Source organism: Erpetoichthys calabaricus, chromosome 6 (assembly GCF_900747795.2).
Source record: "Erpetoichthys calabaricus chromosome 6, fErpCal1.3, whole genome shotgun sequence".
Classification (NCBI taxonomy): Eukaryota; Metazoa; Chordata; class Cladistia; order Polypteriformes; family Polypteridae; genus Erpetoichthys; species Erpetoichthys calabaricus.
The window spans coordinates 147,941,581-148,085,759 of NC_041399.2; the positions used below are offsets into that span (position 1 = coordinate 147,941,581).

A 144,179-nucleotide genomic window follows, 5' to 3' on the forward strand; every position below is an offset into this window, starting at 1 on the left:
CTCCACTTGGTAGTGAAGAATGTAGGATCATTGCATTTGCTTAAGCCACATTATATCATTCCATCTCACCAACATTTTAGTTTGACTGTGTAAAAATGCAGCAAGGGAACAAAAGTGAAATGCTGGGATCCACGGCAGAGTCCCATTTAATGTCCAGATTTGTTATAAAAAAAAAAAAAAATGAAACATAAGGACATGGAAGCAGGCCACATGGGCATACAGTAAATGGAAAAGGACAGAAGATCAAGCTTTGAACATGCAAGTCAAAGACAAAAAATCTGTCAACCCAAAGCCTAAACCAGTATTAAATTAATATAAATATTTAGCACTCAAAGTATAAAATGAAAGTGAAAGCCAATACTCTATACCTGAAATGAAAAATTATTTTTGATCAAGAAGTCTTTGAATTTTAGATAATTTGGAACATGAGTCGCGTCACTGATGTCTCACCAAGCTATTTCCAGGATATATCTCAGATGACAGAGCATCACGTCATAGCAGTGGTGCTACAAAATGGAGGCGTCTACAGAAAAACAAGATGGTATTGTGGGAGATCCAAAAGCATAATATTAAAATTAATTGGCATTTCTTAAAACAAAAGATACAAAGCAAATTTACTAAAAGTTAGTTTAATCTGCAAAATTTACTTCATGTGGTAGTTTGACTGGGGTTATTTAAATCAAAGAAATATTTGATTGAAATTAATATAACCGAGTTGAAACAACCTGAAATGTTGAGGATTTACTAAAGAAAAAATTGAATTTGGTCTAACCTAATTTTATTTTATAAATGCAAACTAAAATTTCACTATGATTGCAACCTAAACATTCTAGGTATTTCCAAACTAAAGTTGGAATGTTTTTCCTTTCTGGAAGAGTTTTAAGTTTATAATTCCAGAAGCATCTGGCTGTCATTTAGTATTTAAATAAAGATCTCTAGTAAAAGAAAATATATAAAAAAATAAAAATCAAAAAATCACCAGACTCATTTCTTGTCACATGTAGACATTCTGTTGAACCATCAGACATATGTTGTATTTGCTCTAGTAAGAGGATGCCAACTTTGCCAATTCTGATGACAATCTTGGTGATCGCAATCCTAAAAATGCATTGGAGGCAGAAATGAATCTTGTAGGGTTGTGGCACAAGGAGCTTGCAAACCTTAATCTGCAGGAATCAAGAAACAGAAAAGAGCAGTTGCTATGCAATGATGGAGAGAGCAAGGGGTTTTTCATATAGTGAGTATATTCAAGTGGAGAAAACACAGTAATCTGCACAATAGTGTGTTTTTGTGTGGAAATATGCACCAAGTTACATATTTAAAAACACACCCCACTACCAGAGTGATACGAATGAAAGGCATAAACAAAATTGATGTTACTGGTGTGCATGAAATTGTTCTTCTTATATGCCTTCTTTGATCTAAAGTTTGGAAACGACGGCTTTCCACTTCCCTCATCTTCTGCTCCATTCTTTTAATGTTGACCATTGTTTTAGATCATCACCCCACATTTTTCTTTGTTTTCCTTTGTCTCGGGTTCTGTCTGTTCTTCCTTCTATCACCAATTGCACAATTATCTCACTTGACCTCCCCACAACATATGTCCCGAGAATCTCATCATTCTTCTCATCATCTCTTCCACTATACTCTTTTCTATACCCATCCTCTTCATCACTTCTTTATTTGTCACCTGATCTGTTCAGCTTAATTTTCATTATCCTTCTTTAAATCCACATCGAAATACTTTGCAGCCACTTAATGCTATAGTTGTTTTCCCATATGTACGTGTATTACAACCATGACCTAACACTTGGAAGAATCATAAAATAACCTAACACTGGGAAAATGTACAGCATGTTTTTAGTAATTTCTTTGTAAGGTCAATGTCCAGATTCCTTCTCAGGAATTCTTTGCAGTCCCAGACGCTCTTCTTTTGCTTTACCTATTCTTCTTTTTACCTTCATTAAGCAGTCCCATTGCTCTGTAATCCAACTTCCAAGGTATTTATATTCCTTCACCTGCTAAAGCTGTTGACTTTCCACTTTTATATTTACCTGTGATGTTGCCTTCTTACTAACAACCATTACTTTAGTCTTCCTTGCATTCATTTCTGTCCTCTACTTTGTGCACTATGTAGATCTCTTTGCCATTTTTGCAAGTCGTCTAAACAGCTGTTGAAAAAAAACACAAGTAAACACAGAAGTATGAAAAGGCTTTAGGGAGCAATATTTATTTTTTCTACCCCCAAAAAACTCCTTTTAGTGAGTTTCACATTTCACCAGTAAAACAAATTTTAAGGTCAGTTTCATGAAACTGTATGTGAATCACAATTTCCTTGTTTCCCTCATCATTAGTGAAGACCCTGGCCAGGACCACACTGATAGTTTATTTTTATTCTTTAAAAAATAGTATTCAAGCTCTGGTTCTTTATTTTTTTTGTTTCTTCAATGGTATATATGACCTGTCTGTCTCTTTGTGTACCTAGAGGTCAGTACCTACCACTGAAGGGTACCATAATGAAGGGGCCACACTGTGACACTCTAATACTGAAAACCTTTAAGCAGCGCATCATCCAGTACCTTGTGTTAGCCTTCAGTCCACTTCAGATTTCAGTTTTTTGATATTAAATATACAGTATTTTCAAGCCTTTCTAAAAACATGTTTTCTCTATGTCATTATCATATATGTTTTGTGCAGATTAATGGGCAAAAATGGCAAATGTACCTATTTAAAATGAAATGTACAGCAGAATAAAGCAAAATGGTCTGAATACTTTCTAAATCTACTATACATAAAAGAGGATTTAAATATTCTTTTTCAAATATCATTTAAGACACATTTTAATGAGGATATGTCAACTCAACTATAAAGGATCTGTTATAATCTGGTTTCTTATTACATTTTTTTCCCAATGTTCTTCTGTATCCTTTATGATGAATGTAGGTTCTATTTGTGCTTTCTTATACCAGAGAACCCAAATCTAAAATTTGATTTTATTTACAAAACATTTTTCTAAGGTAAAAATATTACTCAGCTTACTGCAGCACTATTACTGTTTCTGAGTGTGCTTGCTGTGTGTTGCCACTCAGGGCTGACTGAGACTGCTGAGTGGTGCGACGCCATCTTCACGACCGTATAAAGGTTGCTGCCTGACACTTTCTGGTTATCTGATATTGCAGATAAAAACTTCAAAGTTTGGAATGTATGATTTTTGATTAAGATTTCCAGCTTTAAAATTCTGACTATGATTACAGGTGACTGTTTTTGGGCTTCATAAAGGATAGGACAGGCTTTTGGTTTCATCTTCTGCTCACTTTACTTTGTTCACTGCCTTTAGTACAATTTGGCAGCACAATGGCAAATATAGTTGTCTGACATTCAAATGTTTGTTGTTGACTCTAAAACTTACATAACTATGTCAATATGTAAACTCTGAATACAGTAATCCCTCGCTATATCGCGCTTCGCCTTTCTCGGCTTCACTCCATCGCGGATTTTATATGTAAGCATATTTAAATATAGGCTATATCGCGGAGTTTTCGCTGCTTCGCGGATTTCTGAGGACAATGGGTCTTTTAATTTCTGGTACATGCTTCCTCAGTTGGTTTGCCCAGTTGATTTCATACAAGGGACGCTATTGGCAGATGGCTGAGAAGCTACCCAACTTACTTTTCTTTCTCTCTCTCTTGCGCTGACTATCTGTGATCCTGACGTAGGGGGATTGAGCAGGGAGGCTGTTCGCACACCTAGACTATACGGACGCTCGTCTAAAAATGCTGAAAGATTATCTTCACGTTGCTACCTTCTGTGTGCAGCTTTTAAGTATGCTGCACGGTGCTTCGCATACTTAAAAGCTCAAAGGGCACGTATTGATTTTTTTATCTGTCTCTCTCTCTCTCTCTCTCTCTCTGCTCCTGACGGAGGGGGTGTGAGCTGCCGCCTTCAACAGCTTTGTGCCGCGGTGCTTCGCATACTTAAAAGCCAAACAGCCCTATTGATTTGTTTGCTCCTTTGAAGAGGAAGATATGTTTGCATTCTTTTAATTGTGAGACTGAACTGTCATCTCTGTCTTGTCATGGAGCACAGTTTAAACTTTTGAAAAAGAGACAAATGTTTGTTTGAAGTGTTTGAATAACGTTCCTGTCTCTCTACAACCTCCTGTGTTTCTGCGCAAATCTGTGACCCAAGCATGACAATATAAAAATAACCATACAAACATATGGTTTCTACTTCGCGGATTTTCATATTTCGCGGGTGGCTCTGGAACGCAACCCCCGCGATGGAGGAGGGATTACTGTAATATAAAAAAACAAGTTTACATTGAGTGGATTTAGCCAAATATTAACTGAAAAAACCCTACAAAATGCAAAGCACAAGAACAGGATTCATAGACACCAAAAGTGCTTTTTGACAAAATATATTAAAACACCACTGAAAGAAGAAGCCTATCTAGATTTGTATTGTGAAATAACAGTGACAGAATTCTTGGTTAGAGATAAATCATTAGGATCTAGTGAACATAATGTTATATGATACAAAGTGTCTTCTTGGCAGAATTCATATACAAAAACCACTGCTAAACTTAACTTCATTTGGCTAAGTCTAAAAGAGGCAAACTAAACATACTTTTAAGTATGGAGATATTTAAGGAGCAACTGAGTGCGTACAGTTTAGAGTTAAATACATATTATGCAGGAACAAGTTCATCCTGAAATTTAAAAACCCTAGCAAAATTAAATAAAAATGTCTGCAATGGAGAAATAAGGAGCTAAGAAAAAAACCGCAAAAGAAAAAGTGTACAACAAAATTAACTCCACCATTAATTGTATAGTTTATAAAAATTGGAGAGTCGAACTGCAAAAATGTAGTTAGAGAGGCATATTTAGAAAAATGAAAAGTTAGCCTCAAGAGGTTCTTTCAATATTTTATTAGAAATATTGCAGTCAATGAGAATGTGAGGAGTTGTTATGTTCTGGGTGACAAGTAACTTAAACGAAGGTTTCCCAAAGGTGGATTCTCAGGATTATTTTTAGTGATGATGTCACCAAAATAACGCTAAAAATTAATCACATATGAAAGACATCCATCCATCCATCCATCCATTTTCCAACCCGCTGAATCCAAACAGGGTCACGGGGGTCTGCTGGAGCCAATCCCAGCCAACACAGGGCACAAGGCAGGGAACTAATCCCGGGCAGGGTGCCAACCCACCGCAGGACACACACAAACACACCCACACACCAAGCCCAATTTAGAATCACCAATCCACCTAACCTGCATGTCTTTGGACTGTGGGAGGAAACCAGAGCGCCCGGAGGAAACCCACGCAGACACGGGGAGAACATGCAAACTCCACGCAGGGAGGACCCGGGAATCGAACCTAGATCCCCAGGTCTCCCAACTGCGAGGCAGCAGCGCTACCCACTGCGCCACCGTGCCGCCCCATATGAAAGACAGACACATGTATAAAAAATAACAAGAAGTGTAAGGGTGAAATTAAGTATGCATAAATTAAAATAGCAAGTGCTCTGAATTATTTCTTTTCTGAAGTTTTCATGTGTGAAGGAGCAGGTAACTTCCTGGTAGTTTTGATTAATACTAAGCGGGTATTCAATGATTTGTAGATCACAGAGAAAAACTACCACTGGGATTAAAAGGCTGAAATCAAATAATTCACTGGGACCTTATTGCATTAGTCCTGGAGAGCTGAAGGAAGTTGGTGAGCACTTATATAAACTCTTCACATGTACTTTAACTATATTGCTTGTGTTGAGTTGAAAGAAATGTGCTTTACACAATTTGTTAAATTATACTGGTAATATTTCATTTGTTTGAGAATATTTGATTATTTAGATAAGATGCAGCTTTAAAGTGAATAAACTTTGTAGAGCGTATAAGGGAAAGCTAGAGTTATTTATCATAAATTATTTATATAACATTATTGATTGTGTGTATTTAAGGTGGAGTTTAACAGGGAAGTGACCTTTTAGACAGAAGGATGCACATTGACAATGAACTCATAGGAATGAATAAGTGTTTTTCAAGAGGAATAGGACAATGGGATGTATGCAAGTAGAATGAAGAATATTGGGAGATATGTAAATATAAAATCAAATATTAATATAATGTTATCGTTATATCTCAGCCAGGCGTTCCCCCCTTGGCTGGGGTTTAAGGTCTTGTTTTCCGTCTTTTATCAAGCATGAGCGCCTGGGGATCACCTATGTGGCTCTGCTGAGGTAAGTGGTTACCATGATGGGACAAGACAGACAGTGCCCAGATGAGGTTGTCTGCTTTTTCAATCTGAATTTGGCCTGGAGCAAACTCCTTCAAGGAACCTGACCTTCCATAAGAGGAACCTTTTTTTGTTGAACTAGTCAATGTGCTGTGATGTTCTATTAATAGTACCAGTGAGCACAGTTTTTAGTTTATTACTTTGTATCAATTAAAGGGGGAAACCCGATTGGTAACCCCAACATTTCAAAGTGGTTCATGCAATTCTGTTGTTCAGAGAGGATTTGAAAGCACTTCTTTAGCGTCTTTGTCAGGCTAGGTACCTCCGAAAAGCATCCCTTTATTGACAAGCATAATATCTGGCCTAAGAGGGAAAAGACAGTGAAATGTTTTACACTTTAAAAGAACATCTTAGCTGGATAAGGAAGATAAAGACTGCAACAGCTAAGAGACCAAACATATTGTATGATCCAAAGCTTACAGTAAGGGCTTTGGTCTGAAATGTTTAGGTGCACGTTTTCTTCTTACTTCATTGGAACATTGGGATCTGAGGTATGAAATGAAGACTTTTTTGAGCTCTGTGAGCAAGGAAGAGGTATCACAGAGTAGTCACAACAGAACGGTGGTCTGTAATTGGCAACCAAAATAGTGGGAAAGGATAACATTGTGGTCAAAAAAAGTCCAAATATAAAAAAATAAATAAATAAATCAAAAAGTAAAAATTTCTCCTCTTTAAATCTATTGTCAGACAGCAATACAGACCTGCACTTCGTATTAAATAAGATGGCCTCCAACCCCATGTGACCATACCTAACTGATGTCAAACACTTGCCATGTACAGAGAACACAGCCTTATAGCTTCACATAGCCTCAAATGCAAAATTGATTTCAGATTATTTTTTTAAATTTTTCAGCTAAAGAACAAAAAGAAGAAAGTTTAAAACCTGACTGTTTACATTTTTGATAAAATAATGACATAAATTATCCAACCATACACTTTTCTAAACCAGTTATCCAATTGAGGATTGGGTTTAGAAGCTTTAAGCACAAGGTGGACAATAACCATTGATGGGACTCCAGTCTATTGCAGGGCACACATACATACACACACACACACACACACACACACACACACTTACAACACAACACCAACTTAGAGTTTTCAACAAACCTAACCTGCTGCTTTTTGGGATGTAGAAGGAGAAATACAAAGACCCAAAAGGACAGGTAGAAACCAGACTGGAATTTGAACCCAGGACTTCAGAGGTGTGAGGCAGCAATTTTTTGTCAATGCTATGTCCATGTAATAATGATGTTATGTATTATTTTACAGTATATACACTATGTATTTCTAACTAATTATTATATAATTAACTATAAATGCCTTGAACATGGTTAAATGTTTCCTTGGACCATCTTGGACCATCTTTCCTTGGCTCATCTGCCCCTATATTTGGATTAAGCATGTTTTAACAATTGGGGGGGGGGGGTAGTTCTATATATAATTTACAAATAGACAAATTTATTTTTTACCTTTCTATTTTTCTAATGAATTTATTTGGAAACAAAATTGTGTACCAAAATATCACTCAATCAAACAAAATGAAAATAACATAGCAAATACAATAGTATGTTTCAAAAGTAATCCATGAAACTCAGCATTCTACAAAATGTTAACCCTTCAAGACATATGTGGGGGAATATGACTTTGCATGTTAATGGTATTGGGTGCCAAATAAGAAGAATTCAGTGACAAAAAAACAAAAAATGATGCAGTTAGTGTCAGAAGTGTATCAAAAATGGACCAGGACCCAAAAAACAGCTTCCCAATGTAAATCCTGTTTTGTTTTTCAAAAAAGTGACTGCTGATAAAAAGGGACAGTGGAAGCTGAAACCAAATTATTCAGAGGAAAAAACTGGCTTCTAACCAGATGGGTAAAACAGAGGTTCTAAAAATGGAATATCAGAATGAAGAAGAGGTAGCACCTTGTTGCATAACAGGCACTGAATTAATCAGCAATTCATTTCTTACACTGAAAACTGGAGTTGTGGTGAATCATGCAACACAAACATTGGACACTAAAAAAAGTGGAAAAGCATCTCCAGGTCTGGTGAACGTGATTTTCTACCTATTGAAAATTATGAAAGTTCCACGATATGGCAAAATCCCTTAGAGTCCATGAATCCGTACAGCTGGGAGTCACAAATGCAGGTTAGTGGTGTTGGTGTAACAATATGGGATCCATTTTCTTTGACACACATTTTCACCCTTGACATGAGTAGATCAATGCTTCAACACCCTAAGAAATCTGAACATGGTCAGTGGTCAGGTGTATTTTAAGAGGTGCATAAAGATGTTTAAAGGTGGAGGTGCTGCAAAAAGTAAATAAGTTCAAGAAGTCGTTTCAATACAATATTCAACACATCACTGTGGTCTGTGCAATTAACAAGCTTTGTTCTCATATTCATAAACCTGCTCATGAAATTTTATACATTTTATTTCTACTTACTATTATCATTAGGTTACCATTGCTTGCTTTTTCTTTTTATTATACATGCTTGATTTTTGTTTTCGTTATTACCATCTATCAGTTTGTAAGAAAGCAATTCTTGGGGTCTGCCATGAGATATACAGCGAAAGTCCTTTGTTTCCAGAGATTTCTAGCAACAGAAGGGGCAACCCAATCTTGTCCTTTTTAGTGTCTTTTTTAGCATTCCTTTGTTGAATGCTGGGGGTCCCCCTTTGTAAAACTGAGGCAGGGTAATTGAGGACAATCGTCACAGCAATGTTGATTTCTTAATGAACCTGTAGTGACCTCTCGCAATCCATTACTATTAAATACAACAGTAACTCATGACCAAGTGGCAGCCACCTGTGACCCATAGTTTAGAAAACCCAGGATTATTGTACCAAAGCAATATTATCTTAAAGTTATAAAAAGCGCTAAAACACCCTGGCACTTGAGAACCCCAGAACCGTTGGACATGGCCATACTTCAGCACCACAACTGTTGACTTGCTCAACCCTAGGAGTTTTGAATTGTGTCCCTCTGAAACCTTCCATCCCCCAAACATCTGCACACTACACAGACTTACAACATCTGGAGAAGATAACAGTTGGCACACTGAAAGAAACTCAGCTAACAATGAGAGAGAAAGCAAAATAGAAAGGGGGTGAGCATACTAACTGTTATATTAGCATTTATACTACCAATTGTTGTTACGCTGAGTCACAAACATGACAAAAATGGTGTGAGACCTCTTAAAAGGACCATAAAGGCAGAGCCACAAATGAACCAACCTGCCTGAGATGGCTCACGTCAAATTCAGCTAGTCCCACAACAGAATGCTACAGGCTTCTTATCTAAAAGGAGCCAAACATGGGGAGTTGGAAAAATAACAAGAAATATCCCAAAATATTGCAAAGCTCCACATGGAGGAGGATGGCCATAAACATCCAGCTTGACAAACAAAGATTCTTTATAAATTAGGATTTTTACAAAAACACTGAAAAATACAAGGAAATGTTCAAAAGATCAAAAACAGACAAAAGGAGTTGCCTTAAAGGCAGTCATACAGCAAACATGACCCAATACTGTATCCAGTATTAAGAATCCTAAAGATAGAACCAAGAAGTCAGCAAAACCAGGAGAATCTGAAAAAAGTGCAAACTTTAAGTCCAAACTTAAACGATGATCCACTGGCAGGGTCTCTCACTCTGCACTCCAGATAAGGGCAAAGGAAAGACCAAGCAGTGGTGAGGTCAGGGTGGTCCCTCCTCCTGGGGCTCCACCCACAAAATACATGGAATAGAGGAACATTTAAAAAAAAGGTACATAATTACAAAAGTAACAAAAAATATATAAAAATAGGTTTAAAAATGAGAACAAAACATAAAAAGCATATGCATTCACCAATTTTCAACACTGCTTGCATGCTGAATGACTCATTAATATAAGCCAAGCATAAAAGCATTGTTTGTGTTGTGATTAATTTTGGTTGTTGTCGTTATTTTGTCACAGCTGTAGCTTTGAGGTGATACTGTAAAAAGAGCAAGCTTTCCAAAGTGCATTTCCAAATATGGAACCTGCTCCATTTGTGGATCTAATGCTCTCAGCTAGACACATATACTTACACAACAGCAACAACAATATTTATTTATATAGCACATTTTCATACAAATGATGTAGCTCAAGGTGCTTTACAAAATGAAGAAAGAAAAGTTTATAAAAAATAAAAATATAAAAATAAGATTAGGTAAAACTAAATAATAAAGAATAAAGTAAGTCCCAATGGCCTGGAGGACAGAAAATAAAACCAAAAAATAACTCCAGAGAGCTGGAGAAAAAAAAAATCTGCAGGGGTCCTGAGGCCACAAGACCACCCAGCCCCCACTGGGCATTTTACCCAACATAAACAATCTAAATCAGTTCTCATGGTTTTCAGCCTTCACGTGGAAGAATTAGATGATGATGGTCAGATAATCTGGCCTTCGGTCTATCAATGTAAGGACTGCATGGTGCCTTGATCAGAAAACCAGAAAAAGAATAGCAGAGAAAGTAGGGGTTAGTACGGATTGCAGAGCCATGACAAAAATGATAATTCAATGCATATACAGAATATCAGGGTTACACTAAAATGTAGCTGTGTGAAAGACATGTTAAAATAATGGGTTTTTAGCAGTTTTTTTAAAAAGTGTTCCACTGTATTAGCTGGGAGAATTCCTATCGGTAAGCTATTCCATATTTTAGGTGCATAACAGCAGAAGGCTGCCTCACCACTTCTTTTAAGTTTAGCTCTTGGAATAATAAGCAGACACTCATTTGAAGATCTAAGGTTACAATTTGGAGTGTAAGGTGACAGACATTCCAAAATACAGGACGGAGCAAGATTATTTAAGGCTCTGTAAACCATAAACAGTATTTTAAAATCAATTCTAAATGGCACGGATTACCAATGTAGTGATATCAGAACTGGACAGATGTGCTCAGATTTTCTTTTCCTAGTTAAGATTCTGGCAGCTGCATTCTGCACTAGTTGCAATCAACTGATGTCTTTTTTGGGTAGTCCTGAGAGGAGTGCGTTAAAGTAATCTAGTTGACTAAAAACAAAAGTGTGAACTACTTTTTCAGCATCTTGCAAAGTTATAAGAGATCTAACTTTTGCTATATTTCTTAAATGAAAAAATGCTGTCCTAGTAATATGATTAATATGTGATTTAAAATTTGGGTCAGAGTCAATAATTACCCCAAAATTCTTTTCCTATCTTGACTTTTAAGCCAAATGGATCAAGTTTATTTCTAATATCCTCACTATATCCATTTTTGCCAATCACTAAGATTTCTGTTTTCTCCTTATTTAGCCAGAGAAAAGTACTACTCATCCAGTCAGAAACACAAGTAAGACATTGGGTCAATGAACCAAGAGAGTCAGGGTCATAAGACGCTAGTGATAAATACAGGTGTGTGTCGTCAGCATAGCTGTGGTAGCTCATGTTACGTCCTGAGATAATCTGACCTAATGGATGCATGGAGATCGAAAAGAGCAGTGGACCCAAAATAGATCCTTGTGGAACACCATATAGAATATCATGTGTCTTCAAAGTATAATTATCACAACTAACAAAGAATGTTCTACTTGTTAAGTAAGACTCAACCAATTTAAGACATTACCAGAGAGGCCCACCCACTGACTAAGGTGATTTATAAGAATATTGTAATCAATGGTATCAAATGCTGCACTCAAAACTAAGAGGGTGAGAACAGATAAACAGCCTTTGTCCGAATTATCCCGCAAGTCATTTACTACTTTAACGAGTGCAGTTTCTGTACTGTGACTTGTTCTAAAACCCAACTGAAACTTCTCAAGAATAGATTATTTATTCAAGTGACCATTTAGCTGTGTAATTACTGCCTTTTTCTAGAATTTTACTTAAGAAAGGCAGGTTAGAAACAGGTCTAAAATTGTCAAAAACAGAGGAGTCGAAATTATTTTTCTCGAGCAGGGGTTTAACAACAGCAATTTTAAAACAGTCTGGGAAGACTCCTGTATCTAATGATGAGTTTACTATGTCAAGAATACTATCAATTAGCACATCGGATACTTTGAAAATATGTTGGTACTGGGTCAAGGACACAAGTGGAGAGTTTCAGTTGAGAAATTATTCTATATAGATTGGGTTAATCTATCCTGGTGAAAGAATTTAATTCACTTCAAATGGAATACCAGGATTTAATAGGATCAGTATTGGGGGGATGTACTACAGTAATCCCTCCTCCATTGCGGGGGTTGCGTTCCAGAGCCACCCGCGAAATAAGAAAATCCGCGAAGTAGAAACCATATGTTTATATGGTTATTTTTATATTGTCATGCTTGGGTCACAGATTTGCGCAGAAACACAGGAGGTTGTAGAGAGACAGGAACGTTATTCAAACACTGCAAACAAACATTTGTCTCTTTTTCAAAAGTTTAAACTGTGCTCCATGACAAGACAGAGATGACAGTTCCATCTCACAATTAAAAGAATGCAAACATATCTTCCTCTTCAAAGGAGTGCGTGTCAGGAGCACAGAATGTCACATAGATAGAGAAAACAATCTCTAGCAAACAAATCAATAGGGCTGTTTGGCTTTTATGTATGCGAAGCACCGCGGCACAAAGCTGTTGAAGGCGGCAGCTCACACTCCCTCCGTCAGGAGCAGGGAGAGAGAGAGAGAGAGAGAGAGATAGAGAGAGACAGAGTTTGTTTTTCAGTCAAAAATCAATACGTGCCCTTCGAGCTTTTAAGTATGCGAAGCACCGTGCAGCATGTCGTTTCAGGAAGCAGCTGCACAAAAGATAGCAACGTGAAAATAATCTTTCAGCATTTTTAGACGAGCGTCCGTATCGTCTAGGTGTGCGAACAGCCCCCCTGCTCAATCCCCCTACGTCAGGATCAGAGAAAGTCAGCGCAAGAGAGACAGAGAAAAGTAAGTTGGGTAGCTTCTCAGCCATCTGCCAATAGCGTCCCTTGTATGAAATCAACTGGGCAAACCAACTGAGGAAGCATGTACCAGAAATTAAAAGACCCATTGTCCGCAGAAATCCGCGAACCAGCAAAAAATCCGCGATATATATTTAAATATGCTTACATATAAAATCCGCGATGGAGTGAAGCCGCGAAAGGCGAAGCGCGATATAGCGAGGGATCACTGTATATTATTTTGAATATCATTAATTTTGTGATTAAAAATATAGCAAAAAGCCTCACAAGTTTCACTGGAAGTTTTTTGGAGGCATTCCATTGAGTATATTGTACATTCATAAAATATGTGCCATGCCGCACTCTAACTCATTTGCATGCAACAGAAATATCCTACTATTTGCAATACTAAAGTTTTACACTAACGTGTGAAGGAGAACATTCACTAAAAACTATAACTCTACTACTAGATCATGTAAAAAGAAAAGAGTCATTTCATAAATTAACCTACAGATGCTAGCCAAGCTTTACCATAGTTCAACTGATATTAGTGGGTAAACAAAGGAGGCAGCTGGACATACAGTAGAACAGGTAGGGGCAACCAATGGGATAACAGCATGTATAGAGCATAGAGATTCTGAAGGTTTAGAGGCATCTTCTGTGGGTATCACCACCAGGCGCATAGAGTGGGCTTACCTACTATACAAAGTATAGCACACCAGCTCATTCAGGCTGGTTCTCATCACATTATGAATTGTAGATTCAGACTTTCACCCAAAAATTGACTTTTGTTGCCCAATAAGCTATCTACCAAAACAAATGTGTGAAACAGCCTTCTAGGTGCCTACAGTTTGTAGATGCAGCCCAAAATAAATGATTCTGAAAATGACAGGTATACAATAATAACAGTAGCTTAAAGTACTTTACATGATGTCAAAGAAAAAGTTGCAAGAAATAAATGAAACAAATTAAAAACAAATAAGAATATAAATAAAAATGACTTCAAAGTAGTAAATAAGAATAAATAAGTAGTAGATAAGAATAAATCAATGCACACTTACTATATATAACACAGATATTCATGTAATAGAGTCCCTATAAATAGATTTGTTTTTAAGTCTTTATTACTTAAGTCTAATGCTATGGTCAGATGGATGTGGAGGACAGAAAAAAAAAGTCTGGGGTGTGATGCTGGAGAAAAAACAAAATCTACAGGGGTTCCAAGGCCAAATGCTTGCTCACTCCCTACTGAGCATTCCATGTAACAAAAAAGGAATGTAAGAAAGATATGAAATCACCTGTCCTCTTAAAAATGCCTTCAGAGTTTCCCAGAGTATACCTGCTAAGACCAATGGGGATGCATTTGTCTCCAGAAAATAATCAATTTGCTTGGATATGAATTCTGTATGGTGCTCATCAGCTAATGACAGGGGGTTAAAATGTGATGAGATGAGATGAGTGTGTAGGATATAGTAAGTTAAGAGGGGCATGGTTGGAGATAACAATGGTGTCGTACTTACACGATTTGATAATGGGGAAAAAAATTATTGTCTATGAAGAAATAATCAATTCCTGAGTAGCAATGACGAACTTGTGAGAAGAAGGATTTAAAAACTTCCATAGGCCTGATAGGTTCTGATCCATTACAAACTGTGTAGATAGATAGATAGATAGATAGATAGATAGATAGATAGATAGATAGATAGATAGATAGATAGATAGATAGATAGATAGATAGATAGATAGATAGATAGATAGATAGATACTTTATTAATCCCAAAGGGAAATTCACATACTCCAGCAGCACCTTACTGATACAAAAAACAATATTAAATTAAAGATTGATAATAATGCAGGTAAAAACAGAGGGTATTACTATTACATATTTAATATAATATATTACAAACTATTACATAGTTTGTGTATTACTGCAGTATTAGATGTTATCGCCACTGTAGCTGAAGACCTATCCAGTTCTGGATTTAAAAAACAATTAGAGTCTCCAGCCATTATAATTTAATGAGTGTTCCCATTAGGAATGAATCCAGATATATTTTGGATGAAATCTCTGTCATCCACTCTAGGTGCATAAATATTTATCAGAATAACCTGAGTATTAAATAAACTGTCCATCACCAGGACATATCGCCCTTCATGATCGTATATTATGTCTGACACTAAAAATGGGATAGTTCTACGTATTAATATTCCCATACCCCTAGTTTTCTTTGTAGAGCCTGAGTGAAAACTCAGGTCAATCCAATCCCTTTGCAAAGAAACTGGTCCTTACTTATTATGTGGATCTCCTGTAGAAATACTGTTTTGCCATTTAAACCTGCCAAGTGAGTGAATACTTTCTTTCTCTTTAATTCATTATTGAGACCTTTGACATTCCAGCTCACAAAATTAACTGTTTGGTTATAAAAACATTGCTTCTGAACTTTTGTTGACATTTTGTAGTTTTAAGGTAGTACATTTTTACATATGATAGATCTGTCCTAGACTTCATATTATTGCTAGGTGTTATGGCTATGAAACCTATTGATATGTTGGCATTAACGGTTGTTGGGATAGAAAGAATAAATATGAAATAGAAAATCCGTTGTTCTCTCTCTCTAACTGGAAACTAAGAAGACTGCCAAGTTAATCAACGAAATTACCAGAATATATATAGAATACGTCTGGTTTCCAAATGAGGCACTTTATAGAAAAAGACAGGTCTTGCAATCAGAATTTAACCTCTTGACTACTATAGAAACGTCATCTTTAAATTGCAACATTTTTAATATGAAAACAGAGAGAAGGCCAATAAGATTGTAGCTCAACAAATCCACAAGCAAGAAGTCCGCAAAGCAATAACTGCAATTACCAACGTGGACGGAGATAAAATCATAGACCATAAAAATATAACCAACACATTTAGAGAATACCATAAGTCCTTACATTCCACTCAATCTAAAGAAGATAAGACACAATCTAATTAGTTATTTGACTCATTACAGACACAACAGCTAAATGTTCTTAGTGCTGTGGAACTGGATAAACCTCTGACACTCCCAGGATTACATGATGATATACATTAATTTCAAAGTGGGAAAGCAGCTGGCCCTGATGGCTACCAAGTGGAATTTTATAACAAAAGTTTCAAATATGTTAGCTCGACTATTATTAGCAACATTTAAAGACAACAAAAACAACAACATTCTACCTCAAACTTTTCATCAATCATTAATTTCTGTCTTTCCTAAGAAAAGCAACAACTTACTACAATGTGCAACATACAGACCAATCTCACTCATGAACAATGGCATTACGATGCACTCCAAAGTTCTAGCTAGAAGGATTTATTAAAGGCAGACACTTAGCTTCTAATATTCAATGTTTGTTTAATATAATACATTCACCCATTAAGTCTAACACCCCAGAGATCATAGTATCTTAGGATGCAGAGAAAGCATATGACATGGTTGAATGGAACTACCTATTCACCACATATGTTCCAAACATACAGTATGTGCATGGATCAAACTACTCTATATTAGTCCAGAAGCCTCAATTTGTATTAACAACATTATTCAGACTACTTCAAACTAGAACGCAGTACTCGACAAGGATATCCCCTATCATCATTGCTTGAGCCATTGGCTGTTAACTTTCGAAATGCACCAGAGATAAAGGGGATTTTCAGAGAAGGACTTGAACAGAAAATATCATTATATGCAGATGATATGATACTGTATATATCTGACCCAAAAACTTCCATGCTAGCAGCCCTAAAAGCACTAGCAGGTTTTCAAAAGATATCTGGACTCAAAATCAATTTGAATAAAAGTGTGCTTTTTTGCAGTGAACCCTCTAGCAAACAATACTAAACTGGACACCTTCCCATTCATCTTAGAATATCAGTTTAAATATCTAGGGATAAATATCACAAGTAAATATAAAGCTATTTTTCAACAAGATTTTGCTGACTGTATGGAAAAAATTAAACAAGACATGAATAAATGGTCGACCCTCCATGTCACTTTAGCAGGTAAAATCAACACTTTTAAGATGAACATCCTTCCCAAGCTTCTTTTCCTATTTCAGACCTTCCCCATATACATTAACAATTTTTTTGAAGAAATTAGATTTAATCATAACCTTGTTTATTATTTGGAATTTGAAACATCCACACATCCAAAAGGTGACTATACAATGACTTAAAGCAGAAGGAGGCATTGAACTACCTAACTTTCAATTTTATTACTGGGCGGCAAATATACAGGGCATAAAGACCTGGACATTGACACAAATTAATGAATATACACAAGCCTGGTCTGCAATAGAATTAAAATCTTGCAGTACTTCTTTATATTCCCTGCTCTGTGAAAAAATAAATGCAAATTATCGTCAATACACTAATAATCCAATTGCTCTTCATTCACTCTGAATAAGGAACCAACGTAGGAAGCACTTTAAAACAGAAAAACTGTTGCACCTCTACATGATGCCCACTCTTTTACACCCTTTGAAACATACACAGCATTTAATGCTTAGAAATTGTCTAGGATTAAAAGATTTAGAGACTTGTACAATGATAATGTTTTTGCATTCTATGAGCAATTAAGCTTCAAATTTAACTTCTCATCAATTTTTCCACTACTTTCAAGCTAGAAACTTTGCTAAACAGAACCTGCCCAATTTCCCTCACCTTCTACCTCTTTCTAATCCAGAAGAATTATTGATCAGTCTTGAAGACTCAGATAGCATTTCCACAATTTATAAAAACATTTTAAAGTCCCTTCCTTTCAAAGATCCCAGAGCACAATGGGGAAAGAATCTTTCACTTAACATTTCAGAAAAGGAGTGGAAGGCAGCTGTGCACAGAATGCACTCGAGCTCCATATGTGCAAAGCATTCAGTTATTAAAATTAAAATCTTTCATTGAGCGCACTTATCTTGATTAAAACTATCCAAAATGTTTCCAGGGCAAGATTCAACCTGTGAATCTAGCTCCAGCCTCACTGGGCCACATGTTCTGGGTGTGTACCACATTAAAATAGTTTTGGACAAAAATCTTTGAATGTCTATCAGATAGTGTAGGTGTTACAATCACTCCTAACCCATTCACAGCTGTGTTCTGTGTACTCCTAGATGGGCTTAAAGTGGAGAAGGACAAACAAATCGTAATTGCCTTAACCTCATTGCTAGCATGTAGACCTATCTTTCTCAACCCACCACCTTTAAGTCAGTGGGTAACTGATGTCCTATACTGTCTGAAATTGGAAAATGTCAAATTCTCACTCTGAGGATCTGTTCAAAACCTTGTTAAAATATGGCAGAATCTAATCAATAACATTTTAGAATAAGCCTTCTATATTTTGGAAAATGATAGTCTTCCTTCCTTGCTGCTTCAAAGATTTGCTTTGTTGGCTGGCTCCCCTCTCTCTCTCTCTCTCTTTCTTTCTTTGTTTTGGGGGGTGGGTGAATTTTGTTTTTGTTAAATTTGACTTGATTGTATGGACTGTTATTTAATTTTAACTAAAATTAATAAAAATAAAAAAGGAAAGCATAGTCCCTGTTATTGTTAATTAATTACCCTGGTGACAAAAATTTTCAATGTTTGAACTGTAGCTTATTAATATTAAATTTTAATTTTTCTACTCAAAGAACCAGGATGATTGAATTTACAGGACTTTAAGTTACAAGCATTGCAAGCATCCTTTCGTACTGTACTAGTAATTTATGCAGTTGTTCCAGTCAATTTCTTTTCCGTTTAGTTTATGACCTGAAAATGGGAAATAAGAACAGATACCACATAACTGGTTTTAATTAATTTATATCCTAGAAACAGTTTGATAAAAGAAGGAGTATGGAGGTAATTGAAAAATCAAACACTTTGATAAGAGTCATTCGTCATCAGGACAAGATAGCCAATCAAATGAATGCAACGTCACATGTCCTCAAACACTATGTATGTAATTTAACATAAATATGGCTCATCCAAAAAAACAATAAAAGGAGAAAAATATTGAAACAAGGGCAACAAAGGAAACAATATTGATCAAGAGACATGAGACCATCTGATTTGGACGTCAGAAAATAAACATTTATGAATAACGCTGATCATTAAACCAGAAGTCATGCAGGACAACATACACCCCTTGACACTTCTAATTTTCAGTAAGGTTTTCTAAGACTGTGCCACTTTTATTTTCTATTCTATTAGGTATTATCATCTATACTAATAAAAGGCAAAGCCCTCACTGACTCACTCACTCACTCACTCACTCACTGACTGACTGACTCACTCATCACTAATTCTCCAACTTCCTGTGTAGGTGGAAGGCTGAAATTTGGCAGGCTCATTCCTTACAGCTTACTTACAAAAGTTAGGCTGGTTTCATTTCGAAATTCAAAGCGTAATGGTCATAACTGGAACATATTTTTTGTCCATACACTGTAATGGAGGAGGCGGAGTCACGTATCGCGTCATCACGCCTCCTACGTAATCACGTGAACTAAAAACAAGGAAGACATTTACAGCACGAGTCACACGCGGGAACGAAGGTAAATGACGTTAATTTTTGACTGTCTTTTAATACTGTGTAAGCATACATATTAACACATGTGCAATTAAACGTGTTCATTTACGGGGTGATTTCTCAGGCTTAAAAGCTCACGTTTTATCAAACGCGGGAAGAAAGGTAACTGACGTTGTTCACTGTCTTTTAATACTGTGTAACCATACATATTAACACATGTCCAATTAAACGTGTGCATTTACGGGGTGATTTCTCAGGCTTAAAAGCTCGCCTTTTACTAAAAAGGTAAATGCAAAACTATTTTCAATCAGTTTATTGAAACGCTCCCGTTAAGGATTGCAATAACATATTCGCGAGATAAAAGAACGAAGTAGGGGGAAATGGAGGAACAGCCGCAAACAGCGAAGAGCAAAAAATTAATTAAACAATTGACAACGGAGCGAGTTAAGCATACAAGCATGTTCATAAGGGAAACAAAGCACGGTGTAAAACGAAAGTTTAAATTAAGTTTATAGAAACGCTCCCGCTGCGGATTGCAATAACATATTCGCGAGATAAAAGTTTAATGAGAAAACACGAGGTATAAACGAACCACACGCCGTGGCGCAACGTTAGGGGCAACAGTTTCAACCATTCTATGATCTGCTTCTCGCAACTGAAAGACGGCACATGGCGGATGTTAGCCGACTTGCTGACCGCAACATTAGGGGCTTCAACTATGGCGCTGACGCCACATCTCAGTGCCAACACTTTGCAGACTCTACTTAAAAGACACGCCCTCCTCACTGGACAGTTAAAAACACCAATCAAACTAACGATGACATCAAGTATTACCCAATCAAAAGTACGAAAGGAGGCATCTTCATAAAATGCGTGTGGGATGATTTGCATGAGACGCTGCTTTAAAAAAAAAATGATAAAAAAAATACGGGATAAATCTCGTCCAGTATTGATTCAAAACGGGACGCGCAATTTCATTCTCAAACGCGGCACGATTCCGTATTTTAAAGGACGGGTGGCAACCCTACAGTGCCAGGTAACCACCCATACAATCAGATTGTGATTCAGACTAGGAATGCAATGAATGTAATTACCTCGATCTACATACAAGGCGAAAGTCTTGCAACATTCAAAGATGATGGTTTGCGATAAGTACACCATACAACATAAAACAGCTTATGAAGCCTTGAACTGAAAAAAGCAAGATCTCAGAGATCGTAAAAAAAAAAATAGGAGGTAATGTCGTTTTACTCGCTGTAGATTTTACTCAAACATTACCAGTTATTCCACAAGGGAGACCAGCAGATGAACTCAACGCGTGTTTAAAATCCATGCTTCTCCCACGCTCGGTTATATGTCGCGTGTTCTCGGGTAGGTGCACCAAAAAATGTATACATTTAAGCATGTAATGGGCAAACAAAAAATGAGGTATACCCGAAGGCACTGCAGTAGTACTTAATGTAACTTTACTTCTTAAATGTTAATGTTTTACTGTTTAATAATTTATACGCTTCTTATATGTTGTTCAAATTCTTTTATCAAAATACCACTGACAGCGCAATGCACAATAACATGGAGTGAATACACCATACGCATCCGCCCACGGCTGCCCTGCTGTGCGCAGATAGGAGTTGATTCTACAATAAAATAAAATAAAGATAAAAACAGTAAAACAATCATCACCCATAAAGCGTGTGTGTGTGTATATGTGTATATATATATGTTGATATGTGGATGTGTATATGTATATATATATATATATATATATATGTAGATATGTATATATATGTGTATATGTATATGTATATATATGTTTATATGTGTGTGTGTGTATTTTATATATATAAAACACAGCAACACTCATAACAATGACAACACAATTACATTGACAATCATGTTACGTTATTTTTAAAATGTTTCCTTTTTTTTTCATAACCTCTTTAACACACTACTTCTCCGCTGCGAAGCGCGGGTATTTTGCTAGTATGTTAATAAATACCACTTTGCTTTTATATTTTTTATACTTTGTGTTTTATCTAGTGATTAAAATAATAAAAGGGTATCATGTGTGAGTTAGATTGCTGCTTTCTTATACACAGAGTTTATTAGGGCTATTGTGTTCGCTCTTCAATAGTTAGTACAACAGCAGTAAAAGCAAGATGCTTGTTGGAGCTCATAGTGAATCCCTATATAGTGAATATAGTACAGTGCTAGTGAAAAACCCAGCCACAGGGGATGCACAAACCAGTGCGTTTCTTCGTGCCGATCCCAAGCCCGGATAAATGGGGTGGGTTAAGTCAGGAAGGGCATCCGGTGTAAAATTTTGCCAAATCAATTTTGAATGATCCGCTGTGGCAACCCCTAACGGAAGCAGCCGAAAGAAGAAGTATAGTGCTAGTGAATAACTGGCAACTGGCAAATTGGCACCATTCGAGACTTTCTCTGGATAGGATCACTATGTGTATGTGTGTATCTCTGTGTCTGTGTGTGCTAATCTTCAAGGATGAGAGTAGATGAACTCAATAAACATTCCTGGTAATTCTCACAAACGTCACGATAATACATTTATTAATTTCATTTATGTATGTATTACTAGCCATGTTGCACATCAAAGGCAGATAATACCTGTACCTTCTGCACCTTTCCTCTGCATTTGCATGTGTGAATGTCTCTTAACCAGTGTTCCCGTAAAGCGCTCTTCTCAGACTAATTAGTCATTATTTTCAACGCGCCTGCCCCACCTGCTGTCAGGTTTTTCACTTGCCGTCTTTTGATGGCGACCCTCTCAACATGTCTCATACACCTCGTCCTTGTACATCTCACACTCACTCTTTCCTTCCTGCCACATCACCAAAGACAAACTGACCAATCAGATTGTTCAGAGGGACTGGACAAACAGACCTTAGTGTTTTATTATATAGTAGATTATTATAAACTTAACCTGTGCTCTATGGATGAGAGAGCTTCCAGGTCTATAGTGCCCAGACTTGGGAATGATATCCCAAAATTAACTAACTTACCCTGACTTTCTAATCCCTCTTTCAGTTCTGTCCAGATCCACAGTAAGATTTCTGCTTGTACCACATATTATGCTGTTTGTTCAGAGTTTTCATATATTCATGTTTTTGTATTTCAGTCTTTATTTAGTATTTTATGCAGATATTATTAGCATTCAATGTTGTATATGCCCTGTTGTTCTTTCTGAACTTCTGTGAAGTGCTTTGAACATTGTAAAGGTGCTATATAAATAAAATGTATTTTTATCATGGTAAATTATTCTGCATTGTGACCAAAAAATCATAAAATAAAATCGAAGTCTTTAAAGGAATACTTTTTAATCAGAGTATAGCATCAAGTGAATGAAACTTCTGAGATATTAATCTGATCTGGTCAGTTAAGTAGCACAGTGGGTTGTTAATCAGTTTCAGCTGCTTTGGTGTTAATGAAATTAGCAACAGGTGCACTAGAGGGGCAACAATGAGACGACCCCCAAAACAGGAATAGTTTAACAGGTGGAGGCCAGTGACATTTTTCCCTCCTCATCTTTTCTGTTTTTTCACTAGTTTTGCATTTGGCGATGGTCAGCGTCACTACTGGTAGGATGAGGCGATACCTGGACCCTACAGAGGTTGGAGAGATAGTGCAACTTCTCCAGGATGGCACATCAATACGTGCCATTGCCAGAAGGTTTGCTGCATCTCCCAGCACAGTCTCAAGGGCATGGAGGAGATTCCAAGAGACAGGCAGATACTCTAGGAGAGCTGGACAGGGCCGTAGAAGGTCCTTACCCCATCAGCAGGACCGGTATCTGCTCCTTTGGACAAGGAGGAACAGGGTGAGCACTGCCAGAGCCCTACAAAATGACCTCCAGCAGGCCACTGGTGTGAATGTCCCTAACCAAACAATCAGAAACAGACTTCATGAGGGTGGCCTAAGGGCCCAACATCCTCTAGTTGGCCGTGTGCTCACTTGCCAGCACCGTGGAGCTCGATTGGCATTTGCCATAGAATACCAGAATTGGCAGGTCACAGATGAGAGCATGTTCACCCTGAGCACATGTGACAGACGTGAAAGGGTCTGGAGAAGCCATGGAGAACGTTATGCTGTCTGTAACATCTTTCAGCATGACCAGCTTGGTGGTGGGTCATTGATGGTCTGGGGAGGCATATCCATGGAGGGATGCACACGCCTCTACAGGCTAGACAACGGCACCTTGACTGCCATTAGGTATCGGGATGAAATCCTTGGACCCATTGTCAGACTCTATTGCTGGTGTAGTGGGTCCTGGGTTCCTCCTGGTGCATGACAATGCCCGACCTCCTGTGGCGAGAGTATGCGGGCAGTTCCTGGAGGATGAAGGAATTGATACCATTGACTGGCACCCACACTCACTCGCCTGACATAAATCCAATAGAACACCTCTGGGACATTATGTTTCCATCCATCCGACACCACCAGGTTGCACCTCAGACTGTCCAGGAGCTCAGTGATGCCCTGGTCCAGATCTGGGAGGAGATCCCCCCAGGACACCATCCGTCGTTTCCTTAGGAGCATGCCCCGACATTGTCAGACATGCATACAAGCATGTGGGGGCCATACAAACTACTGAGTACGATTTTGAGTTGCTGCAATGAATTTTCGGCAAAATGGACTAACCTGCCACATCATTTTTTCACTTTGATTGAACCCTGGCAGAACCCAAGGCTTTTTTTTTTTTTTTTTAAACAAACTGATAACAATAAAATAATCAAAACAAAAAGCAAGAAGGTTTAATAAAAAGGAAAATTAAGAAACATAATAATAGTAACTAGCTACAAAAGAATATTCTGCTGTCTGTGGAAAGTAGACTAATATTGGATGGGTGGGTAGCACTTACAGTTGTAAGCATAAAAGGATTAAAAAAAATGGATAAATGACTTGCATGAGTACTTGTTGTATATATACTGGTATGCTTACATATTTCCTTATTGAAATTAATTTCTTAATCTGGAAATACTTCTGTATACACAATATGTTGAGTAAACACACTGTCTTCAGTGAAATTGGTACTACCTGCTTTTCTAAGTCAGAAAGTTTTACTTCAAACTTTGCTCTGAAGGATGCTGTAGACAAAGTAATGTGCTTGGTAATAAATAAATGGCAAAAATGTCTGAAGATTGTTGAGCAATTTTATATGAAGGAAATGGCACACACTTGCACGCCGATATGCTGCATGAAAATGAATGCACTAATATGATTATATACACACAGGCCAAAAACCATGTCTGGGGTGCTTCACTAATTGATCCGTCTGCAATCCCCTCTTCTCCACTCTCTCAAGAACTGCCTTTATGGCTGGCTTCTTCTGGTAGCCTCGCCACTTCTGACAGTCCTCAGGCACCTGAGAAACATGTCCCTTCCAGATCTGGACCCAGAATGCTACATTACTATTTCCATTCATTTTTTGAAACTGCTTATCCAGAGCAGGAATGAGGGGACGGTGAAGACTATCCAAGCAAGCATTGGGTGCAAGATAGGAACAATTTCTGGACAGGGTGCTAGCCCATATTGGGGGGACACATACACATCAGCGGACAAATTAGCATTGCTAATCAACCTAACCTGGATTTTCTCCGTATTCACTGCATTCATTTCCACCAGATGTTGCACAGCTTTCTGCTTCACACAGCTTGGGAATATACACAGGAGATTAAATGATGTGAAATCTAAAGTGTCACCCTTTAGCTAATATAATCATAATTGTAAAAATAATTTAAAATTATATATATTGTCTATGAAAAAAACATATAATATTTTCGTAAATTCTTATGTGTATGAGTACAAAGTATGTTAAATACACAGACCACAGTTACATGTCGATTGAACTTCATGGCTGCCTACATATGATTATATCCAGTTATAACATTTCATTCATCAATATACAGTAGAAACAATGCAACCTTTAGTTTTTTTCTTCTAATTGAAAAACACCAGGAACCAGGATACTGACTTCAGGCTTGTCTCAAGAGTCTGTTACATTTAAGCCTGGGGTCCCCCTCTGGCTGGTGTTCAAATTCTTTTTAACATCTTTCTTCCTCTTGTTTGAATTTTTTGATGTTGATTATTTGCATTATTCTATTCTTATTAGTTTTGTGTATTATTTAATTTCTGTATCCATGTTTCTACTATGTTCATCTGTTTGTGGGTGGTTCCACAAGAGGAAGGACCACCTGTGTATCTCTGGCAAGGGATGGCCCTCAACTCTAAAAAGGCAGAGGAAAAGCACAGTCCTTAGTTAGTTAGTTACTTAGCTGGTTAGTTTTCTGTGATTTTTGTTGTGCTTTTGTTTTGATTAAAGATTTATATTTTTCAAATTAGTTATTTTGTCACAAATGCTGTATATATTCATTTGCAACATCAAATTGTGTTCTAAAGCATTTTCTATTAATTAAAAAAATTGTGGCCACACTTGTGCTTTTACAATGGAAGAAATGGGCAAAGAACAAAACTTTGAAACTTACTGATGAAGTGGCCAAACGTTCAATACAAGAAAACACTCCTTCTGCGTTTCAGACGCATGTTTGACAACAAAAGGGATTTGTAAATTATCATTTTATTGCATATACCTGGTATTATTTTTCTCGTTGTAAGGATACATTTTCTATTGACTTATGTGAGTTCCCACATAAGAAAGGAAGAACATCAGAACAAAACCAACAATGTAACACGAAAAATTTACTGTGATTTGGTCAATCGAGAGGAAACCACACCCTGAGGGTTGAAGGTTTTTTGCACAGAAGACTAAGGGCTGAGCTATTACATAAAGATGGCTTCTTTTAAAATGGCTGAATCTCATAATATTGATATTTTTTGTTCAAAATGTGTGTGTAAGAGCAAGACATACATCAATAACTGACAACTGTCTTGACTAGAACAATGGATACGTTTGGTAAATGTTTAAGTTTTTCCCTGGTGCTTCATAGCCTTAACTGTAAAGCACCATTGTGAGCAAGGTATTTTTTAATTTATAGAAAACACAACTCCATGTGGCAAATGCATATGTAGCATGTTTGTGAAGAAATAACCTTGACTGGAAAAACACAACTTATTTAAGTGGATTCTTACTTTTTCGTGCTGTTTTTTTTTTTTTTATCTTTCTCTGAATTTGTATCTCAAGACTTGTTTGTAACTGGATTGCCAACTTTGAAGGCAATTCTTTCCAGCACCACTCTGTGCTCCATGGAACATAATGAAAATACATCTTTTACTTTTTATAAAGAGTCTTTGTTTGGCCTTTGTAACACAAGCCAATGGTGGACAGACACCTTCCCAAAACCTGCTGCAAAAAGCTCCACAAGTGGAATATGCTTGGAGAAACTCCCCAGTTCATGACAAGTTTTTTGGTGCCAGTGGAAAAGCAGAATGATGTTGAGAGCGGTGTACCTTATGGTGTGCAGTCCTGCTAGACCAGATTCTGGCTCTCCCCATTAATCTAGTGGGAAAATAAGTTCAGAAAATGGACAAAAGTTTGGACTTAAGTGAATTCAGTAAACTGATTGCTGTCTGCTTTGCATTTGCTGTTGTCTGAACAGACTACAAGCCCCTATAAAATATACTGGAAAAGCACATTTGGAAAATGGATGCTTTGACATAAAAACACAATAATGCATGAAGGTCTATATGAAAAACTACTATCCATACTGGGGTATATTAAAAGAGAGCAGTAAAAAAGAAAAGAGTGAATTAAGGAATCTACTTTAACTAAAACTGTATAAATTGAACAATTGGCAGGGTTGTAATATGGATTGAAATAATTTAAGTATGTATGATGCAGCAAAGACAAAGAAATCACATAAAACTTACCACTAGGTGGCACCACGATATTTAGAAATTTGATCTTTCCTTTAAGGCGTGGATCAAAACACAAGAACTTTTAAGGATTTAATGATTTCTGGATGTACTTTAAAATAAAACACCATAAAATGCAATTAGCGTAATAAATACATTCATTATTTTCACAGTGTTTAGTAAGTACTACACAATAGTGCAGAGATACAGAAAAAATTGTTTTGCCAAATTATGTAATATTTTAATGAAACACACATGTTCAGTAACTGAGGCCTCATGTAAGGGTGGCCGGTGCCTTGTGCCTGATGCTGCTAGGATCATCCAGTTGATTAAGTGAGTTCTGAAAGCTGACGGAAGGAATTATATCCATTCATGTTTATGTCACACTTCACACTCTATTAACTTTGTTACCTTGTTAAAACCTCAGTTGTGTTTATTTGTTCAACAAGGAGTGACATAATTAAAAGTAAAAATGCAACAATTTAGTCACCCAAAGCATTAACTAGATATCTTACAGAATTTATTAAAGCCTATACTCCAGAATGGACATCCTGTTAAGCGTATCATATCCTGTTGTTCTCATCACCTTTTAGACTCGAGGTTAGATGGAGCTACATGCCATAAATAAGATAAATCAACTTCTGATGTGTTTTGGCTCATTTCCCATCAGTGGTGCATCACATCCTCAAACAAACAGTGTAATTTTCCTTAGCCTATCATACAATGGCAGGTCTACAGTACCAGCATACACTTGCACATTTTTCTCTGCTAAGCCTCCAGGTCTGTTGTGTACTTTTTTTTTTTTTTGCATGATGGTGCCAACAGCTGCACTCAGTACTCCAGATGTGATCCACAGCTTAAATGATTTTTCTACAATAGTTTTTACAATATAACCTAGTGTAATGATTGCAGCCCTGGACTTGGTCACTTTTTGATATTTTGATTGATGATGTTGCAAGGCTCCTTAACTTAAAACTCTTTGACCCAGACAATCCCTACATTTCTGAGCCATGAAACATCATAATGTGCATTCAGTTGTTACATTTTCTTCTCAATATTTCAAAAACAGAGCATAAATGAAAGTTGGAAACAGGGGTAAGGAGTACATTAGGTAACTGGATTTATTGAGTCATAATTGTCATGTGCAACCAGCACCATGACAGCGAGGGTAACAACCTCATCTTGAAAATTTCAGTACAGTTTTTACAACACTTTACCATATTTTTTATATTAAAAAATACTAAATTAAAACAGAAGCATAGCACAATCCATCACAGAACATGGAATGAACACAATAAACCAATTGAAGTACTTGTGTTTTCTATTAAATAAAAAGAAGTTATATATTCTAATACATTCTGATTTACCATGGTACCGGACAGTGGCAACACACTGCATGTTGATCAGAAATGCGAATTTCATTGTATTCTGTACATGCAACTAAAATTTAACTGAATAAATAAAATTACTGTAGACGTTATAAGGCACAGTATGTAGACCATATATTGCTGTACAGTCCACTTCAACTTTGATTTTTATCTAAAAAAGAAATATGCTCAGAATAAATAAGACTCAGAATGGCTGCAGTCAACATATATCTCTGGTGTCCCGTTGCTCCCTTTGGTGTACACCTCTACCTGTTACAATATGTTATGTTCATACAGTGTATGTAATCTACTTATTAACATTATAGTTCAAGGAGGTCAAACATTACTTCCACATTACCTAAACAGTACAGATTTAAATATTTCAGTTATGATACACAAATCTCTCATTAAGATTTATCACTGAAAGGATTTTTTTTACTGGAAAGATTTTAAAATAAATATATATAAAAATAAAAATAATATATATGAAATAAACAATAATGTTATACAAAACATGCTGTCTAACAAATGCAGAAATACTATAGACAAATGACAAAAAAAATGCAAATAAAAGGGTAACTGTATTGTGCAGTGTATAAAGCCACATTATGTGCAACCCTTTCAGAATGTGTAGAAGTTGTATCCATCCATAGGTCAGCTATTAACTGTTGCTGATGGTGATTAAGTTGGACATTTCTTGATTTGGTTACACCTCTAGCTCTGCAGGGAAAGTATCCACAACCATTTTGAATACAGTGGGCACAATTTCATAAGGCACAAAATTTAAAGCTAATAAAGATTTTAATTTGTAGACAAACCTTTTTGTTGTTCTTGTAAATGCACACTAAATTAAATTTCTGAACGTTTCTCCATAGCAACTTCCGAGTTGGGAAGGGCAACACACTAGTTGTGCTAATTTGTTCCTCTGCAGATTTTTCCTACATGTATTTGTCACTGTGCCCATTATTGCACTGACTGGAGATGTCCCAGTGCATTATGGGATTGATTTCCATGGAAATGTGAGATGTGAAAGGCTAATGCTACCGAGACTAAAGTTAAAAAAAAAAATTAAACTTTTAAATAATGTTTCCAATCAAGAAATGGATTCTCTGTGTACAAACTCCTAAAAACATGTGAAACAATTTCAAAACAAAGAGAATCCCGGAAAATTATTAAAAATGTAAACCATGAAAATTAGAGAGGTCCCATAGATCTCAGCCAGGAAACTCTTTGTTTCAGAGTAGTATACTTGTACTCCTGTTTGAGATTCTGTTGTTGTAGAAGCTGTTGATAATACCTTTCAATAATTATAGAAATTATGTGATTGGCTGTCAGAGTCGTACTGTTCTTCTCCCTTTGGTGCAGCTGTCATTTCAGTGGGATTCTTCTCCTAATTTTAGAAGGCAATCTTGGAGTGCATATGTAATTGTGGTTTTCCATCAGAATGTTGAGTTTCCCGCACTGTGGTGCATTGTGAAGGGCTCATAGTGGGTCTGGACAGCCAGATAACTCTACCTTCAGATTTTATCAAACACTTCTAAACTCACATGAGATTCTTTGGACAACTTTGCCTCTCTGCAGAGACATGTGGCCTCAACTGTATTGACTCTTAGTCCACTTGTGCATGCTGCATGTGGCTCTACCTCATTTTGTTCACTTAAGGTGCTACAGCAGAGGGAAGACTGGTCTGTGCTCTTTAAGTGCTGTATTTGTGCCCCCCTCCCCCTTTAAATCAGCGCATGAGCAGCAGGTATAGTTGGCTTCTCCAGGTTGTCCCAACTCCTTGGACCACCCGTGGCCACCTTTGCAGCGTACCCTCTCAGGTCAGATCCCTGAGCTCACTACAATGCCTCCTTCTTTAAAGCCCTCATCCCAAGAGTAGCACAAATTCAATCTGCTAGCACATCCAAAAGGTGTGAGGGGGATCTGGTCAGTCCTGCTTGAAGCAAGCAGTCGTGAATGTGATTAAGGAGTCCACCAGTATTTGTGCTTAACCATCCTCCATCTCGGAGACATTAGTTTGGTTTATTCCACTCCTGCTACCAATGTAAAAACCAATGAGTCTTTACTGCCAGCTTCCCCTGCTATTCCCACTCTCCTTGGGCAATGTTTCTTACAGATCCAGACCCCGAACTCATTACAGTATCTACTTAATTTGATCAAGTCTATATACTTAATTTGATCAAGTCTATTTTTTATTAATATTCACTGTCTGTAAAAACATAAACCTGTTTTGACCAACAAACACAACCTCAGTATGAAATCTGCACACAAGCTGACGGAAATGCAAAGCATATGCTCAGCACACAAATGTGCTGTCAGAAACATTATACGTAATGATTTTTAAAAGAAAATTGTCATTTTTTCTTAATTGTACAGCACCTTTCTCAAACCCAAGAACTTACCTTTAATGATGTTTGGGAACCATGAAAAAAGGATCTTTAAATTAACATTTCAAAAAGGAACGGAATTCGGCCATTCATTAAATACATTCTAATTCAAGAATGCCATAATTTAATGAAAATGTAATTGTCCACAAATATTTCATCTGAAATTGTCTAAAACTTACACAGAACACAGCCCAAACTATGAGCAATGTTATCAAGCAACTGCATCACTAGATTACATGTTGTGGGAATGTCTTATGCTTGAACCATTTTGGGCAAAACTACTTGTATACATCTTGTGTAGCACTGAATTTTAAACCACTCTGTAATTTCTACACATTATTCACATGCTTTTTGTTTCTCTTATACTGCACATTTGGGAGGAGTGGAAACATTTAAGGGATTGCCAAAATTTTACATTTCAATGAGAGAATTTCATGACCGCTATGGGATTAAACAGGAAGGTAGTTAGAGGTTAATCACTTTGTACAATCTTATTAATGTACTATAAAACTTGAATCTTTCATATTGGTAAAACAAATTAACAAAAGTTACACTTATTTATTGACAAAAAATGACACTGTTGCCCTGGAATCCCTGGAATTCATTTTGAGGTGGTAAAGAGGATATTTGTGTACCCTTTACACAATTGTGCTGAAATCTCAAAACAAGAGTACCTTTTACAAAGGAATCTGAAGCTGAAGGTTTTCCAGACTAGCCGGGATGGTGTAACAGCAGGTAGTATTGCTGTTTCACAAAGTTTAAACAACAGTCTCCAATCTCTGATATACAGTCTATATGTTCTCTTAATTTTTGAATTTGGCTAAAATCATGAAGCCAGGCTGCTTGACAAACCTGAATTGATGCAGTCTGCACTGGAAGGTCATTCAACACAACAGCATAAGGTGCTCATAACACTGTAATCAATATGCAAGGTTAAAGGTGATGGATGAAATCAAAGCCAGAATGAAAGTTCACTTTGAACTGTTAAATAATAAAATAGACACAGAAAATACTTTTTTTTAAAAAAAAGGAAGTTTATTTTTTGTCTGAAATGGCTCAAATACAGCAATTAAAATGTGTGGGCACTGGCTTCGGCCTGAAACAGACATTATTCTTTACTGGATGGCGTCATAGCACCTAAGTACCCAGCAGTTCAAACGGCGACCGCAAGAGTTTTAGTGGTTTGGGATCCCTAGTTAAAAGTAAATATTGTAACATAAGATATACAAAAAAAGTAACATTCACACAACATTAACTAACCAAATGACAACATCTGAATTAGCATGTAACTGCAATAAAGATAACAACATAAAATGAATAAAATCAAATTTTAAAAAATCAATTCACAACCCATAACCCTTTAGGCTTTTAAATTTGGAAACAGCAAAAACAGGGTGATCAAGAAACAGCACTTCTCTGACAGCAAAATAAAAAAGCAAATTTTTGAGTGAACAACAAATACTTCAGGTCTGGAATTTCTTTTTCACACAGCAGTACATGTTTTATGGTGCACAATTTCTTCTTCAACCTGTGAACATCTATCAATAACAGATGCACATATTTTATTCTTCTCTGATAAAGTGATTTTTTGAGGAACAAGTGCTATTAAACCTACCTGTTTAATTTGTTTAGCAGACAAAGGATACCTGCATAAGAGAAACACCATGATTCCACTGTCACTGCATTGTGAGCCCAACACTTACTGTCTTTGTAACACTTAGAACTGAAAACAGTACATAATTGGTGAGTTAAGACATTTGCCACTTCCCCAAAATGTAAACAAGCAGTCTTTCCCTGGTACTATATGTTCTTGATGGTAAATTATATCCATAGGGTTAGTAAAACATGAAATAAAGGAACATTAGAGCTTATAACATTTTAATTAACACAAAAAACTACACATGATCATCTTTGATAAACCACACAAGACTCTGGACTGACTTAGAGCATCTTTTTCTTTTTTTCTGTTTACCAGAAACACACATTATTTTGACTGACTTCAACCTGAGTTGAATTGACAATAAAACAACAAAACCAGGGCATACTGCTTAATTCTCATGGCCCTTTGAAAAAAATGTAAATGACAGTGATCAATTTGTAAAAAAAAACTCATCTTAAGTGCTGATGAAAACATCTTATGCAAATCACAACTGACCTTCAATCAGTGCAATGACTAGTTTCCTAATTCAAAATGGTAAGAGCACTCATGATTACTTTCTCATCTGGAACACAAGTCAAGTTTGTCAAAATAATAGTACATCTTTAACAACTTAAATGTATTTTTGTTTTGTTCAGCCACACACAAAAAGCATTGATTACAAATGGAGTAATAAAGACTTTGGAAACTAACTTAAAATCTTTACACTGGCCATTGAAGCAGGCAGCAAAGTTTACTTCAGAATCTGCCTGCCACTACAATAAGAAATGATAATGCTATAAAATGTATTTTGCTTTCCATACTGCTAGGGATACTTCACTTTAAAAAAGTAAACTATGACAGTATGTTTAGGCTGTAATGCATCTTTAAAGAAATAGTTACTTTGTACTAGACATTTAGCTACAATAAAATTAGGAGAAGGATTCATTTACATCGCATAGTTCCAAGAACAACTCTAGAAATGTGTCAAATGAAAAATACAAAGGTATAAGGTCCAATCAAAAATGTTTAGTTTTTGTACAGTTTAACTATAAAGGTCTAAAACAGATATGTGGTTTGTTTTTTGTTATACTCTAATATATTTATATATATATACAGAATTTAAAAAGATGATTCATATTTAAAACGCAAAAGGCTTGCATTGGATCACTAGGACCAGTGCTAAGCATTTTTTATACTACTGTACTGTTTTTAGAACTATAGCCATCACAGGCTACATAACTGAAATGATCTGAATAAGAAAGTTGCAATAAAATCTCTTGTGAATGACTGCTACAGACTTGAAAAATCAACTTTTTCTCCCCTTCTGACTCATTTTCTTTAACTTTAACAAATTCACTGATAGGTATACTGATGTGCTTTGTGGGGTAACGAACTGTAAACAGAATCACAAGAAAAATACAGCTACCAGGGCTTGGCAAGAAAGCCCTTGGGTATTTGTATATGGCACACACTGGATGATCATACAGAAACCACTTGCAAACAATTCAACATTTTATGCATAAAAATTGTCACACTTCACACTACCAGCATTATAGCCTGCAGGGTTTTTTTGTTTTTAAATTAAGGCATAGTCAAATATTTCTATGTACAGATTTTACAAAGGCTTTTGTTATTGTATTAGTGCCAATAGGTAGACAAATTATCTAAGAATACAAGACACACACATAAAAAGAACAATGTAAAAACAATGTCTGGCTTATCGTTTACCAAATTGCATATCAAAATATTACCAGCAAGAGACAAAGTAAACTGCTTTTCACATTCATTTAACTAACCAAGGCATTGGATGTTAAGAGAATTTTGGAGTGTGCAAGATTATATACCAGTGGATAAGACAGACATTGCCTACTACATGCAGGCATTAAACCTAAAAGAAAATGGAACCCATGATAAAACTTGACTGTGCTGCATCTTCAATCACCTTACACAACAGCATTTCAAAAGAGGCTGCTCCTTCCCAAGTAGGTCCTAATTCATGCTTTAACTTTATTTTTTCTACTTTTTTGTTTCTTAAAGCCATATGTATGCGAGTCCCCCATGATCTTGAACTTGAGTTTCTGAAAGCCTTCTGAAGGGCATGCTAACAAACTAAGTTGTTTAGTAAAAGGAAGGGTATCAGAATATAAACCTATCTGTTTCATTATAAAATGCAACATCTTTCCCTGATTCGGTTGGCCAGACTTTTCCTTTTCTTTTTCCCATTCTTCTCTTTGCTGTCTTCTACTTTTCGTGCACGGATTTCCCTCATTAAATCAAAAAACACCTAAAAAAGAATGATGAGTTAATACATAAAGGGAAAATAAACAGGTAGTAACAATATATTATCATCCACTAAAGATTCTATGAATAAAGTGTGAAATCCACAGGACATAGATAGTGTGAGATATCAAGAAGCTTTTGGCCAAACGAGCAATGTATTTATTACATGTGTTGTTGATATGCATAGAGTGAACCTTTGGATAGGCTTTAAGGAATTGTTGTGTGATAGGAAACAGTCAAAAGGTACAAGGTACGTCACAGTTGTCAGTGTCCTTAAGGCAGAATACATCATAATTAAAAGCAACATTTTCATCTTGCTGAAGCAAATGGTTGGATCATTATCCATCTTTAGGCATATACTTTATGCCTACAAAAGAATCTCTTTCTGACAAATCAAAGCACAATGACATTTTACTACAATAATGTGTAACAAAACTAGCAGACATGAACAGCAAAACAGAGTCTAAATATAATGGCTGCTTTGTACTTATGGGGCTGATGCTAATACATTATGAAACCTCATAGGATGAAAGCTAATGAATATTTTAGAAGTTATAATTTCAAGTAGATTGCAGTACTTAAAATGAAAGTCATATTTATAATCTTACAGGCAATCTTTAACGTTTGAAGGTTCTTTTTTCCAAACAGTGTAATTGCTGCTCTGAGCCACTGTAATATCACAAATGTACACACACCGAATAGCAGACATAAACAGACTAAAAAAAATTACTACAGAAATTATAAAAAAAAAATTAAAAAAAATTTTTTTTAAGGTTTTGCACCAGCTAAGGAAGGATTAAAAGGCCAAATCAGAAACAATATTTCCTAAGGTGTTAAATTTTAAACAAGAAGGAGGGAAACAAAATAACATTGTTCTCTACTAGAAAGTAATACTGAGATGCTTTGTCTTTTTGTTTTCATATGCACACATATACATATTCTGTTCACATAGCGTTCAGTGAAATCATGGAAAAACTTATGAACTTTGCCGAACTTAGCAAAATGCATTGAAGATAATGGGGTAGGACAAACTGAAACAGTTTTGAGTTGATAATAATGGTGCAATGGTCTTTTAAATGTCACTGACAGCTAAGGAAACATCTGCTAAATTTGCTGGACCCATTACTATGGCCAAAAATGTGACCTAATGCAAACCACTTTGCCACAATACCACTCCAGGATTAAATTAGTAGAATTAAACATCACAACAGTAACATTTCATGCAGACAGGAAGCATGAATTAACTAAGGCTTGCCCCCCACATATCTGATAGTAGGTACTGTACTAACCTCTCTCAAACTGAAAAGTACAGTTTGTTTTTTTGAGCCCCAATGAGTTTGTTTACTGGCACTACTACCAAATACACAAAACACTAAAGCATGTTGATTCTTCACTACTTCCTGTTTGCATCAACTGCACAGCACTGTAGATGATACTATTAAAAGGGTATACCTGGATATTAAACACAGGTCACATAACAGTTCATACAAAAACACATTAAATTTAGGATACGAATACACCAATATATTTCGAGTTTCCTTCTAAATGTTTAAATGTATTTACAAATCTGTTAATTTGTAGTCCACTACTAGGATCAGTGCTATATAGCCTTTGGTGGTGCTGTCCCATTCAAAACTGTCAGCTCTGTGATGTCATGCTGGCCTTGTAAAGCATTATAGGTCAAAGAAAGAAAGAAAGAAAAAAAAAAGCTTGTCTAAGCAGGCTACACTGCAAAATTTTCAGGAAAATACACGGCAAAGATGGTCACAGCAAACACAGCATCTTCTTCTTCTTCTTTTGGCTGCTCCCGTTAGGGGTTGCCACAGCGGATCATCTTCTTCCATATCTTTCTGTCCTCTGCATCTTGTTCTGTTACACCCATCACCCACATGTCCTCTCTCACCACATCCATAAACCTTTGCTTAGGCCTTCCTCTTTTCCTCTTCCCTGGCAGGTCTATCCTTAGCATCCTTCTCCCAATATACCCAGCATCTCTCCTCTGCACATGTCCAAACCAAAGCAATCTCGCCTCTCTGACTTTGTCTCCCAACCGTCCAACCTGAGCTGACCCTCAAATGTACTCATTTCTAATCCTATCCATCCTCAACACACCGAGTGCAAATCTTAGCATCTTTAACTCTGCTACCTCCAGCTCTGTCTCCTGCTTTCTGGTCAGTGCCACCGTTTCCAACCCATATAACATAGCTGGTCTCTCTACCGTCCTGTAGACCTTCCCTTTCACTCTTGCTGATAACCGTCTGTCACAAATTACTCCTGACACTCTTCTCCACCCATTCCACCCTGCCTGCACTCTCTTTTTCACCTCTCTTCCACAATCCCCATTACTCTGTACTGTTGATCCCAATTATTTAAATTCATCCATCTTCACCAACTCTACTCCCTGCATCCTCACCATTCCACTGACCTCCCTCTCATTTACACACATGTATTCTGTCTTGTTCCTACTGATCTTCATTCCTCTCCTCTCTAGAGCATATCCCCACCTCTCCAAGGTCTTCTCGACCTGCTCCTTGTCATCAGCAAACATTATAGTCCACGGGGACTCCTGTCTAATCTTGTCTGTCAATCTGTCCATCACCATTGCAAATAAGAAAGGGCTCAGAGCCGATCCCTGATGTAATCCCACCTCCACATTAAATGCATCCATCGCTCCTACCGCAGACCTCACCACTGTCACACTTCCCTCGTACATATCCTGTACAACTCTTACGTACTTCTTTGCCACTCCCGACTTCCTCATACAATACCACAGCTCCTCTCAAGGCCCCCTGTCATATGCTTTCTCCAGGTCCACAAAGACGCAATGCAACTCCTTCTGGCCTTCTCTAAACTTCTCCATCAACATCCTCAGAGCAAACATGGCATCTGTGGTGCTCTTTCTTGGAATGAAACCATACTGCTGCTCACTAATCATCACATCACTTTTTAACCTAGCTTCCACTACTCTTTCCCATAACTTCATACTGTGGCTCATCATTTTTATTCCCCTGGAGTTACTGCAGTCCTGCACATCCCTCTTATTTTTAAATATCGGCACCAGTACACTTCTCTACTCCTCAGGCATCTTCTTACTTTCCAAGATTCCATTAAACAATCTGGTTAAAAACTCCACTGCCACACAGCATATTTGCTGCTAAAAAAGCTTTGGAGAATTTTGCTGATCAACACTAATCTTCTGTGTATTATATTTATAAACCCATATCCAGTAATCCTTCTGTTATCAATAAATCATATGATTTTGTTTATTAAAGCAAAATATTTGTGTTAAGGGAAAAAGTTTAGAAAAATTCCTGGTCCTAACATCATAGAGAAAGCAGGGAACATGGAAGAATGTTACCTGTATGAATACCAAACATCATAAATTACAACTCATTTCTTATATTTTGTACATATGTAAGAACAGAAAACGTAAAAACTACTTGTTTCCTTTCTAACAATGAAAAAATTGCTGTATTGTCTATTGTATTTTATTTTTGTGCATATATTATTGTCATTATATTGTTAAGAAAATGCACCATTTTGCTTCTCAGAACAAGTGTTTTGGGGTTACCCTGTGAAAGAACTGACATCCTGCTAACTCAAAAGTGATAAAGTGGTTATGTAGGATTTTTAGCAAAACAGATAAAATGAAACAAACACAAAAAAACAACTCAGAGAAAGAGGAATGAGTCACAGCAAAATTTAAAATGGTAGTGACTAGAAGTGGAAATGCTTGCTTTTTTCACCATTTAGCTGGGAAAATGAAAAGGGATGGGGTTAGAGACAAATGTACAACCAGAAGACAAAGTTTAAAATTGATTTCCACAACAGTCAAAAAATTATGTACTCTAAAATAAATTGCTTCAAATAAATAATGACAAGCACTTAGTGATGTAACACTGCTTTGTGCCATATACCAAATGCACAATTGTAAAAATATATTCAAAGACACTTAAAGCATTTCAATTACTAGAAGTTTACATTTTTGCCTCATTTACCATTACAAAATATATTCCTGAAACTATGCAAGAATAAACCTTATAAAATGACAATGCCTTAACAGATTGATGGCCCTAACTTAACATTGTTTGTTAACAATTACCTTATCAACATTTGCTCTTGTCTTTGCAGATGTTTCTACATAGTTTACACTCCACTGTTCAGCACGTGTTTTTGCTTCTTCTACAGAAACTTGACGCTTGTCTTCTAAATCTGACTTGTTTCCCACAAGCAAAAAGGGAACATTTTCATCTTCTTTTACTCTCAAAATCTGTTCTCTACATGAAGAAAAGTAACCAAACATTATCAGGATTGTAAGTATCTATGAAGGATGTATGAAGAAGAAATTTTACCTTGGACTTGCAAATGATTATGGTAATACAGGGATGCTATAACAACTCATTACATTGATTTAGCTGAAAGGTTAATCCAACAAATACTACAAATCACAAAGTTGTTATATAAATATTTTCCTTAAACCTCTTCTGTGTCTCTTTTTTGGCAGCTCAAGCAGTTTTCAATCTGCTTGAAGTTTTTCCACATAATATAAAAAAATAGTTGTTAAATACATTTATAAACTACATAAATAAAACAATAATAGTGTGGTTTTTAATCGTAGTTGAACTTGAAAAGAATACCTAAACATTAAATGGCCTAATTTATGACTTTGACTGAAAGGACTATAACAACTTCTACTGCTAAGAGCTTAACATTTATCTTTAGGTGGTATGCATGTATGTATACAGGTGTGCTGTATACACATATACATACATATACACATACATATATACATATACATACATACAAACATATTGTGATAGACAGCCGGCAGCTCAATCCGGCTGGAACGTTCCTGAACTGGAAGAATGGAGGAAGGCTGCCATTCCAGGACACTGCCTCCCCCAGGACGCTAGGTGGCAGCTTCCCTGGATGGTAACTGTGCCCCGGATTCCCTCAGGGCATCCTGGGACATGGAGTCCGCTTTCTCAGCCCTGTTGGGTGCCGTGGGTGCCGCCAGAGGGAGCTCATAAAGGACCTGGGGACTCCTACTTTTCCTACAACCTGGAAGTACTTCGGAGTCAGGAGGCCGGAAGCCCACAGTACTTCCGGGGTACTTGAGAAGTGATGATGTGTCATTTGACCCGGAAAAAGAGGAGGAGCACTTCCGGGTCAAGGAATATATAAAGGACTGGTAGAGACCCAGCAAGCAGGGCCGGAGTTGGGAGGTTGGGTGATGAAGCTGCTGGGAGTGGAGGATTATTATACTATTATTGATTTTTTGTATTGAGAATTGTGGCGATTGTGGTGCTTTGTGCACTTTATTGAAGAAAATAATTAAAAATTATACTTGGTGCTTTTAAACGTGTGTCCTGAACGTCTGTCTGTGCAGTTTCACGGGGCAACAGCGACCCCTAGTGTCCACAATATACATACATATCTAGTATATAAAAAAATTTTGGGTTGAGACGTGATCATCTATGAAAGACACCTTGAAGTCTCGCGAGACTTCTTGCACGTTACGCCCGACTTACAAACTTCTACAAATTTCTTGGACAGACTTTAACGTCCCATGAGACAAGGAATTGAAACAAAAGGACAGCTGCTACACAGGCTTTTAAATGACTGATGCGCCGCGAAACATGCAGATCATACAGCTTGGTAGCAGCAGCTGCTGAACAGGCTTTTAAATGATCGATGTGCAGCGCGACATGCAGATCACGCAGCAAGCCAGCAGCTTATCCATCTTTAGTGTGCGTTCAGCTCCCCCCCCCCCCCCCCCTTCACAACATGAACGGCAGAGACACAAAGTGGCTAGCATGAAGCGTGCCCCCAGGGGTGGGGGTTGTGGAGTGGGTGAGCAAAGTGAGTAGGGGGCAGCTAACCCTAACCCAAACTTTTTCTTATGACTGTATATATATGTATACATATACATACATATATATATATATATATATATACACATATACAGTTGTATAAAAAAGTTTGGGAACCCCTCTCAGCCTGCATAATAATTTACTCTACTTTCAACAAAAAAAGATAACACTGGTATGTCTTTCATTTCCTAGGAACATCCGAGTACTGGGGTGTTTTCCGAACAAAGATTTTTAGTGAAGCAGTATTTAGTTGTATGAAATTAAATCAAATGTGAAAAACTGGCTGTGCAAAAATTTGGGTACCCTTGTAATTTTGTTGATTTGCATGCATGTAACTGCTCAATACTGATTACTTGCAACATCAAATTGGATGGATTAGCTCGTTAAGCCTTGAACTTCATAGACAGGTGTGTCCAATCATGAGAAAATGTATTTAAGGTGGTCAGTTGTAAGTTGTGCTTCCCTTTGACTCTCCTCTGAAGAGTGACAGCATGGGATCTTTAAAGCAACTCTCAAAAGATCTGAAAACAAAGATTGTTCAGTCTCATGGTTTAGGGGAAGGCTACAAAAAGCTATCTCAGAGGTTTAAACTTTCAGTTCCAACTGTAAGGAATGGAATCAGGAAATGGAAAGCCACAGGCACAGTTGCTGTTAAACCTAGGTCTGGCAGGCCAAGAAAAATACAGGAGCGGCATATGTGCAGGATTGTGAGAATGGTTACAGACAACCCACAGATCACCTCCAAAGACCTGCAAGAACATCTTGCTGCAGATGGTGTATCTGTACATCGTTCTACAATTCAGCGCAATTTGCACAAAGAACATTTGTATGGCAGGGTGATGAGAAAGAAGCCCTTTCTGCACTCACACCACAAACAGAGTCGCTTGTTGTATGCAAATGCTCATTTAAACAAGCCAGATTCGTTTTCGAACAAAGTGCTTTGGACTGATGAGACAAAAATTGAGTTATTTGGTCATAACAAAAAGCGCTTTGCATGGTGGAAGAAGAACACCGCAGTAAGGAGACCTGGGTTCACTTCCCAGGTCCTCCCTGCGTCGAGTTTGCATGTTCTCCCCGTTTCTGCGTGGGTTTCTTCCCACAGTCCAACGACACGCAGGTTAGTTGTATTGGCAATCCTAAATTGTCCCTAGTGTGCGGTGGGCTGGCACCCTGCCCGGGGTTTGTTCCTGCCTTGCGCCCTGTGTTGGCCGGGATTGGCTCAAGCAAACCCACCATGACCCTGTGTTAGGATATAGCGGGTTGGATTATGGATGGATACATGGACTACTAAGGAAATGGAACAGCTCATCTTGAAATCACATTATTATGTAAACTGATACAAGGGCAATAAGATTTTAGTCCAACAAATCCAGAAGCAGGATGGCCGTAATACAATAACAGCAATTACCAACACAGATGGAGATAAAATCATAGACCATAAAAATATAACCCACACATTTAGAGAGTACTATATGTGCTATATGTCTTTATATTCTACTCATTCTAAAGAAAGATAACACAAAATCTAATGAGTTCTTTGACTCATTACAGATACCACAGCAAGATACTCTTAGTGTAGTGGAACAGAATAAACCTCTGACACTCTCAGAATTACCAGATGCTATAAACTCACTTCAAAGTGGGAAAGCAACTGGCCCTGATGGCTACCCAGTGGATTTTTATTAAAAAAAAAAAATTTAAAATAAGTTAGATCCACTATTATTAATAACATTTATAAAAGCTAAATACAACTACATTCTACCTCAAACTTTGCCAAGCATTAATTTTCATCTTTCCTAAGAAAAATAATGACTCCTGAATAATGATGTTAAGATACTCTCTAAAGTTCTAGCTAGAAAGACTTCCTTCTGTAATAGCACAAGACCAAACAGGATTTATTAAAGGCAGTCAGTTAGCTTATAATTTTCGATGCATTACACCTACAGTAACACCCCAGAGATATTATCATCTTTGGATGCAGAAAAAGCATATGATATGATGGAATGGGACTACCTATTCACCACATTGCACAAATTTGGGTTCAGCCCAAACACACGTGCATGGATCAAACTACTCTACACTAGTCCAGAAGCCTCAGTTTGTGTTAACTATGTTTACTTTATTAAATCGGAATATTTTGAATTTAGACATTTTAACATTCATTCACTAGTTCTTCAAATCAGGATGTCATTAACTAAAGATAAAACTAATAAAAAAAAACTGAAGTAAAATAAAAACAAGAATTATTTAGAGCAAAACAAAAACTACAATAAAAACACTAACATAAATCTAATTCATAAAAGCACTTCAATTAAACTACAAAATTTCAAAACATAAAAACTAACATTTTATTTTCTCCTCAACGTTGGTTACAATACCTGAAATCTGCTGTTGCCGCAAAAGACTCTAACTCTGTAATGGAAAAAACACACAAGAAGCCTTCACCACTTCTGAAGTAGTTATCTCTAATAGCAGCATAGTCCTCTTGTCCAGCAGTATCCAAGATATCAATTTGAACTTCTTCTCCATCCAAAACCACTTTTTTCCTGTAGCTATCTGCTTTTGTAGGTTCATAATCTTCCACAAACTAAACAGAATAAAAATAAAAAAGAATGTCATTAAACAAAACAGTTTTATAAATAGTTGGTGGCCAAAGAAAAAAAAAAAGAAAAGATTTAAGAGTCACTATCAAGTCGATACTGGGAGAAAAGAAAAGGAAAAAAAAAAAAAACAGTTTAACGGAGACTAAATTTACTTACCTGTTGTATGCTTTGGTCAACCTACATACACGTTTTTTTAATAGCGAATAAATGTTATTAGATCTAAATAAACCTATTTATATCAGTCTTTAGACTTTTTGTTTTGGCTGCTGTCAAAACAGATAGAAGGAAGATCGGCAATTGTGAAAAGAAAAAGCCTGGGAGACTTCCAACGAAAAGCAAGAAGTAATTCAGCTGCTATAGGGCGGATACAGTACGTCACATTCGGCAGAGTTGCGAGAAAGCTTTGAAAGGTCCAACAGAAGTAGAGTTTGAATTATAGGAATGATGTTTAAAAACAGAATGGAAGAGAGAAACTGCCTTATTTATAACCATAAAGTGAGAACAGGAGAGCAATGCCCAAACATAAATATGGAGGATTGTACCAAGTAAACCAAGGGAACATTAATAACAAAGTGAATCTGAAGAAACACCTATGAAAATAATGTTTATGAGGAATCGGGTGAGAAGTCAAGCAAAATGACACCTTTTATAGGCTAATTAAAAAGATTACAATATGCAAGCTTTCGAGGAGCTTGCCTCAAGAAGGTGCCTGAGTTGCCTCGAAAGCTTGCATATTGTAATCTTTTTAGTTAGCCAATAAAAGGTGTCATTTTGCTTGACTTCTCACTGCATTCATAATGGCCAACATGGTACAACACCCTTGTACTGGAGAGTGTGGTAAGTCTATGAATTAATTTGGGCTGGGTAAATTAAAAGTGAGGATTTATGTAAGAAAGTATCACATTTTTAAAAATATTCTACCAGCACAGAGGAGAAGGCAGTGGAGCAGGATCACAGGACCATTGTGAGATTAAAAATTTTGTAGGTAGATTTACAGAGTAAAGAATAAAGAATGGAGACAGGCCCATTTAATGGAGAAAGATTACAAAACGAACAAAAGTGGGTGCAAAGGAGTCAGGTCAGATAAAAAGATACCACATGAACTAAACATTGATCAGAGTTACAAATAAAGTAAAACAATGAACTAGGAATATGAAAACGAGACTAAAGAGACTGAAATGTCATAAGACCTTAACTGTCAAACAGATCACTAGAAAGGCTGACTTCCTGGTACTGTTTCAGAGGAATATTGCATGCCTTGCCACCAATTAACAGGGCAGGGTTGGAAAAAAATGGGAGCATGTGTTTATCATTTTATTGTAGAGGATAGGAGTTTCTCAGCACTGTGCCATAAATCAATAGTACAAGACAGAATTAACCCTAAAGACAATCTTAATGTTTTTTGGCTTTAATAAGATTGACTTTAGGTCTTGGCAATGACCAAGGGACAGCCAAAGTAGATTCCATAAGGATCCAAGAAAGTGGACGAGAAAGAGAACACAACCAGAGCTAGACAGGATGCAGGGTGGACACCTAATGATAGAACTCAAGGTAGGGGTGGGCGGTATGACCAAAATTCTACATCACGGTATTTTTCAAAATTATCCTGGTTTCACGGTATTTGACTGTATTTTTTTCCCCATGCATGAGTGGATGTTAACCACATTTTCCACTGCAATTACTAGCTAAGAATAACCTATTCCACTGTCAAGAGCACTGTACATTGTACAAAAAAAACATTTTAATGTGCACACAAGTATTAATACAGGTTTGCATGGCCCCATAAAGTGATAGTTTTCAAGGGGGTGGCACTAATGAAGAGAAGGAATCACGTTGCATGACAGATGCAGTCAAAATATAGAACCTTTTTATTGAACATATTTTGCAAAAACTTAAACTATAATTTTGACAACATATTTTCAACCATCCAAAGAGGCATTTAGACTTAGTAAAATATCCAGAAGTGCTTGTCAAAAGTTGTATTGCACTGAACATGTCTTAGAAAAGTAATAAATAGTAAATATTTTTTGTAAACCAACTACACTTTCTGTTAATGTTAACAATCTCTGTCCACTGACACGTTAAAGTGACTTTTTAAACAACTTCATCATTAAACTGCATAATATTTAAACTAATAAATAATAACAATAAAATAAATAATAGTATTATTACTGATAGTTGCACTATTACTTCAAGGCTTCAAGCCCAGGTGCATTACACAGTATTCACCAAATTAAAATAAAATAAAACAAGTGCAACTTGGTGATGACATCTTTACCAACTAAACCATCATTTAGGCAAACTGCATTAATACGGACTGCAACTTGCATTTATAATGCTATTTGTGGTATAGCCCTACGGAATCATATTAGGGCCATGGTGAAGAAAAAAAAAATACAGACACAGGGAAAAAAACAAACTATATGTCGAGAATAAAGTCAACATTTCCACTTTATTCTCGCCGTTTATGTCGAGATTAAAGTCGACATTTCCACTTTATTCTCATAGTTTACTTCATAATTAAAGTAGAATGTCGTAAACTAAACTTCTTCCTAAAATCAATGTTTAATTTACTAGATTTTGTCAAACGACGTCATAAGTTAATGTAGCACATTAAATGCTTTGTGTTAAGTGTTCCCCGACCCAGTTGTTAATCACTACGCTTCTTAAACTGACTTCCTCCGCACTAAGATGAGACAGCGATCACCGCACAGAATCCATTCACTTCATATATTCTTGCTTTCTGAAAATTTAGAATGCTAAGATAAATACGTGATATCATTTTCATGATGAAATGCATTAAAGCAGGTATTAAACATGCATGGTAGTGAGGCGGTAGTAATGCTCCCTCGCAGTAAGGGGTCCTCAGGTGTATGTTCAGTGTAGAGAACTTTATGGCAGGTGTGACGAGGCTCCAAAAAACTGGATGTATGAATGGGTATCGCACAGGTTTAACTTAAATATTGTGTAAATGTTGGGTTTGTGATCTGGTGGTTGGAGACACGAACACAGAATTCAATGCATGTTCTTCTGAGCGGGCTTTCTTTATTGCACGCGTGCTGTCTCTATCTGACGTACCAAAACCCCAGTTCCTATCCTTCCTTTTTCTTTCTCCACATAACCAATCACCACACAATAAACGTCTTTGTGAAATTAAAACTAGTTATAAACTTAGCCCACGGAGTGTTCAGAACTTTAAAAATATCTTCGTTATACATGTTTAATTATGCCATCCATTCAGGGTTGCGCCCATCCCTGAACGAGTCGCCAGTACATCACAGAGCGAATACGAGCAAAACATACACTAGCAGGGTCAATATAGCATAACAAAACCCCACATCCTACATGACTTTGAAAGGAAACTGAAGCACGCCGAGTAAACCCACCAGAAAAACATGCAAATGCAAGGCAGGGTACATCCGAGACACCCTTGCTGTGAGGCAGCGGTGCAACCTCCACGCCGCCGTGCCCCCACATGATTAATGCATGCTTTAATGCATTTCACCATGAAAATTATATCAAGTATTTATCTTGGCATTTTAAATGTTGAGAGAGCAGGAATATCATGAAGTGAATGTATTCTGTGTGGCGATTGCTGCCGGCGCCTCCTCTTAGTGCAAGAGGAAGTCAGTTTAAGAAGCTCGGGGAACACTTAACACAAAGCATTTAATGTGCTATATAACTTATGACGGGCTTTGAGAAAATCTAGTAAATTAAATATTCATTTTATGATGAAGTTTAGTTTACGATGTTCTACTTTAATGACAAATTTCGAGAATAAAGTCAACATGTCGACTTTATTCTCGTCATAAGCGTCAAGATTAAAGTGGAAATGTCGAGAATAAAGTCAACATGTCATCACACTATTATACAGTACCCAGGTAAATTACACTGTATTGAAAACAAATAAAACAAGTACAACTTGGCTTGCAGTATTATCCAGTAGTATAGAAACAGTATTTACACATTTGAACATAATGGTCCACATCCGACCTTTTAAAACCAAAGTATCTCCAGGAAACGGACGTGATTCCTTTTTTTCGGCAAAAGTTCTTTTGTGTCATTATGTTCAACTTTATCGTCAGCTTCAGTTTCGGAATGTTCTCTGTCCATTTTCACCACGCAATACCTACACTACCACTACCTATTTAGTGGAGTAGCAGTGAAAAAGAGCCCCAGTGCAACAAATCGTTGTTTAGCGGTGTAGCAGTGAAAAAGGTCCCCACTTGAACAGTTTCCCGCTGCACCACATTCCGAATGTCGTTTAGGCAATTTAAACCGGTGTTGCGGTATAAGAAAAATCCTTATCATAAAAAAAATAAAAAACGTTTTTTGGTATGAACCGGTATACCGCCCAGCACTAACTCAAGGTAAGGAAGGGACTTTAGCACTAGAATTACCAGAGTCTACGAAAAAACTCGTAGATCCGGCCCACCTTAAAACCATTTGCACCTCTTTGCCAGCATCCTTTGTCCTCTAAATGTGCCGATAAAAACAAGCTGCAAGCAGCCAGCTATTCCATCCCCCCACCGACTTAGATCGTGCACAAGCATCTCCCAGCTCATGCCTTGATTGATTATCTGGGAGTGAAGTGGAGTTTTAGAGTGGAAATAATAGATCGTTATTTGGAACACATGCATTTCATGTGAGTTCCGTTTCTACAGTAATCTGTGTAAATACATTGTTAAAACAGAAACTTTTTCATATTTTAGTAATAAATGTTACAAAATGTAGGCATAAACTATAGAATGTGTGAAGCATGAAGTCCAAACATCAAATAAACACTTTCACAAAAGGTTCAAAAACAATATAACAGCTTCCGTGGCATAGCGGTAAGATTTGCTGTCTCACAGCGCAGCAGGCTTATTGTCCCTCAGAGACCTGAGTTGGATTCCCTGTTGAGGAGAAAGTGTTATTTTTTTCTTTTTAACCTCAAACGGACATAAATTTTATAAATTGGTATGCACTGTCAGTTAATGAGATCATTGTATTTTCATGTGGGATGCTCCTTTTAAAATATTTTTTAACAATTGAGACTGCAATTAACATGAACAAGTATCCTTATAACTGTTATTTTTAAGATCCATAACACACAGACAGACAGAGCACTGCGTAATAGAGATACAGACAGGCAGAAAAGTCACTAGATATATAAATAAACAGGGAAGGCACAAGTACTGAAAGAAAAAAAAAGATCAACATGTGCGTTGATCCTGCTGCACTGAATAAGCTCACACGCTCTAACATCCCCCCCCTCCTCCGATCTGACGCTAACAGCACAAGTACAGACGCAAACCAAGTGTATGTGTGTACTGTATAATATTAACAAAAAGAGCAGCTTACTACTGAAAACGACAAATATAGGAGTGAGTGGGGATCGAACCAGACACTCTCGATCACACTTGGTTTGCATCTGTACTTGCGCTGTTACTTAGAATCAGTTCTGGGGGGATGTTAGAGCGCGTGAGCTTATTCAGTGCTGCAGGATCAACGCACATATTGATCTTTTTTTTCTTTCAGTAATAGCGGCAGCATGAATCCACAGCCGATCTGACGCTGTTCGTTTTCAAATAATATTGCATTAGTGCGATGATGTTTTCACATATATTGTCACTTTCTTTCAGGTGGGTAATAGAAACCACAGCATATAGAGAAGCGTGTACATTGTAACAGGTACACACGTTGTAAATGTAGGAAAGACAATCCTTGCGTGTGTGTTAACAGTTAACATTTGAATTTGATGATTGCATATATAGTGTTGAAGTTACTGCTCTGTACTATTCTATCCTCTGCATGTCCTGGAGTACAAAAGAAACAGCAACATGTGGGAACTGGCAAGATCGGGGAAAAAAAACACGCAGTCACTGATTACAAAGCGCAAGATGTTATGCGAATGAATATGAATAATATGAATAATGTTGCATCCGTGCCACAAAGTTTTCCAAAATGTACTATACAGGTCATAAAATGAATAATTCCAAATATCATATATACCTACGTCTATGTTTTTTTTTTTTTTGACATCATACACCATAAAGTGCATACTAATTCAGCATGAGCAGGAACACTTAATAAAACTGAATAAAAAAAAAAATCAAGTGACGGTGAGATACGAAGAAGGCAGATTCGCCAACGCTTGTGTGTCAGCTTTAATCCCTCCAGATGAGAGAATGTCCAGTTCCATTGTCTCAAAACACCACTCACATCTCCAGTTATTCCATTTCAAATGAAAAATAACAGCATCAGATCCCAGAGTGGGGGGGGCGGTAGTATGTATCGTGATCGCGATTTAGAGAGAATAAAAGTTAAAAAAAGTTAACTTTTACAAGTCCTATAAATGCACACCGTGTGTTACAGACGCAAACCAAATGTATGTGTGTACTGTATAATATTAATAAAAAGAGCAGCACACTACTGAAAACGGCAAATATAGGAGTGAGTGGGGATCGAACCGGGGACTCTTGATTACAAGTCTGCAAATCTTACTTACTGCTATGCCACTGAAGCTGCTGTCTCTTCCTTGAACCTTTTGTGAAAGTGTTTAATTGATCTTTGGACTTCAGGCTTCATACATTATATAGTTTATGCCTACATTTTGCCTTTTACTACTAAAATATGAAAAACATTTCTGTTTTAAAAATTGTGTTTACACAGATTACTGTAGAAATGGAACACACATGAAATGCGTGTGTTCCAAATAACAATCTATTATTTCCACTCTAAAACTCCAGCACTTCAGTCACTCCCAGATAATCAAACAAGGCATGAGCTGGGAAAACTTAGTGAACGTTCTGCGGCAAAGGGGGATGGAATAGCCGGCTGCTTGCTGCTCGTCTTAATCAGCACATTTAGAAGACAAAAGACGCTTGCGGAGAGGTGAGAACGGTTTTAAGGTGGGCCGGATCTACGAGTTTTTTCGTAGACTCTGGTAATTCTAGTGTTAAAGCTCTCTGCCTGCCTCTTATTAATGTGGAATGTTTAAGGGATGGTCTTACGCCACTTCATTAGAAGTTAGAAAGCAATGATTTACTTCGAACCAGCATCTTGTGGGACCAAGAAGAGATAAAATGTAGCTGATAAAGTTAAAAGAGATAATATTAATACTAATAATTCCAAGCCAAGATTGAAAAGAAAGACTAAGCTTTGACCATTCATTTGCAGAGGCTCCAGTGTCAGTGAGAATGTGGCAATAATTATAAGACGCAATGTTTTTAAGGGAAGTGGAAATATCTATTCCTAAATATCTGTGCCTGCAGGACACTGGTATCAAAGAGGGAAAGAGGCTTGTCAAAAGGTATCATTGAGAGGTAGAAGTGAGGATTTTGCCCAATTTATTTTTAATCAGATAAATGTTCGAAAGACTTAAACAAATTTTAAGATATGAGAGGTATCATAAGGAGCATTGCCGAAGTACAGTCGAATGTTGTCAGCAAGCAGGGAGATCACGTGGTTGGAATTATGGACTGTAACGGGAGTAAGCAACTTAGAATTAAGTATGGCTAAGGCTGGAGATTCAAGAGTTGAACTAAGAGAAGAGGGGAAAAAGGAGAGCTCTGCCTAACCCCTCTTTGAATGGGGATTAGAGGAGAAATGGTGGAGTAAGTCACAACAACAGAGTGGGTCGAGTAGAAGGTTTTGATTAGATTAATATATGCTGGCCTAAAGCTCATCCTCTCCAGACCCTCCAACAAAAATTGCCAGTTCATATGATCAAAAACCTTTTCTGTATCAAAAGAGAGTAAAGCTGTAGGAGTAGTGAAGGACGGGGCCGCATTAATGATATATAATGTGTACATTATCAGAAACCAGGTGACAGCAAATAAAGTCAGCCTCGTCTTGGTGTGTTATTTTACCGATCACCTTCTGAAGTGGGCATGTCAAGATCTTAGCAAGTAATCCTGCATATGTATTCAAGAGAAATAAAGGTCTACAGCTCTGATAAACTGAAGGGTCTACATCTTGTTTTAGAAGCAAAGTAATGATAGCAATATTCATAGCCAAGTTTAAGTGCCTGAGAGAAATAGCCTCCCTAAAAATTTTAAAGAACGAACTGGTAAAAAAAAGCAGAGAACAGTTTGGTGGCAGCTTATCCAAACATGGAGCATAAACGCCTCCGTAACTTCAGGCAAGTACATGGGAGCTTGTAAGGAAGGTGCATTATTGTCAGTAAGCAGAGTAATGGCGAGACTATCAAGAAAAAATTTAATGGATGAGGAGGATGAGGAGCAGGTCAGGTCAGGGAGGGGAGGGGAGCATGCACTGGTACGGTGCTTTGCCGCACCCACCACACAACGAAATAGCTCAGGATCCTGGTTAGCAACCCTAAAGACAGTCACATGATATTGTCCCAGCCTCCGTAATTGACCATCTCTGCCACAGTCAGGTGTTACATTGGTGTCTCATTGGTCTAGTCCAGCCACTCGGAACCTCAACAATGGCCATAGTGCCGTAACTGATGCTCCCTCACAATACAGGTAATGTGCCTCATTCGGGACTCTGTGAGAAATCGCTCATTCAACACAAAGTCAAACCAGCGGTAACCCTAGGATTCTCTGAAGAGACACAGTACTGAAGGAGTCCAGTCTTTGTCTCAGGTCACTGGATAGTGTCCATGTCTTGAAACCATATAGCAAGACAAGAAGCACCTGGACTATAAAGACTTGGACCTTCGTCCTTTTTGAGGATGAGGAGCTGGAGTGAAAAAAGAGTTCAGAATAATAATTCAGAAATTCACAATCACACTGGGATTGTTAGAAGTGTTTCCATGATTAGTGCAGATGAAAGGGATTGATGCAAAGGAGAAATTTGACTTGATCCTCTATGCAACAAGCCTTCTTGACCTTGCCCCATAAACATAATTACAAAGTTGGGTACAGTGAATTTGGAATTCAGTCCTCTGAATCAAAGGGGAGTTAAGTTCTGTTCTGGTGGAGGCAAGAAGAAGCTCATGCTCTTTATTACCTAGTGGCAGACAACAGTTTTCTAGATCTGTAAGTTTAGATTTGAGTTCAGCAGTTTTATGAAGCTTTGAAGGAGTGAGGTGTGATGAAAATGGGATTGTAAAGTTATGGCTAAAGCCCGTAATGGCTGCCCACATGGTACCAGCCTTGTCCACAGTACCAGCATTAACGGTTCAAAAGTGATTTAATTCAGAAGCAAGGTGTTTACAAAAATGTTTGTTACACAAAAGTATTACATTTCCATCTGGGTACACAAGGTGCTAGAGAAGGTACATGCAGTTGTAAGAATATATTTTGTGGTCCAACATGCGAATAAAGATGAATTGAGAACCAGGGAGGTAAGAGATCATGAGATGGAGATATGATGGTGGTTTATGCCATAGAAAAACATAGGAGAATTCAGTAGGTGAGGGAAACAGAAATCAAGAGTCCTGCAAGATCAGATCTGACACTTGCTTATGTAAAGAAAACGTGGAAAGGGGAGAACAAGTGCCTGTGGTGGTAGGGGACTGGTCATCAACCAGGCTCATTACAGTATTAACATCAATACCAAGTATAAGTTCAGAATCAGAGTGTTCAAGCAACACATGGGTTAATGATGTGAAAAAAGAAAGGGCAGAATAGAGAAGAGTCCATATGCAGAGATATGCGCTCAACAACTTGGCTTGTAGGAAACAAAATCTGCCTGCCCCGTCACCACCCATTTTTAGATCTACAGTTTTGAGGAGATGCTTAACAAGAGAAAGAGAATGCTGCACCTTTAAATGGAGGTACAGGAAGTGGCGGCTGTGACATGATAGTATTTATTATTACAGTGATGTGAATCTGGAGCCAATAAAAAAAGACTCCTGTATTGTCTCATCTACTTGGTGACGAAGATGGAGGTCAAACATACAAAGACACTCGTGACCAGAGTTCAGGCTTATATTATATGTTAAGCTTAGCCATGGTCAAAGAGAAAGACAGCAATAAACAAGAGTATGGAAATTAATATAGAAATGTAGAGATGTGATAGAAAGCAACTTCATTAACTCATAAAACCATAAACTACTACACTCTAAAATCCTACCCTCATACCCCCACAGGCCACAACTACCAAATGAAAGCACACACAAGAAAGTAACCAAGGCAAGCCTCCTATTCTTTATAAAAAAGTAGAAAATAAAGCACTGTAAACAGGCAGGCAAGTTGCCACCCAACACCTCGCCCCTATCATCTACCTCTGACTACACTAAAAGCTTTAAACATATACCAGATATATATTCTTCTACAATATGATTTGATCCATATATTTTTTGCATAAAAACTATACATTCATATATAAACCATCACTGTCACTGCCTCTCCCAGTTCTGTTCAATACAATATCACTATTGATGGTGATTAGAGAATACATTCATTGCATTACGTTTTACTCATCTGATTCTTTACATACCAAATAGTAGTTAGGTACAGTTTAACACATGAAAACACAAAGGATGTACAGTTAGGTCCATAAATATTTGGACAGAGACAACTTTTTTCTAATTTTGGTTCTGTACATTACCACAATGAATTTTAAATGAAACAACTCAGATGCAGCTGAAGTGCAGAATTTCAGCTTTAATTCAGTGGGGTGAACAAAATTTAATAAACTCCTGGGTTGCTTTGGCTGTATGTTTTGGGTCATTGTCCATCCGTATCATGAAACGCCGCCCAATCAATTGTACTGCATTTAGCTGGATTTGGGCAGACAGTATGTCTCTGAACACCTCAGAATTCATTCGGCTGCTTCTGTCCTGTGTCACATCATCAACAAACACTAGTGTCCCAGTGCCACTGTCAGCCATGCACGCCCAAGCCATCACACTGCCTCCACCATGTTTTACAGATGATGTGGTATGCTTTGGATAACGAGCTGTGCCACGCCTTCTCCATACTTTTTTCTTGCCATCATTCTGGTAGAGGTTGATCTTGGTTTCATCTGTCCAAAGAATGTTTTTCCAGAACTGTGCTGGCTTTCTTAGATGTTCTTTAGCAAAGTCCAATCTAGCCTTTCTACTCTTGAGGCTTATGAGTGGTTTGCACCTTGCAGTGCACCCTCTGTATTTACTTTCATGCAGTCTTCTCTTTATGGATATTGATACGCCTACCCCCTGGAGAGTGTTGTTCACTTGGTTGACTGTTGTGAAGGGGTTTCTCTTCACCATGGAAATGATTCTGCGATCATCCACCACTGTTGTCTTCCATGGTTTTTGCGTTGCTGAGTTCACCAGTGCTTGCTTTCTTTCTCAGGATGTACCAAACTGTAGATTTTGCCACTCGTAATATTGCAGCAATTTCTCGGATGGGTTTTTTCTGTTTTTGCAGCTTAAGGATGGCTTCTTTCACTTGCGTGGAGAGCTCCTTTGACCACATGTTATCTGTTCACAGCAAAATCTTCCACATGCAAGCACCACACCTCAAATCAACTGCAGGCCTTTTATCTGCTTAATTGATAATGACATAACAACGGACTTGCCCACACCTGCCCATGAAATAACCTTTGAGTCAATTGTCCAATTACTTTTGAGCCCCTGAAATGAAGGGATTGTGTTAAAAAAATGCTTTAGTTGCCTCACATTTTTATGCAATCATTTTGTTCACCCCACTGAATTAAAGCTGAAAGTCTGCACTTCAACTTCATCTGAGTTGTTTCATTTAAATTTCATTGTGGTAATGTACAGAACCAAAATTAGAAAAAAGTTGTCTCTGTCCAAATATTTATGGATCTAACTATACGTCCTTCCACTCTTAAATTACAAAAGTGAATAAACTGTCCTTAATTAATTGGAGCTGAAAAGTTAATATAACTGCAGACAGCATAGTCACAAAGTGTCATGTTTGTAAAATATATAAGATACAAAACCACCTCAAATCTTGATTCAGTACAAAAGTCTAAAGGGAGGTGTATCCTTGCTAGAGTAATTTACTCTTAGAAGTGTATCAACTTTGAGGAATTTCTGCACACCATTTTTACAGCAGTTTAGCACACCAAGCCTTTTTTACAAGTTGCAAAATTGACACATGGTGGTAAGTTAGTGCTCTGTTCTGTTCTTAGATAACGCAGCATATGCCTATACAAATGTGAATATGGAAAAGACAGTAAAGATGGAGTGGCCGAGGATGCCTTCACATGCACATGACAAACAAAACTATGAGCTGATTAGGAAAGAAGGTGCATGCTCAGTTCACACAGGTTTTAACCTGCCAAAGCAAGATTTGAATGTTCACTTGTTAAAAACAAATTTTTTTCCGTCAAAACTAAAACTAGTAATTTTTGTGGGGGCCATTTTAAAGTTGTGTACGATTATTACATGCATTTTACAAATGTTAAAACTGAACAACTAAAAATAATGCAAAGATGCCATAAATTATGAAAATAAAGTACTTCAAATGAATGACAATGATTAAGATGTTGTCAGGACAGAGTGCTGCCAACAGAAAACAAATGTGTCATGTTATTTCTTCACAAATATGATGTTGCATGATTTGTTTCATGCAATTAATTGCATTTCTTCATTACAATTACTTTTTAAAAAAACTGTCCACCAATATCGATTTTAAAAATTGACAAGTATGCTCTCAAGATCATTTAATTTCAGTTGTGTGACAAGTGTGAAAGCTTTCTTTAGTAGGCTGTTATTAGACAAGTTAGATGTTTTTCTTTATGCTCATGAAAATGTTTTAAAAGGCAATATTAAGTACAGTTTAGCTTGCTTGTTTTTTATCAATGGAGAACCACAGGAATTGGGAAGAATTGCTCTTTGAACACTACATTTTTATTGTCAATCTTGTTTCTTTTTTACTATATTGTCTATACAATACAGAAATTTACCAAAATACTACCAATATATCTTAAAATGCACGTGCAATACATGTTTATTTCTTGTTCAGTTGTTCTTATTTTATTGTTTTGCAAAATAAAGATATTTTAATTTCAGTTGATTACAATGGTCCTTATGAAAAGAAACATCACAACAGAACTACTTATTGTTAACTAATGAAATTGGGCCAAAAGAAACACCTAATATGGATTAAATCTGGAAAGTATATGCACATAGATTATACTGTGATAAATACAGTAACTGTGATAATTTAAAATTAGATTGTGATATAATTTTTTGGCCATACCATCCACCTCTAAATCACTGCAATACAAGTTGGTCTTCCTAATAAAGTATTTTACTCATTCATTAAAAAATATGCGTAATGGCAAGAGACAGTAAAACTGGCTATACTTTCCTAAGGAAAAGTAGTCCTGAGTAAGAGTGGTTCTATGGTATTCTCAGTTTATGTTATGACCAAATGAACAGAAGCCTGTAGTAACATTAAAATAAGAATTACCAGAATATATCTACATAATAATACAACTACTGTATATGATAAATTATTTTTTTAGTAAATACAGAAAATGATCCATAATCTAATTTGCATTTACCTCATCATACATGAACTGCAATGTCAATGCTGATTTACCAACTCCTCCACTACCGACCATGATAACTTTATGTAGAGCCAAGGAGTTTTGTCCTTTAGGTTTGTTTGCCGCCATCTTGAAAGGGAAGACCAACTGACCAACTTGCTAAATTCTGTAAAAATCTTAAAAAGGAAAAAAAAAAAAAAAAAAAAAAAAAGATTAATCTTAGTTGTATTTTTGTTATTTATCTGAATGCAAAGATTGTACTATTCGTAAAAATTACCATTGCATATAACAATCATGGAACTGGAGAATGTCTTTGCCTATGCATACATAAAAGATTTGGAGTACAGTCACAATGGCTAACAAAGTTAACATTTGATTTCTGGTTATGCAACCAAATCACAAAAAAATTCATACAATAAAACAAGAACACTAAAATGGTGTTGATGGGGGCCAACCTCATTCATTGGTCAAGAGTCCAATCCTCAATTCAAAAGCTTGTTACCGTGTGAATGTGCTTGCTCTGCAGTGCTCTGATTTTCCAAAAATATGTAATATACATGCACTTTGCCCATTGTGAATATATGATTGGATGACTAAATGTTAGAATTATATGACACATGTAATGTGTGATTTTTATCACTGATTATTTTTTATAGTGTTACCTGTGGTGTAACGTTAATTTCCATAATTTCCTTTTCTGTCATGAAGTTTTTTTTAATTCTCCAAAAAAACGTAATAATTGTATTTCTTGGTGATCACTACAAACTACCTGGAGTATGTAACATATTAAAAAATTGTAAGGGTGGAACATTTCTAAGGCCAGGTTTATACTTCATGTGAGCATCGCATGTTCCAGCTACACAAGTGTTTTACTGTTTATACTTGCACTCGTACCTTACATAAATCTGGAAGATTCCACCAGGTGGCAGTGCGAGACATCATCATAGTGAGAAAATGTTTGGCTTCGCTGTGTTGTGAATTGCCTGGAATACCCATTAAATTCCGATGACACCTTACCACAATATCTCTAAAAACAATGTTTAATGATTAAATCCATCAAATCCAGGGATGTGCCCATTCCAACTAGCATGGGCACGAGGCAGAAACAATCCCTGGACAGGGCATCAGCTCATCGCAAGGTGAATACAAGCACTCACATACACTAGTGTCATTTTAGCGTCATCAAATCTGCATATCTTTGGAAGGAAACCAGAACACACTGTGGAAACCCAGCAGGAAAACATGTAAACTCCATGCAGGGAATACCAGCGACGTAACTCCCTGCGAGACAGCAGCGATATCCCTCCGCTACTGTGTCACCCCCATGTGTGTAATTATTAATAGTATTCATCATTTAAACGAAATTAACGATTTATCTGTCAAATGTAACAAAAACTTTAAAGCATTTCATCATGAAAGTGATATCAAGTATAAACCTAAGGATTCTAAATGTGCAGTGAGTTGGAATATCATACATTTAATGTGTTCTGTGTGGTGATCTACTGCTGTCTGCCACTGCTGTCAGGTCAGGAGGAAGCCCCAGAATCTCGTAGCGATTAACAACTGGGATGACCTTTTTGACAGTCTGCTTTAATGATAAACTACGAGGTTAAAGTGGACATTTCGAGATTAAAGCTAAACTGTCCACTTTAATCACGAAATACACCTTTTCACTGTGTCCTTAATTTTTTTTCTCTGTGGCTCAAATACAGCGCTGTACATTATTTTTGCTTTTGTGAAGTTTCAAAGAAAAAAAAAAAAATCTACACAAAAGATGAAATGTGAGACTTTTAAAATGTATTGTGTCACTATGATCGGGAATATGCAATGCTTGAATATAAATGCACCATGAATACATTTGTATGTCGGCATTTCGCTTCACCACATTGAACCATTCATCAAACACTGAAGCACGCACATCAATCCCGGAGGATCCTCAAAAGCGGCTGTCACAAGTGGATAGTAAACAGAGACTCTGACATCACATTCCAACTTTTATCACACTGCGCCCCCGACTTTTTGCTGGTACTGCAACTCGCACATGCATTGCGTTAATTTCTGAGGATGTGCTCAGAGGACGCATCAAATGAATGCTGGGAACACGAGGCTGCCATGATGAGTGCGCATTCTGAGCGTGAAGTATAAACAGGCCCTTAACACTAGAATTACCAGAGTCGATGAAAAAACTCCAGCCCACCTTAAAACTGTTCTCACCTCTCTTTTGTCTTCTAAATGTGCCGATTAAGACGAGCAGCAAGCAGCCGGCTATTCCATCCTCCACCGTTGCAGAACATTCACTAAGTTTTCCCAGCTCATGCCTTGTTTGATTATCTGGGAGTGAGTGAACTGCTGGAGTTTTAGAGTGGAAATAATAGATCGTTATTTGCAACACACGCATTTCATGTGTGTTCCGTTTCTACAGTAATCTGTGTAAACACGTTGTTAAAACAGAAACTTTTTCATATGTTAGTAATAAATGTTAGAAAATGTAGGCATAAACCTGAAGTCCAAACATCAAATAAATACTTTTGCAAAAGGTTCAAGGATAATACAACACCTTTCGTGGCGTAACACTAAGATTTGTGGACCTGCCGTGCCTCAGAGACCCGAATTCGATTCTCCGCTGTGGTATGCACTGTAAATCGTGAAGTTTAAAATGTCGATCGCGGTTATTTCAGTTGATTAATTCAGCCGTTTTACTTAGAGTCAGAACAGGGGCATATTCAGCTTCTGAGCTGACTCTAAGTAACAGAGCCAGTATAAATTCACACCTGATCTGACGCTGTTCGTTTTCAAATAATATTGCATTACTATTCGCGTCATAAAATGATTTCTTCAAAACGTCACATATATTTGTCTTTTTTTTTTTTTAAATGTGCGTTGATCACCGCCAGCATGTTGTAGCACACAGCAACTGGCCACCTGCATGTTCTTGCGCGCACTGAATAAGACAGCGCTACAGTATATGCAATCATCAGATTCAAATGTTAACAGTTAACAGTTCACACACATGCAAGGATCGTCTTTCCTACATTTACAACGTGTGTACCTGTTACAATGTACACACTTCTCTCTGTGCTGTGGTTTCTATTACGCACCTGAAAGAAAGACAATATATGAAAACATCATCGCACTAAATGCAATATTATTTGAAAATGAACAGCGTCAGATCGGGTGTGAATTTATGCTGGAACTGGAAATTTTCTGATGTGGAATCAGTTCTGTATGGGCGTGGGTGTGAGTGGTGGACATAACTGGGAATTACTGTGAATGTGTGTGGTGTTTTGAGATAATGAATAGAGCTGCAAATTACAGGGAATTCTCAGATGTGGAATTCTCTGATGTGGCGAGATAAAACCTGACACACAAACATAGGTGAATCAGTTGTGCTTGATTATTATTTTGAACAAACAGACACCGCAATGGCCACAGCTCTGTCACGAAAGAGGAGGTTGTCCCCTTCGGAGGCTTTGGCTCTGCTGCAAGAAATGGATGATTGTGACTCAGACGGTGGTGAGGAACCAAAAAAGACAGCAAAGATGCAGTTATATTTTTGAATAAAAGTGCACTTGTTCTGTTATATTTGTACCTTTTGTGAAACTGTTTTTTTATATTTGGACTTCAGGCTTCATACTTTATATAGTTTATGCCTACATTTTGTCATTTACTACTAGAATATGAAAAACATTTCTGTTTTAAAAATGTGTTTACACAGATTACTGTAGAAATGGCACACACATGAAATGCGTGTGTTCCAAATAACGATCTATTATTTCCACTCTAAAACTCCACTTCACTCCCAGATAATCAATCAAGGCATGAGCTGGGAGAAGTTCGTGCACGTTCTAAGTCGGTGGGGGGATGGAATAGCCGGCTGCTTGCAGCTGGTCTTTATCTGCACATTTAGAAGACAAAATACGCTGGCGAGAGATGCGAACGGATTTAAGAAGCAATTTAAGGTGGGACAGATCTACAAGTTTTTTCGTAGGCTCTGGTAATTCTAGTGTTAAAGGACTTGGGGTGAGGGGCACAAACTTGCAAGATCATACAAGCCGGCAAAATTTGATGTGAAGAAGAAATTCAATTTCAGTTTTCAAAATCAATTTAAAAACAATTTTAAAAGGTTAGCCAGGAAAAATTACTTCAGAATTGTCTATGATTATTAACCAAACTGTTCAAAAAAAAAAAAAAAAAAAAACTGGTAATGCAACATGTGCAAAATTAATGTGTTACATTTACTTAAGCATAAGTACAAATAAAACAGTTATTGTGAAGATTTTATTCATGGATCATATGCATCAAATAAGTATTAATTGTATGTGAAATTGGTCCACCTATGAAATAGTTGCCACCTGCCCATGGAATGGTCCATTGCAGAATGCAACTGACCCAAAGACAGTGGCAATCAAGAATTTTAATTCACTAGAATTCCTTACATTTTGATATAAATATAATTCCACCAAAACATTTATTAAAAATGACTAGTGAGCATCTACAGGGTGAATTCAGGTAGAGAATGAGTTGGTCTCATTGGTCAGAGCTTTAACAATGGGTTTAACCACAGTTAACAGTGCAGTGTGAATCTAAAGTAATTTATGCAACGCACTATGCCAAGCTTCAGCCAGAGTTGAATATTTTTCCCACTTAATTTTTATGAATTCATGCCAGTTTAGCATGGAAGAATGTACAGCTGCCGAGATGTTAGTGACCTGTTTAAATTGGTAATGATCAATGAACTGAACAATGAAGAATAATGGGGGAACAGAGTCTTCTACTCAAATCTTTCATGCTTCACTTTCAAACAAGAAGAATATCTTGAAATTATTTATTTAGTAATATTTTTGGATTCATACATTTTGGGACATTGCAAACACATTAGTAGACACCTGACTTTTGGATTATTTTTGACAAGAATTATTTTTGACAAGAATGATTTTTGAGACTTTTTTCATGGAGGTTTTGATATTGCTTGCTATTGCTGAAGTAGGATCCCCATGCAAGCCCACTGTACCAAGAATTGCCATATTAAAAATAAATGACTGCTGGGTAAACATTCTATGCAAGCGTGTACATAATACCTCAAATAATATACACTATTTATAGATAAGCATTTTAAATTACATTTATATTTGAATATTCATGTATGGTATTCAAAGTTACTGGAGTACTTCTGAGGAGGGAAGGTGGAAGCACACAACCATCATACATCGAGGACTTTGCAGAGTAATGATGCGCGTCTCCGCAGCATTAATTTATTCACTCCCACTTTAATACAAGGCTGGTTGTACAGGTATAGAAATATACCATATAGAGAATAATTGTTAAAACTCACAAAACTAAAATATGATTTAAACAATTTTACATATCTTTTATACTTGTGTACAAGTCAGGTCTTGAAACCTGAAAAATCGGTCATAAAATCAGACCCAGACTTATACGCCCATTCAAAAATGCAACAGTTAATTTTTTTTTTTTTTACCACACTTATTATTATTGCAACTCTTATTTTAACTTCACCTGTTTGTAGTCTGGTACAAATCTTGTAATCGATATTTAACCCACTTCCTACTGTCCAAATGAATTGAAAGTTTGCACACTTACTCACTTCTGATGACAATACATGAATCGATACTCAGTTTCACTAATTGATATCAATTAATTCATGTTAATTAAGAAATTAAATTTTCATATGAAGAAAAGCTCAAGGTTTCACCAATAGCTGGCGCTAGTAACGGATAGAAATATTAAAGGAAGTGTTAAAATATTGATTACAAAATTATACTAAAACAAACCCAAGACTAAAAAGTTGAAAATAAAATATATATATATATAAAAATGCTTTTTAAAAACCACGCTTATATTAAGTTAAAAAGTGTACTAAAAAGTAAAAAATAAGTCTCTCATACATCACTCGTAAAATGAAAGTGTGGGCGCTTTTCATCAATTAACATTCAAAAAACATTTTTTACGTTTTATTACACTTTTTAACTTAATATAAGTGTGGTTTTTAAAAAGTATTTTTTTTTTTTATATATACAGTAATCCCTCCTCGATCGCAGGGGTTGCGTTCCAGAACCCCCCGCGAAAGTTGAAAATGCGCGAAGTAAAAACCATATGTTCATATGGTTATTTTTATATACTTTAAGCCCTTATAAACTCTCCCACACTATTATAAACATTTCCCTCACAATTATACAGCATAAACCCTTAGTATTCTCTTAGATATTAGGTAAGATTCGTCAAATTATGTATGTAAACACACTGTTTAAAATAATATTTAGGTTTTACTGTATATAAAGATATCGAGCGTCTCCGATATCACATATGTTAAATCCCTAAAGCAGATTCCATCCGGACTACTGCCTTATTACATCCACTTACAACTTGTTTTGCGCCCTGGTTAAAGGACACTGTGGCTGTAGATCTTATATTCTTTTCCTCCTTTTTAAATAAAAAGAATCATGGACTCATTGATGCCATAATGGCGTCCTGCAGCGGTGTAGCTGTTCCCTTCCTTCAACATATCCAAAAACTTTACCTTTTCGGCAATCGTTAGCATCCTCCGTTGGCGCTTGGGCACGGCACCTGAAGCAGTAGCAGGAGCACGTTGATGCTGAATGAGCGAGATGACACTTCCTGGTTAACGCAGCGGAATCGAATTCGGCACTCCGTCGCTGAGCCAATCAGCACACAGGAACTTAACTGCGTGCCCTGATTGGATAGCTTCTCAGCCATCCGCCAATAGCGTCCCTTGTATGGAATCAACTGGGCAAACCAACTGAGGAAGCATGTACCAGAAGTAAAAAGACCCATTGCCCGCAGAAACCCGCGAAGCAGAGAAAAATCTGCGTTATATATTTAGAAGCCATGAAAGTCGAAGCGCGATATAGCGAGGGATTACTGTATATTATATATATTATATATATATTAGTTACACATCTTCGTGCTTCCTCCAATCTTGCACTAGTTTCTCAGACACATTGAATTTTGTTGCAGCAGCGCAGTTACCAATTTCTTTCGCCATTTCAACGCCTTTTAATTTAATTCCAGCTTCATATCTCCTTCTGAACGAACACTCCATTATACAACGTAGATAAGGGATGCTCTTAACGATAAAGGTGTATGAGGGTGTGAGATACAAAAAACACTAAACAGTGCAAACGTCACTTCAGAATAGTTCGGGTATTACTGTGTGGTCACTTAAGCACAATAAAATAGAAAAAAAGGCAATGTGCTCCGTGGTTACTCTCTCAGGTGGGTGGTAGCATATCATACTCTCTTTGACCAACAACATGAGTTTTCCGCATTCCACTTATACGACCAACATTATAAAATACCGGAAACTATATTGTAAAATCAAGCCTCATCTTATCGACAAGAGAACTTAAACGTGAGTATATAAGGTAAAATAGGAATATGAACTATAAATATTTAATTCAAGTCAAAAACTGAACTATGTAAGTTAACACTGAATAAACACCCAGTACACAGGACCTTTTGAAATTATTCTCAAACAAACCATAAATCTCAAGACTGCTAGGCATTTATTTAAATTCAAGATCTCTTTCATATATTCCAAAATGCTAAAACAAGTCATAATTTTACCTGCTGAATTTTGTATTAAACTGTATCTTTTAACTAATATTAATGCAAACTAGTAGGTATTGACTTAAACGTTGAATCTTTTATTGATCTAAATATTTATTTTTTGGCTAATCTCTTTGGAATATAAAAAACTTACTTTTTTTACCTTAGGGGGTTAGTTGCGATCTCAAGGGACATCTATCTGGGAAAGAAAACACTGATGTAATGCAAACACGTCAGTGGTTCTAAGATTATTGATTACTCATGTAATCATGTTTATTCCACGTGAAGTGAGACATTTAAGTTTGGATTGTATGTTACATATAGACTGGAGGACAAAAAAAGGAAGAAAAACAGTGAGAAGATTGGGAATTCAGACTAATTGGGTGACCAAGAACTGCAACTCCTCTGTGAACTCAACAGAAAGTCTGAAGTAGATCTGAACCTAGACTTGAAGAGTCTTCTTCTATCACGAATATTTTTACATCGTTTTTTTTTTATTTTTAAGACTTATTGAAAACCATTTCCTACTTTTGATACCATTGGTTTTAATGTGTTTCATTAATTGTAATTTACAGTAATGATTGTTATACTGTTGTTAACAGCACCTGGTGTGGGTGACTGCTATAATTCCAAAGGGTTAGCTGCTGAGAGGGGACACCTCCAATGGAATGCAGGGACATGAGCTGGATCTTGTTTTAGTGTTTGGCACAACTGTTTGGTGTGCTTGTTCTGAACTAGTAAATGACTGTAGCAGCTGTCTACATGCAGATAAAGCTGTAGATGCGGGGTACTATAAAGCAGCTATATTAACAGATAAATTTCCACAAGAGTACAATGGCTTTCCAAAAATCAAAGCTGTATGATATGCCATGAGTTCGCCTTCAGCTAATTTCTAGTTCAGTGTTTCTTACTGGGGAAAATACAGCTGAAATTTTTTTACAAAAATTGCTTAACTATGTTCATATTTTAGTGGTGCTCTGATCAATTGGCCATTGATCTAAATTACTGGATTTTCACTACAAAACACTCAATCAGTGATTGTTAAATTGGCTGACCACAAATTTTTTTTTTCTTTTCAGTATCTACTTTTCTAAATTTTACAGTAATTTAGCAGTAGGGTTCCTTTACACAAGGTACAGTGGAACCTCGGTTCACGAATGTCTCGGTACACGTACAAATCGGTTTACGACCAAAAAGTTCGCCAAACTTTTGCCTCGGTTCACAACCACGCACTCGGTATACGAACAAGCCAGGTTCCCTTTCGGTTTGTACATGTTCAGTCTCTCCCTGTGCATTTCCTGTGCAGCGAGCAAGAGAGAGTGAGAGAGCATGACACACACACGCACACAGGCAGCACACACACAGGCAGCGAGAGAGAGAGAGATGCGCACACTCACAGGCAGCGAGAGAGATAGAGCCGCGCACACACACAGGCAGAGAGAGAGCAAACACACAGGCAGGGCCAGAGAGAGACATACCCGCACACACATAGGCAGCACGAGAGAGAGACAGACTCGCACACACACAGGAGCGCGAGAGAGAGGCGGGCGTACACACACAGGAGCGCACTACAGAGACACACACACAGGCGCTCCAGGCTCGCAAAAGAGAGAGAGAGAAAGCGAGAGAGGGAGGGACGCATAAGGTAGAGAAAGCTTGTTTTTGTATTCAGTTCTGTTTACTGTGATTGGTTCGTTGCAATGTTATTTTTCTTGGTGGTTTATTAAATTACGGATTTTTCAAATGTTCACTTTTCCCTTGTGCTTAAAACTCATAAAAAAAAAAGTGTTTTTAGCGAGCGGTTCCTAGCACTATAGCGTGAACTATTGCAGTGTTAGTTTTCTCTGTTGTTCAAGGTTTTCTCAGTGTTGTTCAATGTTTTTATATTTAGTTTACTATTACGCTGTGCATTCTATGGTATAATTAACTAAGTGGAGGAGTTCAAGTATCTCAGGGTCTTGTTCACGAGTGAGGGAAGAATGGAGCGTGAGATCGACAGGCGGATCGGTGCGGCATCCGCAGTAATGTGGGCGCTGCATCGGTCTGTCATGGTGAAAAAGGAGCTGAGCCGCAAGGAAAAGCTCTCAATTTACCAGTCGATCTATGTTCCTACCCTCACCTATGGTCATGAACTATGGGTAGTGACCGAAAGAACGAGATCGCGAATACAAGCGGCTGAAATGAGTTTCCTCCGCAGGGTGTCTGGGCTTTCCCTTAAAGATAGGGTGAGAAGCTCAGTCATCCGAGAGGGGCTCAGAGTAGAGCCGCTGCTCCTCCGCATCGAGAGGAGTCAGATGAGGTGGCTCGGGCATCTGATCAGGATGCCTCCTGGACGCCTCCCTGGTGAGGTGTTCCGGGCACGTCTAACCGGGAGGAGGCCCCGGGGAAGACCCAGGACACGCTGGAGGGACTATGTCTCTCGACTGGCCTGGGAACGCCTTCGGATTCTCCTGGAAGAGCTAGAAGAAGTGGCCGGGGAGAGGGAAGTCTGGGCATCTCTGCTCAAGCTGCTGCCCCCGCGACCCGACCTCGGATAAGCAGGAGACAATGGATGGATGGATGGATGGATGTGCTTAAAAATTAAAAATATATATATATTTACATACAGTTTGTACGGTCTGGAACGGATTAATTGTATTTACATACAATCCTATGGGGGAAATTGCTTCAGTTCACGACCAAATCGGTTTATGACCAGAGTTTTGGAACGAATTATGGTCATGAACCGAGGTTCCACTGTATTATATAAGTCGAGCAGGCAGTGTTTTTTGCTGTAAATTTCCTGTAATAAGCAGCAAGGCAGACTTTACCAGAGAGAGAGAGAAGACTGAAATATTAACCTTTACATTTAAGGGGGAGTAGTAAAAAAACAGAAAAAAGGAATCTGAGGAGTCGTCGTATGCAACTGGAAAAAAAAGCTGCTTTAACCTCCTCAGCATTAGTCCCAAGTGTCACTTGGTCAACGGTATAGATGTGTCTCATGCAAGACCCAAGGTTGACTCGGACTGTAAAAGTGCCAAAAAAAGTGTTAGTGCTGAGCGTTACTTGGGCAATGGTAAAGGCATGTCTTGCATAAGTGTCAGGCCCAAAAGTTACCCGGGCAACGGTATTGACATATTTTCTAATAGCCTCAAAATGGCATCTCATAAGAAATGCTCCTCATCAGCAGTGAAATTGAAACAGTCAGTGAAACCAAAAGTGATTCCGGGTAATCAGAAAATGATGCTCATGTCACTTGCACATGTGTAGTGTGTTGTTTATATTATTGTTGTTATTATTATTAGTAGTAGTATTTGTAGTAGAATTTGTATCATTATTATACTTTCTACATTTCTGACTTCTGTACTTTTAGGGTTTTTAATGTTTTACAGTGGAATGATGAGATTTAATAAAAATTAATTTTTCAAGCCAAAAAATGAAATGCTTTTTACATTTTCTTTTTTTTTTTAGTTTCTGTAAAATATTAATTCTGCCTTGGGGACAAAAAAAACCATAATCTATCTATCTATCCATCTATCTATCTATCTATCTATCTATGGGCTATTTCAGATAGAACTGCATTTGTTAAAGTCAATCCTTTATGTCTGGACATTAACTTTTGCGACTTCAAGTATTCACAAGATTTTATTTGTATTTCTCTACTCCTGTGACTGATAAAGGAGAAAATAATAAGCCAAGAAAACAGAACATTTATTTGTTCCACTTTAAACAAAGATAATAAAAGTAGCCCTGGATTAACTATTAAGCCAAATAAGTACATGCTTAGGTCACCAAGGAAGAAGAACAGTACAGCGCAGCACATACTCATATAAAAAATAATTATATATATATATATATATATATATATATATATATATATAAAAAAAAAGTAGAACAAAACTTTATAAGTGGACAAATAAGCATTTTTTTCTTCTTTTGATCCACATATGTTGAAATGCTATATAACTTCGAAGTTGCAAAGTAAAGAAATGGGAGATGTTTTGTTTCATACAAATAATGTTTTTTCATTAACAACACTTTTTAAAAAAATCTCCACAAACATTAATTTCTGTAGAATGGATATTTTGAAAATCAGTCATGTGACAAGTGTGAAAGATTTCTTTACCAGGCTGCATAGCAGGGCTTGGTTTGATAGCATCTGCTGATACAGTATTAAGTAAATTACATTGCAAGAGACAGGCAACATGCAACTATTCAAGAGGAGATTGGGTTAAAAACAAATTTCTATAGTGATGCAGCAACAAAGCATGAACTGATTACATGGTAAACTCTTCATTAACACATTTTGTACTGCTAACTTTGGTACAGCTTTGCACTTTGTTGTAAATGATTGAAGTCTGCAGTGAGCTTTTATTATTGAAAAAAACAACTAACATTGCTTATCATTGCCATGATCACATTTAAAAATGTATTACTTCTAAAAACGTTGACTAGCAAAGATGACAATACCCACACAAATCAGTTTGTTAATTTTAAGTTCTTGATGTTAATCAGCAATTTTTTCCCCCAAAAGCAACCTACTAAATACCTTAATCAGTAGGCTACCCCATGCAGTAAGTACGCATTAATAAACTATCAAAAATCCTGTGCAACACACTAATGAATTCACTTGCAACAGTTGTTCTGCTAATAAATTACTCTTTGTAACTGTTTCAAACATACGAGGTGAAGTGGGAGAAAACCTTTACACCAAAGAACACTTATTTAACAGAGAATATTGGGAGAGGCCAGAACCATTATATTTACTCTGCACATAAACTTCAGGAGAAATTGTTTTTCTTTTCGATAAAGCCAACTTCTCATCAGTAGCTCCTTGTGGGTGGACAGCTCCACATTTCTATGCTGCAAGCTCACTTTCAGTTTAGACCAACTGCATCAAATGTGGTGATTGGAGAAAATACCCAAAAATACTTTAAAAAGTAGACCTATGTTTATAAAGGATGTTATTATTACTGCTTAGTTTTTGAGAAATGCAAATAAGTGGTTTTCTTTAGGATCCACATGGGAGCTGTTAAATCTTTACAAGTTGCCCACCCTGGCATAAATATCTGGCAATGGGTGAAAATGCAACTCTGTCTGAAGTACTGTAAACTTAGCAAGTGCATTTAATAAACTACTCTATAATATTTAGCTATATTTTAACATATTTTTCATATTTACTACAACCCTTTTTTTTTTTTTTTATATACACACACTTCAGTGCACTCGTGAGTAATAATGTAGGCCAATGACAAGTGCATTTAGCAGTCAACTAATCTGCTGTGTCTGTAGAAATACCGTAGTTCTAACTTTCGTCCCAATGCTGTCATTACCATGAATTTCTCAACCAGCTTCACAACCTTAAAATATCTACTGTCAAATTATATCGTGAGTGGCTGGACCAGACCAAGGGGGTGCCCACTTAACACCTGCTGCGGCAGATAGTGGGTCATTTCTGGAGGGTGGGACTGGACCACGTGTCTGCCTGGGGGGTTGCCAACCAGGATCCCAAGCTGTTTCGTCGTGTGGTGGGTGCGGCAACGCTCTGTAGCAGTAAATGCTCCCCAATCTGATCTGACCTGACCGATTTGTGTGAATGTGGGTTACTTAGGGTATTGTTGCCTTATTCATTGCTATACTTCTGCATGCTTCCTCTTCAGATGTTCATGCATTGAGCTAGTGCTGCTGTGGAACACCATTTGTTTATTACACAATGAACAACCATTCTCTCAGATTTTAGTGTGAAATATTCCCACAGAGAGGATATGTTTATATATTATATTTGTAGAAAGTTTCTTCCGCTGAATGTGATGCGGCTGTGGCAAAGAATTGTGTACTCTAAAACAGTACTGAGAGTCATCACACAGTGGTACGCAATGCAAGGGAACAGCAGGACAGCTACTTGATTACAAAAATAAAATTCAAATTTTTAGTTTATTACATTGATTAATTGCAGCAGCCATAATATACTTATTATTCTAAACTTTTATCTTCATTTTGACTAAGTAAAATGTTATTATATAACGATATGATAAGCTACAATGTGATAACAGATTGATTCTACAGACAAAGCTGTTACCAATTTCAGCCTCACAGTTTTCATCATTTTCTACTGTCAATTACAAGGACTTAACATCAAAATTGCACTTTTGAGTAAATACTTCAGAATAGTTTAGTGCCAGACATAATGCACAACAACACTTCAAATGATTTTTACTGTCCTCTGATCAATTGCCCAGTGTCTCCCATTCCGGCAGAAGGAACTGTGGTATAGCGGGTCCACAGCTCATGTCAAAAGGGCCAGTTTTAAAATAAATTATCACCGCACTCACGGCCTAGCAAGGGGGTGTGGTGGTGTGTGGCCGAGCGATTCTCCAGGAATTCATGATGCGGAATACAGTGGGAGTCGGGAGGCTTGGAAGGTGGATTCCCCAACGTGAGAGTCCTTGGGGAAGCCAAGTCTCGGTCTGGAGAGAGCGGAACCGAAGCCAGGGATCGGGGGCCTCCAGACCAGTCAAGTGGAAAGAAGGTCAGCTGCAGGTAGGGCAATTCTCCTGTTGCGAAGCCCGATGGGAGAAGCAGGGGAGCCGCGAGGTAAAATGATGACACCAGGCTTTGTTTTTAACCTGCCAACTGCTTCCAGCCGTTGTTTTAACCTCGTTTTAAAGGATTTATTTGTTTTTTTAGCCTCCACCTTTCACCTGTTTTTAATGGATTATTTATTTATTTAAGCATTGTGAAGCACTGCACTTTATTTATTTTGGACACTTTGTTTTTGTTGTTGTTTTAATAAAAGCACGTGGCACTTTTTTACACCATCCCCTTGCTTCATTTGTTGTGCCTCACTGCCGAGCTCATCGGTGACATTACCGACGGTGTCGGGTTCAAGGGCTCCTGGAAGCAAGATGGGAGCGTGCAGCAGAACCCGCATCATCACAGGAACCTGAACTTCCTCAGGCATGGTGCAACCTGCCCCAGGTTCACAGGTAGGTGGGGAGTTTGACTAGAGTGGTATACCTGTCGCACCATAACGCAGATGTCCCAATGCAAGCTCAAGAAGGAAAGAAACCTCCCATGGAGCTGAAGGGAAATAGTACTCTTTGCCTGCTTGTACTTCTCTGTGCACACAAAAGCATCTGTTTTTCCCAAGTTGATCCCATGCTAAAGTACAACTGAAATCCTTGCCATTTTCGATTTGAAAATTACAAGAAAAAAAAAAAAAACTGACTGACAGCTTAAAAAATAAAAATAAAAAAAATGAAGTAGCATAACAGTGTAACTAGACAATGGAATATTATGTGCATTGTTTAATATAGGGAAGACCGGTAATATGGCCGGCCAGGTTTTGACAGCAGAGAGGTGTATACTCCTTGAGGGAATATGGCTCTTTGGCAACAGACAGCAAGATTTAGAAAGTACAGTAGTGTAACCATAGCATAGATTAACAGAAATGTGTAGGCCGTTATTAGGGCAAGAAGGGTAATGACGATAGACAGGTGGGCCGTTATACCAGCTTTTTGGGTATATACTGCTAAGTTGCTCGCCTGAAAACTGGCCTGCTGGGGTCAAAGGCTTAAAGTTAAAAAACACAAAAATATGCATATCTGTGCACTCAAAAAGAAATGGGAATATGATTTTGGTGCATTAGTGTTTTAAAGGTAATGTCACAAAGTACTATGCAGTTCAACCTTATTAGACAGATGATGCAAACTGGAAGACAGGGCAGGAAGGAGCCATGTCCTGTGCTGTGTTTGCTCAATATTGTAATCCAGTCTTATAACACGTGTATGAAAACAGACCCTTAACTGATGTTGACTCAGTTATGCTGACCTAATTTGTATAAAGGTGTTTGGCAAATAAATGAATGCAAATGTAGGTAAGAATATACTGGAAAAGTGAACAAAAAAAATGTCATAATTGCTTTTATTTAATCTCTATTTTATGAAGGTAGCACATGATTTGTGGTATTTAGGTCTCAGAAGTAAGCATGTAGCAGGTGCCACATGTACTATTGGCCTGTTAGTGTGCCTCTCCTTATTGTATGTATAAAATAAAAAAAGGGGGGGGGGGGGGCTGCTGTAGGTTTGTGCTATAATGAATGACTGTGACTTTAAGGAGGAGTTACAGCATGGATGGAACTGATGGTCTAAAGAGGATTTAACCCAGAAAAGGAGGAAGTGAGAGAGAGAGAGGGAAATCGGGCGGTAAAGCGAGGAGCTACAACGTTAGCACAGAAAGTCTGCTATGTGAGCCTGGACTGAAGGCTGGATTTTTGTCTTCAGGATACAAGAGAGGCATGTCTCAGAAGATGAACCTTTTTTGTATCTAATCTGGTGATTCCACCTTGTTGACTGGTAGGAAAGAATATTATCATTATCGGCTTCAGCTGGCTGTATACCAATGATATTTTCATAACGAAAATGAGAACTAGAACTAAAAATATTGTTTTTCTTTTTAACAAAAACGAGAGCTGAAATTAAGGCAAACAGAGAAACTAAAACTAAATAAAAATAAAAAATAGTGATATGTGAACGAACTAAAATGAGAATGAAAATTGAGCAAAAACAAAAAAACAGCAATAGCATTTTCTTTCAATCAGTTCAGTTGCCCTGAGCATTCAGTTCAGGGCTCAGGGGAGGCATGAAAAGTACAAAAAAAAAAAAAAAAAAAAAAAAAAAGGGGACCGGAGGGTGTGTTCCAACTACAGAGGGATCACACTCCTCAGCCTCCCTGGAAAAGTCTATTCGGGGGTCCTGGAGAGGAGGGTCCGTCGGATAGTCGAGCCTCGGATTCAGGAGGAACAGTGTGGTTTTCGCCCTGGTCGCGGAACAGTGGACCAGCTCTACACCCTTAGCAAGGTCCTGGAGGGTGCATGGGAGTTTGCCCAACCAGTCTACATGTGTTTTGTGGACTTGGAAAAGGCATTCGACCATGTCCCTCGGGGAATCCTGTGGGGGGTACTCCGAGAGTATGGGGTACCGGACCCCCTGATAAGGACTGTTCGGTCCCTGTACGATCAGTGCCAGAGCTTGGTCCGCATTGCCGGCAGTAAGTCGAACCTGTTTCCAGTGAGAGTTGGACTCTGCCAGGGCTGCCCTTTGTCACCGATTCTGTTCATAACTTTTATGGACAGAATTTCTAGGCGCAGCCAGGGCATTGAGGGGTCCGGTTTGGTGGACTCAGGATTGGGTCACTGCTTTTTGCAGATGATGTTGTCCTGTTTGCTTCATCAGGCCGTGATCTTCAGCTCTCTCTGGAAGGATTCGCAGCCGAGTGTGAAGCGGCTGGGATGGGAATCAGCACCTCCAAATCCGAGACCATGGTCCTCAGCCGGAAAAGGGTGGAGTGCCCTCTCAGGGTTGGGAGCGAGATCCTGCCCCAAGTGGAGGAGTTCAAGTATCTCGGGGTCTTGTTCACGAGTGAGGGAAGAATGGAGCGTGAGATCGACAGGTGGATCGGTGCGGCATCCGCAGTAATGCGGGCTCTGCATTGGTCTGCCGTGGTGAAAAAAGAGCTGAGCCACAAGGCAAAGCTCTCAATCTACCAGTCGATCTATGTTCCTACCCTCACCTATGGTCATGAGCTATGGGTAGTGACTGAAAGAATGAGATTGCGAATACAAGTGGCTGAAATGAGTTTCCTCTGCAGGGTGTCTGGGCTTTCCTTTAAAGACAGGGTGAGAAACTCAGTCATCCGAGAGGGGCTCAGAGTAGGGCCGCTGCTCCTCCGCATCGAGAGGAGTCAGATGAGGTGGCTCGGGCATCTGATCAGGATGCCTCCTGGACACCTCCCTGGTGAGGTGTTCCGGGCACGTCTAACCGGGAGGAGGCCCAGGGGAAGACCCAGGACACGCTGGAGGGACTATGTCTCTCGGCTGGCCTGGGAACGCCTTGGGATTCTCCCGGAAGAGCTAGAAAAAGTGGCCGGGGAGAGGGAAGTCTAGGCATCTCTGCTCAAGCTGCTGCCCCCGCGACCCGACCTCGGATAAGCGGAAGAGGATGGATGGATGGATATAATAGTTTTAGGTTATGTAATAATAGTATAATAGAGTAATAGTATATTTTTTTTATAAGATATGTAATAATAGTATAATATAGTATAAAAGTTTTAAGTTAAAAGTAGAATACAGAATAACAGAAGTTTTTTATAAGCAATTTAATAATAGTTGTAACACTAGAGGGTGCTGTCGCTCCTCAAACCCGATAGACAAACGCCCAAGACACCAGGTAAAAGCACCAAAAGTATTTTTTATTTCTTCTTTTCTAATAGTGATGCCTCGAAGCACCTTTGCCACCATACAAAAACACTAATAACCACACAATAAATATCCTCATCTCCTCCCAGCAGCTCTGTCACACTCCCTCCCAACTCTGGCTCGCTTGCTGGGTCTCCACTAGTCCTTTATATAGTCTGTGACCCGGAAGTGCTACCGTCCTTCCGACCACGTGATTGGCTGGCACTTCCAGGACTAATACAGAACATGGATTTTCCACAGCCCGGAAGTACTTCAGGGCTTCCTTCCTGGTCATTACCTCATACTTCCGGGCTATGCTGAAATAATATGTCCCCAGGTCCATTGACAGCTCCTCCAGGTGGCACCCACAGCACCCAGCAGGGCTGTGTATCCGAACTCCATGTCCCATAGTGCCCTACGGGAATCCGGGGTACCACTGCACTCCAGGGAAGCTGCCATCTAGTGTCTTGGGGGAAGCAGTGTTGGCAAGTCGCTGCCTTCCCCACATCCTTCTATTCCAGGGGCATCCCGGCCGGGTTAAGCTGCCGGCCGTCCATCACATAGTATAATATGGTACAACAGTTTTTATAAGTTAAACAGTTTTAAATATGGGTATGTGAAAACTCTAAGATAAGTGGCCCTGAAGGACAGGCTGCATTAGACCGTCTCTTCAAGGTCCTTTCTTATCCAATGAGGCCTGTGATGAGATACTTAAGACTGATGACTGAAATTGTTGGTCCACAGCAAATGGAAGCATCTTGTGTAAGTTATAGAAGAACGGAAATAACTGATTATTCCTTTCCATCACAGTATTGGAATATAAATTCTAAACAGTCTTTATCCTTTGTGTTAGAAATATTAGACAATTTCATAGCGGAGTTTGCATGTTCTCCGCGTGTTTGCATGGGTTTCCTCTGGGTGCTCTGGTTTCCTCCCACAGTCCAAAGACATGCAGGTTAGGTGCATTGGTGTTCCTAAATTGTCCCTAGTGTGTGCTTGGTGTGTGTGTGTGTGCCCTGCGGTGGGCTGGCACCCTGCCCGGGGTTTGATTCCTGCCTTACGCCCTGTGCTGGCTGGGATTGGCTCCAGCTGACCCGTGACCCTGTAATTAAGATATAGCGGGTTGGATAATGGATGGATGGATGAATGAATTTCATAGCGTGTTCCCAATTGGTTTTCCAATTAAGTTAATTTCTATATATTCTCAACAGTAAGAATCTGATGGTGATGGAGCTGAGAAAACTGACTGTACAGGTATTCCTTTGGACCTTTTGAAATGGATGACGCCCCTACTACACCGAAGAGGTCAAATGAATCTTTTATATCTGCACTGATGGATCTCCTTGGGCCATCCTACATCCTTAAAGCTACGGTATCACAGAAAACTCCAGCTGAAAAGGCACAGGAAGAAGTGAGCAGATACTGGAAAATACAACCTGTTCCACTCTCTGAAAATCCACTGACCTGGTGGAGGGTGCATGCAGGTAGGTATCCCCTTTTGGCTCATCAAGCAAACCAGTATGTTTGAATCCCAGGGACCAGTGTCCCTTCCAAGAGGATGTTTTCAACTTCTGGTGATATTGTTGCTGCATAAAGGAGCTGCCTCACTCCACAATGTGTGAATCGGCTACTTTTCTTGCAGAAAATTCTTACAATCTCAGAGATGTGAGTCAGTAGTGATGAAGGGGCTGAGTGTCAACGACTTCACAGTATAGAGTGTCCACTTCAGAGGTTTTACAAGCCTGTTTAGAACACCTGTTTTCTTGCACTATTTTCAAACATGATACTTTTTTGAGTTACTGACTGTTGGTTGTTTAAATTTTAATATATGATTGTTTGCATCTTTGTCATTTCACTGTATTTATTTTATTTAGTATTTATATTTTCCCATGTTAAATAAAAAATTCATTAATGCAGCTGCATTGGGGTCAAATGTTAACACACACATTAATATTTTTAACAAATGTACCAGGTTATAGTGTTCCTTGTACAATTTACAATTAGTTCCAGGAATCCTTTCCTTTCCAAGCTGAACTGGTATTGTAAATAAAATACCCCTAATGAAATAGATATTGAATCGGATTGAACTGGTACCTTGTGAATCGGAATTGAATCAATACATGAAAACAGCATTAATACCCAGTCCTAAGTATAAGTTTCATTTATAGTCAGGACCATGTCACAATTAATACAGTATCACCTTTATTTGTAACATTAATATTTCTCTCTGTTATCAGAACACACACAATACACCAATGACTTAAAATAATAATATAGCATATTAGGACTGTCACAAAAACTGGTATTTTGGCACTAAGATAATAACAATGTTCCAAAAATGAAACAGTACTAGGGTTTATTTTTTTTTTTTTTTGTTTTTTTTTTTTTTTTTTTTTTGTTTTTTTTTAACAGTATGGGTTCTACCGAACGAAAGACAGTACTGCACTTACACATGAGTGCAAGTAAACAAATTACTCTGAACGGCACAATAATAAGTCAGAAAAAATTAGTAAAAACCACAAGGCTGAAGTTAGCTTCTTATTCAGCCACCTACTTATTTGCAAAAGTGTCTCAGTGGCGAGGGTGATGATGCAGCACTGCATCAATACATGTTAAAAAGAAAAATAGCAGAAATCGTGTCTGGAAATGCTTTGTGTTCTAATCAGCACATGCTCTCAACCTAGTCAAGAGAATCTCATTGTGCAATTCCAGGCACTGCACTTATTATTTAAAGAAAAAAAAAAGCAACACACATACACACACTTTCTTTGTTGACAATTTAACATCATTACAGAATCAGTTTAGAAATTAATTTGTGCATGCTTTGAGAGCGCTATGATGTGAGAGATCAGATGTGAGTTTTAACTTGTAATGTCATAGAGTTGTAAGATGAGACAAAATGATTGCATCATGAATCACTTTTAATACTGTGTTACACACAGTCCCTTAAAGTGAAATGGAGCCTTCAAATTCATTCTCTAATTGCCTCAAAAACATCTACAAATTTTAATTTAAGCATCCATCTATTTTTAACCATCTTATATAGCTGTGACGGCAACCCGTTCGTCATATGGAACTGTGCTCCCTTGCAGTGCTAACAACAGTTGTAGCAGGTAAAAATTTAGGGAAGTTTCAGACAAAGTAGGCTTTTGACCTTTTTCCACCAGCACTGAAATGCTAATACCAAAATAAAATATATTTAGTGCTTCAAAGCATAAAGCACTGCAATTACGCCAGTCAGCATGATGAGCCAAATGGCATACTTCACTGATATAAATGAGAATGCAAACACTAAATTTGTGTTAATCATTTGGTTTTTGAAGCCAGTCTAGTGTTCATTACTATATCCCCTAAAATACGATATGGGCTTTCACTGCATTCGTCACATTTGAAAAGTACCTTCACAAATGTAATACAGTCTACCAATTACACTGTAGGTCCAGTAAATATTCTACTTTTGGATGAGCACACAAGCTAAGCTATAACAAAGTCTGATCACTCACTTTGAGAACAGCATAATAAAGGGTCTTTTACAGGAGGTCTGAAACAATGGATTAAACTGATGTTTGATTTCATAGAGTTTGGATAAAAAAAAAATGGAAGGACCAATTCGGAAAATTAAGGAACAGAGATTTTATGACATTTGAAAATTGAATCAATGTGATTCATCCATTAACTATTTCTCTTCAGTATGTTTTTTTAAACCAGCTAATGACACAAATACAAATATAATAGCAAATGTTACAAATCTAACAGGGGGATTCTCTGACAAAGCAGATTTTAAAAGCATGTTGTTACAAAAATAACTTTAAAGTGATTAATTAAAATGTCCTGAAGTCTCTTGGAATTCACCAATAAAACGATACAGATATAATAAATGTTTGAACTATTATTCTTAGTATTGATTTTAAGGAGTACTTTTCAGTTACTGGAGAGAAACAGTCAAAGAAAATAACTGGAATGTGCAGATGGTAAGGTGAATCTGGCAGTCCATGATGATATCTTCCTTTATAAACTCGATGCTGAAAACCCCCAAAGTATGTTACAACACTGGATGAATTCCCATATCAATTGCACATTAAAATTCAATCTTTGCAATGTATTTTGATATTTACAAATGGCATTATTAGTTTCCCTAAATGACAGTTGGGCCATAACAGTACTTCAAAGCTGCTGATCCTGTTGGTATTCACAGATTTTTCACCAATCAGCCACAACATTAGAAACACATCATACTGTGCTGATTTCACGTGCCGGGTCTTCATTGCACGGAGAGAACTTTCAGTAGTGAGAAAAAGGCTAAATAAACGTAAAGAATTATTATTATTATTATGGTTGGTCTCGTCCGTTACGGGAGATGGACATCTGAAGAAGAGCTCCGTTAGCAGCGCCTTTGTTTTCTCTCTTATTTCTTATTATCCTGAGATATCCTGTATTTACCCAACCCAAGGAGTTTCTACTACAGTATATACACACATAAGTAACAAGAAATGGGGTCAGAAAGAAACGGAAAGGAAACTTAAAGCTACACCCAAGTCTAGACAGACATCAAGCCCAAGTGCAAGGTACAGCCTTTCAGAGACCTGGAACAGTCAGACGAAAGCACAGACTCCCCAGGACCCCGCTCCACTGCATCATCTCCAGTCGAGAGCGAAAATGGGAGTGAAGGTGCAAGTGATGCAGGTCACGATAGCTCGCCGATTCCAGAAGATCACTTGAAACTAGAAATGGCCTTGCAGTCCATGCTCTCATCTACTCCTTGCGAGCCGGAAGCAACCCCTATAATCAGGGTTGCCACTTCACCCGTGGAGCATGAAAGCTGAAACGATTTGTCCGAACTGAAAGAAATGATCGCAACATTGTCTTTCTTAAGCTCACTTATGGCCGTGGCCATTCAGAAAAATATGACAAACGAGAAGCTGCAAAACGAGACAAACGAGAAGCTGCGGCAGGATAATAAAGACTTGGAAAAACTTATATATAATCGTTTTGATGCAACCTTTAAAAGGTATGCTGGGAAAAATTGAACACATTTAGGAAAATGCGTCTAAACTGAGAGAACTTGCCGATCAGCTGGAAGACGTTAAGCAGACATTCACGACTCCAATTGAAACATCGGAACACTTGGCATCTATTGCCGATGGAAAAGCTACAGCTGCGAATTCTGAATGCAAAAAACTCGGAGACAGACTTGCGGCTCTGGAAGATGGATGCAGAAGGAATAATATTAGAATCGAAGGTCTTCCTGAGAATCGTGAAAGTCCAAACCCAGTGAAATTCTTAGCTGAACTATTCTCAAAAATAATTGGAGAGGACTTTAAATAGATAGCGGCAGCTTATCGCATACGTGGATCAAATACAGTACCTCTAAAACTAGGACTCTAATTGTCCACTTTGAGAGATTACAATTTAAGCTTAATGTAATGGCACTTCTCAGACAGAAACAACAGATTGTATTTGAAATTAACCACATTCGTATTTTCCCTGATGTCTCACCCTCAACAGCCACTAAACGTGCAGCTTTTTACAACATTAAACAGCGGTTAAGGTAACCTGATATCAGATACAGCCTCTGTATCCTGCCAAACTGAAAGTGGATATTCAAGACAAATATTAGATCTTCTGTAGCACGAAGAAAGCAGAAAAGGAGTTAAGAAAGCTGATCCCGACACTTTTTTGAAATACGATAGTAAGTCGCATCCTGTCATGGCAAGAAGATATTACCTGCTGTCTGATCCGCTTGCAACGATACGGTTACCTTTATGCACCCAATGTCAATGATAGGGAATTCATGCAAAATGTATTTGCATCCATTCCCAACGTGAACACTCATAAAATAATAATGGCTGGGGACTTTGTGTTTTAAATCCACTCTTAGATAGATGTCATCCCTCCTGTGACAGGAGACCTAACACTGCAAAGACAATTACACAGTTTGTAACTGACCACAACCTATCAGACCCCTGGAGGTTTCTAAACCCAAACTCAAGAACATATTCCTTCTACTCACCAGTGCATCAATGCTACTCAAGAATTGGTTATTTCTTTATAGATAATAATTTCTTGCCTACGATTAAATCTTGTAAATACGATGCTATTGTTATTTCCGACCATGCCCCTCTGATCTTGGATCTAAAATCATTATGCCCCACACACTCATCTCGCAGATGGCATCTTAACCCACTTCTATTAGCAGACAAGAACTGTACAGAATTTATATCCAAACAAATCAGTATTTTTCTACAGACAAATACATACTTGGAAGTCTCTGCAGGAATACTCTGGGGAAACTCTAAAGGCCTTCTTAAGAGGACAGATTATTTCATATCTTTCCCACCAAAATAAATTAGAAACCAAGAAGGTATCAGAGCCAACCAGCGAAATTACTAGAATAGATGAAGAACATGCCAGGTGTCCAAGTGAGGCTCTTCATAGGAAAAGGCAGGCTCTGCATTCAGAGCTCAACCTCTTAACAACCAAAGAAACTGAACAACTCATTTTTAAATCACGACATCATCACTATGAACACAGAGAGAAAGCTAATATGCTCTTAACTCAACAAATCCACAAGCAAGAAGTTTGTGTTGGTGATTGCTGGGACTACATTGCGAATGGAGATCATTGACCATAACAATATAATGCACACATTTAGAGACTACTATAAATCCTTATATTCCACTGAGTTTAAAGAAGACAACACACAATCTAATGCATTCTGGATACATTACAGATACCACAAATAGATACTTTTAGTGCAGAGGAACTGGATAAACCTCTGGCGCTATCATAATTACTAGATGCTATAAAGTCACTTCAAAGCAGGAAGGCAGCAGGTCCTGATGGCTACCCTGTAGAATTTTATAAGAAATTCTCCACTCAGCTAGCTCTCCTCTTATTAGCAACATTTACAGAAGCTAGAGACAATAAAATTCTACCTCAAACTTTTCGTTTAATCACCGTCTTTCCTAAACAAAATAAGGACTTATTACAATGTGCATTATACAAATCAATTTCACTTCTGAATAATGATGTTAAGATACTCTCAAAAATCCTAGCTAGAAGGATGGAGAAAGTGCTGCCTTCGGTAATATCACAAGATCAAACTGGATTTATTAAAGGCCGACACTTAGCTTCCAATCTTAGACGCCTGTTTAATGTAATATATTCACCAGCAAAGTCAAACACCCAGACATATTATTATTGTTGGATGAAGAAAAAGCATTTGACATGATTGAATGGAACTACCTTTTCACTACATTAGAGAAATTTGGGTTTGGCCCGAACATTTGTGCATGGATCAAACTACTGTATACCAATCCAGAAGCTTCAGTTTGTATTAATAACATTTGTTCAAACTATTTTAAACTAGAACATGGTACCACACAAGGATGTCCCTTGTCACCACTGCTATTTGCAATCACCATTGAACCAGTGGCAGTGCACTGTCGAAATGCTTATCAGATAAAGGGGATTATCAGAGAAGGACTTGAACAGAAAACTTCTCTCTATGCAGATGATATGGTACTGTATATATGTATCAGACCCACAAATTACTGTGCCTGCAGTCTTAACAGCATTTACGGAATTTCAAAAGATCTCTGGTCTCAGAATTAATTTGAATAAAAGTGTGCTCTTTCCAGTGAAGCATCTCAAGCATACAATATTAGATTGGACACCTTCCCTTTTATTATTGCAGATCAGTTTAAATACCTAAGGGTAAATATCACAAGTAAAGATAAAGCTCTTTATCAACAAAATATTGCAGTCTGCATGGAAAAAATTAAGTAAGACTTGCATAGATGGTCAACCCTTCATCTCACTCTAGCTGGAAGAATTAACATTGTTAAGATGAATATCCTTCCTAAGCTTTTCTTTTTATTTAAAAAAAATTCCAATATACACCAATAAATCATTCTTTAAGCAATTAGATTCAACCATAACCTCATTTATTTGGAACTCAAAACATCCACGTATCCAAAGAGCGACCCTACAAAGACCTAAGGTAGAATGTGGCATGGCTCTACCTAATTTTCAGTTCTATTACTGGGCAGCAAACATACAAGCTATAAAAACCTGGACACAAATAGATGAACATACACAGGTTTGGTCAGCAAACAGAAATAAAATCCTGCAGTACTCCCTTATATTCCCTGCTTTGTGCCGCAATAAATGCAAGTTATCGTCAATATACTAATAACCCAATTGTGCTCCACTCACTCAGAATATGGAACCATTGTAGAAAGCATTTTAAGACGGAGAATCTTTTATCTGTGGCACCTCTGCAAAAGAACCACCTTTTTCAACCCTCGCAAACAGTTAATAATATCTGGAAAACATTTGGGATTAAATTGCTTAGAGATCTTTATATAGACAACATCTTTGCATCCTATGAACAATTACATTCCAAATTTAACTTTCCAGAAACACATTTCTTTCACTATCTTAAAATTAGAAACTTTGTTAAACAGAACCTGCCCGATTTTCCTCATCTCGCAGCCTCCTCTATGCTGGAAAAAATATTGCTCAGTTTCGAGGACTCAGACAGCATTTCTGCAATACATAAAATTATTTTACAGTCCCTCCATTTCAAAAGATCCAAGAGGACAATGGGAAAAGGATCTCTCGCTCAACATATCAGGAAAGGAGTGGAAGGGAGCAATGCATAGAATTCACTCGAGCTCCATATGCACAAAGCATACAATTATTCGGCTCAAAATTATATATCAAGCACATCTGTCTCACTTAAAACTGTCCAAAATGTTTCCAGGGCAAGATCCAACCTGCGAACACTGCAATCAAGTTCTAGCCTCACTGGGTCACGTTTTGGGCCTACACCAAATTACAATCATTCTGGACAAAAACTTTTAAGTGACTTTCAGACAGCCTTGGTGTCACAATCCCTCCTAACCCTTTAACAGCTGCATTTTGTGTTCTTCCAGATGGACTTAAAGTGGAGAAGGACAAACAAACTGTGATTGCCTTCACTACACTATTGGCACGCAGACTTATTTTGCTAAACTGGAAGAATCCTAACTCTCCTCTTTTAAGTCAATGGGTAACTGATGTTTTATATTATTTGAAATTGGAAAAAAAATCAAATTCTCAGTTAGAGGATCTGTGCAGAACATTTTCAAAACCTGGCAGGATCTAATCAATAATATTTTAGAATAAGCTCTTAAAGCAATGAGGAAATAATTCTCTTCCCATTTCTTTTTCTTCTCCATTTATCTTTATCCGCCTATTAAACCCATCAATTTATGTATTTTTACAAGCTTTAAGTTTTACTCCGTTGGCCATGCTATCTTTCTCAGGGGTGAGGGTTGATTTGTTTTCAATCCCATTTTGTGTAAAAATTTACCTATTTGTATGGAACGAGTACAATAAAATCAAAAAACTAAAAAAAAGAAAAAAAAAAAGAATTATTATTATTATGATGATGAATGCTAGCACCACAGGTTTCTCAGTAGAACACTGCCCAGAGCATCACACTGCCTCTGCTAGCTGGCTTTTGCACCATAATGCATCCTACCGATATCACTTCTCTAGGAAAACACAAATGCAACCGGCTGTTCACATGATCTAAAAGGGAATGCGACTCATCAAACCACCACATCTTTATGCACTGATTCATGGTCCAGTTCTGAAGCTCACAAATCCAATGTAGGCTTTCGGTGGCTGACAGGGATCAACCTGGGCATTCTGACCAGGCCCATAAACAGCAAGCTGTTATGCACTGTGTGTTCCAATGCCTCTCTCTCTTTCTCATTGCCACCATTAGGTTTTTTAGCAATTTGTGCTACAGTAGCTTCTCTGTGAGACTGGACCAGACGGGTAACCTTTGCTCCCCACACACATCAATGAGCCTTGGACATCCATGATCCTGTCTTTAGACCACTTTTGGCAAGTACTAACTACTTCATTCCCGGAATCCCCAACAAGACCAACCATTTTGAAGATGCTCTGACTAATAATACATTTTATTTATATAGCGCCTTTCCCATGCTCAAGGCACTTCACAGAATTTAAGAAGAATGGCAGGGTATACAGTATATTGCATTGTACAAACCGGATAAATAAATAAAGAAGATGTTTTAGTTTGGGAAAATGGTTCCAAGGTTTTAAGAGAAAATAAGCAGGCAGGAATCAGAGAGGAAAGGTCCAATACTTCAATTGTGTTTACTTGTTCAAATATAATATCAGTTACATACAAAATAATAGCAATATACATGCAGATATAGGAATTGTACTATTGACTTACAGTAATATATATATATATATATATATATATATATATATATATATATATATATATATATATATATATATAAAAATTATACTATACTTACAGTAATATCAAAAGACCCAGAGCCATCATCCTAGACCAGTAGACTGAGGGAGCCCGCGTGTCAGTCTCGTCAGAGGATCAACTCGTGAGCCTGGTCCAATACCGGGCGGTGTGCACGTTCCCACGGTTGAGCTTCCAAAAAACTGGATGGTAAGCCACTGCCTTTCATTTACTTATTCCCCAATATGAATGTGCTGCTTGAAACACCAATAAGTTTTTTCATTCCAACTAACTGCTAAAATGGCCATTCCATTAATTCAAATGCAGTACTTTCAAAAGCTTTCATATACAAACACGTGCTTTGCTTTCATCTCCTCTATTTCTTTCTTTAATTCACTTAGTTTTCAGTCACATTATTCAACTCATGCCCTGCAGTCTACAATGGCTATACAAATCCACCAGTTTCTCCACATTCAATGTCTAAATCAAATCTTATCTTAGCACTGGTTACTTTTACAAAAAGTTATGAATTAACTATTGGTATAACATTTTTAAACCTCAGAATTATACAGAGAATGCAGTGCAGTAGAGAATAAATGGAAGAAAACATTCTTACTCTTTTCCTTTTCTTTCAGTCCTCTGTTTTCACTTGCAATTTGGAATTGGCTGTTTTTATACTGCCACATGCCATTTTTCATACCAATTATTGCATTTAAACAAATGCACACCATATTGTCACTTACACTTTCCTTCATTACTACATACAAGTAACCCTCACATTATAGCAGCTTTACTTGTAAACTGACGTCTCCAATATACATATTGTTTTCTCTGCAGCAATAATCAACACAGGGGCTTTGAAAGGAGTGCTCCCAATAACCAGCTTAAGTTCTACTTCTGTTCCTCAGGGTCAAAAGACCCCGAAATCAAAGCACACACTTTAACACTGAGCGGTCGTTGTTTAATCCGTATGGCATTCTCGATATACATCGCTACGTGTACTGCTAGCTGCTCGCGACTTTTTAGCCAGGTATTACTCCTCTCTTTTGCCTCCTCATCTAACTGCTTTATAATAATTATTAACCTTACACAATCTGTCTGACCAGCAGACAAGTGTAGGTTTTCTGTTTCAGCCGCCTTTGCCTCCACTTTATGCAGAGACACCTTATCTGCGTCTTTGACTAGCGCAGCTGCTGCAGCTGACTCCGCCCTCCTCGAGGAAAGCACAACGGCCTCCGATTCGACTCTCTTTATTGCTACTGCTACAGTTAACGTTGCCGTTAAAGTTTCTGTTGCAACTACTGCTGTCTCCATTTTTAGCGAAGAAAACACAGCTGTAAAAGCTGATTCTACCGTACACCTAAAAAACTTCAGAAATGCTGTTGATGCACGCTGACATTTGCCGGCTGTATGCCAGCATGCGATTACAGCATATTTGCCACCTGTGGACGATCCATCCCTATTATATACTCTTTCACTGGGGTGATTAGTACGGGGTAAGGTCTCACGGGCAACTGACCAATTTGTAACATCACCGTCACCTGAGTGGCAGGGATGTCCGTTCCCCCAATCCCCTGCACTGTCAATCGTTTCCCCTTGAATTTAGATGGATTCCCATATATTAAAGTGGCCTCCGCACCCGTATCGATGAGAGCCTTTACTATTTGTTTGTTTTTAGTTTCCCAATGTATCGTTACCGGTACAAAAGGTCGAATGTCCGCATCATGCCAATTTAGGGCTCTCACCTGTGCTTGGCCCCATCCCTAACAATCTCGTGCTGCGCGTTCTAATTCTTCAACGGGATATAAAGACCTTCCTTTATTTTTCCCTTTCCCTTTAGCTTTTTCCCCTCCTTTCTTATGCTTACTCTTGCGTCGGTTTTTCTCCCTATCTTCCTCCTCCTCTTCCTCCGAGGAGCTCTCAGAAGATGAAGACGGGCCAGTTTCATCACGCTTTTTGCTCAATTTCTCCCACTCAGCAAAGGTAAGAACTTCGTCATGCTTTTTACTTCATTTTTCCCATTCTGCAAAGGTAAGGAGCGAATGTGCTTCCGCCTTTGCCACTCGCTTCTTTATTCCGCCAGACTTATCTATAAGTCCTTTTTTCTTTGCCCTGTCCAGGAGCAGTCCTGTAGGCTGTCCATCTATCTCCTCCTTAGGGACCTTAGCATTAATTAACGCTCCCCATAACTCCTTCCTATTCACTCCCCCTGTTCTACAGGCGCTATTCCTTGATGTAGCCCCAGTGGGTTGTGTTGCACCTGTCCCTGGCGGGGCTCCTCCCCACTCTCCCAGGTCACCTAAATCCCGTAATTTAGTCACAACCTCCCCCACTCCTGCACCTACCTCATTCAGTAAAAGAGTCATTATTATTCCTTTCAAACTAGCAGGGGCTGTTATCAGGACGGTCCTGGCCATAGATGTAAATGGGAACAAATCTAACTGGTCCGCCTGGCCCGCTACCACGGCGTCCCTCATTGCCAATTCTCTAACCACTCGAATCGCCTGCTGCAAAGTCGTCCATGATTTTACTTCAGGCCAATTCTGTGGGTGCGGATATATTTCAAATGCTGCGTTCGCCGCCAGCGCCAACAACGTACTATCCCCTTCTAACTTGGTCAGTTCTTGTCTCATTGCTTGTTTAAAACGGGGATCGATGGCATAATCTGTAAATTCGTTACCATCCCCCCCATCCAGTGACACATGCCCGGCTCCTGCATCATGCAAGCGTACAAGCCATGTGTCTACTGGCTCATTTCGCCCTTGTGCATAACGTGATCTAAATCCTTCTCTTTCTTGTGCAGTGTAATCTTCATAAACATCTCCCCTCCTAACATTACCCTGTGCATCAGTAAAAAGTCTGCGACGTGTCACGGGTTTAGCCTGTAAAGGCAGAGGATCAATTACCGACCCTGCATCGGGTCCGTCATCATCCTCATAATCATCATCCCAAATGTTACCATCCCATTTTTCAGGATCCCACTCATGGACATTAGCTGCAGCTACAAACGCTTTAACCTTCGCAACATCCAGTCTGCGCTTCTTTTTCGCATTCACCTTGGCTATGCAAAAGGCTGCCTTTTCCGCCATCCCCTCGGCTCTCTGTACCCGCGGCAATAATACAGCTACCTGGGATTCGGCCATTGAGGCCCGCCCTAACGCATCCGCCAAGTCCATTTGCATTTTCTTAATCTCCCTTTCTTTTTCGTCTATCAGACTGTCCAGATTTTTAACCGCAGTTAGCAAAACCCACCCTCTCGTCTGCAAGCCCATTATGGGTTCCTTTGCAGATACCTGACATTTCTTAAGCGCAGCTAGCACATTCACTGGTGTTGGGGGATCCAAGCTCTGCCAATATTGTGCTAATCCCCCCACACATCTCAATTCTCTGGCGCAGTCTTCCCATACCATTTCTTCCCAGCCGGGGAGAGGTAAAGGAGCTGCGCCAGGGTTTTTATCCTTTTTCTTAAACATCTCTGATTTCCTTTGCCTCACTTAATAATTCAATATTTTACCAAATTCCCCAAAATCCTGCAGCGACTACGCCAAAATGTTTTAGTTTGGGAAAATGGTTCCAAGGTTTTAAGAGAAAATAAGCAGGCAGGAATCAGAGAGGAAAGGTCCAATACTTCAATTGTGTTTACTTGTTCAAATAGAATATCAGTTACATACAATATAATAGCAATATACATGCAGATATAGGAATTGTACTATTGACTTACAGTAATATATATATATATGACTTATACTATACTTACAGTAATATCAAAAGACCCAGAGCCATCATCCTAGACCAGTAGACTGAGGGAGCCCGCGTGTCAGTCTCGTCAGAGGATCAACTCGTGAGCCTAGTCCAATACCGGGCGGTGTGCACGTTCCCCACGGTTGAGCTTCCAAAGAAACTGAGGGCGGAACCTTCCCTTATATACTAATTGAGTGTCCTTGCCCAAAATGGCTTACGTGTAAGCAGTGTATACAGAAGTGATCAGTTTCTGCACACCTTCTTCCCACGGGACATCTTATGTGTTATCTCTACTAAGCCTAAAACAATCCTTCTTAGAGACATCAAAACAACTTACAGAAAAACATCTTGCATTAATTAACCTTTCCCTAAAACATTCTGAAACCCTCTATGAGAAACAGGCTTTTGCACATTCTTTCGCTATCATCCCAAACATTCCAATCTTTGTAGCTGGTTTTGCACTGAAGCGACCAACCCCCTCTTACTCCTTTATTTCATCCCTTCTCCTGTTACAGAGAAAACCTTTATATTACAGAAGATTAAGACAGTAAATTCAGAGAAAAAAAGCCTAACAGACAACAAATTGATGGTATAGGATGCACACACACAGGTTACATGAGCATCTTGATATAGAGGTAAACTGAGAGAGGGTAGTAAAGTCAAGAAGAGCTAAAAGTCTTCCTGAACAGATGAGTTTTCAGTTGTTTTTTAAAAGAATTCATGGAGTCAGCTGACCTGATTAATTTCGGTAGTTCATTCCATAGTCTGGGCGCTATACAGCTGAAGGCCCTGTCACCCACGGAGTGTAGATTAGTGTGGGGTACAACAAGATTACCAGAAAGAGAAGACCTTAATGGGCGGACAAGCACACAGTGATGGAGAAGGTCACTGATGTAGTTTGGCGCAAGGTCGTTTAAGGCTTTGTAGGTTATTAGTATGATTTTATATTCGATTCTGTAAGACACAGGGAGCCAGTGAAGGCAGAGCAGTTATGTGCTCACTGCGATATAAGATTAGAAGGGGCACCTGCCAGTAGGGAATTACAATAATCAATGCGGGATGTGATAAAAGCATGGACAAGTTTCTCAGCATTAGAAAAGGAGAGGAAGGAGCGAATACGGGATATGTTACGGAGGTGAAAGTAAGAAAGTTTCTTAATGTGATTTATGTGGGCGGAATAAGAAAGGGAGGAATCAAAAATGATACCAAGATTCTTTGCAGTAGAGGCAGGTCTGATGAGATCACCACCAAGATTGACTGGGAAGGAGCCAAGTTGTTTAGTAATCATAATTTGACCCAACTCAAAATCACACAGATTCTTACGCTGTCCCAGTTTTTCTGCTTCCAACAGACCACCTTCAAGTTCAGTTGCTGCATACAATCTCTCACCTCTTGACAAGTGCCACTGTAATGAGATAATCAATGTTATCTGCTTCATCCGGGGTTTTAATGTTGTGATTGATTGATGTATAATCTAATACAAAATAAAAAAAAAGGGTGCAATATTGCTCCCTTGAATAATGGAGTTACTTTTAATAAAAGGAAATTGAACTGGATTTCTGTTTTACCTGGTATTGAATATGAAATTTCACTGGTATTGGTATCAAATAAAAATTCTGGCATTGTGACATCCCTATAGCATATAAATAATATAATTTAGTAAAAGGTAAATGTCTGTCTTTTTACTATTTCTCTCTCTCTCTCTGTCACTCACACACACACACAAACACACACATAAAGTCCATTATCATCAGTTAATCAAGTCTTAGATGTTATTATATATACACTACTGGGAACACAATTTAAAAATAAAACTCAATCTTCAGTTTTGATTAAGTAAAAAAATAATACAGCCTACTCTCCAATGCAGAGGTAAAGCTAGAGCATAAAACAGTCCAGCCTTGTCCACTTATTTAGGCTCACTGCTTTGCCTACATTGCTACCATTATCCATGGTAATGTACACAAAATGTATTTTGAAGGCCTTGTGCAATGTTCTCACCAGTGTGATCTTTCATAAGTAGCTTGTTTGAAGACACATACTTTTTAACTCCCAGATTTCTATAAAAATATTCAGTGAGGCTCAGGTAGCGCTCAGATGTTCCACTAGAGACCACAAATCTGTAGTGGTTGCAAAGTATGCAAAATTGGAAAGTTTTTCAGTAGCATTTCTACACAAATAAATTGCACCTGGGTAACACATATTTGAGACCCACTGTTTAAGGCAGCTGCTTAATTTTTTTTTTCTTAACTATAATATGTCCTTCGCTATGTTGGAAGTGTGAGAGGAAGACAGTGCTGGAGATTTAAGCACTCTTTATACTGAACTGGGGGTCATTGTTTGAGATTGTGGAAGAGATCTGTAATACTGCTAAGTTTTGGTAGCAATCTTTATTAGGCATAGCTTGCTTATAGCTTTGTTGTGCAGTCGACCTTCTGAAGCCAAACCTTCTCAATAGCATAGATCCATTGATGCTCCTTTTACAGATTATATTGTCACTTATACTGTTCTCCTCTAGATAGATATACCATCTTCGTCAGCTTTGTAGTATTTATTACTCCTTTCAGTACGCTCCGTTTCTGTCAAATGCAGCTCAGACTTCGAAACACACCTGTCATTGGTTGAAAGATGACTGGAGCTTCAACCATTCAGACAAAAATGTATACACATGCCTAATAGGCGATTTTAATAGCAAGGCCAATTGTACATTAGCAATGTTGTCAGGGTGATCAAGCGCAAATTCCTGAGCAACTAAGTTGTGCATACTACACAGCACTGTTTAGTGAATACTGTTAGCTCAAGCAAACCTTCAGGCATTAACACAGTTCTTGGGTTGATGTTGCTTTCAGGGGCAGTCTGAAACTTTGCTGTGAGTGATGCAACACACTATAGGGTAGGGGTACTCAAACGGCGGACCGCGGTCCACAATCCGGACCGCCAAGACGTTTTTAGCGGACCGCGACTGGCTTCTGCGCAAGTCAAAAGTTCCGAATAGGCGGACCTGTTTTCCGTTTATTTGAATTATTTCCGATTGCTGTAGTATACGCAGTGTCGTGTCGTCTGCTCCGCTGATTTTCATATCCGGTGTATGGCGTACAACTGTATGACTTGTATTATTTACACGAATTTTGAATTTCAATCGGTAATAATCGTAATTATGGCAACAAGTTGCAAGCGCAGAAAGATAGATCAAGAAAATCGATCGTTTCAGAAGTCGTGGACTGAGGACTTTTTTTTTTATTTTGCCAGACCGACCTAATGCACGGCCCATGTGCATTATTTGCCAGGAAACGGTAAGCGTGATTAAAAGCGGCAATGTAAAACGACATTTTGAGACGAAACACGCAGAGTACTACAATGCGAATTATCCACCAAAGTCAGAGCTCCGTTCGCATAAGATCGACGCCCTTAAGTCGTCGTTTCTAGCGAGTTCATCGCTGATGACGAAAGCGACCACCACACAATCAAATGTTACAGAAGCTTCGCTACGCATTGTTTGGGTTCTTGGCAGACATAAGAAAGCATTTACTGATGCAGAGGTTGTTAAAGAATGCATGATGTCTGCTTCTTCGGTTCTGTTTAGCGACAAAAAGTGTGTTGAACTGATTCAGCAGATACCATTATCAGACAGTACTGCTAGTCATCGTGCAGATGACCTTGCTGACAATGTCGGTGGTCAGTTAATATCAGATCTTAAACAGGCTGAATTGTTTGCTCTCGCGTGCGATGAATCCACTGATATAACTGACATGTCTCAACTCTGTGTGTTCACAAGATTTTTTGATGGCCATAATTTTGTTGAAGAGTTTCTGACATTACTACCGCTAGCAAAACAGGCCCGCGGTGAGGACATGTTTTCAGCATTATCGCAGTTTATGCACGCAGCTGGACTGGATGTAACAAAAATGGTTTCCCTTACAACAGACGGGGCACCAGCAATGACTGGTAAAGATAGAGGACTTGTCACTCGTATGAAGGCACTTCAGCCCAACCTTGTTGCTTATCACTGCATCATTCATCAGTCAGCCCTCTGTTCAAAACTTTGTGATGAACTGACGGAAGTGATGTCTACTCTTGTGAAATTAATGAATTTTTTACGATGTAATTCGTCTCTGCAGCATCGTCTGTTTCGTTCTTTTCTTGAAGAGATGTCTGCAGAATTTGGAGATTTGCTGCTTCACAATGATGTCAGATGGTTAAGCAAGGGCTGTGTGTTGGAAAGGTTCTGGAATCTCCGTGAAGATGTAGCTGACTTCCTGCAGTCCTTGAATACAAAGAAAGCTGCAGAATTTTTAACATTTATTCAAGACAGTGACAAGGTCGCACTGCTGGCATTTCTTGTTGATATTATGGGAGATATAAATACACTGAATTTGTCACTTCAGGGTGCAGACAAAACCATTGTTGAATTGCAAGAAAAATGTTGTGCCTTTGAAACAAAACTGAGCATTTTCATCAATGACTTGGAAGGTGGCAAGATGCTGCATTTCCCAAACCTGAAGAGCTGCATGACAGCTGATCAACAGGCATGTTTTCAGTTGATTTCCACATTTCTACATCATTTGAAGGTCGAGTTTGATGAACGTTTTAAGGATTTCAGAAAACTGAAGCCTTTGTTTTTGTTTGTTGCTGATCCTTTCATTGTCCAGCCTGACGGTGGACATCTGTGGCTGCCTCAATTTTTCCGAACTCAAACCCATCACTGTTGCAAATGGATGCAGCTGATTTGCAAGCTTCTCACGTTTTGAAAGCAAAATTGAACGAAGTCGGCATAACAATTTTTTGGTCAAAGTTTGTTCCAGATTCTCAGTATCCTGCTGCAAAGAAACTGGCGATTTCCGTGCTCACTATGTTTGGTTCAACATATTCTTGTGAGTGTGCATTCTCCACTATGAACACTATCAAGACAAAACATCGAAGTGTAATTACCAACCAGAACCTCAGGAATGCAATGAGAATTGCACTGACTGGTTACTCACTGAACTATGCTGCCATTATGAAATCGAAACAACAGTTTCACACTTCACACTGAGTGACAATCATTTATGTACCAACTGTTATAATTGGTGTGTTAATTGCAAGTAGTCAGGTGAATTTTTTGAATTGTTTTCCATGTTTTGTGCATGTCTTGGTCTTCTGTAAAAATGTTATCATTTGCATTGAATCTATTACTAGCCTCCTACAGACCTACACCTACAGTCCTACAGACCTACACGGTAAACCTGGCTATAGCGGACCCCGATGGTTGGTGGCGAACTGAATGTGGACCGGCATTCAAAAACTTTGAGTACCCCTGCTATAGGGAATATATACACTATGTGTTTCATTGCTGAGCTGTTGTTCCTTCAATACTTCACAATAATACCACTTAAGGTTGACCAAGGCAAATCAAGCAAAGAAGAAATTTCACGCAATGACTTGTGGCAAAGGTGGAAACCTATGACAGTGCCACGTTTAAAGTTGCTGAGCTCTTCAGTACGTCCCATCAATGTTAGCCAAGCAATCTCCACTGACCATGTGATTGATTTTATGTGCCATGTGCCTGTTAACAATGGATGAAACACCTAAACTCAATAATTTGGCAGGGGGTCCACATACCTTTGACCATATAACATAGCTCTGTTGATGGAAGGAAGCCTGTAAAATGAGAGAGGCTGGGCATAGTTTAAGAGATAGAAGACTAATATATTGGCTTTCACATTAAAGAAAGAAGAGTAAAAAGCTGAGAACTAGGAATGCGAGGAGTCATCCAGTGTATGGGGAGGGAAGGTAGGGGGGAAAAAAAAAAATTCCCCAGGCTGGCACACTGAAATTAAAAAAGAAGCTTGTTACATGAGTTTAAATTGTTACATATTAATTAAAATAGAACTCCTCACATTTTGAATTAAAATAGGAACAGTCTTAAAAAATAATTTAGTTACCATCTCTGTATTTTTTTGTTTAAAAGTGAGCAACAGAGAATTATCAGCCAATTAAGATAGATAGATAGATCTTAGGCAATTTTACTTCTAATCTTGTTATGCCTGTTAGGCTTTATTTTCTTGACATCATGAACATTTTACTTTAAATAAACTTTAATATAAATATTCTAGTACATATTACAGTTTAGTAATCAAAACAAACATTTTATTTTGAATTATCTTTTTCATTAATGCTGCATATTATTATTATTAATAAATGCTGTGTATGTATTTTACCACTAAAAATACTTTTAAAGGACATGGGGGCTTCGCTCGCCAACCCCCGTGTTTGGTTTTCCGGATACACACTTTTATGATTTTTTTTCTTTGAATTGCTGCTATTTCATTAGTTTCACTTTTATTTCAGAACTTCTGTAAAAACAATATTTGTAATCTTGCGAGTCCCAATATGCTGAATCTTTTTAATGAGGTCAGGATAGGTTTCTCTGTTTGGAATTTCAGCACAGACAAAACGATCTACATCATCAGCAGTTAATATTTTTTTTTTTTTTTTACAAAGTAAAAAAGTAAATAGAGTTCTGCATTGGACTCCTGTCTGTAAAGTTGTGCAATTTTCCTCTCACAGTTCCAAAAGTACATGGGGTTACCAAGGTGATACCCCAGCTTTTGTCTAGGTTTTTGTACAAGGGCTAGACAGAACGTTTTTGGCTCCTGGGGTAAATGTAGCTTTTTAAATAAGCAGACAGATAAATATATATACATGAACAAAGTAACCAATAAATGCATGTGCGGTAAACTCCGTTTTTGAAATTCTCAAGATTCTTTATTTGTCACATACGTAGTTATACAGGACAACACGCAGTGAAATGCATCCTGATCTAACTTTGCACAGTTTTTGATAAGCAGAAGAATATCAGATAAACAAAAAGTCATAGATTGAAAGGTAACAGTATAGTAGAACATAATAAATAAGTACAATTATGTGAATGAAGTAGAATTAAGTGTTAAGGTGAAATAGTGTAGTAATTATTGTGCAAAAGCAAAGTTAGACTGGTACATAGTTAAATGAGGCAGTTTGTTTGTTTGCGCTACTGTGATCTTTACTTTCTTTTTTTATATTTTCTAATTTTCCTACTTTCATATCCTTTAACTTTCTCCACATGTGTATAGCGCAGTTTGTTTTTTTTTTTTGAGCCTTTCTAATTTCACGTTTCATAGTCTCTAACCTGCTCTGCATGTGTTTAGCGCCGTTTGTAAACATCATTATGAAGTTTGACTTTGTCATTTTACTCATTGTCTTTTAATTCTGAGCCGTACAGTACAATACATAGAACAGAATAAATCCTCAATACAGTATAAAAATAAAAATTCTAGAAGTACAGAGTAGAATTTCACATTAGATAATATCACATAATATGATTTGGATTTGTTTTAAGTCCTGGAGATCTCATTCATCAAGTTGCCTCCCCCATTTTGCCATTCTACATCTGAAATAGCGCTAATCCGATGAAAGGACCCCTCATTCCCACGTCCCCATTCATCAGGGATGACTTTACCTTAGGCAGGCAACCTACAATTTAAAGAGATTGTCATTTTCTTGTGAATTGTTACATATGCATTATTTTCACTTTTACTTTAAAAACTTTTATAAAAACAATACTTGTTTCTTTATTTCCTGCCCCGCACGAGGTTACATCTCTTTCTTCCCAGACGTATAATACTGCTCGTGTTGTGAAGGGCGTTGCGGCTGAACGTACACTAAGGATATGCCTTTGGATCATTTGCTGTCTTTCTGCTGCTTGCTAGCTGCCTCTTCTGCCTGTCGCATGTCGTTGTTTTAAGAGCTCTGAGCACATGATGCTTGCCTGCCAAAAGCAATCCAACAACTGCTAGCATAGAGGTCTGTTGACTTGTTTTAAATGATGGCTCACTGCCTGGTCTCGCGTGACGTAAAAGCAATACATGTCTTTTATTTCTGGCCACGGGCGTGGTTGAATTCTTTCTTGCAGGATGTATAACGCTGCTCACGTTCGGTTGGGGTAGCTGCTATCGCAGCTTTCTCCACATGTGTATAGTGCCTTTTTCTTTTTTTGAGCCTTTCTAATTTCCCTGGTTTCATAATCTCTAACCTGCTCTGCATGTGTTTAGCATCAACGTTTGTAAACGTCTTTATGAAGTTCCATTTTCTTTTACTCATTGTCTTTTAATTCTGAGCCGGATTGGACGTGCTTTTTTTCAATTCCACTTGTTCTGGGCTGATAATTACTTTCCTTATTTTCTGAATTTGCACCTCGATTATTGTTTTTCTTTTTAGCATTTTTTTCTCTCCATCGCTTTTGGGTCTCTGTTCTCCACACTTTTCTTACTTCTTCGTTTAATTGTCGACATTTTATTTTTTCATTTTATTTCATTTCATTTCATTTCTACCGTATTGACCTTATACACTTTATACGCACTGAGAGCCCTGGAGCTGTGTGTGCTGCGTGACTGCCTTTACACTACTGATTTGTTTTTTTTGATATTGCTTGTAAGTAGGGTGTGTCTTGCAAGACTCTCGTTCTATGTTCCTGTGAGACGCACTGTGGCAGGTCTCTTTCGTCTTGCGGGTCTTTAAATTATCTTTCGAGAAGATCACGTATCGTAGACTATCAGGACAGGGGACAGGATTTCTTTTTATAATAGAGAGATTCCTTTTAGTAAAAAAAAGTTTTATTTGATGGGTCACTAAAAATATTTCATTTTCAGGAGGTTATGCAGGAATTCATCAATTCTATTTCAACTGATTCAGTTATCGGTACTGCCCCCAAATATCATGAAAGGAGAATCCCTAATACATGCGATTTCTTCTCCTTTCTGTCAAATACTACAAAAGCAGCTTAGTTTCAAGCGCTTAAATATTATTTTTGTAGTTGGGTACTTTACACCACCACACACACCCACAAACAACTACTCAGCTTATAAAGCTCATTAAGTACCATTAGGACACTAGCATTATTCAGGTAAGGAAAAGATAAACTATGATTTCTAACATATTCAAATACAAACATTAGTTTTATGTAATTTTCCAAATTCACCAATGTATTAAACAATGAAATACTGGAGTCATTTTTGATGACCTAAAACGCAAGCAAAAAGTCTTAGCAGGTTTTCTTAAACTTTACAGTGGAAGCTTAAATGGATGTAATTTTTATTACAGCCCATTACAAAGTCATTTATGCATAGGTGTAAATTAGCATTTTTGCAGTATAAAAATGAAAATACCAAAAACTGCAGCATATTTTTTCAGTCATCTTGATAAAAGATTTTGTCTCATTTTCTTTATATAGTACTTAAAGTATATCAACATTCTCTTTCAAAATGTTCATATTTATTGATTTATAAATTATTGAAAACATAACATTTTTACATGCTTAATCTAATTCAGTGTCACAGATAGTTGTGTCACACCATCATATGGTCTATTCACTTGTACAGCCAAACTCAGTCAATTTCAAATCACCATGTATCACCATGTATGTTTTTGGGAAGCTGGAAGTACTCACTGGAGAATCCACAGAGACAAATGAAGAATGTCCAAATCCCACAAAGAAAATGACAAGGTGCAGACTTGGGTTTCAAAAATCAACTGAAAGAATGTGAGGAACATTCAAAAATTGACTAAGATGCAAAATGGCTCTTAAAATCTTTCCTGTATCAAAGTCAAGATCATCAAGTTGGAATAAGTAATTCAACAGCAAAACTTTTGCTACATCATTAGGTTATACCATTGTAAAATTAATAACAGAATATGTAAGGAAACAGATCAGGGATTCCAGAAAGATTTAAATTTCTCTCTTTAAGGACTATAAGTCATTGTGTCTAATACCAGTAAATGTGAACAGCCTACTGTTCCCCAAAATCTCAACAATTCCAGGCTGTATGAAAGGACAGAGAGAAAAAAAATGTAAAAAGGCAGTCTTAATGAAAAAAATTGGTGGTTCAAATTAACCTAGATAAAATGCTTGGACATAAGCTCAAAACTCTATTATATTGAGCCAAACACCATTACAGCATGTTAGTCTGAAAGAACATCATTCCTCCCATGAAAAGATGAAGGAAGCAACATTCTTTTATTGTGGTACTTCTCTATAGCAGGAACTGGAAAATATCTGAATTATGCATTTTTTTTTTTTAGAAAAACTATTGACCTCTGCAGAATTAAGAGATAGGGACAGATAATTCCCTTTCCTATGATAACAACCCTATGTAACGGGTTAAAGGAAGGGGAGTGGTGGAAAAACAAAAAAGTGCATGTTATTGCCAGACAATAACAAATCTGTAGAAGGACAGAAAACACTACAATCCAAACCTAGGTGTAAGTGTATACATTTAGCAGGCATTCCTTTTTTTTTTGGTTTTCTCAAAAAAAAAAAGCAAGGATTTGTTTTTTCACACTAAGGATGTGCTGAAATGTGACATTTCAACTGTCTTCAGTTTAGGCTTGGGGCCAAATCCAATTTGAGATTTTAAAAACAAAAAAAATCGTCACTCTCTCACTACATAAAATATTTTTGAGCAACTGAAAAGTATGACCATGACAGCAAAAAATAACGAACTAAGTACTGACCCTTTAAAATGTGCATCTTTAATGATAATGATAATAAGCCCGGCATTTTATAAATAACTAGCAAAATACCCGCGCTTCGCAGCGGAGAAGTAGTGTGTTAAAGAGGTTATGTAAACATATATATACATATACATATATATATATATATATATATATATATATATATATATATATATATATATACACATATCTACATATACACATATCTACATATACATATATATATATATATATATATATATATATATATATACATATACAAATTTACATATCTACATATATATATATATACATATATACTGTATACATATAAATATATACATATCTACATATATATACACATATATACAGTGGTGTGAAAAACTATTTGCCCCCTTCCTGATTTCTTATTCTTTTGCATGTTTGTCACACAAAATGTTTCTGATCATCAAACACATTTAACCATTAGTCAAATATAACACAAGTAAACACAAAATGCAGTTTTTAAATGATGGTTTTTATTATTTAGGGAGAAAAAAAAATCCAAACCTACATGGCCCTGTGTGAAAAAGTAATTGCCCCCTGAACCTAATAACTGGTTGGGCCAACCTTAGCAGCAATAACTGCAATCAAGCGTTTGCGATAACTTGCAATGAGTCTTTTACAGCGTTCTAGAGGAATTTTGGCCCACTCATCTTTGCAAAATTGTTGTAATTCAGCTTTATTTGAGGGTTTTCTAGCATGAACCGCCTTTTTAAGGTCATGCCATAGCATGTCAATTGGATTCAGGTCAGGACTTTGACTAGGCCACTCCAAAGTCTTCATTTTGTTTTTCTTCAGCCATTCAGAGGTGGATTTGCTGGTGTGTTTTCGGTCATTGTCCTGTTGCAGCACCCAAGATCGCTTCAGCTTGAGTTGACGAACAGATGGCCGGACATTCTCCTTCAGGATTTTTTGGTAGACAGTAGAATTCATGGTTCCATCTATCACAGCAAGCCTTCCAGGTCCTGAAGCAGCAAAACAACCCCAGACCATCACACTACCACCACCATATTTTACTGTTGGTATGATGTTCTTTTTCTGAAATGCTGTGTTCCTTTTACGCCAGATGTAACGGGACATTTGCCTTCCAAAAAGTTCAACTTTTGACTCGTCAGTCCACAAGGTACTTTCCCAAAAGTCTTGGCAATCATTGAGATGTTTCTTAGCAAAATTGAGACGAGCCCTAATGTTCTTTTTGCTTAACAGTGGTTTGCGTCTTGGAAATCTGCCATGCAGGCCGTTTTTGCCCAGTCTCTTTCTTATGGTGGAGTCGTGAACACTGACCTTAATTGAGGCAAGTGAGGCCTGCAGTTCTTTAGACGTTGTCCTGGGGTCTTTTGTGACCTCTCGGATGAGTCGTCTCTGCGCTCTTGGGGTAATTTTGGTCGGCCGGCCACTCCTGGGAAGGTTCACCACTGTTCCATGTTTTTGCCATTTGTGGATAATGCCTCTCACTGTGGTTCGCTGGAGTCCCAAAGCTTTAGAAATGGCTTTATAACCTTTACCAGACTGATAGATCTCAATTACTTCTGTTCTCATTTGTTCCTGAATTCTTTGGATCTTGGCATGATGTCTATCTTTTGAGGTGCTTTTGGTCTACTTCTCTGTGTCAGGCAGCTCCTATTTAAGTGATTTCTTGATTGAAACAGGTGTGGCAGTAATCAGGCCTGGGGGTGGCTACGGAAATTGAACTCAGGTGTGATACACCACAGTTAGGTTATTTTTTAACAAGGGGGCAATTACTTTTTCACACAGGGCCATGTAGGTTTGGATTTTTTTTCTCCCTAAATAATAAACACCATCATTTAAAAACTGCATTTTGTGTTTACTTGTGTTATATTTGACTAATGGTTAAATGTGTTTGATGATCAGAAACATTTTGTGTGACAAACATGCAAAAGAATAAGAAATCAGGAAGGGGGCAAATAGTTTTTCACACCACTGTATACATATGCACATATATATATGTATAAATATAGACATACATATATACATACATACATACATTCACATATATATATATATATATATATACTAGCAAAATACCCGCGCTTCGCAGCGGAGAAGTAGTGTGTTAAAGAGGTTATGTAAACATATATATACATATACATATATATACAAATCTACATATACATATACTGTATATACATACATATACACATCCACATATGCATATATATACATATACAAATTTACATATCTACATATATATATATATATATATATATATATATATATATATATATATATATATACACAGTACATATGTACATATCTGTATTACTAACCGAGAATGATAAACCGGATATGGAAGCAGGTATGCCCGTGAACGCAGGAGACATTGTGCGCAGGCTCCACACAAAGCCCCTCTCTCCACAGTGAAACGGGAGAGACTACGAAGTGCGCAGGCGCCATACAAAACCCCAGCTCCAGAGTGAAACGGGACAGACTACGAACAACACGCAGGCGCCACACAAACCCCCCCCACAGACTACGGAGTCCACAGAGACTACGAACGACACAACCACACAAACAACAGGAGTCAGCACCCCACCCCAGAGTAAAACAGGACAGACTACAGAGTCCAGAAAGGTTCACAAATCAATTGGAGTACGGAAAGCGCAAGATGGTACGCAAACACACTACACAGCATGATCCACGCACCTCTAATAACCCGCAAGCAAAAACACGATGTAATACAGAAACCCCACAAATGCGGACTCCACGACATATTTGAATCACATTACAGTGATACAATATTAACAGTGCAACCACACAAAACACAGGCACAACACCTGATGGGTAATAAGAATAAACGGACACTCCGTCTTAAAGGTTCGTCATCCTGACACGTGATAACTATACAGCATAATATGGAAGCAGCTGACCGAGATACAAAGTGAAACAGGAAACACTACGGAGTCCGCAGTGGTCCATAATGCACCGCATAATAGTGCGGAAGGAGCTCCGTATTAATAGTGGGGGACCCCAGAGTGACACGGGCGAACGATCCGTATTAAACGAACGTCATCCTTACACGTCCAAATTATACAGCATAGGTGAATCACATTACGGTGATGCATTATTGACAGTACAACCACAGTAAAAGACACTCAACAAGTACACAGTATTAAAAGACAGTCAACAATTAACGTCATTTACCTTCGTTCTCGTGTTTGACTTGTGCTGTAAATCTCTTCCTCGTTTTCAGTTCACGTGATTACGTAGGAGGCGTAATACGTGATGATGCGATACGTGACTCCGCCTCCTCCATTAGAGTATATGGACAAAAAACAGGTTCCAGTTATGACCATTACACGTAGAATTTCGAAATGAAACCTGCCTAACTTTTGTAAGTAAGCTGTAAGGAATGAGCCTGCCAAATTTCAGCCTTCTACCTACACGGGAAGTTGGAGAATTAGTGATGAATGAGTCAGTCAAACAGGTTCCAGTTATGACCATTACGCATAGAATTTCAAAATAAAACCTGCCTAACTTTTGTAAGTAAGCTATAAGGAATGAGCCTGCCAAATTTCAGACTTCTACCTACACGGGAAGTTGGAGAATTAGTGATGAGTGAGTCAGTCAGTCAGTCAGTCAGTCAGTCAGTCAGTCAGTCAGTCAGTCAGTCAGTCAGTGAGGGCTTTGCCTTTTATTAGTATAGATAATAATACATTTTATAGCACCTGACTCAAAAACCATCTACCATTAAGGTTAATGTTGCCCCATCAGCTGCAAAACATATCCAAGCGGAGCATCCTATTACATTTTAGAATATTATAGGAAGGGTATGATGGAAAGTCAGAACTCTAAATTCAAGTAAGGATAGGCAAGAAGGATTTGTACAGTTATACAGGCAAAGTTAAAATTATGTGAAACCTTTGAAATCATCTGGTTTACTGCATGAATTGGTCATAAAAAGTGATCTGATCCAGTGGCGCAGCTCAAGTTCACACCACTCGGGGCAGGGCTTCAACTTATCGCCCTCCAATGTATCAGAATATGTTAACTTATTTAAATAGAAAATTAAAATGACGTATTGAGAAAAATTAAGATACATTTTGCATAGATGTATTTATATATAGAGAAACAGCAATACTTTTTTCACATATGATTATTTATAAGCATCAACTAGACAAGAATATAGTACAGACGCACTGATGAACTAATAATCAGAACACGGCTTAATATAATTACGCTGCGAAAACCAGAACCGGTGTGGTGTACAAGTGATAGGTGGGGATGAGCAAGAACGCATTCAGATTGATAACGAAATGATTGTGAATTAGTTGTTTATCTTCTTAGAAATTATCGGTGTAATGTTTGTTTATTTTTGTTATTGCCTCATAAATTTCAACTGCCGTGTCTGATGCCATCACAGAAGGACCGCCTGAAAATGATTTTTGAAGCATTTGTGGATGAAAATCAGAGAATTTGACTTTTTTTCATTCATGAGTGATATTTTTCCAAACCCTGCTGCTTACACGTGAAGTGTTCTGAGCCTTTTGGCCAATAATGCCGCCCCCAAAAATGTGCCGCCTGGGGCGAACCGCCCCCTCCGCCAGCTCCTAGCTATGCGACTGATCTGATCTTCATCTAAGTCACAGATACTGATATAGACAATGAGCTTAAGCCAATGACACACAAAAAAATTCTACTCTTTCATGTCTTTATTTTACAAACACATTCAACGTTCACAGTGGTAGTGGAACAAGTAAGTGAACCTTGGGATTTAATAACTGGTTGACCCTCCTTTGGCAGCAATGACCTCAACCAGGCGCTTCATGTAACTGCAGATCAGGCCTGCACATTGTGCGGGGGGAATTTTAGTTCATTCTTCCCTGCAGAATTGCCTTAACTCTTCCATATTCTTTGGTTGTCTTCTGTGTATGGCTCTCTTCAAGTCATTCCACAGCATCTCAATAGGATTGAGATCTGGGCTCTGACTGGGCCACTCCAAAAGGCAGAGTTTGTTCTTCTGAAGCCATTGTGCTATGGATTTGCTGCGATGTTTGGGGTCATTGTCCAGTTGCATCACCCAGCCTCTTCTGAGCTTAAGTTGACGGACAGACACCCTCACATTATCCTGGAGAATTTGTTGATAAACTTGTGAATTCATTTTCCCCTCAATGATGGCAAGCCGTCCAGGCCCTGATGCAGCAAAGCAGGACCAAATCATGATATTCCCTCCACCATACTTTACTGTAGGGATGATGTTTTGATGTTGATATGCAGTGCCCTTTTTACGCCAAATGAAGTTCTGCTTGTTCCTCCCAAATAGTTCAATTTTGGTTTCATTACTCCACAAAACATTTTCCCAGTACCGTTGTGGAGTGTCCATGTGCTCTTTCGCAAACTTCAGGCATTCAGCAATTTTCTTTTTTGATAGCAGTGGCTAACTTCTTGGTGTCCTGCCATGGACTCATTTCTTGTTCAATGTTTTGCATATAGCTGACTCATGAACAGAGATGTTAGCCAGTTCTGACTTCTTCAAGTCCTTTGCTGTCACACAAGGGTTCTTCTTTACCTCATTGCTGACTTTGCGTTGTGCTCTTGGGGTCATCTTGGCAGGGCACCCACTTCTAGGCAGAGTAGCCACAATACCAAATTGTCTCCATTTATAGACAACTTGCCTAACAGTAGACTGATGAATATCTAAAATCTTTGAGATGACTTTGTAACCCTTTCCAGCCTTATGTAGATTAACAATTCTCGATCGTAGCTCTTTTGTGCAAGGCATGATTCCCATCTGGATATGTTTCTTGTCAAAAGCTCAAACTTTATAGTGTTTTTTTATCAATCAAAGTAATTCTAGGCCACACCTCTGAACTCGTTTCATTAAATGGATTCCAGGTGTGCTAAATTCTGACTGCAATGAGCTTTTAAAAAAGTCATTAGCTTATGGTTCACTTTTTCCAACCTTCAGTTTCACAGTTTGAATGATCTATAATAATAAAAGGCAAAGCCCTCACTGACTGACTGACTGACTCACTGACTCACTCATCACTAATTCTCCAACTTCCCGTGTAGGTGGAAGGCTGAAATTTGGCAGGCTCATTCCTTACAGCTTACTTACAAAAGTTAGGCAGGTTTCATTTCGAAATTCAAGGCGTAATGGTCATAACTGGAACATATTTTTTGTCCATACACTGTAATGGAGGAGGCGGAGTCACGTATCACGTCATCACGCCTCCTACGTAATCACGTGAACTAAAAACAAGGAAGACATTTACAGCACGAGTCACACGCGGGAACGAAGGTAAATGACGTTAATTTTTGACTGTCTTTTAATACTGTGTAAGCATACATATTAACACATGTGCAATTAAACGTGTGCATTTACGGGGTGATTTCTCAGGCTTAAAACCTCACCTTTTATCAAACGCGGGAAGAAAGGTAACTGACGTTGTTCACTGTCTTTTAATACTGTGTAACCATACATATTAACACATGTCCAATTAAACGTGTGCATTTACGGGGTGATTTCTCAGGCTTAAAAGCTCGCCTTTTACTAAAAAGGTAAATGCAAAACTATTTTCAATCAGTTTATTGAAACGCTCCCGTTAAGGATTGCAATAACATATTCGCGAGATAAAAGAACGAAGTAGGGGGAAATGGAGGAACAGCCGCAAACAGCGAAGAGCAAAAAATTAATTAAACTATTGAGAACAGAGCGAGTTAAGCATACAAGCATGTTCATAAGGGAAATAAAGCACGGTGTAAAACGTAAGTTTAAATTAAGTTTATAGAAACGCTCCCGCTGCGGATTGCAATAACATATTCGCGAGATAAAAGTTTAATGAGAAGACACGAGGTATAAACGACAGTTTGCATCACTTTGTAACAGAGTTAAAATTGCTGTAGCGAGAAACTTTTAACTGCCGGGTCTTAGCTAACATTAAATAAACCCGTGGACATCGCAACATCACACAAGAGAGTGGCTCACGTGAAGTGACTGAACGCAGCAGGAGTGATCACTTGCATTAATCAAACCTGTTCAAAAAACACATTACACAATTGATAAGGTAGGAAAAGAATATGAAACAAGGCACGGTATAAACCGTAACTTTAAGTTTATAGAAACGCTGCCGTTCGCAATACCATATTCACCCCTGCGAAGCACGGTGATTTTGCTATATATATTAAACTATTTCAACCATTGTATGATCTGCTTCTCGCAACTGAAAAAGGGCACCGTGGCAGAAGTTAGCCGACTTGCTCACCAACCACAAGCGTTACCTGGTAGGTAACCACCCATACAATCAGATTGTGAATCAGACTACGAATGCCTGCAATGTAATTACCCCGATCTACATGCTGTCAAATGAACAAACCTCACGCCGTGGCACAACGTTAGGGGCTTCGCCTCTACGTCCGAGGATCGATTCCCGTAAGGGAGTGCAGTAACTCTGTACTCCTGATGAGCACACAATTACGGCGAAACACGTGTCGCATACTATGCATCTTCAAAGCACGGTGTAAACAGTAAGTTTAAATTGAGTTTATAGAAACGCTCCCGCTGCCCTTTGCAATACCATATTAGATGACTTTGTAACAGAGTTAAAATTGCTGGAGCGATACATTTTTAACTGCCGGGTCATGTCGCGTGTTCTTGGGTAGGTACACCAAAAAATTTATACATTTATGCATGTAATGGGCAAACAAAAAATGTACTATACCCGAAAGCACTACAGTAGTACTCAATGTATCTTTACTTCTTAAATGTTAATGTTTTACTGTTTAATAATTTATACGATTCTTATGTTATTCAGATTCTTTTATCAAAATACCAGTAACAGCGCACTCCACGATAACGTGGAGTGAATACACTTGACATGACCATTCATAGTATTTATCCTCTTTCTCTGTACGTTTACCATTCGTTTGCTCAGAGGTTGATGCGCTTGCTGCTTAATGAGCAGCTCTTGACCCTAGCGTCCCGCTGCTTCTCTTCTTTCGTCGGCATCTTTTCCCGTTAAAAATGATTTCTTTTAAAACTTAGTATGTTTTCTTTAATTTTTCAGTTAAGCTGGCACTTAAGTCTTCAATCTGCCTCAACAATGATTAGTGAAGGTGGTAGACAATGAAAACGTCAGCCGTACGCATCCGCCACGCACGCACTGGTGTGCGCAGCTGTAAGTTGATTCTACAATAAAATAAAATAAAGATAAAAAGAGTAATAACTTGCACCACCGCTATTCAATTACACTTGCCTAACGCCTCTCCTAAGGGGAAATACTGTGGGATCTGGACATCCGTCAAAGCAGCAATCACAAGCCCGATTACAAAGCGGGAAGCTGTGATTTGTCGTCTCCCTCCCATGTAACAATCACAGCCCGTGTTGCAACGCACTATGTATGTATATGTGTATGTGTCTGTATATGTATGTGTGTATATATATATATATATATGTGTTCATATGTGTGGGAAAGCGAATAGTACACGTGACGTAGTATCTGTGTACCAAATTTCAAGTCAATAGGTGAAATGGTTTGCGAGCTACAGCTCATTTAAAATCCTGGACAGACAAACTAATAGCCACGGTACTGTTTTATAGAAGAACATTTTAATGTTTAATAATTTATATTTATATGCAATGTGCTTCTTATATATTACTTTATATTCTCAAATGATAATGATGTTAATGTTGTTTATATTGATTTCTATGTTATTGTAAGTGCTCTTTATTTGTGGAAAAATAAATTTGGCAATTTAACTTATTTTATACATACATTTTATTTTTTTCTCTTGCACTCACTGAGCGAATCCACTGGCTAATCAGCTATATATATATATATATATATATATATATATATATATATATATATATATATATATATATATATATATATGTATGTATGTGTATATATATGTGTGTATATATATATATATATATATATATATATATATATATATATATATATATATATATATATATATATATATATAGATAGATATATGTGTATGTATGTAGATATACAAATATGTATATATATGTATATATGTTTATATATATGTAGATATACAAATATGTATATGTATATATATGTATATGTGTCTGCATGTGTGTGTATATATATATATATATATATATATATATATATATATATATTTATGTGTATATATATGTTGATATATGTATATATATGTGGATGTGTATATGTATATATTTATGTATATACAGTATGTTTATGTATATATATGTTTACATAACCTCTTTAACACACTACTTCTCCGCTGCGAAGCGCGGGTATTTTGCTAGTTTATTCAATATAGTCAAAAATTCTCTGAAAATCTGTGTATCTTTAGTCATAGGAGACTGTGTTTGTTCATTATTGTGACTGACATGAAGATACAACCATGTTTTATATGGGAATTAGACATAAAGATAATTCCTAGGGGTTCACATACTTTTTACTTTGACTGTATTAAGAAATTCATTACCTAGAATCAATAGAAGTTATTATAAAACTTTTTTTAATACTGACAAAATGCAGGTGTAACAGCTTTTCAGATTTTTCCCAAAGTTGTCAGCTATGGATGTTCACAGGGTCATCATTATTACTTTGAAGTAATTCATCATGTTTTTCAATACATTAATCTAAGTTGAAAGTGTATTTATCCTATTCCTGTTGACTCCAGTCACAAAGACAATGACCTGGATTAACCAACTCTGATGATAATGCAACTGATACTAGATTCTTGATACATGCAGTCAATTGACTGTGTAATATTGCAACAATCACCAAGGTTCAATTTCCCAGCAAAAGGCATCACATTCCTCTTTAAAATGGCCCGTTATTTCTGGGAATTAATGATGCAGGTTATATGCTCAAGATTGCAACTTCTGGCAGCAGAAAAACAACCCCACATCATCAGTAACCCACCTCTATGCTTGGCCATAGGGATAGTATTCTTCTGGTCATAAGCCTGGCTTCCTCATCCCATACCACTGTACCATGTGTCCAAACAGTTCCAGTTTAGTTTCATTAGTCCAAAGAACAGTCTACCAGAACTCTGCAGGCTTATCCAAATTCTTTCAACATATTCTAGTTTAACTTTGATGTTCATCATGGTTAAAAGTGGAGAGTATCAGAGTCCTTGTTTATTCATTGTTTGTCTAATAGTTGCCACTGAAACACTTGTCCCAGCCTTCATAAGGTTATCCTGTGAGTGTTTTGCAGTAACAAAAGTTTTTTTTGTCCTGATTAAATTGCTCTTGATGAAATTTAGGGTATTTGCCCACAGCCATGCAGGTCTGCAGCTGTGCCATAGGTTTTAAACTTCCCTATAATGCTCCCAAAGGTGTCTCTTGGAATGTTACATTTTTGGGAAACCACCTTAAACTTAATACCCCTCAGGTGCAATTAAATAATTTCTTCTCTCAGCTTTTGTAAAAGCTCCTTAGTCTTAACCATGATTGCACCTAACCTTTTTTGTTATCAATTCTTTATCGATTCAAGGAATTTAACATATACATAAAGGTCAATTGAAAAAGGGAAAAACTGCATATCCCAAACAGCAACCAGTACCATCCCCCAAAGCCATCAGCCATACCTCCCACTCCCAGAAAGCATAGCAGCAGAGTTTTAAATAAAAAGCAACAACAAATGCATATGAGATATATAACAGGAGGAAAATAATTAGATAATAAAATCATTAGGAACACTGCAAAATAAACCAGAGTGTGCTGTATAGTGCTGTCAAGGAGCATTAAATAAAAAAAGTTTTCATTTCTGAAACTGAGGTACACCAATTCTCAATGGATTGTAAGGATGCTCTGATTTCACATCACCTTGAACACATTCATGGGTGGGGTTCATTTATGCATCACAGCTGAAGCAAATAAAGGATCAATATAGTATTCCTGAATGCTTAATTATGCATACTACCACTTTTGGCCAAAAAAATTAGCAGGCTTTAAAAACAACAGTATTAAATAGGGGTTGAATAATTGTGTCTTGGCTATATTAACAATATATCCTGTTACTCAGGAATACTACAGCATACATAAAATCAAAGAAAATGTTATCACTCAGGTAATAAAGAAGTCATCCAAGGCAAAATCTAGTTCTCTGAAAAAACTAATAGGTAAATTATCCAGTCACTATTCAAAGAGTGGATGCAGAGGTGGTCCACATCTACAAGTACTTTGGGGCCACATTAATGACAATGTTGGACTGGGCACAGAACACAGAGGAACTATACAAGAAAGGGCAGAGCAGGATCTTCTTCCTTAGGAAACCACATTCCTTTCATATGGGAAGTGACATCCTTCACATCTTCTGTAACTCTGTGATGGTCAGTGTAATTTTCTACGCTGTGGTGTACTGGGCTGGTAACATCAAGACAGCCACCAACTCAACAAACAAATTACAAGGGCAAGTTCAGTTACAGAATGCACTGTGGACCCACTGGAGGTAGTCACAAAGATCAGAATTAAAACAAAACTGACTGCCATTATGAACAATTCTGCACATTCCCTCTCTGATACACTTAACACCAAGTACTTTAAGCCAATGAATTATTCAGCAGAAGTGTATCAAGAAACACTACTGAGGCTCCTTCATACCAACAGCAATAATTCCTGCGTAATGCTTCACTGTGACAGCCTAGTTTCCTGTCTTTTTAATTTTCTGGCTTTATAGTCATTCTGGTGTGTGTTCAGACTAAAGTGTGCATGTATATTTATCTACTTATCTAACTATTTTATGTATTTATTTATTTAAACAGTGTCTGTAAAAAGCCAACTTTCCTCCTGGGGACAAATAAAGTTCTATCAACCCTTACAATGTTCGAGGTGATTGTGGGGGGGGTTGATTGTCTCTAATTGCAAATGTGTAAATAATGCAAAGCTTACTGACTGGTTGACTCTTCAACAAAATCACTGCTTACATTCAGTTAAAAAGCTGAAATTTATAGGAATGTACATCTAGCTTAGTAGGTAACCACTAGGAAAGAACATCGCTATATCAATATTTATGCGTAACTCACCACCCCAAAGAAAAACTAAACATCCCAAAAATCTAAAAAATGCCTAAAATATTTTGTGACATTATAGGGAAAAAAATAGCAGACATTTTTATTACTCACTAGTGCTGGGTGGTATGACCAAAATTATACCGGTTTCACGGTATTCGACGGTATTTTTTTCCCATGCATGAGTGGATGTTAACCACATTTTCCACTGCAATTACTGCAGTAGACTGGCTAAGAATAACCTATTCCACTGTCATGAGAATTGTACATTGTACAAAAAAACATTTTAATGTGCACACAAGTATTAATACGGGTTTGCATGGCCCCATAAAGTGATAGTTTTCAAGGGGGTGGCACTATTGAAGAGAAGGAATCACATTGCATGAAAGTTGCAGTCAAAACATAGAACCTTTTTATAGAACAAATTTTGCAAACAACTTAAACTAAAATTTTGACAACATATTTTCAACCATCCAAAGAGGCATTTAGACTCAGTAAAATATCCAGAGGTGCTTGTCAAAAGTTGTATTGTACTGAACATGTCTTAGAAAATGAATAAATAGTAAATATTTTTTGTAAACCAGCTACACTTTCTGTTAATGTTAAAATCTCAGTCCACTGACACGTTAATGACTTTTTTAAACAACTTTACCATCATTAAAATGCATAATATTTAAACTAATAAATAATAACAAAAAAATAAATAATAGTGCAACTTCCAGTAATAATACTATTATATCAAGGCTTCAAGCCCAGGTGCATTACACAGTATTCACCAATTAAAAATAAAATAAAACAAGTGCAACTTGGTGATGACATCTTTACCAATTGAACCTTCATTAAGGCAAACTGCATTAATATGTAACTTGCTTCAAGCTAAGCTATATACATAAATAATAAAACTGCAACTTATAAATAAAATAAATAAAATAAATAAATAAATAAAACTTATAAACAATATAAATATATTGGTATTTGTGGTATAGCCCTATGTAAGCGTATTAGGGAAACGATGAAGAAAACAAAATACGGACACAGTGAAGAAAAAAAAAGTATACGCTTATGTCGAGATTAAAGTCGACATTTCCACTTTATTCTCGTAGTTTATTTTGTCATTAAAGTAGAATGTCGTAAACTAAACTTCATCCTAAAATCAATGTTTAATTTATTAGATTTTCTCAAACCCCATCATAAGTTAATGTAGCACATAAAATGCTTTGTGTTAAGTGTTCCCCGACCCAGCTGTTAATCGCTACGCGCTTCTTAACTCTTTTAGGGCGGATGTCGACTTTTGTCGAAAGGAGGGGTTGAGGGCGCATGTTGACAAAAGTCGACATCCAGGGGTAGAGGGCTACAATCAGCCGTTAATAGCGACAAAACTCACTGTTACGTCACGGGCATTCCCTCTCTGCTTGGAGGAATGTTAGACTCATTGACTCTGCATCTAATCCTTGCGTGTGCATGAGTTACGAAATGTAAACAAATGTAAGATGGCATCGACATCTCATGAGGGAGCGAAGTGAGTGCCGAAAAGAAAATACTCAGCAGACGATGTTTTGCGCATTATCGCCGAGTCGGACTCTGATTTTTCAGAATCTGATTTTGTTGACAGTGATCAGGAGATCAAGCAAAAGAGTGAGGAACTTGCATCAGCTGATTGGACACCAGCCGATGCCGCCCCAGCTGATTGGCTGCCAGCTGAGCGCATTTGTGCAGCCGACGCACCTACAGCAAGGTTTGTGTGGGAGGAATACCCAGACATTGATCCGTGGGAGCCAAACTGGCTACTGGACATCACAAGACAGCATGGCTTGCTGTTGGACCTGACAGATTACCAGCCGCTGGACTACTTCAGGCTGCTCTCTCCAGATGCTGCTTTTCAGCTACTGTCAGACGAGACAAACAGGTATGCAAAGCAATTTTTTGAATTGCAGGCTGTGCTTACACTGCATTCTCATTTTTCAAAGTGGAAACCCATAACAAAAGACGAGATGAAGGGCTTTGTGGCATTACAAATAGAAATGGGACTAGACTGGTAATATAACTTCAGGGAGCATTGGTCCAAACGTGCTTTGTCCCCTGGTGGCTTTGGAGAGGTTATGCCACGTGATAATAGGTATGTACTGCTGCAAAGTTTTATTCACTTCTGTGAGAACCAGAAGCAAATCCCAAGGGGTGAGCCAGGCTATAACCCCATGTATAAAGTTCAGCCCCTGTTTGACATTGTGGAACCAACATATAAACAATTTTATCAGCCTGGTCGTGATTTGTCTGTGCATGAATCTATGATAAAATAAAAGGGACACCTTTTTTCTGACTATAATACAGTATATGCCAGAAAAGCCCACAAAGTATGGCATAAAGGATTTTGTACTGGCAGAAGCAAACACAGGTTTCTGCCCGAAAGTAATTACATATACAATGGAACCTCGGTTCACGAACGTCTCGGTACACGTACAAATCGGTTTACGACCAAAAAGTTCGCCAAACTTTTGCCTCGGTTCACGACCACACACTCAGCATACGAACAAGCCAGTTTCCCTTTCGGTTTGTGTGCACCGATGATTTCCGCACGTGTTGCATTTGTCTCGGTCAGACGTGCGTGCTTTCGCGGTGAACTCTTTGTGCTCTATTTTATTTCCCTTCCGGTTTGTATGCGCCGATTACTGTATTTAAGCAGGTGTTCAACCTCTCCCTGTTCATTGTTCTCAGTCAGACGTGCGTGCTTTACCTGTGAACTCTTTGTGCTCTACAGTATTTCATGTGCTTTTGCAGTTAACCATGGCTTCTAAGCAAGTGAAGAGTGGCGAGAAGAAAGTTTTGAAGAAAATTGAAATCGAAGTAAAGAAAGAAATTATTGAAAAGTATGAGTGTGGCGTTCATGTTACTGATCTTGCCGCCGAGTACAAGAAGTCAAAATCTACGATTTTGACTATTCTAAAGCAGAGTCTATTAAAGCAGCTGATGTTGCAAAAGGAGTTACAGTGTTAACAAGGCAGAGGCCTCAAGTGCTGGAAGAGGTGGAAAAACTGTTGCTATTGTGGCTGAACTAGAAGCAACTTGCAGGGGACAGCGTAAGCGAGGCGATGTTATGTGACAAAGCCAGGAAGATTCATGGCGATTTGCTGCAAAACTATCCTTCTACGAGTGGCGAAAGTGAGGAATTTCTCCACTCAGTTCCTCCTCACTTCCTTCATGTCAGAACTCGACTCATGCAAGGTGAGTTTTCTTGGTGGTTTATGGTTAGTTTTTGTATTACGGATTTTTCAAATGTTCATTTTTCAGTTCGTAGCGTGAATTGTTGCAATGTTACTTTTCTTGGTTGTTTATTAAATTTCTGATTTTTCAAATGTTCATTTTTTTCCCTGTGCTTAAAACTCACTTAAACAGAGTGTTTACAGCGATCGGGTTGTTAGGCTATTAGCATCAACTCCTGCAATGTTACTTTATGGTTGCTTATGGTTGGCTTTTAAATAAAGTTCGGATTTGTTCAAATGTTCCTTTTTTTTCCCCTGTGCTTAAAACTCATTTAAACAGTTTTTACAGCAATTGGATCATAAGGCTACACTCTTGCAATGTTAGTTTTCTCTGTTGTTCAAGGTTTTCTGTGTTATTCAATGTTTTTACAATTAGTTTACTATTACGCTATGCATTCTATGGTTTAATTAACTATATTTGTGCTTAAAAATATATATATATTTACATACAGTTCGTATGGTCTGGAATGGGTTAATTGTATTTACATATAATCCTATGGGGGAAATAGCTTTGGTTCACGACCAATCGGTTCACGACCAGAGTTTTGGAACGAATTATGGTCGTGAACCGAGGTTTCACTGTACAGGAAAGTATTTCAAAGAGAGAACTGTCCCTTGACAAGTCAGGTTGTGCTGGAGCTGCTTCAGGGCTATGAACATTTGGGTCATGTTGTATACATGGACAATTTTTATACACCACCAGAATTGTTCATGGAGCTACAGAGCAGAGGAATTGGAGCTTGTGGCACAGTGAGGGTGAACAGGAGACACAGGCCTTCAGAGTTGAAGCCAGACAGGCTGAAGAGGAAAAGAGGAGACAATTCGGTTTTCATGTGGGCAGAAAACTTGGTGGCATTTGCATGGCACGATGTCAAATGGGTGACTTGTTTCTCTACAGTACACACTAACAATATATGTGAGAAAGTGAAGCACCAGACAATTGAAAACGAGGCACCAACGCAACACATATTGTAAGCAGTGCAACGTGGTAATGCATGCAATTAGCTGCTTTGAGTGATTCATACTTTGCTATGTAACATGTATGTGAAATCATATAGTATGCAGGCTCATACAACATGTACAACAGTAACATTTGTCAAAAGCAAATATTTTTTGCTGATTTGATAGGTTAAACAATTGCATTGTGTTCTTTTTTAAAAAAAGTTAGTTTCTGGAAAAATATTCAGCCCTGGGAGAAAAGAAACAAAAAAACATTAGCCCTAAAAGAGTTAAAATGACATCCTCTGCACTATGAGCAGGCACAGGCAGCAATCGCCTTTAATCTCGACATTAACTGAGAGAATAAAGTAGAAATGTCGAGAATAAAGTCAAAATGTCGACTTTATTCTCATCATAAGCATCGAGATTAAAGTGGAAATGTCAAGAATAAAGTCAACATGTCGTCACACTATTACACAGTACCAGGTACATTACACAGTATTGAAAAAGAATAAAACAAGTACAACTTGGCTTGCAGCATTATCCAGTAGTATAGAAACAGTATTCACACATTTGAACATAATGGTCCACATCAGACCTTTTAAAGCCAAAGTATCTCCAAACAGCAGACACGGCTCCTTTTTTTGGCAAAAGTTCCTCTGTGTCATCTTGTTCAACTTTATTGTCTGCTACAGCTTCAGTTTCGGAATGTTCTCTTTCCATTTTCACTGTTCAAAACCTCCACTAACACATGTACTCCATTGCATACGTGTTTAGAAGTGCAGCAGTGAAAAAGGCTTAAGGAGTTTAAAGTTTCCCGCTGTGCCACGTTCCGAACGTTGTTTAGGCTATTTAAACTGGTGTTGCGGTTTAAGAAAAATCCATATCATAACAAAAATAAAAGACGGTTTTTGGTATGAACCGGTATATCGCCCGGCACTATTACTCACTGAACTTATCTGTTGATATTAATGTGCTAACTTACATGCTTTCGGCTGCGCTAAGCACATGTATTATGCAAACAAAGGATGCAGCAGAAGCAATTGACAGGCCATGTGTATAATTCCAATAACTAATAGGGTGGATGGAGACAGTGTGGCATCCTGGACAGGAAAAAAAAAAAAAAAAACGAGACCTAATCACATTGTACAATGGAAAGAGAAACTGAAGGAAGAAGAAAAACTCAACAGTTACCAAGAACTGTAACACTCTTAGATGGTAAACTATCTCGATTCTTGGGTATCCATTCTGCTCCATCGACCCCCAGACCCACAAATTACACAAAGAGTGTAAACAGGATCACATTATTTAAGTACTTAATAGTTGTTGATATGTGTATCAGCAGAAAATAAAATCTGTTTTTTCATTTAAGGCAATAAAGCTCATTCATATTCTCCCTTTCAGAGTAACATTTCAACCCTTCTTTTGTTAAACAAGATTATAAAATGTAGGGCTAATTTAAAACAGAGTCAACTCGCAATGTGGATTAACCACGGCAGATTAGGTGAAGAAAATACATGTGTTTAAGGAGGAGATTACACAGCATGCAAGGCTGCATTGTGCAAGTGTTTTACATGCATATATAAACAGAGTTTTGTTTTTACTTTGGAAATTAATCTGGCAGAAAATTTACATCAAGTAAAATCTATTCAAAATACAACAGCAGCACACATTCTTCTGGCTGAAATGGAGCACATATCAAGGTTGGAAGCTAGAGTGTAAAAAGGTGGGATACACTAGTGTATAAAGTTCTTTCCAAGCTGTGATAAGTGATATCCCAAAGCAAATCTCCTACTTTTCCCATCTGTTGTGCTGGGAAATTGCACTTTTACTATGACATACTTTTCTTTAAATCTCTCAAGGTATTCATTTAATGCTGTTTGTATTTAATAATAATAATAATTCATTACATTTATATAGCACTTTTCTCAGTACTCAAAGCGTTATCCACAGCTTTATTAAGCTTTTAATAATATCAAATGGTCAAAATGCCTAACTACCTTTTTAACAGAAACATATTTAAATTATTTTGAGGACTGCATGGCAAAAGCCTTTGAAAAAGAAAAAAAAGTGTAAATAGTGCCATATAAAATGAAGAATGGGTTTAAAGTAGTAGCAAAAGTTGGTCACCGCAATTGCAAGAAACATTTCACATTCATGTTGCATACTAACACTGATTAGTCCGTTAATGTCTCCTTTCTGAGTTTTACTTAAATAATGGGTTGTTCTAGGGTTTCACCTTGATACTCTTTACAAAGGGTAGCAGCTAGATTAAGCATTTAGGTAGATCCTTCCATTACTCTTTTTCTTACCATTTAATGCATGCTTATTATGTACATATCAACATACAAGTCCAACATACTATGCAACACATGTATTCAAAAATACACTTGTGTATGTATATACATATACAAACACACACACATAAACCCTCTATATTATTTTATATACGCGTATTATACACATTTATACATCCAGTGCAGAATCATGGGGAGGCCATGCCTATCCCACCAAAGAGGCTGAATGAAATTGTGGGCAGGTTGCCAGTTCAGGGCAGGGCACAGTCATATACACACCCACATTAATACTTCTGTGCCATTCTAAAATAGTCAGTTAACTTAACCTGAATGCTTTTTGGCTTTGGCAGGAAAAGTACAATACCCAGAGAAAAATTAGCCACTGCACCTCTGTGTTAATTCAATAACATACTTTACTGTTTATCAGTCAATTTATGCATGTTCAAAATAACTTTTGCATTCAAAAAATGAATATTGTAAAGTAGTCTAACTTAGTTTTCACATAAGTGTCCAAATATGTCTAATAAAAATACCACAGAAATTGACAATTATATAGAAACTTGTATCTCCTGCTTTTCATATGTACTGTATGTAGTACCTGTATCTTTGCTACATGGTTATCCATCCATTCTCAAAACATTCTAATCCAATTCAGGGTTTTAGTGTAATACGGGATTACTAGGAATAAAACAGGACCTCAAAAGAATTCTACATTTCTACTAAAAATGCAGCAGTTGTTAACAGCTATCATATTACCCTGTTTAATTCTATGTTTAAACAATAAAAAGGCAACAACAAATTGTGAATAAACAGAATAACTTTTCCACCATCACACATGAAAGACTGAAATATTAATGTAACCATTTATAACTACTTAAAACATCTGAATGTTCCTTCAAAAACGCTAACAATAATTGAAGTGATTCAGGATTACTTGTCTTAATTCTGAGTTGGTAGATAACCACAGGCTGAGCACGTGCAAGTAAAGTCGTTGCAACACAAATCCAAAACAACATAAAAATCGAGTGTGTTAGTATCTCCCCCGCACTGTCTAAGAAAACTGAAAGAGAATCCCGCCCTGGTGATTTATATTCATGTGAAGTTCATCCACTACTCTGTGCCAAAGCAGCTGTCAGGGATAGCAAGAAAGAACTCCCATTCAGTGGGAGTAAAGTGATAAAGCAGCACACTGCTGTCATTCCACGCAAAAATTACTTGAGTATTATGGCTACTAAATAAAATAAACACACAAAAATCATTGACTTCTAGTTTCACGTATTTTTGATTAACATAAACTTTTCAAATATATTAGAAGCAGCTAGCTCGATTTTTAACGTAAAGATCCTAACTCCAGGTAGTGCCAAAGCACACATCACAGCTGCACTGGATCCCCGAGAAACTGGGAAAATGCTTAGAAAATAAGGCCATCAAATCAATGGATGAACTGCTTATACGCAAGGAAATTGTACTTTCCACAGCTTTTTTCTCTTTTTATGCCCTTTTTCCTTTCCCCCCCATTGACCGATCCAATGCGTTGGCGTGCATGTTCTGGTGGAACTAAAACCCGAAGCTCGATCTGGCGCCGGGAACACACACTATCATCACACTATCACTATCGCACACGCAGATCTGCACAATAACAACGACCAAAGGCGCAATAATGTCTCGCGCGTGAGACCGGTGTTTACTGCTTTCTTTAATAATATTAGCTAGTAAACAGAATTCAACACGCACAAGCCGAGAGTGCGAACCGGTTCAGCATCCAACACCCATCTGTAATTTATAAACAAAAGTACGTCGGCCTACCTGTATGTTGCCCAGACGCCGGTACAGATGTCAAAAATGTGATGTAGTCATTCAGCAAAAGGTTCACCCTGCTAGTAGACCACTTCAAACCACCGCCGTTAATTACCAGAACGGGCACACTTCCACGTCCCAAACGTGCCTCACCCCTTTTTTCGTTCTGAAAAATATGGCGAAAGGGGTGCGGTGGCGAGGTGGCTCGGAGCGCGTGACGTAAGCGCGCTGGGGAGCGGAAGCGGCGGGGCCTGTAGCTATGCAGTTACAGCACCTGGGAAACGGCGCCGCTCTTGAACCGTAGCTATGCTAAAATCAGAGGGGGATTCCATCTGTTATGCAGGGCTTTCCCCGTTTTTTTTTAAATAAGGTAATAAGAATCGAAATAAAGAACACAACCTACAGTTTCATTTTTATTTTTTATTCCCGTCTTTGTAATTGTTTTATTATGCTGCCTTAACTTTTTCAAACGTTCTAGATTCTATTCATGGAGTTCGGAGTGCAGTAAAGTACAACGTGCCGAAATCCGAATGTTTATGTTCAAGCTACCTTTATCTAGGGTGTACAGTGTTAAAAGCATAAAAAATAAAAGAGTAATTCCTACTTAAAATGTATAGAAAAGCAGGAGTACGTTAGAACTAAATCCAAAAGAGGAGCAGTTTTTGGTAGGTGTTATTAATGAGACTCACAGTAATATTAGGATTGTACAGAAATGCGCTTCTGCTTGGAACATAAAAGCAAAGGTGACGACTACAAGTTTAATGTAGATTTATTCATTTAATAGGTATCTTCTTGAATCATTTATATACTTAAATGCTAGCAATTGACACATCAATACAAAGTCCAATAACCGTAAGTCCTTTGAAAATAATACCAGAAGCCCACGATACATATATCGATTGACACAACATTGTAAACATGTTGATTATTTCATGCGATTTTATATATATTATATTTATATGTATGACCATTGAATTTAAAAATGAAAACCATCCATCCATCCATTTTCCAATCCGCTGAATCCGAACACAGGGTCACGGGGGTCTGTTGGAGCCAATCCCAGCCAACACAGGGCACAAGGCAGGAACCAATCCCGGGCAGGGTGCCAACCCACCACAGTGAAAACCATTTCTCTCCTTTTTTTCACAAATCACATATAGCTTTTATTTGGTTTTTGCACTGTACTTAATTAAATATCAATATTTAAATTATAATTTGTTTGAATTTAATATTTTCTAATGTTAAAATCTCTGTTTAAAGAAAAACAGTTATTTTATAATAATGTCAAAATATAGCTAGAATTGTACATGGTGATGAGTTGGAGAGGGTGGCACTGACCAATAAACAGGAGACAGAGCTGGAGGTGGCAGAGTTAAAGATGCTAAGATTTGCATTCGGTGTGAAGAGGATGGATAGGATTAGGAAAGAGTACATTAGAGGGTCAGTTCAGGTTGGGTGGTTTGGAAAGTTAGAGAGGTGAGATTGTGTTGGTTTGGAAATGTGCATAGGACAGATGCTGGGTATATTGGGAAAAGGATGCTAAGGATAAAGCTGCCAGGGAAGAGGAAAAGATGAAGGCCTATGAGAAGGTTTATGGATGTGGTGAGAGAGGATATACAGGTGATGGGTGTAACAGAGAAAGATGCAGAGGACAGAAAGATATGGAAAAAAATTATCCGCTGTGGCAACCCCTAATGGGAGCAGCTGAAAGAAGAATTTGATGAGTTAGTTACAGCAGCAGGTAGCTTACTGGGTTAGCAGTCAGGTCATACATTTCCATGTTTTCTCTGTGTGTGGAACAGCAGAGTCAAGAATTTACATTGGGTTCTGAAGGAATGGCCAGCTAGTCTGGTTAAGGAGTTTGGTAGCAAAATGTTTCAAAGTTCTCTTTTTGGATTCACATTTTAAATTTTTCCCTGAAAATCTTGGAGCAGGGAGTAAAGAGAAGGGTAAAGGATTCCATCAGGATGTTAGGGACATGGAAAGAAGGTAACAGGAACGTTAGTATGTTAGTATGAAGTCAGACAACTGCTGGATGATTTGAAGGGTTTCACCAGAAAAAGTGTACAAACGACGGGCCACCAAACAAACGTTTAGATCAAAAAAACAAAGAAGTGATAAAAACTAGAGAAGTTACATGTGCAGTAAATCAAAGAATATGTATTGTTCTTTTCTTTACATATATGTTTAAAACAGATTGCCTGAATGTTTTCATCTTAAATTTCTTTAGAGCAATATTGTACATATGAATACATTGTGTAATTTGTTCGATTTTAAGAAAATTTATTTATTTTTATTCAGTTTTGTGCTTAAATGTGATATGATGGCAACATTCTAATTATATTTTTTGTTGTGTTTATGAATCCAAGTAAAAATAGCTGGTCATAATTATGGCATTTTGTTATTTTTTTAACTTTTATTTAGTTCAGGGTCATTGGGACTGAAGCATACTGTATCTTGGCAGGATCAGGGGCAAGACAGGAATCAGCTCTGTTCAGAGTAGTAGACTTTCATTAAAAGTATATAAAACTCTGGTGAGGCCACATCTGGAGTAATAAGTGTAGTTCATCCTGCCATTATTCTGGTTGTAAAGAAATGTTATGATGGTGCACTCTCCTATTACAACATGCATATACTATTTAAGTTATGTATCAACAAAAATAAATAAAAAGAAGAAAAAATATCTATCAATATGCATAAAGTTCTCAGGCACAGCCCAGTGGCATCCTAATTGTTTGTACACACCACATACTTTACATGTCATAATAATCTACAGTTTTTAGTGTGATCCAGTCTGACTATTTGCACTAATTAAAGAATGAAGAAGTTTTTTCTCAAGGAGACATTTTCCAACCCGCTGAATCCAAACACAGGGTCACGGGGGTCTGCTGGAGCCAATCCCAGCCAACACAGGGCACAAGGCAGGAACCAATCCCGGGCAGGGTGCCAACCCACCGCAGAATCCTAAAATATGAGTTATCTTAAAAAATCTATGATATTTATCATTTGCTTTCTATTTTATGTTATCTTTATTCTTTCTACAATGTCAAGAAACATTTAACTTTGTTTGTGCCAGATGTAATGTCTGCCATGCTAACGTTTTCATCTTTGTGCTAATGTGATGTTTATCAAATGTGGCTCTCATACTGCTCCTAAAATTGTTTACTTTTCACATTAATAATACAGCAATTTAGTATGTCTTCCTTTAGAGGATTATTATGCAGTCTTTTAAATAGCTCTGATAATTCAGGACTAAAAAAGGCCTTGAAGGTGCAGCACATACTGTATGTCCCTGGGTCATTCAGGGACATACAAATCTTCATATCTTTATTCTGTATTTATAATGATCTACAATATGATCATTATTACTGAAGACTTGAATTGGGACAAGTCAACATAGGTGGGAACATGCTACTGGAAATTGTGGACATGGACAACTAAAAGATTGTCAGCTCACACCTACTATAACTTGTTACAGCAAATAGCCTGCTTATCTGAAACAAAACCTTACAGCATACTCTGAAACACCCATTTATATGATGTGCCCAGTAGAAAAATACTTCAACTCTGGATTGTTGTATAACATTCAGTTGATTGAGAACCTCATTTAAGGACCTCTATGTGATGCAAGGGCAGACTATGGATGCAATCATAATCTTACATATACAATTGTAGAGCTTTGACTCGAGTGACCTAGCCTCAAGACAAAACTGGCATACTACAGATATTGGTTTTGACTGACTAAGTATACCTGCGAGCAACAATTATAGCTGGTGCTATCTAGCCATTTTCCACTGGGATGTGGAAGGACAACCAAAGTACTTAGAGAAAATGCACATGAAAATTTGAGAAGAGCCAAAATACAAAGTGGAAGCTTCTCATAAGTTTTCTAAAGCCTTCAATTAATATGTCAAGGATTTCTGCCCTGCCTATCATCAACATACCTAGGTCTTTATATCTGATGAATGTTTAAATATGATCAATGAATGGCAAATAAACAAATTAATTTTTTTATCCCAATACAGTCACAAAACTCCATATGGACAATCAAAAGAACCACCAAACATTGGTTACCTTGATATACTAATTTTTGAGTTTGAGCCTAGCATTGCAGAAATCAAAGGTGCTACGAAGCAACTAAAGCAAGGTAAAGTGACAAAGTTACAGCAGAAGCACTAAATGCTGCAAACTATATGACTGCACTCACTAGTTCAGCTGACAATAGAAAAAGTTCAAAACAATGGAATCAGGCTATTCTGGTCTGCATATGCAAGAAAGAAGACAGTCACAAGTGCAAAACCAATTTCAGGATCTTTTCAGTTACTAGGAAAGTTTTCATAGAGATAATTCAGCACATAATCCAATGGTGAAGAGAACCAGTGACCCATGCAGAGCAAGCTGGATTCCACCCAAACTAGAGATGTTGCAATGAAATATTAACACTATAACAAGTTATGGAGGAATGAATTTGATGTAGAAAATGGCTTATCATAGTATTTATTGATTTTTCTTTACATTTGACAGTGTACATCGACCACTTACCAATGAAGGCATTTCTTAGATCATACAGTGCCTACTACCAATTTATGATGGCTCAAGCATCAGGGTATGTATTAAAGAAGAACTATCTGAAGATTTCTCATTCTACTTATTCAAATGTCAGAGATGTGTCCTGTTTCCATTATTATTTTAACACTGTTAGCAGATGCTGTCATGCAAAGAGTTCTCACTAACAGACAGTGAACTGAATTTTTCCAGGGCCAGTTTATCAAAAACCTCATGTAGGCAGAGTACATTGCAGTCTTTTCTGACAATGGAAAGGAAGTCATCAATGTCATCTGTGACATTAAGGACGCATACACCCATTTGGAATGCTCATGAATTCACAGTATTGTAAAGTCCTTCACTAGTAGTCATACATCTCAGCAGTATGTAGCTAGAGCAAGCACAACAATTTATATAGCTTGGCTTCATGGTACAGAAGTAATATAACTTTTTATAGTAAAAAGTTGAATTAGTGCAGCTATATTTGGCTTTCTCACACAATACCTATGGTGAAAGTCAAAAATTACTGTGTGTACAAAAATATAGGTGTTTTGATCACAAATATTGACTCTTGTACTTTATGGAGCTCAATCATGAATACTTGTCCAGGCAGACATTCACAAATAAATATATAATACACAGTCTATGGCAGGGGTGTCTAACTCCAGTCCTGGAGGGCTGCAGGTTTTCATTCTAATCCTTTTCTTAATTAGTGACCTGTTTTTGCTGCTAATCAACTTCTTTTGAATTCATTTTATTTGACTTGCTCTTGAAGACTCAGACCCCTCAATTGTTTTGTTTTTCTTTAATTAGCACCCAAACAATAATAAGATACAAAATGAGCCAAAACAGGACCAGCAAACTGTGACCATCATACAATATCTTAAAATAAAGAAAGGTGAAGGTCTCAGGAATGCTGATCTGTTCTTAGAAAAGAGAAAATCCATAATTTCTGAAATGTCTGCTATTGCACAATAAGAGCAGCAACAAACCATGGAACTAAAGAACAGGTTTAATTAACAACAAGAATCAGAGCCTAATTAAGCAACTGGTTGGAGTGAAATTGGTTGGAGTTTGAGGCCCTGACTTAGTTGGTCTTCTGTTGACTCACTCACTTCACATGTCATTTATGTTTGGGTGCCATTTAAGAAAGGAAATGAAGCAATTCAGAGGAACGATGAAGAAATTCAGGGAAACATTTCTTAAAAACCAAGTCAATTAAAATTAATTCAAAAGAAGTAAATTAGCAACAAAAACAGATCACTAATTAAGAAAAGGGTTAGAATGAAAACCTGCAACCACTGGGGCCCTCCAGGACTGGAGTTGGGCACCCCTGGTCTATGGGATTATAAATCCTGGAATTATGCCAAGGGATCAAATAGAAAAGGAAGCCACCCATAAGCAATGTTGTAAACAGCCAACTATAGCCAATGAAATGAACAAATCGTGGTTAAGATGGCCTGGACTCATCTGCATAAGAGATCCAGGTCATTATCCACACAGACTACTCTGGAGGCCATACCAATGAAATGGAAAGTTCAGTGAAGCTAACGGAAGGAGCGTTGGGCCAAGCAAACTGAAAATAATCAAACTTGGAACAGGAAAAATGTGCAGTATTGGGTAAATTTCAACAGAGATCTATAATATTCGACATTCAAGGCTCTGTAGCAGTCACAGAAGCACACTGTCTCTGTGGTCATTCACAGTCAATTTTGCACTAGGTGCACTAATTGTCATCATCATCATCATTGAAAAATATCTATACAGTAAACAAAATCTGTTCTATTTGGTGACCAAGTCTGTCCAGCAGCATAGTTCAGAATAATTGCACAAGTTTTTTTCAGACTATATTTCTAGAAATTAAACCTTTGTACATTTGTCTGAAATAGACCACCTGCAAATATAAACAGTTATGTATACTTTTTTGGTAAAAAAAAAATCATAGAACTACTTTTCAGAGCATAGATCATAAAATATAAGGGCGTAAGAAGTTTGAACTTTGATCCATACATTCGGGAGTAATTACAGTAGCAGTATCTTTCTGAGAGAATTCCTGGGCATAGACAAATGATGTTTTCACCAAATTTACATAAGGACGGGCTAGTGTTACTGGTGGGCTGAAAACTGTTAGGCTGAGAGACAGCCTACTTTGGCATAGTTAACAGGCTAATGAGCCACTGGCTGACGGAATTCTTCTTCAACAAAGAGACAGAACAGGCTGTTATTGAACCCTGCTCCTAGTGTTTAATACCTGCCGCTGCCTCAGAGTTCAGAGGGTGCCTCCATGAGCAAATTCCTAAACTGAGACACTTGGTAATTTGTTCCAGATTTGCATGACTATTTGTGTAAAGAAGTGCATCTTGGCTTCAATATCAAATGCACTCTTCTTTATATATGATATATATATATATATATATATGATTCATTATTTAATAGAAATAATTATGCTGGATCAACTTTTTTGATGCCTTTGGGAATTTTGAAGACCTGGATTAGACTCCTATACAGGCTTCTCTGTTCAAAACTAAAGAGGTTTAATTGCCTTAGCTGGTCAAAGTAGGAAATGGTGTTTAATCCAGGAATACGCTAAATTGCTCCTCTCTGCACAGCTTTCAGTGCTGCCTTTTCTGTAATGTAGTCTGAACTGTACTGTACTGTACTCCAAATGTGGTCTCACTAGTCCATTATATAATTTTATTTTACAATATGACCCCACATTTTATTTGCCTTTTTAATTTGTTGTTGCAGATTTTCTAGATGATGAGAATGTTGTATCAACGTAAAATCAATTCATCAAACCATTTTCCATACTTTTATCATATTTTAACACTATACAGTACAGTATAAATATAGGAGGAAATAAATGTTAAGTCAATGTTCAGGTTAAACTAACACCCACCATAAGAATACAAGGTATTCAGTATTACTACAATGTTAAGCTGTCTAGGTAGGCACATATCACCTGTGGCACATTTATACAAATAACTAGAGAACTGTGTATTAAAAACTGCAGTAGAGGTTCACAACCTTTCAAGCAGAACTGTAAATACATAAATGAGCAAAATCATTAATTCTCATGAATCCCAATCCTGAAATTCTAGTTTGAGTTACAGGTATTTTCTTTCTGTGACATGTTAATAGTTTATAAAAGGCATTGCATGCGGGGCAGTCTGGTTGCCTATTAGTTCTGTAGTGGCTTTAAGCTTTATTCTTAACAAAATTTAAGATATACTCTCCACTTCTACAAAATTAATCTTACTGTGCATTAATATATATGTCTTCATGGGTCTGATGCAACAAACTTCGTACATCTGGATTTGGGGATTTTCTGCTATTCTTCTCTGCAGATCCTTTCAAGTTCTGTCAGATTGAATGGACTGTCAGTGGAGAGCTATTTTTAGGTTCAAGCCCCGGTATGGCTGGGCAACTCTAGGATTCCCAAAGTTGGCCCTAAGTTACTCCCTATGTTGTCTTGACTTCGTGCTTATGGTCATTGTCCCTCTGGAAGGTGAACCTTCAGCCTATTCTGACATCCAGAGCTCTCTGTAGCAGGTTTATATTAAGGATATTTCTGTAGTTTGCTCTGTTCAGCTTTCCCTCAACCCTGGTTAATCTCCCAGTCCCTGAAACTAAAATACAAACCTCACTGCATGATGTTGCCACCACCATGCTTCACAGTTAGAATGGTATTGCGCTGGTGATGGACGGTGCCTGGTTTCCTTCAGATATGATACATAGAATTGAAGGCAAACAGCTTTATTTCTCATAGTCTCAGTTATTTAGGTGCCTTTTTTACAATCTACATCCATGTCATCTGGTCACTGGCATAACTACCAAATTAGTGGAGTGTTGTGGTAATGGTTGGCCTTCTGGAGGTAATTCCCATCACCACACAGGTTATCTGGAGCTCAGCCACACTGGCCATTTAGTTCTTGTTTATGTCTCTTACCAAGGCCCATCTCACCCAATTACTCAGTTTGACTGGGCACTCAGCTCTAGATGAGTCCTGATTGTTCAGAATTTATTCCATTTAAGAATTATGGAGACCACTGTGCTCTTGGGAACCTTCAGTGCAGGATTTCCAAGCTCTGCAGACAATTCTTTTGATCTCATGGCTTAGTTTTTGCTCTAATACATATATATATATAAGTGTTGATGCAACTGCAACATCTTCACCTGTTGCGCTGACTGACTGCATTCGGGATATCAATCATTGGATGATAGATAATTTTTTACAACGCAATCCTGATAAAGCAGAAATCTTATTAGTTGGTACCAAATCTGTCCTCTCTACCCTTCGTGGGATAAAAATTGACATTAATGGGACATTATTATTATATAGACAGTTATGTACTTTTCCTAATCATGTACAATCAATTGAATAGACCACAAGTGGACTTTAAAAATGTGTATAGAAAGATTTTAGTAATGATGAATGGAATAGAATACACATGAGCCAAATTTTAAGTGTTTTAGTAAAGAGTCTGTATACATTGGTGGCACGGTGGTGCAGTGGGTAGCGCTGCTGCCTCGCAGTTAGGAGACCTGGGTTCGCTTCCCGGGTCCTCCCTGCGTGGAGTTTGCATGTTCTCCTTGTGTCTGTGTGGGTTTCCTCCCACAGTCCAAGGACATGCAGGTTAGGTGCATTGGTGATTCTAAATTGTCCCTAGTATGTGCTTGGTGTGTGTGTGCGCGCCCTGCAGTGGGCTGGCACCCTGCCTGGGGTTTGTTTCCTGCCTTGCGCCCTGTGTTGGCTGGGATTGGCTCCAGCAGACCCCCATGACCCTGTAGTTAGGATATAGCAGGTTGGATAATGGATGGATGGATGGTCTGTATACACAATATACATCAATGTGATATTTTAGTTTCTTATTCTTAATTTGCACAAATTCCTGAAATTATGTTTTCACTTTTTCATTCTGGGGTATAGTATGTTGTTTGATGGGGGAAATTAATGAATTCTGAAATTATTTTAGCAGTCTGTAACATAAGAAAATGTATATGTGTGTGTGTATGTATATGCTATATATACAGTACATATATTATATACTGTAACAAAGGCACTATATAGGTGCCTGACCCGACACAGAAGGACACAGAGGTACGTAATAAACCAATGGACTTTTTATTTTTCTTCACCAGTGGGCGCACGTCTTCCCCGTGACCCACAGGCAATACACAGTCCCACAAAGCAAAAGTCCAACACAGCAACAATCCTTTCTCCTCTCCCACCACTCCTCCTCAAGCTTAGTCCTCCTCCTCCCAACCCTGGCTCCTCGAGTGGTGGTGGCTGGCCCTTTTTATAGCCCACCCGGAAGTGTTCCAGGTGCTTGACCACCAGGTCCTAATTGCACTTACGGGTGGGGCCGAAGAGTCGTCCAGCCAGGCTGTTGAAACCAGACAGCCCCTCCATGGAGCCCTGCGGGAGGTTGGGGAATCGCCGTTGGCCAGGGAGGCTGCCACCAAGCGACCCGGGGGAGGTACTGAGCTGTCCATGGCTGCTCCCCCGGAACATAAGTAGCAGGGGCGTCCCTGCCGGGCATGGGACCCGGCTGTCCACCACAATACATATAAACAGAGAGAGAGAGTGCATATAAGTAAGTATGTGTATACTGTATGTGTGTCTGCATTTGTGTATAGGCAATATTGACTCTATTGATGAAAGTCACAGGACACCTCTTATGAAAGGTTTCTTTCTTTTTTTAACATATTTAGCTTCTTGTTAAATATAAATAATTTATCATTTGTTGGAAGTCTATGACTTGTTGCTTCTGGCACATCTCTTGAAATTCAGTAGTAAGCTCGACTGTTGCATTTGGGTTGATAGTATTTTATCCATTATTTCTATTTCTATTAATATTTCATATATCTCATATTTCGTCACATAAAAATTAATAAGAAGTACATTTTTGTTTTACTCAGTAAAGAAAATAAGATAAATGATGAATCAGAACTAAAAGATGAATGCTGATGTAAGTTAAAGCATGACATAGTATACTTAGCATATAATAAGCTCTATTGCCAGTAAATGTGCCTTACATTCCTTTCCTATTGCAAACAGATGGATATTTATTTTAGGAAAGCAAATTAGCTTCAAAAGGTATAATTTCTGTAAACCATTGCTTTAGTAGTGTGTGGTAAATGGATACGATTACATCAACTGCAACATAAGCTGCTGTGCTAAAATGTGCAGTCTACATTTCTAATGGTTTTTATCTTCCAATGTATTTCAAACATTTAACAGAATTTTAAACACTTAAGTTGCTAAAAGATCATTAAACATTTACTCTGGTAGTGTGGGTACTTCATCTAAATATTATAACCTTAAAAAATTGGCTCTGTGTGAAGGTGGGTGTGTGTATAAATGGGGCCTGTTATCGACTGCTTTCCATTTTAGGGTTTGCTCCTGCTTTATGTCCAATGCTGCTGGGTTAAGCTTTCCCCCATGACCTTGAAATGGATTGAAGGATTTTGAGCAGTTTCTCTCTGTGTGAATTTATTTCTATCCATCTTAATAAAATGATAGGTGTGTGTCAGTCCATCCAGTTGCTATGTTTACATTTATTTATTTTGTTAAAGTCTTTATCCAAGGCAACTTACAACATTTATGATACAATTGGTTACATTTATTTTGCTTTTCCAATTGGAGAACAGGCAGGTCAAGTGGCTTGCTCAAAGTCACAGTGTTAGTATCAGAATTTGAATCCTCAGCCTCAGGATTTGAAGTCCAATCCTTAAGCACTACACCACACTGCCTGCCTATGTCTCTGTCATTCTAAAAGATGGTGCACCATAAATATTTTTAATAATAAAATGCACTGCTTTTGTCATTCCAATAGATGGAGCATTGCAAACATTAACTCTGCTTGTATAAATGACGTATCTCTTCTGTTCTTTTTCCAGTTTTCTGTGGTGGCGATCTGTTTTCAAAAAGAAGTACCAGGTCCTCCTTTGCTACATGCAATGAATCAAAAGTGCATTGCCAGCTAATTAGGACAAAAGGATATGGGTCATACCCAATGAATGTGCTGTGCCTATCAAATGTTCTTTAAACTGCTCTTCAAGTCCCAGTATATACACATAATTTTCCTTCAGTTCCTGATGGATTGTGTAAGTCATGACATTGGCTTGTTTTGTTTAAAGGTTCTTTGATTGTGGCTCATATTGTATTGTTGGCTTCTTCATTCACACTGTCTGTCTTTTTAGTTATTACCAATGTCGGGTTTTCTTCTTCACATAAGAGTTACATCAATAGTGAAGAAATCAACCCATGAACATTCTCCATTCTCAAGATGTCATCTATTTCTGAGTATTCATTGTGAATTTCCCATTGGGATTAATAAAGTATCTATCTATCTATCTATCTATCTATCTATCTATCTATCTATCTATCTATCTATCTATCTATCTATCTATCTATCTATCTATCTATCTATCTATCTATCTATCTATCTATCTATCTATCTATCTATCTATCTATCTATCTATCTATTTACTAAAGCAACAAATGTAAAATTTCTATTTTCCACTTTAGGATGTGAATTATGCCACCACCTATCTGGCAGCTCATCCCAGATCATTTTTGGGACGAGGGGCTGAAGTAATACACATCTAATCAAAAATAAAATGCTATATTTGCTGATGATCTCTGTGTAGCTGCTGTTTATAAATGAGTAAGTACAATGTACTAAGTATAATGTCGGTTCTATAGGTAACTGTTGCACTGGTAATATTGCTGATCATTGCATTGGAGAATGGTGACTTGGGGTGAGCGAAACCTGCTGTACTGGCTTTACACTGAGTTTGATAAAACTGTAGAAAGGTTTGTGAATTTCACTGAAGTCAGCAAAATACAGGGAAGGAATAACGGAACTAGTTCTGAGAAGATTATAATGGGACAATAGTCTTTTAGATGTCTCTTGATTACAAGGGAAACATCTGCATACTATTCTAGACTGATTATTGTGGCTAAAAATGTGACTTGAAATGTGAGCTGTTGTGCCTCCCTAAGGTAAAATTAATAGAATTAAGCATCAATACAGTAAAATTTCTCACAGACAGAGGCAGACATGAAGCATAGATGACAGCAGATACTAACCTGTTTTGAACCGAAAAGTACAGTGTTTGTTTTTTTTTTCTCCACTGATACTTTCTGGTGTTTACTGCTCAAGCTACCATATAAGTACAACAATAAAGCACATGGACTTTTTCACTCCTTCCTGTTTGCATCAATTGTACAGCATGCTGGGTAATACTGTTAAAGGAGTAAGCATGCATATTACTTACAGGTCACATACAAGTCCATTCAAAAAATCATTACATTTAAGTCACAAATACAAAAACACATTTGCAGTATTTTTCCACGTGTTTAAATGTTTTTGCAACCTTTCGTCCTCACTTTTATCCCACTAAAAGGATTACTGCTCTTTGAAGGCACAATAACCTTGCAAAGCATCATGGGCCGCTGGAACAAAAAAAAAAACTGTTCGCACAGGTCGGCTGCATGGCTAATTTCCAGGAAAATATTCAGTGAACAAGGTCACTGGCAAACACAGCGTATTCGCTGCAAAAACATGAATTTTGTCCATCAACACTGGTGGTGAGGTGCCGTATGTTTGGCTTGCATGATGCAAGTAAGAATTGCACTGTAATATGTATACATGATAGTAGATTTGAAAGTGATTCTTTAGCTATATTTAAAAAGAACTGTCTGTCTTTGAAAAGAGAAACAGCTATTGTGCCTGGGTCCAGATAGTTTTGGAATACTTTATGTAACCCAGGAAGTAGACAAGACATGGCCTGCTTTAATGTATAACAATACAAAAGGCATGGAATCAAATCTCTCCCAAGCATGCCCATTTAATTCAAATAAAGAAAGGCATCATACTCATCTGTCTGTGTTCTGTCAATGGTATTCACAGCAGTGGCTTCTTGCTGACACTGAATTGAGGTGAAGCAAATGTAGACTGAGGTGATACAGCTTTTTTTATGATGAACCCAGGAATACTTATCGTGCCACAGCATTGCACAACAGAAGCACTTCCAGGTCAGGCAGAAGACCTCCCAAGCAGAGATAGCACTCCTGTGCAGCTTCACCTGGTGGCAGTAAGTACCCCAACAGAGCCACCCAACAGGACTACAGCTCCCTATATGCCAAGCGGGTGTCTAAATTGAAGGACCACCAGAAGGATGCTGCCACTCAGTGCGTAGTGGGAATACATGGCCCCAGGAGGCAGTCTCCCGCTGGCCTTCTGTTATTATGGCCTCCCAGCAGGAAAAGGTTTCAGCAAATGCTTGTCCATCCATGTGCTTCCAAAAGGGCTTTAAGGCCAGGTAAGGAACCGTCTATTCTGCCTGGGAGGCTGGCCAACCTGTGTCATTTAAGACACTGGTTTTTCTGTGGACTAAAAACGTAATCCATACTGACTTAGTCGTTTATATGCTTTTCATTTGATAATACTTTTTAAAAAATAGCATGCCATTTTATGATAGTGCTACCACCATCACCTCAACATAAGCACAGCATGAATGAAATGGAAATTAAGTCAGCAATAAAAATAGTGATTTTCAAAATATTTTAATGCAACTTTATTTGTAATTTTTAATGTTTACTTTATCATTTTTTTATTTTAAAGGCCCCACAAAGTTTTGCAAATGATTTTTCAGGAAAGCTTGCACCTCATTCTAGTAGGCTGATCTTTTCTGGATTGCTTCATATTTTTCACACCATTCTCACAGTTCTCTTAATCTGTACAAATCTATTTATTTTGATTAGCAACTCTGAAGTGGCCTGGAGTGAGTAAGTGTTGGTATGTGTGCAAGTGACCTCATGACAGATTGTACAAGACTGGATCTTCCCTCATGCCAGCTGCTTCCAAAATTGGTTCCAGCCACACACGGCTCTACACTATTATAAGGTAGCTTTACAGAATAGAAAAAGGATGATATTTGGGGTCTAATTTTGGTGAACAAGTATCCAAAAGTAAAACAAATGTGAAAAGGTTTGAACATTTTTTCTATTATTACCAGCAGGTTTCCTGCTGATAACAGTGGCCTACTTCAAAACAATGGGTCAGAGATAAGTAAACTATGTCATTTTGTTTTTCCCCTTGATATACTGGTAAATTAAGATAGTAAGGGAGTTTACAGCAGAAATAATAACAGAAGCGAAAGATATCATGAAAAAAACAAATTGTCACACTCGAGAGATCTTTTTGACTAGGCTATAGTTGGTGATCAAGCTCCCTGTAATAAAACATTCAGCTTAAAGCTGCACACAAAACAGTGATTTTGCTTGGTTGTTCAAAATGAAGTGAACCTGGATGATTTTTTTAAACACTGAGGTGGACCATCCTAATCTCCATGCTTTAATATCCTCCACTTTTTTGAGTGTATTTGAGTATATTGCTTTTCACCAGTTTAATAACTGGTTTAGCACAATTTTTCACACCACATGATTTGGAATTCCCACTGAATCTAACACAGATAATTATAGCCCTTGTTATTAGAACACCCATTTGAGACAACATTCTATGAATAATTATCATGCTTGTGACATGGGCAAATCTGCAGCTAGGATGAATTATCAGACTGGTGCTAAATTATTTTGTTCCCATAGTTGATCTTAGTGTCTTCTTTTTATCTTGAGGATATTTAAAACCTGACCAGTTTCTTCCTTGAAGCATTCTAATTTCATGTATAATAGTTTACTTCTCTGACTGGTGTATTCACTAAAATATCCTCCAAAATGTTGTTGCTGTTAAGAGGAGCCTTTATGTTGTACTGAAACTGAAAGTAAGCTTCTAGATATAATATGGTACATTGATTGTAAATTAATGCAATAGCAAGGTAAAGTTTGGCAGTGATTAGACATCTTGCCATTCAGGAATTCTTCAACTACAAGCATTTTCTACTTTTAACATTGCAACTAGAATAAAACAACAGTGTCACCTATTTAAATAGCCATCTTGCTAAATTTTAGCAGATGTTTATGTACAGTTCCCGTACATAATTACACACAGTCTCAAACTAACTTAATCAGGGTAGTGGGCTACTAGAGCCTATGTAGTTATTACCATGCACGTTTCAGAGTTTGATTCTAGCCCTGCCCCAATTCCACCCTTTTTGTACCCTTAAGAAAGTTTAGTGTACCCATTTGTAACAGGTGTTCTGGCAATAATTAGTGAAGTCAACTGAGAGGGATTTAAGAGCTAAACTTTGCCATAGCTCTTTGCTTTGGTATTTGCCTTCTGCCCCCATTTCTCTCTGGATTGCTCCCTAGCGTTGTGGATAAAAAACCCTGGAAAACTGGATCATGTAAAAAAAAAAAAATTTGTTTTAGAGAAGAATAGCTAAAGAAAGAGACTGAACAATCTGTCAATACCAGAAACATCGAACCAGTACTGTACTCAAAATAAAGTTGAAAAGATCCTTATGCTAGTTTATATTATCTGCTCCTAATTAATTTAGCAAATAATACTTATTTTTATTTGTGAAATACTTAAATGGCAGAAACTGTGTTCTGCAGTTTTATACAGCTGGGATGGGATGACACAAAGAGTAACGTTACTTCTGTATCATGTGTCTGGCAATGGGCATATTGATTGTGAACAACATTATTGAGACTCTGTGAAGACAGTTACAAAATGGAGACGACCACACAAAAAAAAGAAAAACAAAATGGTATTACCATAAATTAATGAAAAATATGAACAATCACAAAAACAGATGTTACTAAACCAAAAATCAGAAAGATTGCATCCTAGGATGTTCAGATTTCAGGTTTATTTCACATAGCTGCTTTTGATTGCTATGTTCAGTTGGGTTTCCCGATCTTCAGATTTTGCTTTATTTAATGTTTAAGATTATAGTTGTTCCTTTGGCCTTATGCCAACACTTGTGTAGTTTGAATTATTTAATTAATTTATCTATCATGTTATAGATTTCTGTCTTTGACCTTTCTTAGTTAAAATAAGTAAAAAAAATATAAAAATACTTTTTGAAAAGATGGGGTTCAATGTGTTTCTAAAATCAGTGCAATTTGTTGCAAACACAAAGGAAAAGAGCAGTGGGTTGGCACCCTGCCCAGGATTGGTTCCTGCCTTGTGCCCTGTGTTGGCTGGGATTGGCTCCAGCAGACCCCCGTGACCCTGTGTTCGGATTCAGCGGGTTGGAAAATGGATGGATGGATGGATGGATGGACAAAGGAAAAGAGTCACTAGAAAGAGTTGGGGTGCCACCTGGGAAGCTCTATTTAATGGATTCTGAACAACAGAAAAGGTGGAATAATCGATACAACAGAAAAAGTAGAGTAAAGTAAAAAACTGTAAAGTTTGCAGTCCTTCAAGGGACCATTGCTCCATAGAGTGATGCTTACTTGCTCTTTTGGTCTTCTTTAATGCTACAATGTTACAACTAAGGTTAGTAACAGTGCTGCAGACCTTTCCCTCTTCTCATGCACTCACCAGTCTCATGTGTTTGACACTGTGGTAAGGCATTTTTAAATTTGTTAATAAAAACTTGCTGTAAAGGAAGTTATCACAATCCAATTTTAGGGCAAAAATATTTACTGCAAACAAATGTCCTATCTTGCCATGATATTTCCATGTTTGATTCAACATTTGCATGGAAAGTAGCATTATTTACAATCTGTATGTTACAATACAAGTACCACAGCTGACTCAGCAGTGAATGTGTGCATTAGTCACTATGTCTAGCCTGCACATGTTTTGTGTCTAGGTTTAAAGTCTTGCTGACAATTGGAAGGTGCCACTTTATAATTATGTGTATAATGTTTGATTGTTTATTGTCCAGATACTTGATTTTATTAAAATTGCACATTTAATACTTTATATTTTAGTACTGCTGCTTTATGCCTTATTACACAGGTGTCAAACTCTGGTCCTGGAGGGCCGCAGTGACTGCAGGTTTTCATTTTATTCTTCTTCTTCATTTGTGACATGTTTTTGCTGCTAATTAACTTCTTTTGTCTTAGTTTTAATTAACTTGACTCAGACCCCTTAGTTGTCTCTTTTTTCTTAATTAGCAGCCATACAATAATGAGACACAAAACAAGCCACCACATGACCAGCACATAATATATGAAAAGGTTGATCTCTCAGGTCACCACAAACATTTCGACTGTGTTCTTAGAAAAAACAGTAAATCAACAGTTTTAGAAATGTCTGCCGTGGCAAAATGAGAGCAGCAACAAGCTGTGGAATTAAATAACGAGTTTAATTAACAGCAAGAATCAGCTTTTCATTAAGAGACTGGTTGGAGGGAAAATTGGTTGGAGTTTGAAATCCCAGTTTAGCTAGTCATCTGCTGGCTTGTTTCACATCTCATTTCTGTTTGGCTCTCATTTAATGAAGAAAGGAATAAATTCAGAGGACTGAATCCTTAAAAACAGGGCTATTAAAATCACGGGAAAATGAGTTAATTAGCAATGAAAACTGGTCAGTGATTAGGAAAAGGGTTAGTATGAAAACCTGCAGCTACTGCGGCCCTCCTGGCCTGGAGTTCGACACCCCTGCCTTATTATAAAGGCTTATATTTGAAAAATCCAATTCAACCACGAAAAGAGCACTGTCAGTATCACTTATGTAATGTTATATCTAAATAGGACCAAAACAGATCCAGCAATCACCACTATCATGAAGAATGTCAACAGAAAATGAAAACATCAATGGTCAGAAAAGCGCAGGAGTCTAAACAATTATATGTCTTATTAAGACTAACAGGTTCAGCCCCGGCCTAATTTGAACTCAACAAAAAAATAAATAAATAAATGGGGTTATTTCAAATCAAAGTGCTGTTGTAAAGGAAGACAGTATGCTAATAGTCTATATGCTCTTATCATTAAAAAATAGATAAACTATGCTCATATTAAATACTATGCCACCAGTCCACCATGTGTAAAATGACTGACACCATGCTACATAGGAATGAACTCCCTAAAGTAATTAGATCTGCAGACTCAATTTCTCAATTTATTCTTTTAAAAGGCAACTTAAAACACATTTGTTCAGGAAGTCATTTAACTTACACTGACATTCTTAAGTTTTCTCTCAGTTCACTGCATCTGTCCAGGTTCTTGTTATTTAATTGCTTTTCAAACTTTGTTATTGTCATCTAGCACTTTGTACATCATTCATGTTTATTGTTACTTATGCTAATCCTGGATTTTGTGTTTCATGTACTATATTTGTCTTCTGTTTGATGTTTAACTCCTTCATGGTAATTTTTAGTCAGCTGTGTTTATTCAAAGTGTTTTCTTTTCTGTTTATTTTTGTTGTTCTCTTTGATAATAGGAAAGGTGCAATATAAATAAAATGTTTTTTTTATTTTTATTAACACCAGGGCAATCATTCACTGACTGAACTTAAAGTTATTCCTAATGCAGACATGTTGTCCAGGAAATCAGTGTTACCAATACCACAGACCCAGCATACATCTTATCTAATCAAGTGCAAAATACAAAAGGTAATTGTGTCATAGAAATAATTGTTACAAGCTCATCAAAAATAGGAAGAACAAGACATGCATTTTTTGAGCACTGCGATGTACAGGACAGTATAGCTTTGAAATTGGATTTACCACTCAATTCAAGAAATAAAGACAAAATAACAACGTGCTCCATAATACATGAGCTCCATGAGGACACAGAGTGTGAGGCTTACAGGTTAATTAAGTTCCATATTGTGAATATAATTATGATTAGAATGAGCAATGGTAGCCCATTTGTATAGACAATATTTTCAATACATCCATTGTAACACATTGGTATCCTGAAAGTCATAATCTACAAAAAGACCACAAAAGAAGGTACCTTCCCCTTATTATAAATGGGGCAAAATCCATAGATCTTGTATCAGGAAATTGAAACTTTATAAGTTGTCTTACATTTTGATTTATCAGATGTCCACTTCCTGCTTTGAGACAGGCAAATAAGGGTACACTGGCACTTAGGGTCCTAATAGAGCTTACCTGGCACAGATAGTTTAAGTGCATTTTTGGCATTTTCACCATAAAATGCACATAGGGAAGAACTTTTTGTGTAGGTTAGGGCTGTAAGGAAAGTAATAATTGATTGCTACTGGTGTTTTAGGTTAATGCTTGATTATAACTTTAAATTTTCTCAAAGTCACTGTAGCGATTAGTTTTTTAATTAAATTTGAACCTGTCTACTTAGGGTTATATGTAAATATTTTAAAGCATTTACAGGGGTTTGACACCCAACAATGTCAAATCATTTCGTCGTTTCATTGCCATGATCTAGTGGCCCACTGTTTGGTGTCTTGGAGGTTGTGACATGTGACTCACTGCTGCGACAGTATAAAGGATGGCACAGTGCATGTCTTAGACATCTGACATTTCAGATAAAACCTGAGAGTAGCAAGTGTGTTTCTTTGCTTGACGTTTAGTGCACTGATCTTGAACAATATTTGGGTTTCTCTGTAGGTTTTGGTGAAAGATAGAATGGGTCTCAGGTTTAGAATTTTGGTTTCTTGACTACATTTTGCCTGCTGGTCTCATAAATTCCCACCTGTCTCCTGCTTCTTTCTATTCATGTGACAATGTCACATGAAATAGTGGGAGACCAAACAAGGAAAAAGGTCATAAAGAAATAAAGATGGGCACACAGGAAAATGTAAGTCAGTTGTCTCCATCTATTATGAAAACTATTATTAAAATCCTAGTGTGGCCTAATTAAATATACTGTAAATATCACTCCCATATCTCTTTTTAATACCATTTTTTGAAAATAAGAATAAACATGTGTTTTTTAGGCTATGTGGTGCTTTGACAATTATTCAGGATTCTGACTTGTGCAACATTTGTTCTGGCCACATAGCACATTATATGAGGGTATCAGTCTGGAAATATAAAATATGTAAGTTGACCAATACGCACTAGAAAATATTGAGAGGTGAAGTTGAAAAAGAGACAACATTAATAGGTCACAAAAATCATTAAGGAATGTGCTGCATGAAACACTTCAGATTTGAAACTGTTTTCTTTATGCTGATGACAGTCTTTAAATATAAACTGTGACAGATATGAAACAGCACCACACTGTATAATGATTAACAATTCTCAGTGACAAGAAGGAAACATGCTTGTGTTGTGTGAGTTCAAAAGTTTTTTAATATGACCTTTTCTTATTTTCCATTTTGCAGCTAAGTGCCCTGATAAAAATGAATTTCAGAATACAATGACCTGCAAATCGTTCATTTTTCATCAATAAGGAATAGAAATATAAATTGTTGTTTCTGTACATTCACAGTCATCACAGCACCAAGCTTTTTAATGCTGATAGCCTATGTGATGAATGGTCTGTGGCGTCATGATAACTTTAAATAAATAAAACGTTAAACAAAAGTGCAGGCTCCATTCGGGTGTGGGTGGGTGAACAAATGTGCTTCACTCCGGGGACAGATGGGGGTACCTTGCTGATTGTGAAGGCATGTGCGAATGCGAACATCGGTTAGGTGCCCTCATTATTGCCTGAGAGGGAGTGGCACATTCACACCTGTGTCCCGTTAGAGTAGCTGGAGATAAAAGAAGCCTGCACAGCAGAACGGGTGGTAGGAAGAGGTCAGAGAAAGAAAGAAAGAAAGAAAGAAAGAAAGAAAGAAAGAAAGAAAGAGAGAGAGAGAGAGAGAGAGAGAGAGAGAGAGAGAGAGAGAGAGAGAGAGAGAAAGAAAGAAAGAAAGAAAGAAAGAAAGAAAGAAAGAAAGAAAGAAAGAAAGAAAGAAAGAAAGAAAGAAAGGGAGACTGAGGAAAGGGCAATCCTATTGAGCGATCGCCAGGGAGTAGGAATGGCCTAACATGCGGTGTCTCCCACAGATGGACAGGGACAGGAGCAGTTGCTGAGGGCTCAACAATGGAGACCTAGATCGCTTACGGGGTAAGCTGAGAAGACGGCATTGTTGCTTATGAATTTTAAAGAACTGTCTCTCGGTTTTTAAACAAATTTTTAATAGATTATTTATTGAACTATTTTTAACCTCCACATGGACACATGGACTCATTTTAACTGGATTATTTATTTATGGATGGGTGCACCGCACTTTTAAATCACTATTTGTTTGACTTTTTCTTTTAATAAAAGCATTATTTCAATTTTGCACCTACCCCTTGCATTGTGAGTGTCCTCATTTGCCCAGCTCATCCTTGGTTACCTTATTGACAGTGTCAGGATCAAGAGGCTCCCAAAGGCAAACACGATCATGGAGCCAACCCACACCGTCACAGCCTACAGCGGATAGCCTAACTTAAATCTGAAATGTTATGTAACATTATATGTCATGATAAAGAGGTTTTGAAAGAATACTGTGTGTTAGTTGAAGTGGTCTATTTGCATTACCAGCTGTAAAAGCTACATTTGTATTCTTGCAAATACTCCCTTTGTTTTATGTGTTAACATATGTTTAGACGTTTTATTGTTGTTTTTGTAGAGTCTGAGTTATTATGTGTCACATCTTTATGTTTTTCTGATGGTTCGCTTCCCGGGTCCTCCCTGCATGGAGTTTGCATGTTCTCCTCATGTCTGTGTGGGTTTCCTCCGGGTGCTCTGGTTTCCTCCCACAATCCAAGGACATGCAGGTTAGGTGGATTGGCGATTCTAAATTGGCCTTAGTGTGTTCTTGGTGTGTGGGTGTGTTTGTGTGTGTCCTGTGGTGGTTTGGCACCCTGCCCAGGACTGGTTCCTGCCTAGTGCCCTGTGTTGGCTGGGATTGGCTCCAGCAGACCCTCGTGACCCTGTGTTCGGATTCAGCGGGTTGGACAATGGATGGATGGATGTTTTTCTGATGATATGGTATGTGATTTTGTAATAGTGGACTGTCCTTTTAAATGTACTGATGTTGCTTGTATTTTGTGGGTGGAGCCCCAAGAGGAACAACCAACATGATGTCACCACTCCTGAGCCCTTTCTCAGTTTCCCTCTATGTTTATTTATTATAGCTATGGTTTTGTTACCCAGGAATGACCAGGAGTGGGTGTCAGGTGCTATCATCAATGTGACAGCTTAAAGGTCTGCATTGTAAACTTCCTAGTTACCTGAGATTGCAGAAAACCAAAAAATATATATTTTTTGTTTATGTGTGTTTTAATTAAAGAATACTTTGTTATTGATGACTCTGTTTAGATTTTTTGACTTAGGATTTCTGGTTTGCATTAGTGTTGATGATAGATAGGACAGACTTTTGGTTTCGGACATTGGCTCAGCATTTTACTACATCCTTCTTCTGCTTGCTCATATTTCAATAAGCTGCCTCCTCAAGTTAGCATGACAGTAATCAAATAACAGTAAAAAATAAACAAAACACAAAAAATAAAACAAATCAGTAAAATGTTCAAATTTGCGATGCGTTACTTTAATACTAAAAATTGAGATATTCATAGTTAAAAAAGAAACAGAACAATATATGATTTACTCGTCCTTTTTTTGAATAAACTTTTTCCATTACATGGTCAAGTGGAGCCAGAAATGATCACAACAGCGTCAGGAGCAAGACAAGAAGTCACTCTTACTCCCAAATGGAACACTAGGCAAATGCAAAGATAGACAATGATTTATGTGTTAAATGGCACCTCACAGTAATGGGGCCTGTCTATTGTTGATGGTAGTCAAAAGCATACAGGAGTCAAGCAACGCACCTCAAAATGACAGAGTCTGAGTAGCAGGCTTCAGAGGAACGTGGAAGGGAGGGGAAGCAATGGGTAGAGAGAGGCTGAGACACATGAGGATATCAAAGAAAGGCTTTGGATGAAAGCTGATGGTAAACATAAGGCAAGAGATATCTAATATTAAATCTTGTTAAATGTATTCTGATATTTGTTTTTGACAGGCAACATATTTAGTATACAATAATAATGTTGCAGTAAACAGTGTAATTAATTCTATTAAATATTGCTTTAAACCAGGATTTAAATTGGATCTTACTTGCATTTTTTTCTTGGTTTTCCAAATTTTAATTCTGAATATAATAAATGCAAAGAATTATTATTATTATTAATATATGTATATACATACAGGTTTTCATAGAATCAAATTCTGGTATTTTTTTAGTCAGGAAGTGATTTTGAGAGGGCTGAATTTTTTTTTGCTTTTTTATCAACATTTTTTTTTCCAGTGTAATCCACCATTTTGTGAAACAGTTGCCTGTATGTTGCAGTGTGTGTTGTCACCATTGTGACAAAACAGAAAAAAGCAGTATGCACCTCCAGGTTAGCAGTGTTCATAGATAATATCAATACCTTTGGGTTTGTTTGTGGCTTTGTGATTTAATTTCACGGTTAAAAAATTATGAAATTGTTTCTTGGAATGCATTTTAGGGTTACTGTTTCTGGCTCAGGATAGGATGAACTTTTGTTTACTTAATTTTAGTGCATTTAGCAACATTACTTCTCTCAGTCACCTTCAATCAATTTCTGTTGCTTATTTCAAATAACATAAAAACCTTTAAAGAAAAGATAAACAATCCAAAAACACATAACACATGTGTTGCTCTTTTTGATTTGAATGCTATAATCACATGCTATCGTCAATTAAGATTTTGGGAATTGGTTTTGTTTAGTTTTCTCTGCTTCAATAAAATTTTCTATCATTATTATAATTTTTTGTATGCTTGGAGTTATGGAGTTTTTATTAAGTTGCACCAGGTGATGTCATTAATGCAACTGTATTTAAAGTGGGCTCATAATGAAGATATACTGTACATCCAAGATTTAGGATCAATGGGGTTTTCATTAAAATTAAGAGCAATTTCTTATATTCCGCTTTTGAAATATGTTTTTTTTTTCAATATAAGTTTAGACTGACAAATATTTTTTGACTTCCCAGAATTTAATCTGCCAAAGACCCTGATCTCTTGTAC

General features: G+C 37.7%; 1 protein-coding gene across 1 annotated transcript; it reads right to left on the reverse strand.

Moving 5' to 3' along the window:
- Positions 1-33,408: 33,408 nt before the first annotated feature.
- Positions 33,409-119,963, reverse strand: ralaa (v-ral simian leukemia viral oncogene homolog Aa (ras related)). Its single transcript, XM_028803978.2, has 5 exons — positions 119,758-119,963; positions 57,121-57,281; positions 43,477-43,685; positions 39,328-39,502; positions 33,409-35,229 (listed from the first exon to the last, which is right to left on the reverse strand). The coding sequence occupies exons 2-5, from the start codon at positions 57,232-57,234 to the stop codon at positions 35,107-35,109; spliced, it is 621 nt and encodes a 206-aa protein (XP_028659811.1). The 5' UTR covers positions 57,235-57,281; positions 119,758-119,963; the 3' UTR covers positions 33,409-35,106.
- Positions 119,964-144,179: the final 24,216 nt, after the last annotated feature.

Excerpts from the sequence above, each read along its gene's own strand:
- ralaa (XM_028803978.2), bottom strand. The coding sequence starts at position 57,234 with ATGGCGGCAAACAAACCTAAAGGACAAAACTCCTTGGCTCTACATAAA. Across the intron at positions 39,503-43,476 it reads GCGGCAACAGCAGATTTCAG|AGAACAGATTTTGAGAGTAA; the intron begins GTATTGTAACCA and ends TTCTTCATGTAG. Across the intron at positions 35,230-39,327 it reads CAAGAGCAAATGTTGATAAG|GTGTTTTTTGATTTAATGAG; the intron begins GTAATTGTTAAC and ends ATTCTTTTTTAG.